Here is a 144179-nt window from a genome sequence, read left to right as displayed (position 1 = left end):
GCAGAATGGATTAAAAAACAAGACCCATCTATATGCTATCTCTACTCAAAGGACATGAGAGCAAGGACACAAATGGACATTTGCACACCAATATTTATAGCAGCATTATTTACAATTACCAAGAGATGGAAACAGCCAAAATGTCCATCAACAGATGGTGGCTAAACAAACTGTGGCATATACATACGATGGAATATTATGCAGCTGTAAAGCAGAATAAAGTTATGAAGTATGTAACAACATGGATGGACCTTAAGGACATTATGCTGAGTGAGATTAGCCAAAAACAAAAGGACAAATACTGTATGGTCTCACTGATATGAACTGACATTAGTGAATAAACCTGGAATATTTCATTGGTAACAGAGACAATAAGGAGGTAGAAATAGGGTAAGATACTGCATAATTGGAGCTGTTGATATACAGATAGTGAAACAGGACTGAATATAAAAACTCAGAAATGGACAGCACAAGACTACCTAACTGTAATACAATTATGTTAAAACACTGAATGAAGCTGAATGTGAGAATGATAGAGGGAGGAGGGCTGGGGCATAAATGAAATCACAAAGGAAGATGGATGATAAAGACTGAAATGGTATAATCTAGGAATGCCTTGAGTGTGTAATGATAGTGACTAAATGTACAAATTTAAAAAAATGTTTTTGCATGAGGAAGAACAATGGAATGTCATTACTGCAGGGTGCTGAAAATAGATGGCAAATAATATTTTAAAATTTCAACTTATGTGTGAGACTAAAGCAAAAAATGTTTATTTGGTACAAAATTTATATTTTGACTAGTACATCTCCTAATATAACTTATGTAGATAGTTGGTTGAACAACATAAGTACATGGAACCTTGAGTAGGACATGCGATTTTGTTGGTTTGTCCAGAGTGATGCCCTGATAAATCCCAGAGTGATTTGATCAGTGAGTGGAAAAGTATTTGAAAGTCCCTTTCAGGGAATGGTGAGAACGGGGGAAAATTCAACCTCCCCAAGTTGAATTCTTGATATTCTCACGAGCAGTGGGGACAACTAAAGCTATAGGCTGAGCCCCCATCTTGGGGTTTGTTCATATGAAACTTAATCCTACAAAGGATAGGTCAAGCCTACTTAAAATTAGGCCTAAGAGTCACCCCCAAAAGAATATTTTTGTTGCTCAGATGTGGCCTCTCTCTCCAGCCAACACAACAAGCAAACTCACCACCCTACCCCTGTCTATGTGGGACATGACTCCCAGGGGTGTGGACCTTCTTGGCAATGTGGGACAGAGATCCTAGAATAACCTGAGACTCAGCATCAAGGGATTGAAAAAAACTCTATAATGAGCTGAGACCCAGCATCAAGGGATTGAGAAAACCTTCTCGACCAAAAAGGGGAAGAGTGAAATGAGACAAAGTGTCAATGGCTGAGAGATTCCAAACAGAGTTGAGAGATTATCCTGGAGGTTATTCTTATGCACTAAGTAGATATCACCTTGTTATCCAAGATATAATGGAGAGGCTTGAGGGAACTGCCTGAAAATATAGAGCTCTGTTCCAGTAGCCATGTTTCTTGATGATTATTTAATAATGATATAGCTTTCATAGTGTGGCTGTGTGATTGTGAACACCTTGTGTCTGATACTCCTTTTATCTACCTTGTCAACAGAAAAGTAGAACATATGGAATAAAAATAAATAATTGGGGGAACAAATGTTAAAATAAATTTAGTTTGAAATGCTAGTGATCAATGAAAGGGAAGGGTAAGGGGTATGGTATGTATTTTTTTTCTGTTCTCATTTTATTTTTCTGTTGTCCTTTTATCTCTTTTTCTGAATTGATGCAAATTTTCTTAGAAATGATCATGATGATGAATATGCAATTATGTGATGATATTGTGAATTACTGATTACATATGTAGAGCGGAACGAGCATATCTTAAGAATGTTTGCATCTCTTTCTTGTAATTTTTTTAAAATTAATAATGAAAAAGGTCCTAACATGAATTGCAAAGCCCTTTGTGAACCTATCAACTCTCATTCATTCATACTTATCAAATACCAAATATACCACATGCCAGGTAATGTGCTAGGCACTGGAGTTCAACAGTGATAAAAACAGACATTGCTCTTGTCCTCATGGAAGATTTTGGCCTACTTGTGGAGGCAATCATTAATCAAGTAAAAAACCAAATAAATGTAAACTTACAAACTGTGTCAAGTTTTCTGGAGGAAACGTATCTAGTTCTCTCAGGGCATATTACAGAGGGTCTAAATAAATTTTACAAACTTCTGTAAGAAGTGATATTTGATCTGAAGGAAGGTTTGGGTTGGTATTAACTGGGTAAATGTTGAGGGGTTGGATATGCCTCCTACAGAAGAAAAAGTATGCAAAGATCTTTGCAGAGGATGGATTGGAGGAAGCATGACACATTTTAAAAACAGTAAGAAGACTAGAGTGGCTGGAATGTAAACAGTAACAGGAAGAAATGGTTGAGAAATGGACTGGAGATAAAGGCATGAGCTGGACCATAAAGGACTTTTAAAGGTGATGGCAAAGATTTTGCTCTTCATTCTAGGAATAAAGAGAGGAATGCATTTAACCTGGAGAGAAACATGATCAGACTTGCATATTGAAAATCTGGCGACTTCTGATTGACAAGATGGTAGAGTGAGATGCTCAAGTTTCTGTCACCCCACGGAATCTTTGAACAACTATAAAAACCTGGCAAGGCCATCTTAGAGCATCAGAAAATACTTAAAGGGTTGCAGTAACTAAGTAGGCACTGAATCAAGAAAAAAGGCAACTTTAAAATGGTAGAATCTCAGAGTGCCATTGCTGGTCTTTCCTCCACCTTTCCCAGGTTTTATATGAAGCCAACCTGCTCTCTCATTGCAGGCCCTTGGCGTCAGTTCCACAGGAAGCAGGAGAATCTCTATAAGCATACTGTGGTACACATATGTTTATATCAGTCTATCTCAGTACTGGCTTGATATCCTAGAACTTGCTATGCCTGCAGAAGCAGTTTGGGGACACCAAAGTCAGTGTAAGAAACAATTAAATCACAGAGGCCTGGAGTAAAGGATTACAGGCTTTAAGACATACAATAGAGCTCCTGGAACTAAAACAAAAGACTAAATTCATAAGGAAAAGAGGGGGAATTCATATCCAGGTAAATGGAGAATTCCTAAGGCCATAAATGTATGTCCAGAACAAAATATATGCTCAGAGATGACCAGAGAGGATTCTGCACTTTTGTCTTAGGGTGTTCTAAGCATTTATTGTTATGAAGGCTAAGTCCTGAAAGGAGAGCACCCAAAAACACAGAGGCAATCTGCAAGGACTGTGAGAGTTTATTTTTGTTATCTTCCAACATTCAAGGAAATCTCTGTCATATCACTATTGGATACAAACTCAAGGAACAGATAGTTCAGGGACTAAATTCCAGAGTCAACATATTAAAATATTAAAATGTACAATGTACAATGGAAGATTATAAGACATACAAACAGGAAATGATGAACCATCCAAAGGAACAAGATAAAACACCAGGAACCATCTATAAAGAATACAAGGCTTTAGAAATAGCATACAAAGACTTCAAAAAAGTAGTCTTAATCACACTCAGAGAGCTGAAGGGAAACATAGACAAAGAATTAAAACATATCAAGAAGATGATTTCTGAACAAAATACCAAGTCCAATAAGGAGAGAGAAATTATAAAAAGGGAACAAACAGAACTACTGTAGCTAAGGACCACCATAACTGAAATGAAAATTCCCTAGAGGGATTCAACAGCAGATTGAAGCTAGTAGAAGAAAGAATCAGTGAACTTGAAGGTATGATCATTGAAATTATTCAGTCTGAGGATCAAAAAGAAAAAAGAATGGAGAAAAGTAAAAGAAGTCTAAGAGACCTATGTGAAACCACTGAGCATACTCAATATACACATTATGTGAGTCCCAGAAGGAGGAGAAAAAGAGAAAGGGGCAGAAAGAATGTCAGAAGAAATAATGGCTGAAAACTTCCTAAATGTAATGAAAGATGTGAATATACAGATACATGAAGCTCAATGTACACCTAACAGGGTAAACACAAAGAGATCCATACACCAACACATTGTACTCCAGATGTTGAATGACAAAGATGATGAGAGAATCCTGAAAACTGCAAGAGGAAAGTAATGTATTATGTACAAGGGAGCCTCAATTAAAATTAAGTTCCAATTTCATATCAGAAATCATGGCAGCAAGAAAACAGTGGTATGAAATATTCAAAATGCTGAAAGAAAATAATTGCCAAAGAAGATTTACTCAGCTGATAAAACCTTCATTTAAATAAGAAAGAAAGATTAAACATTCCAAAATTTTAAAAAGCTGAGGGAGCTAGGGGGATGTGCCAAGATGGTGGCTTAGCAAGGTGCGTGATTTAGTTTGTCCTCCAGAACAGCCACTAAATAACCAGAAACAGTACAGAATAACTCCTGGGGCCACAACATACCCCGGTCTGGACCAGCTGGACTGGCTCTGAGCCCCCCCAGAACTGTGAGTTCCCCAAGCCTTGGCAGCTGGTGCCCCTCCCCCATAGGCTGCTTCCCAGAGGGGAAAGAAAAGGGACTTTACCAGCAGCAAGGGCTGAGCGCAACCAATTGTGGAATTAATTAACAAATTCTGACAACTAAAAATAGGCCCCCAGCTCAGCTTAACCTGGTCAAAGCAGAGGTCGCTCATTTTTGCCCCAGCACCAAGGGGGCAGGGCTGATGGAAAAAGAAAAAAAAAGAAACAGAAGCTTTTGTGGCTGTATTTCTACAAAGGCTTGACTGCCTCTGGATACAGCAGCAGGACTTCTCAGACTGCAACTTTCTTGTTTGAGGGCTTTGTCTAGAGCCTGTGCCTTCCCCAGGGGAGGGGTGAAGCCCAACTCAGGTGGAATCCCTCCCTTTAGGAATTCAGACACCAGGGCTTGGTAATTTCAAGCCATTCAACCAGCCTACAACCTCTCCTGTATCTCCACCACACCCCCAGCAGGGAGTGTCTGCCAAAGTTAAAGGTACTGCATCATCTTATGCTGGTGGGACCTGCAGGCAGACAAGTACCACATACTGAGCAGGATAAGAAAAACAAGTCCAGAGACTTCACAGGAAAGTCTTTCAACCTGCTGCATCTCACCCTGAGGGAAAACTGATGCACGTGACTCTTCCCTCCTGACAGGAGGCCAGTTTGGTCTGGGAAAATCCTGCTGGGGTCTATAATACCTAAGTAGACCATCCTAAGGGTGGGGAGAAAAAGGCACCATAGAGGCAGGGCAAGAAACAAGAAAACAAGAACTGAAAAATTCTCCTCTGTTAAACAAAACCTAAGCTAGAGGTCCAGAAAAAAGCTGAACTGAATATCAAAGAATAGACAGACAACATCCAGCAAGAAAACCCTAGGTAAAAGAAGTGAAAACAATATCCAGAATAAACTAATTAAGGTAATTAAATGCCTAGACACCAGCATTTAACAAAATAACAAATCACACTAGGAAAATTGAAGATATGGCCCAGGCAAAGAAACAAACCAACAATTCAAATGAGATACAGGAGTTGAAACAATGAATTCAGAATATACGAACAGACACGGAAAACCTCATCAAAACTCAGATCAATGAATTGCAGTAGGATACAAAGAAGGCAAGGAATGAACAAAAAGAAGAAATCAAAAGTCTGAAAAAAGCTTAGGGAATTTGTCATCACTAAACCTGCCCTACAGGCAATACCAAAGGGAGTTCTCCATGTCAAAAGGAAACGATACTGGATAGTACATAAAATCTGCATGAAAAGTAAAGAACTCCAGCAAAGACAACTACATAGGTAACTATAAATTCCAGGAGTATTATATATTTGGACTGTAGTTTCACTTTTTACTTGTATAGAATCTAAAATGCAAATGAATAAAAATAATGATAAATCTGTAGTTTTGGACACACAATGTACAAAACTGTAATTTATGACAAGAGCAAAGTAAAGGTGGAAGAAGAGAAATACAAGAACATAGTTTGTAGATACCTTTGAGACTAAGTTGGTATCAATTCAAATCACATGAGATTGCTATACATTTAGAATTTTAAACAATTCTTTAAACATTTTTAAGTAATGAAGTTGTAGATGTTCAGAAAAATCATGTAGAAAATACTGTGGTCCCATACATCCCCCAATTATTAAAAATTTACATTACTATGGCATCTTAGTTATAACTGATAAAAGAATATAATAATTGTAGTATTAACTATAGTCCACAGTTTACATTAGGGTGCTTTTCTTCCCCTTGTGCCATCATATTATTAACACCTTGCATTAGTGTGGTGCATTTGGTATAATTCATAAAATAATATTTTTATAATTGTACTATTAACCATAGTACATTATTTAAAATAAGGTTCACTGTGTTTATACATTCTATGTTTCATCTTTTAATTTTAATCTTTTTAACATATATATGACCTAAAATTTCCCCACATAACCACATTCACAAATGTTTATTTCTTTCTTTATTTATTTGCATGGGCAGGCACTGGGAATTGAACACAGGTGTCCAGCATGGCAGGCAAGAACTCTGCCACTGAGCCACCATGGCCTGCCCCCACAAAAGTAATTTAGTAATGTCACTTACACTCATAATGTTGTACTAATAGCATGACAATCCATTTCCAAAATTTACAATGAACTGAAGTAGAAATTCTATACAAATTCAGCTTTGACTCTACATTCCCTATCCCCATCCCAGCCCCTGATAACTTATATTCTAGATTATAACTCTACGAGTTTGCTTATTCTAATTATTTTATATCAGTGATCAGACAATATTTGTCCTTTTGTGTTTGACTTATTTCACTCAACATAATGTCTTCCAGATGAGTAAAAAATATGGATTAAAAATAAATAAATAGGAACAAATATTAAAACAAATTGAGTAGATTGAAATACTAGTTATCAATGAAAGGGAGTGGTAAGGGGTATAGAAAAAATAGGGAGAACAGAAGTTAAAATATATTGGGTAGATGGAAATACCAGTGGTCAATGAGAGGGAGGGGTAAGGGGTATGGCATTTATGACGTTTTTCTTTGATTTCTTTTTCTGGAGTGATGCAAATGTTCTAAATAATGATCATGGTGATGAACAAAATACTATGTGATGATATTTTGAGCCGTTGATTGTACGCTATATATGGAATATTTGTATGTTAAGAATGTTTGTCTTTGGGGTGGGTCATGGTGGCTCAGCAGACAGAGTTCTCACCTGCCATGCTGGAAACCCAGGTTTGTTTCCCAGTGCCTGCCCATGAAAAAAAAAAAGAATGTTTGTGTTTGTATATTGTTTTGGTTTGTCAATTAAAGAATAAATAAATAAATAAATAAATTTTAAAATAAACATAATGTCTTCAAGGTTCATTCATGTTGTTGCATGAATCAAAACTTCATTCTATTTTAATACTGAGTAACATTCCATTGAGTATATATATACCAAAATTTCTTTATCCATTCATCAGTTGATGGACACTTGGACTGCTTCCATCTTTTGGAAATTGTGAATAAAGACACTATGAATATCAATGTGAAAATATCTGTTTGACTCCCTGCTTTCAATTCTCTTGGGGTATTTAACTACTAGTGGGATTGCTGGGTCATATGGTAATTGTGTTAGTTTGTTAATGCTGCCAGAAATACAATATACTAGAAATGGATTGGCTTTTACAACAGAAATTTATTAAGTTACAATTTTACAGTTCTAAGGCCATAAAAAATGTTCAAATTAAGGCATCCAGAAAAAAAAATACCTTGACTCAGAAAAGGGCTGATGATGTTTGGGGCTCCTCTGTCAGTTGAGAAGGCACATGGTGACATCTGCTAGAGTTCTCTTCTAATTTCTCATTTCAAATGGCTTCCTGTGGGGGGACATTTTCTTCCTGCATCTACAAACATCTGGGTCTCATGTTGGCTTTAAAACTTTTACCAAAATGGCTCTTTCTTAAAAGTCTCCAGTAAGTGACTCAATATGAATGGGTGGAGACACATCTCCATGGAAACCACATAATCAAAAGGTCCCACCCCCAATTGGGTGAGTCAGATCTCTATGGAAGCAACTTAATCAAAAGGAGCCTACCCACAGTTGGATGGATAACTTCTCCATGGAAACAACCTTAAAAGTTCCCAGCATAAACAATATTGAATAAGGATTAAAGAACGTGGCTTTTCTGAGGTACACAACTGTTTCAAACCAGCAGTAATTTTTTTTTTACTTTTTTGTGAAAAATAACATGTATTCAAAAAAGCAATAAATTTCAAAGCACAGCACAACAATTAGTTATAGAACAGATTTCAGAGTTTTGTATGGGTTACAATTCCACAATTTTAGGTTTTTACTTCTAGCTGCTATAAGATAACTGGAGATTAAAAGAAACATCAATTTAATGATTCAACTATCATATTTGCTTGTTAAACCCTACCTTCCCTGTATCACTCCATCACCTTTGATCTTTCTATCCCACCATTTAGGGGTATTTGGGCCATGGCCATTCAAACTTTTTCATGTTGGAAGGGGCTGTCAATAATATGGGGTAGGGATATGGAACTAGCTGATGTTCTGGAGAGGCTGGGCCCTCTAGATTTCTAGTCCAGGGACCCATCTGGAGGTTGTAAGTTTCTGGAAGGTTACCCTAGTGCATGGGAACTTTATACAGCCTTATATATTGCGCTAGGTGTTTTTTAAGGATTCAATGGAATGGCTTTGGTTGGGGGTTGGTGAGTTATGATAGGTAGCAATGTCTAGCTGAATCACACATAAGAGTGACCTCCAGAGTAGCTTCTCAACTCTACTTGAACTCTCTCAGAAATTGATACTTTATTAGTTGTACTTTTTTCCCCTTTTAGCCAGATGGAATTGTTGACCCATGGTGCCAGGGCCGGGCCCATCCCTGGAAGTCATCTCCCATGCTGCCAGGGAGATTTTCACCCTGTATGTCATGTCCCATTTAGGGTGAAGGGCAATGATTTCACTTGCAGAGTTGGGTTTAGAGAGAGTGAGGCCACATCTGAGCGACAAAAGAGGTCCTCCAGAATTGACTCTCAGGCATATCTATAGGTAGGCTAAACTTCTCCACTACATACATAACTTTCACAATAGCAAGCCTAAAGACCAAAGGCTTGGCCTATTGATTTGGGTGTCCCTTTTGTTTGACACAGTATCATGGGAGTCCCTGATGATAAAGTTTAATAGTTCCATGATTTTTCTCCCATCCCTCAAGGGACTTTGCCAATACTTCTGATTATCTGCTTAATATATTCTGGGATATATCCAGGCATTGCATTAATCTAAACAGAATTAAAGACCCTCATTCTTATTCTGGCCTCCCTGGGTTGCAATTGTTCAAATGAGCTATCCAGATGCGTTGAGTTAGATTATGTGCTATACAAAATTTAGATTCCGAACAAAATAAATCTTTCCTCATTTAGGCTCAAAGAATAGGTGAGGTTCTAAAATATAGACAATGTCTTCCTTACCCCTGTATTCTTAATTACCTTAATCCCAACCTGACCAGCTTCATTCTTATCTCTAAATACCAGATTATACATATATAAAACAGCCTCTCAAAATCCAGAAATAATAATTACCACTCTGGACTAAATGTGCCCACTCTAAGAGCTTACAATCTAGGCCCCTATTTTCTTATAAGCATTTTCCAAAGGACACCATACAATAATTGTTCCTTCATTTCTGTCTTATTTTGCCTCACCAAATGTCATTCACATCGTTGCAAGCCTCAGAACTTCATTCTTTTTTGTAGCAGCACAATATTCAATCATATGTATACACTATCATTCACCAATCTACATCTCAGTCAGTGCATCCTTCAGCCACCTGCATTCATTAGGCATCATTTATAATGCTCAAAGTCCACAGCCCATCAACACTCTCAATTTTAAATAATTTCATTGTTCCCAAGGGAAAGATAACCAACAAACACACCCTCACTATCTAGGAAATCTAAACCTCCCCTTAACTCTTGCCCCCTCCCACATTATTTGTCCCTGATATTGCTATGGTACTGCTGATATTTTCATATTAAACATAGCCAATAGCATGCAATAGCAGTTTCTCCTGTATCCTGTACTTAAACAATCTTTGTACACAAATCATCCCTTTGAAGTAGTTCTTGCAAGAATTTATTTATATTTCTAGTGTTAATCGGTGGGACACATAGGTCTATACAACCCCTTTCAATTATGTTCACCTTCAATATGGTAATATTACTTATAGACCCAAAAGAACTGCCCTCATGTCTATTTATTTCCTTTCATTTGAGTTTACTCTCATTAGTTAACTGTTCACCCATGTCTAGCTTCTATACACCTCTAAGTCCCCTATATTCTATGTTATGAGCCTCACACTTTACCTTTATCATGGTCATAAATGTGGAGTCATAGAGTATTCATCTTTTTGTGTCTGGCTTGTTTCACTCAGCATTATGTCATCAAGTCTCATCCATCTTGTCACATGCTTCAAGACATCATTTTGTCTTACTGCTGCATAATATTCCATCATATGTATATACCGTGTTTTCTTAATCCATTAGTCTGTTCATGGGCATTTGGATGGTTTCCATCTTTTGGCGATTGTGAATAGTGCTGCTATGAACATTGGTATGCAAATGTCTGTTTGTGTCACTATTTTCAACTCTTCTGGGTATATACCTGTATTAGTTAGGGTTCTGTAGAGAAACAGAATCAACAAGAAATCCTCGCAAATATAAATTTATAAAAGTGTCTCATGTAACCATGGAAATGCAGAGTCCAAAATCTGCAGAGCAGGCTGTGAAGTCGACGATTCTGATGGAGGGTCTGGATGAACTCCACAAGAGAGGATCACTGCCTGAAGTGGGAAGAGAGCTTGTCTCTTCTGAATTCTCCTTAAAAGGCTTCCAGTGATTAGATTAAGCATTGCTCATTGCAGAAGACACTTCCCTTGGCTGTTTACAAATGGAATCAGCCATGGATGCAACTGACATGATCATGATTTAATTCTATGAAATGTCCTCATCACAGCAGACAGGCCAGCACTTGCCCAACAGGACAAACAGGTACCACCACTTGGTCAAGTTGACACATGAACCTGACCATGACAATACCAAATAGTGCTATTGCTGGGTCATAGGGCAACTTAATATTTAGTTTCCTATGGAACCACCAAACTGTCTTCCATAGCTACTGTACCACTATACATTTTTACCAGCAGTGCATAAGTGTCCCAATTTCTCCACATCATCTCCAAAATTTGTAGTCTCTTGTTTGTTTAATAGCAGCCAATTTTATTGGTGTGAGGTGGTATCTCACTGTAGTCCTGATCTGCATCTCCCTTATAGCCAATGAAAATGAACATCTATTCACGTGCTTTTGAGCCATCTGTATTTGATCTTCAGAAAAATGTCTATTTATACCTTTAGCCCATTTTATAATTAGGTTATTTTTTCTTTTTTTGTTGAGTTATATGATTTCTTTATGTATACAGGACATCAAACCTTTGCCCGATATGTGATTTCCAAATATTTTCTCCCATTGGGTTGGCTGCCTCTTCACCTTTTTTACAAAGTCCTTTGAGGTGCAGAAGCATTTGATTTTGAGGTGTTGCCATTTATCTATTTTTTCTTTAGTTGCTGTGCTTTGGGTGTAAAGTTTAGGAAGCTACCTCCCATTACTAAGTACTGAAGATGTTTCCCTACATTTTCTTTTAAAAGCGTCATGGTGCTAGTTCTTATATTTAGGTATTGGATCCACTTTGAGTTTATTTTTGTATAAGATTTAAGGGAAGGGTCCACTTTCATTCTTTTGGCTTTTAATATCCAGTTCTCCCATGCCCATTTATAGAAAGGACTATTTGGTCCCAGTTCAGTGGACTTGTGGGTTGTGTCAAAAATAAGTTGACCATAGATTTGGTGGTCTATTTTTGCACTTTTTACTTCTTCCTTTTCAATTTGGATGCCTATTCCACTAGTCAAAACTTCTATCTTTGTGCCAGTACCATGCTATTTTCACCACTGTGGTGAAAGTTTTAAAGTCAGGAAGCGTTAATCCTCCCACTTTGTTCTTCTTTTTTAGGATACTTTTAGCTATTTGGGGTCTCTTTCCCTCCCAGATGAATTTGGTAACTAGCTTTTCCAAGTCTCCAAATTAGGTTGTTAGAAATTTGATTGGTACTGCATTGAATCTGTAGATCAATTTGGGTAGAATTGATGTCTTACCTATATTTAACCTTCCTATCCAGAAGCACAGAATGTATTTCCAAATATTTAGATCTTCCTTGATTACTTTTAGCAATGTTATGTAGTTTTCTGTGTACAAGTCCTTTATGTCCCGAGTTAAGTTCATTCTTAGGTAGGTTCTTAATTCTTTTGGTTGTTATTTTGAATGGATTTTTTTCCTTAACTGACTCCTCAGTTAGGTCATTGCTTGTGTATAGCAATGTTACTGATTTTTGCAGATTAATTTAATATCCTGCCACCTTGCTGAATTTGTTTATTAGATCAAGTAACTTTGTTATCAATTTCTCAGGATTTTCCAGGTATAGTATCATGTCATCTGCTAACAATGAAAGTTTTACTTCTTCCTTTCCAATTTGTATGCCTATTATTTCTTTTTCCTGCCTGATTGCTCTAGCTAGAACGTCTAGTACAATGTTGAATAATAGTGGTGACAGTTGGCATCCTTGTCTCATTTCTAATCTTAGGGGGAAAGCTTTCAGTCTCACCATTAAGTACAATGCTGGCTATTGGTTTTTCACATATGCCCTTTATTATATTCAGGCAGTTAACTTTCATTCTTATCTTTTGAAGTGTTTTTATCAGAAAAGGATGTTGAATTTTGTTGAATGCTTTTCAGCATCAATTAAGATGATCATGTGATTTTTTTCCTTTCATTTTTTTTAAATGTGCTGTATTACATTAATTGATTTTCTTCTGTTGAACTATCCTTGCATTCCTGGTATAAACCCCACTTGGTCTTGGTGCATGATTCTTTTAATGTGTTGTTGGATTTGATTTGCTTGTATTTTGTTGAGAATTTTTGCATCTATGTTCATTAGGGAAATTGGTCTATAGTTTTTCTTTCTTAGCATCTTTACCCAGTTTTAGTATTAAAATGATATTGGCTTCATAAAATGTGCTAGGTAATGTTCCTTTTTCCTCAAATTTTTGGAAAAGTTTGAGCAGGACTGGTGTTCATTCTTTTTGGAATATTTTATAAAATTTCTGTGTGGGGCCATCTGGCACTGGGCTTTTCTTTGTAGGAATATTTTTGATGATTGTTTGAATCTCTTTACTTGTGATTGGTTTGTTGAGATCTTTTATTTCTTCCTGAGTCAGTGTAACTTGTTTGTGTGTTTCCAGGAATTTGTTGATTTCATCTAAGTTGTATAGTTTGTTGGCATATTGTTGTTCATAGTATCGTCTTGTGATTCCTTTTATTTGCATCCTCTCTCTTTTTTCTTTGTCAGTCTTGCTAGTGGCCCATCCATTTTATTGATTTTCTCCAAGAGCCAACTTTTGGTTTTATTGATTTTTTCTATTGTTTTCTTGTTGTTCTCCCACTCATTTAATTCTGCTTTAATCTTTATTATTTCTCTTCTTCTATTTGCTCTGGAATTAGTTTGCTGTTCTTTCTAAAGTTACTCCAGGTGAGTAGTTAAGCCCTTGATTTGGTTTTTGCTCTTCCTTCTTTTTCTCTTTTTTTTTGCATGGGCAGGCACTGGGAATTGAACCCGGCTCTCTGGCATGGCAGGCAAGAAATCTGCCACTGAGCCACCATTGCACCACCCTCTTCCTTCATTTTTATTGCATTTAGGGCAATAAATTTCCCTCAGCATAGCCTTTGGCACATCCCATAAGTTCTGATATATTGGATTCTCATTTTTATTCATCTGAAGATACCTTCTGATTTCTTGAGCAATTTCTTCTTTGACCCACTTGTTATCTAAGAGTGTGTTATTTAATCTCCATATATGTGTGAAAGGTCTCATTCTTTTGTGGTTATTTATATCCAGCTTCATTCCATTTTGATCAGAGAAAGTACTTTGAATAATTCCAATGTTTTAAAATTTATAAAGACCTGTTTTGTGTCCCAACATATATGTGATCTATCCTGGAGAATGTTCCATGAGCACTAGAGAAGTATGCATATGCTGGTGTTTTGGAGTATAATGACCTATATATGTCTGCTATTAGGTCTAATTCATTTATTAAGTTGTTTAACTTCTCTACTTCCTTGTTGATCTTCTGTCTGGTTCTTCTATATATGGAGGAGAGTGGTGTATTGAAGTTTCCTATTATTATTTTTGAAACATCTATTGCTCCCTTCAGTTTTGTCAATATCTGTCTCATGTACTTTGGAGCTCCTTGATTGGGGGTATAAACACTTATGATTGTTATTTCTTCTTGGTGAATTGTCCCTTTAATTAACATACAGTGTCTTTCTTTGTCTTTTATGATGTCTTTACATTTAAAGTCTATTTTGTCCGATATTAATGTAGGTACTCCTGCTTTCTTTTGGTTACAACTTCCATGGAACATCTTCCATCCTTTCACTTTCAATCTATTTGTATTCTTGCATCTAAAATGAGTCCCTTTTAAACATCATATAGCTGGGGTTATATTTTTAAGTCCATTTGCCAATCTGTATCTTTTAATTGGTAAGCTTAGTCTGTTAACAATCAAAGTTATTACTGAAAAGGTGTTTCCTTAATACACCATCTTATCTTTTTTTATTTTATTTGTCAGATCTATATTTTCTTTTCCCTCTTTCTCTTTTTATCCTTTAAGTTACCCTTACTGGTACTCTTCAATTCTGTGTCCTTCAGACCTCCTTCTCCCATCTTTTTTTTCACCTGGTAGAACTCCCTTTAGTATTTCTTTTAGGGCTGGTCTCTTGTTGACAAATTCTTTCAGGATTGTAGTCTGTGAAAATTTTAATATCTCCCTCAGTTTTTTGTTTGTTTGTTTGTTTTTTAGCATGGGCAGGCATGGGGAATCAAACCCGGGTCTCCAGCATGGCAGGTGAGAATTCTACCACTGAGCCAACATTGCACCAACTTGTCTCCCTCAGTTTTGAAGGCCAATTTGGCTCAGTACAGATTCTTGGCTGAATGTCGTTGTCTTTCAGGACCTCAAATATATCATGCCACTGACTTCTCACCTCCATAGTTCCAATTGAGTAGTTTGAACTCAGTCTTATGTGGTTACCCTCATATGTAGCAGATTGTTTTTCTCTTGCCACTTTCAGGTTTTTCTGCTTCTCTTCAACATTTGAAAGACTCATTAGTATATGTCTTGGGGAAGGCCTATTTGGATTTATTCTATTTGGAGTTCATTGAGTTTTATTGACTTGCATAGTTATGCCCTTTATAAGGGTTGGTAAGTTTTCCCCCATTATATCCTCAACTAATCTTTCTAGCCCTTTACTCTTCCCTTCTCCTTCTGGGACACCAATGATTCTTATATTGATGGACTTTGTTTTGTCCATCATTTCCTTGAGATCCAGTTCATATTTTTCCATCTTTTTTGCCATTTGCTGTTTTGAGTGTTCACAATCAGTTGTTCTGTCTTCTGGTTCACTTATTCTTTCTTTTGCATCTTCAAACTGCTGTTATGTGTCTCTAGTATGTTTTTTATTTGGTCTACAGCATCTTTAATCTCTGTGATATCTGCTATTTTTCTATTTATTCTTTCAAATTCCTCTTTATCCTCTTCTAGTGTCTTCTTGATCTCTTTTGTGTCATTAGACACTGCATTTATTTTATTTAGTAGAGTTATATGAACAGCTTTGATTAGTTGTTCCAACATCTGTGTCTCCTCTGGTGTTTTAATTGGTCACTAGGACTGGCTATATCTGTCTGCATCATGATATGTTTAGTGATCGTCTGCTGTCTTTGCAGCATGTAAATATCTTAATTGGCTTACTTTGGAAGTTGATTTCCTTGAATAGTCTAAAGCTTTGTATTTGTGGAATGGATGTGGAGCAGGATACAGGGTGAGGCACAACAGTGCAGTGATGCATTGCAGTGCAGGTATAGGCTCAGGTTGGAGATATTTTGCTGGTGCCTGTGAGTGTGGGTGCCCATTAAGGGGGAGGATGTTGCTATGCAGGTGCATGGGTCTGGGGGGTGGGGCCCTGACGTATGCTGATCTAGGGCATGGGGCCTTTTGTGTGCATGTGCAGAGGTCATGGCAATGGGTAGGCTTGGGTGTGCATGCACTGGGGGTGGATGTGGCCTGGATGTGCAGGTCAGTAGTTTGCCAGAGTAGGGGGGAGGCATGACTGGGGGTCACGCACATGTGCAGATCTGAGAGGGCCAAAAACTGATGCACACATTCACAGAGCTCTGGGGTCAAGGTGGTGTTACATGACTGTATGGGCTGGGGGTGGGTGTAGTCTGGGTATGGAGGTAAGCCCCTGCAGCCTTTATGTGCCGGCGACCACCTGCAGGGGGCAGAGAGGGGAGAGTAGTGCTCAGTAGGGGCAGGGAGAGACTGCATTTGCACAGGAGAGGTGGGTTAGGCTCGGACAGGCCAGAGCATTCTTGGGGTGGGGGTTGGAGTGTGTACACACTGGAGGTTGGTGGAGTGCGGGTGCTTGTAGTGTGGGGAGGGGTGTAGGTGATGGGGTTCAGGTGTTTGGGGTGTGGGGTGGGTTGCAGGTCACCGGGCTATGCAGGTGAGGGTAGCACGTTCAGGGAACATGACTTGGCTTACTTCCTAGCCCCGTCTCTTGGTCTATGCAATCCAGAAGGCTCCAGGCTTCCACGTTAGGTTGTTTGCATCAGCCAGATGGTCTCCAGTTCTCGGCTTCTCAGTCCCTCAGCTTTTGTAACTAGGGCCTCCTTATGTGGTGCAGAAGACCCTCCCTGGTCACTTACATCTTGGAATCACCATCTCAGCTACCTTCCCCTCCCTTCTCTAGCTGTTCTTTGGAGCAGGGATGAACTCAACCTATCTTATTCTGCCATCTTTCTGGAACTCTCTATTGCTTTCTATTCTGTATTTCATTTACTTCTGCTCTATACTTTGTTATTTATTGCTTTTACTTACCCTGGGTTTATTTTTCTATTCTTTTTGTAGTTTCACCAGGTGTGAGGGGACAAGGGCAGCAGAAACCTTTGTTTCAACCAGCCCTAGACAGGGGTGGTGGTCTCAGAGACATAAAGATGGTGTGGTTACTTAGGGCTGGGGGGATCAGGTAGCAGAAGGGCTGCATTTGTTGGGCATATCAGGAAAGCTTAGCTTTGAGGAGCTATCAAAGTATCTCCTGGTAACCTTCTTGATCTCCTCCTAGGGCACTTTGGAGCTGGTCTGCACCCCTTTTGTGGGTCCCTTGTCCTGTTTCAGCAGAAAGACTGACTTGGAATCTTCTCTGGTTTGCCCCCCCATTCAGAATTTGTAATCCAGGCAAAACCAGCTTTAGACAATAAAGGGAGTGTATGAAACTACAAGGGCAGACTGATCAGGCCTAAGGCCTGCCAGCTTGAAACAACTGGGAGAGGGTGGTCTGTCTCCCAGGAAACAGAGAGGATAACCCAAGCTCCTGTAAAAAGGGGAACTGCAAAGCAACCAACGTTCAAAAGCCCAGGAAAGAGAGGCCCAGAAAGACAGGGAAAACCCTGTACACTGCATTGACCTTGGTGAGATCTTCCCGATAGGAGGGCTGAAGCTAAAGAAAATCTTTGTCCTATTGCCAACTGGTTACAAAATCAAGAAATAAACATCTCAGGCAATAAATCTAGAGTTAACATTTTAAAATATTATAATGTACAGTGTTCAAGAAAAGAATACAGGACACACAAAGAAACAAGAATTGATTACCCATCCTATGGAAGAGGATAAAAATCTAGAAACACCAAAGAATATGGTCAGAATGTGAACTTACTGAAGAAATCCTTTTTTAAAAGATGATCTTAAAAAGCTCAATGAGGAACTGAAGGGATACAAATTGTGCAACGGGACTGATTGTGAAAATTTAGAAATGGATAGCACAATACTACCTAACTGAAATACAATAATGTTAGAACACTGAATGAAGCTGAATGTGAGAATGATAGAGGGAGGAGGCCTGGGGGCACAAATGAAATCAGAAGGAAAGATATACATAAAGACTGAGATGGTATAATCTAGGAATGCCTAGAGTGTATAATGATAGTGACTAAATGTAAAAATTTAAGAATGTTTTGCATGAGGAAGAACAAAGGAATGTCAATAATGCAGGGTGTTGAAAATAGATGGTAATTAATATTTTAAAACTTGAACTTATGTGTGAGACTAGAGCAAAAAATATTTATTTGGTACAAAATTTATATTTGACTAGTGCATTTCCTAATATAACTTATGTGGACTGTTTAATTGAACACCATAAATACATGGAACCTTGAGTAGGGCATGAGATTTTGTAGGTTTGTCCAGAGTGATGCCCCAATAAATCCTAGCATGATTTGAACAAAAAATAAAAAAGTATTTGCAAAGTCCCCTTGGGGGAACAGTGAGAAAAGGGGAGAATTCAACTTCCCCAAGTGGAGAATTCTTGATATTCTCACAAGCAGTGGTGACAACCAAAGCAATAGGTGGAGCCCCTAATCTTGGGGTTTGTTTATATGAAACTTAACCCTGCAAAGGATAGGCTAAGCCTTCTTAAAATTAGGCCTAAGAGTCACCCTCAAGAGAACCTCCTTTGTTGCTCAGATGTGGCCTCTCTCTCTCAGACAACACAAGTAAACTCACTCCCCTCTCCCTCTCTACATGGGACATGACTCCCAGGGGTGTGGACCTTCCTGGCACCATGGGACAGAAATCCTAAAATGAGCTGGGACTCAGCACCAAGGGATTGAGAAAACCTTCTTGATCAAAAGGGGGAAGAGAGAAATGAGACAAAATAATGTGTCAATGGCTGAGAGATTCCAAACAGAGTTGAGAGGTTATCCTGGAGGTTATTCTTATGCATTAAGTAGATATCATCTTGTTATTCAAGATGTAATGGAGAGGCTGGAGGGAACTGCCTGAAAATGTAGAGCTGTGTTCCAGTAGCCATGTTTCTTGAAGATGATTGTATAATGATCTAGCTTTTGCAATGTGACTGTGTGATTGTGAAAACCTTGTGTCTGATGCTCCTTTTATCTACCTTATTGACAAATGAGTAAAACATATGGATTTAAAATAAATAAATAATAGGGGGAGCAAATGTTAAAATAAACTTAGTAGATTGAAATGCTAGTGACCAATGAAAGGGAGGGGTAAGAGGTATGGTATGTATGAATTTTTTTCCTGTTTTCTTTTTATTTCTTTTTCTGAATTGATGCAAATGTTCTAAGAAATGATCATGATGTTGAATATACAACTACGTGATGAAATAAAAAGAATGTTCATATTGTATGTTGATTGTTTTAGTAATAAATATTTTTTAAAAAGCAGAAAAAATGCTCAATGAGATGAAGGAAAATACAGAGAAAGAGCTAAAACATCCCAACAAAACAATGAATGAGTAAAATGAGAGTGTTGGTAAAGAGATAGATATTTTAAAAAGGAACCAAACAGAAATACTGGAGTTGAATGCCAGAAGAGCAAAAATGAAAAATTCCCAGGAGAGTTTCAAGCACAGATTGGAGCAGGCAGAAGACAAAATCAGTGAAACTCAAAGACAAGACATTTGACATAAGTCATGCTGAGAAGAGAGCAAAAAGTTATTAAAAGCAAAAATAGCCTAATGCATCTGTGATACCATCAACCATACCGATTGTGGGAGCTCAAGAAAGAGAGAAAGGAGCAGAAGGAATAGTTAAAGAAATAATGACAGAGAACTTCTCAAACCTAGCAGAAAACATGAATATGCACATTCAAGGAACCAGAGCACATCAAGTAGGATAAACATGAAGAAAAATACACCTCATCATATATCAAAAACACTATCAAATTCAAAGGACAAGGAGAGAATTCTGAAGGCTGCAAGAGAAAAGCAACATGCTATATATACGAGAGTTACAATTACATTGAGTGCTGAGTTCTCAATCAAAATCCATGGAGGCAAGAGCATAGTTGGTTGAAATACTTCAAGTGCTGAAAGAAAACTAGCAGCCAAGAATTTTATACCTGTAGAAATTCTTTCAAAAATGAGAAAGATAATGTCTACTGATTGGCTCAGTGTATAGAAGGTGAAGACTTACTTTTGAGCTGCAACATAACTCCCTTCCATCTTCAAAGCCAACAAGTAATTTCTTTGAATCTCTTTCTGGCTCTGACCCTTCTGCCTCCCTCTTCCACTTTTATGGACCTCAGTGATTTCATTGGGGCCACCTGGATAACTCTTCATGGCCAAGTTGGTTGATTAGCAATTCTAATTCCACCTGCAACCTTAATTTCCCTTTGCTGTGTAAGGTTCTGGGGATTCAGAGACAGACATCTTTATGGGAGAAGCATTATCCTGTGGAACACAGAAGTCGTATAAATGCACATCCTTGCCTTGTTCCTGATCATAAGGGCAAAACATTTAGTCTTTCACCATATGTATAACGTTTGCTGATGGATTTTGTGGATCCCCTTTATCAGGTGAAGATTATCTAGCTCACTAAGAGTTTTTAATCAAGAATCGATGTGGAATTTCATCAAATGATTTTTCTGTACCCATTGTATAATCATGTGGTTTTTCTCTTTTAGGCTGTTGTTACATTACATTGATTTCCAAATATTGAACCAGCCTTGTATTGCCAGAATAAACTCCTTTGATTGTGGTGTATTTTTTTAATATATATTTATGTATTCTATTTGCTAATAATTTGTTTAGTAATTTTTTATCTCTTTTCATGGAGAATATTGTCTTACATTTTTCTTTTCTTATGCTGTCTTTGTCTACTTTTTGTATCAGAGCAACACTGCTCTTTTAGAATGAGTTGGGGAGATTTCTATTTTCTAAAAGCTATTGTGCAGAATTGAGATTATTTCTCCTTTCAATATTTGCTAGAATTCATCCATGAAACCATCTGAGATTGTTGTGTATAAATATGTGTCAGTATTTATGTGTAACTATCAATGCAATTTATATAATAACCAGAAAACATGAGGGAGAAATTAAGGCATTCTCAAATAAACAGAAGTGGAGGGAGTTCATCACCACTGGCCCTGCTCTGCAAACATTGCTAAATGGAGTTCTTCTGATTGAAAGGAAAGGACACCAGACAGTGGTTCAAAGCAGCATAAGAAATAAAGACTTCTGGTAAAGGTAATAATCATTTAGGTAATTATAAATGCCAGTACTATTGTATTCTTTGTTATGTAACTCCATGTCTTACTTCCTACACAGACTAAATGACAAATAAAAAGTAATGAGAAATCTATGTTTTGGATAATCAATGCAGAACATATAAATGGTAATAAGTACAAAAAGGTAGAAGTATGGAGGGATACAGGCAAAGTATGTGGGTATGCTATTGGAGTCAAGTTGGCATCAAACCAAATATGATTGTTACATATTTAGGAAGTCAAATTTTTACTCCATAGTAAGCAAAGGGAAGATAGATGAAAAATATATCCAGATAGAAATGAGAAGGCACTCATTATGATACAACTTAAAAAATCAAACATGGGTGGAGTCACGTCTCCATCTAATCAAAGGTCACACCCAAAATTGAGTGTATCACATTGCTGTAGCAATAATCTAAAGATTCCAACCTACAGCATTGAATCAGGATTGAAAGAAACGGTTGCCCTAACAAGGTTGAATCAAGATTATAACATGGTTTTTCTGGGGTACCCAATACTTTCAAACCAGCACAGTGTGTAAGGCAAACTGAAGAACTGTTCCTCTTTTTCCCCTACGGCATTATATCCACCAGCCCCACATCCTCAGGAAGTAGTAGAGAGGCTCAGGAAGACATTAATGTTGTTATCTCTGAAGGGAACTTAAATGCAGTGTGTTTTTTCACTGAGACTTCACAAATGGGCTCACATCTGTATGTAAACACATGGTTGGGTTGTACATAAGCAAAGAGATTTTTGGGTGGTGGTGGGAATTAGAGGAAAGTCTCTTAAAATATAGTCAGGGATGTTTGAGCCCTCCTTTTCTCAGATACAGAATGCTAGAATAGGGTGCATGGTTGGTTCAGTGGTGGAATGTTTGCCTTCCATGCAGGAGATCTGGGTTAGATTCCCTGACCATGTACCCAAAAAAAAAAGAATGCCAGAATGTTTTCTGAGGTTAAGGAATGAGAAAAAGTGTTTTAGGAATGTGAATGGTGGGGGGAAGGGGCTACTATATGTCAGGCAAACTTGGAATTATACTTTAGGCCCATCAGCAGACATACACGCAAATGGACGCATAAACAGGAAAACACAGAAGCATATAGACCAGACATATATGGCCAAACAGAGGTATATCTGGGCTCAGGAAGACCCTAGCACTTACATTTATATCCCAAATACACTGTGTTTTCCTGTGCAAGAGCTGTTTGGTTTGTAAAAACTACTCTTTCACATCCAATTTTTTTTTTCACATGAGCAGGCACCGAGAATCGAACCCAGGTCCTCTGGCATGGCAGGCAAGCATTCTTGCCTGCTGAGCCACCATGGCCCACCCTCACATCCGATCTTATATATCCTCCTGACAACAATTCGGGGATGTAACTGTTTAGTATTATTATCTCAGTGTTTATAGATGAGGAAATTGAAGCTTGGGGTTAATCAACTCATTTGCCTCAATTTATCAAACTAATAAGTGGCAAAACTGAGACTAAAACGAGGTCTTCTGATTTTCCAAATGCAGTGCTCTTTACGTTATTGTATGCTGCTTTCTAGGTGGCATTTTCTCTCTCATATACAGGAATACACACAAAATCATGCATATGCATATGAATCAAACATTTAACACCTCCATGCCACCAGCCCCCAGGGTGACAGGACAACAATCCACAAAGTTTATTGTGGACTAGCTGGAGTTGTTGGGCAATGCCCTCATGGAGGCCTCAGTAATGTGGGAAGGAGTCCGTGCGCACAACCCTGAGTCATCCTTCCTTCTGTTCCTTGACTATATTCATCTATGCACTGCCTTTTCAGAGCATTGGAGATGAGAGCTTTCCATCCTGGGCCAATGATTCAACTGGCCCTGCAGAGATGAAGCCTTTAATCCTTATACCTCAACACTTAGAATGTGGGAAGTAGTGGAAAGAACACATTATTGCCATAATATGTTTCTTGCCTGTCTTTCCTACCAGGTAGTGAGCTCTGTGAGGGTAGGGATCTCTTTTGTCTTTTCACAGCTATATCCTTGGAGCCTAGTACAGGGCCTGGTGTAAGCACACACACAAAATTTGTTGAATGAATAGATGGATGAATAATAAAGTCAAATGGCCTTGTTTCAAAGCCCTTACCTATAGTGTAATCATGGGAGTGACATTACTTCTTTGAGACTCAGTTACCTTATCTCTTGAATGAGGATTGATACCTGCTTTCCCTACCTAAATTACCTAATAGTTTGAAATCATCTTGTTTTCACTTGAGGGTTTTTACCCTATTGGTTTCATAGACTCTCAGACCATAGGAATCTATCCTTCAATACCCCAGAGTATGATATTATACAACTTTTGCTCACATATCTCTAATTATGAGGACTTGAGTAGTCCCTGAATAACTCTCTTCAGTTTTGGACAGCGTGACCATAAGAACCTTCTTCCTTGTGTTGAGCTCTATCTTGCTCAGCTTTCTGACACTGACACTACCCCTTGGGGACATATGGACTTCATTGTTCCTTCTGTCTCAAGGTCTTCAGAGGTCTGAAGACAGCCACATCACCATGAATCTTTTCTTCTCAAAGTTGAACAACCTCAGATGCTTCAACTGTTTCTCATGTGACTTAGGTTCCAGCCCCATCACCTTTACTTCCATGTTAAAGTGGGGGGTCAGAGCAGGAAACAATCTTTCAAATAGGGTTTGACAAGGGCAGAGGAAAGCATGATTGCCCCTTTCCTCCTAAACACTACATTCTGGCCTTTAATTAATTGTCCTGGCAGTCATAGTTTACTGCTGACATTTATGGAGTTTATTATCAAGTAAAACTTCAAAGGTCTTTTCTCCCATGGTGCTGCTAAGCCATATTTTACCCATCTTTTTCTCATGAAATTGGTTATCTGATCTCAAACACAGTCTTTACATTTGTCTCACTTGTAAGCTTTACCATCATTTAGGGTGTAAAAATCTTTTTGGATCCTGATTCTGTTATCCAAGCTATCTATTATCTCTCTCACATTCCTTGTCTTTTTCTCCTTCCTCCTGCTCCTTCCTTTTTATTGTTTTATAAAATTATAAAAGTAATCTCTGTTCACTGAAAAAAATCAAATACCAGTCATCTTTACAATACCAGTCGTCTCTCCAGAGATAACCACTGCTATCAGTTTGCTGTGTATCTTACCCCTTTCCCAGGGACTTTAAAACATATGTGTGAATGCATAGATACTTAATTCATAAATTGGATCATATTATTCATATTGTTCTGTTACTTAATAATAGATCTAAAACCTCATTTCATGGTAGCTCATTCTTTATAAAGGCTGAATAATATCCCATTATATCATTGTTTGGCTATACCATAATGTATTTACTCAATTCTCTAGGGGTGAATATGTAGGTTGTTTCCCTTATTTCATTATTACAGCACCAAGGTAAATGTCCTTACAAATACCTTTTTGTGCACAGGAGAGTGTTTCTGTGAGGTAGATTGGGAGTATAGCTGGCACAGAGTGCACATGGCCTGGGCAGGGCAGCCAGGAGGCAGGGAGACCAGGGTGGAACCTGTTGCAATAGTTCAGGCCAGAGAATGTGAGGGCTGACCTAGGGTATTGGCAATGGAGTTGGGAGAGAGAGAAGCTGAGGACAGAGAGCAGGGTTTGGTAGCCAAATGACAGGGTTCAGGCAGAGGAGAGTTAAAGATGATGATGTGCATACAGAGGACAGTGCTAACAGCAAAACCATCAACAGATATACAGCTGTTGGGAAGGAGAGCTAATAGGGAGGAAAAAGGTGTGTACCCCTTGCAGAGCCTCACATAGACCCTGGCACCAAACAGGCACACGGTCACTGCTGGACCCATGGGTTTGGGGAACAGATGGAGAGTTTCCTCCTAGGTGCATCGAGTTTAAACCGCGGACAGTTCAGGAGGGGCCATAGGCTCAGCTGGCTGTTTTCTCTCTGGGCCCTGCATGCAGACTGGCCACATATATGTGGTCAGTGGTAGGTGGAGCTGGGGCTGGGGGCCAATAACTCGATTGGGAGCCTGGGAGATCCTTTCTGGAAGACTAAGTTCACATTCCAAGAGGACACTGACTCAAACTGAATTGATATTGGCTGACTGTGGGAAACTCTTGAAAAGCTTCCAACATTATTAGAAGAAAAGCCAGAGAAAAACTCTCCTTGCTTTCATTGTGGTCCATTAGTATGATTAATAATAAATATTCCCAAGCACTTAATATTGGCAAGATGCCTTATCACTGCCATTTATTATTACCCACCTGCTACCTCAAGCCTTCTGGTTGGCCACTAAGGTGCAGGAGTGATAAGAATCTTAAAATGCCTCCCTTTCCATAGGTTTGCCTGGTCGCAGATTGACATTGGAAAGGTCACAAGTTCTTGTGATGGAAGGAAGGTGGGCTTTGGTCATAAGTCCTGTGCCCATATTCTGTCCCATCATCAGCAAACCAATATACCTTTTGGATGAGTCACTTGCTCCTCAGAACCTCAATGAACTTACTCCTACCGCTAAAGTTTCTTGTGAGGGTTAGATATTGAAATGTTCTCCCTACTGCTCAGCACTTGATACATGTGTCATTAATGCTATCTTCTCTCCTTTCCTCCAAACCCTAGCTTTTGTTTCTAAGAAGTGGGTGGAAAACTGAGGATGGTTAAAAGCAAGATTTCCCTACTGCTGCAGTTTGTGCTCTCAGTCATATTTTGCCAAGAGGGGGCCTCTTTCCTTTGGTGAGACAGAAATACATTATTTACTTATTCTCTTGTTTCTCTTGTTTGTGTAAGAGACTCAGTTAGCCAAGTGTTTGGGCTACAGCACCATGGTAAGGATGAGAAGGCATGAGTGTGCGGCCTCAGGCTGGTGTTTGACAGCATCTCTCCCTGCTACATTTCTCTCCTCTATGAATGGAAGAGGAACCTTAGAGGCTTAATTAATTCCTTCCCCAAGCATCAATCAGGAGCAGATGTGCTCTAAGTGAAGCAGAAAATATCTAATTTAGACGTGAGGAATGACTTCTAAACACTGATGAAATGAAAAGCAGCCTTCAGAGAGTCCTAAGTGATGGGGAACTTTTATCCAATGGATTGCAGGGGTGGTCTTTATTCAAAGTACACCTGGGATTCAGGATTGCGTTCCATCCAAATTCTTCTCTGGCACTGCCTCTCCTGCACTGCATCTTCTGAAGGAGGAATGTCATTTAGAATGTAGAAGCTTCTTATTGCAGTGAGCATAGATCTTGGGTGGGAACAATATATGTGGAGGTGATTACAAGTCCAATCACATTTCTCTCTTAATCTTGGCATAAGTTGTCAGACAATCAACCTTAGCAGTTAGTGCTTGCCATTCCCAGGTTTGCTGCAGCTCCAGACGATTCCAGCCCCTAAGAAATCCTAGTGCCCAGACCAAATCTTTCTCCCTTAGAGTCCCTGCCCCTCACTCAGATGTCCTTAGGTTCCTTGGACACTAGCTCAAGAATGTTTGTGTACCACCCTCTACTCATCCTAGCTTTCACCTGCCTCTTTTGCTTGAAAAAGGCTTGCCTGCCCCTCCCTGAACTTTCTGAATTCTACCCTTCTAGAAATCTGAGTCTCTTCATACATCTTACTTCCCTCTCTCAGGGCAGCCGATTTTATGTGGGCATCTTTAGGCCCTATTCCCACGTCTTTTCTCTGTAAATACTGGCATAAATTCATATCTAACCCCAGTTGGGGGGATTCCTCTGGCGCCAGGAAGATTTTTCCTGATCCTCAGTGACCCCAGTCTGAGGGAGATTGGAGTAAACAGTCTGGTAATCTATGCTTCCCTCATTTCCCACCCTTTTCCTTCCTAGGAGCCCAGATGCTATCTTTCTCTCTCGGCCCTCTTTCCCTCTTATTCTCTAGCACCCCCACCCACTAATCCACTTTTTACAGCTTTCCCTTTTAATGGTGTGTTCAGTTGCTTGGTATTTCTTAATCAGCTCCTGTGTGTGGAGGGTGGTAGTATGGGGGGTGGGGTGGGGAAGATCATACAAGTTGTTTCCAGGGTGGATCATGAAAGTTGGAGTTTCCAATCAGCTTCCCATCCATCTTTAGGCATTTAGGCTAGTACTACACCCCTGTACTCCAGGTGATCATGAATGAGGGAATCAGTGAGTTCCTTGAACTGGGAAGAGAGGCCATAGCAGTGTCAAGGAGTGTGATGGGCTACTTCTGCTTCCTCTGCTGCTGAAGCTTTTCAGGGAGTGCTTCTCTTCCTTGGGGCAACTGCTCAGCTTTAGAAGACTGTTTGGGCAGGGGACTTTGTTTTCCTTAGCACAGATCAATAAATCTTGGCAGCAGTGAGAGAAACCGAGGCCCACGACTCATGGGCACTAGTGAGCTGGGAAAGCAGAAAAGCAGGGAATAGGATTGCTGATTGTTAAGTACAAATGCAAGGCCTTCCCTTACACAACCCTGCGAGATTCATCTATTGTTCTAAGGAGTCTACTTCCTCTTTCATCCTTTATAATGTCAGAGTGGGGTAGGACCATGGAAGCCTAGGAGTCCAGCCCTTTCTTGTTACAGAAGGGGAAACTCAAGCCAGGAGAGGGGAAGGGACTTGCCCAAGGTAACACAGTGGTTACAGTGAGTCAATGGCAGAGCCATGACTAGAGCCAGATGTCCTGATCTTCACTGTACACATCACCCACCCTTCCCCAACTCAAATAACCTTTCCAGTGCCACCAAATGGCTCCTTTTCCCATCCCTGAAGGGTGTGGTGCTCTACTTCACAAAGGATACTCAGACCATGGCTCCAACCAGTTGCCAGTGGATAGGTGGAAAAAAGACACTTTCAAACGAAAATTCAGAGTTAACCATATAACCACTACAGTCTAGCTGTTCTGATATTTTGTAATCTTGACAAGAAGTAGAAAGGGAGTTGGAAGACACACCAAGGCAGTGGACTAGGGGTGTATCTAAACTAGGGGGAATTATAGCCTCCTTAGAAAGTGAATGTGTGTGTGTTGGAGGAGGGTCTAAAGGGTCAGGGTACTGATTTGAGGAATGTGGGGGGTGGGATTTGGAGGAAGGAAAGTGAATAGAGGATAATATGGGGAAAAGGAACCCAATTCTGATGAAAATGAGGACTGAAAAAGGAAGGTAAGGAAATCTGAAGGGTAAGGGTTACAGAGTTTTACAGATGAGAACGGATAAAGGATTGGAAGAGCTGAGGCAATTTAGCTAAGAGAAGAAAAGTTTCAGGGAGTCGTGGGATCCCGTCTTCAGCAGCAGGGGGTTTGTGTGACTCAAGGGAGAAAAACTGAGGCCCACTGCTAGAAGCCACGAAGAAAAGGAGTACAGAAACACACAAAGAGAGACTGTTTAAGAGTCAGGGCTCTCTTGAAAAGGAATGGGCTACCCTGGTAGGTAGTGAGTTTCCCATCAATGGAAAGTTGCTGCAGGGGTTGGTGTAAGCATCCGCTGGGGCGCGGCTCAGGGGACGGACTCCGAGTGGGGGTGGGGCCGGATAGTCCGGACCAGGAGGGTTAGGAGCGATGAGGGAGGGGTGGGAGAGGAGCAGGGTGGGCCTAGGGTGGGGGTGAGTCCTCCTGGTAGCCAAGGCTGAGCTCAGAACCCAACGTGGTTGGTGTGGCCCGGCCGGGTAGGGCTGGGTGGGCGGGGCAAGGCCGGCAGCCGATTGGAAGGCGGGCACAAGGGCGGGGAGCGGCGCGGAAGCCTGGCCACATAAAGGAGCAGGCGGCGCGACGGGGGCGGCTCTTTCCTGGGTGGGGTTTGTGCAGTCGTGGCCCGTTAGCAGGAAGCCGAGCAGTCGCTCCGACGCTACAGAGGGACCCAGTTTGAGCCCCCGGTCCTCCCCCAGCCCCCCGAGCCCGAGCCTTGTGTACTACGCGCCCAGCGCTGCCCGACAGCTCCCGGCCAAACTTCACCAACTCCTCTGCCTTAGCCACCACCATGCCCAAGACGGTGAGTGCCGGCGGTGGGCGCTGACGATCCCGGGGGCTCTAGCTGTGGTCCTTAGTTGATGGCCGGGGATTTAGCCGGCCAGCCGCCCACCTGAGACGCCGCGCGGTACTTAGTGGTCAGGGTGGGGAGAGGTCGGGAGTGGGGTACCCGTCTGGCGCGCCCTCAGGGGTGGGGGTGGGGTCTCAGTGCTAGAAGTGTGGACGGGGTTGGGCCGCCGCTTTCTCAGGTTCCAGTTCCCTGCGTTGGCAATGCGGGAGTGGCATAGGCTTCATTGAGGTTCCGGGTCTCCCCTTGCTCCTGAAGGGCTGTGGCCTGAAGGGAGAGAAGACTTGGGTCTGGAGGGGAACACTTCCTCCTCCCTAGAAATTGGTGCCTTTTTGGGGCAAGGCTGCTACTGGCCTAGAAGGGTCATGGACAGAGAAGGGGGAAGAATGGAGGAAGCTTCCCAGGGCGGATCCCTCACCCCCATTCACCTTTCCCACAGCCGCCCTCCCCTCCGCTCCCCCGGGCTACCCCAGCTGTTTCTCGCTAGGAGGGAAGGAGAGAGTTATGGAGGGACTCATAGAAGCTGCTGACTTTTACCCAGGAGCAACAGTAGTTCACTAGGCGCCATACTGAATAGAGGCCTGCGCCACGTCCTGGGGGAGAGAACTCGGTTCTCCCTCCTATTTATCCAAGAAATCCCTGCCGTTTTCATTACTTAATGCCTCCCTATCCCCTCCTGTTCCCTCAGGACTGTTCTGTGAGGTGTGGGTTCTCTCCTGCTGGGCCACACCTTTGTGGAGTGGTTGTTGCCTCAAGGATCTGATCTCCACCCCACAGGCTGTTTTGAGAAGAGCAGAAACCTTCTGGGAGTGGGGCCTAAGGGGGGCCGGATGCCCAGGAGGGAGGGGCAAGGGAGGGGTGTGCCTGACTAATGAGCCCTGCTTGCTTTTGTGCAAGTCACGCCAAATGGCTGCTGGGGCCCTTGCCTTGCTCAGGCAGGCCTGATGACCACCCTGGCTTGAGTCTCTTAGGCTAAGCAGTTTGTTGGGCTTGGCTTACTCTCCGTAAGACTGCCTGAGCCTTATAGAGTTGAGATAGTGGCCAGTAATGTTGAGAAGGGTTGAGGGCTTCTGGGCTGAGAGGAGGGATTGGAGGGCCCAGTTCTTCTGGGGTGTGCTGAGCTTTGGTTGCCACACTGCTGTGTTCCAACCTCATTGTCAGGTCTTTCTTGCCTTTCCAGAACCCTGTCCCTCAGAAACATCAAGTTTTCAACTAAGTATGCTCTTTCACCATCTCTCTTTTAAATTACTGGTGGTTTTAAGATGTGGGCTTTGCCACACTTTCGCACAAACACCTCCCCCCTTACACGTGTAAGAGAATGAAAAGAGAGGGCTTTGAAAAAGAGAGGGTAAAGAACAAAACAAGACATTTTCTCAGCCAAAACAAAGGCTTGTAAGGATCCTTCCAGGAATCTGTCTTTGGATCTACCTCTCTATGGTTGACCTGTTGACTCTTAAGGTGTTGTTTTGCCTAAAGAGTTGGGGAGTGGAGGTGGTGGTGCACAGTCTCTGGGAATAGACTGCCCCTTGGCCTCTCACCTAATGGCATCTCTCATTATCAATTCTGAGATATCCCACCAGTAAATGCAACTTGATGGGCCTGAAAGTTGTCTCAATGTTGCCTTAACCATCCCATCTTGGTCAAAAGTGACAATGAAGGCAACATGGTAATCGTTTTCCTGGGTATGGAGAGAGACTAGAGAGAGACTGGAGGCGGTGTGTCGTCAGGCCCAGCGTTCTGAAGGTAGCTGAATACTGAAGATATTTTTATGTAGGTTGACTGAAACTTGAATCAAATTGGAGGAAAAGGCTGAATTTTGATAGACTGGAAGGACTGGAGAATTTTCCATGCTGTTTGGTTTAAGGAATGGTCAACTCTTAGGAGTTATTAGAGTTATTTATCATGTCTGTTAAGACCATAGGTTCTTAATTGGAAAGGGACTTCAGAGACTATTTATCCAGTATAACCCTCTTTTTTTTTTTTTCCTCTTAACTAACGAAGATGTTTAGGCCCACAGGAAAGGGTCTATCTAAGGGCACCTGGTGACAAAGCCAAGATTGCAGGCCAGGTTTTTTCATGTTCATCCCATTGAACCCCTATTCTGACCCACTGATTGAGTTCTTGAAGTCTGAATTCCCTCTCTTACCCAAAGCTAATTGCCCCTGGTTCTTAAGGCTTCATGGTCCCCAGAAAAAAGGGCAAACTGATCAATGTTGGCATTTGTGTGGTCTCCTACTGAGAGTTGGGGGTGTTACAAGGTGTCTCCTAGTACTGGGACATTGAAGGGCACACCCTAGTCAACATAATACCAGCCAGTAACTTTAACGAAGGGGAAAAAATTCCTTATTCTTCACCCTTTCTTTATTGGTGTGCTCTAAGTTATTTCTGGAGTATGACAGATAGGGAAAAGTAGTAGAAAAAATCAAACCCTTTCATTCATATTAACCATGTCTACAGTCTTTCCAGGACTGGTTTCAGTTATACTACCAATTATCTCCTCTAGTCAGGTGAATCTCCCTTAAGTCTGTTAAAACTTGCCCTGACCCCAACTCTTGGACTCTGCTTCTGATAGCCTATTTACTGAGTCTGCTTTAGTGCCAGAATGGAGAGGCTTACTGATGTCCATTTATGCTTTATGGTGACAATTAGACATTATAGAAAAGATCTTTCCCCTTTCTTGCTCCCTTTAACTTTTTTTTTTTTAGATCAAAAAGGCCTTAGGGCTCTGTTAGATTCCCTAAAAATAGCATGTTTTGACTCATTGAGATATTCTTGTATTTTTGGTTTCATTATTTAGGGTTTATTGAACATCAGTGTTGAAAAGTCTTCTCATAACTATCAAGTCCAATCATTCTTGTTATACAGCTGGGGAAGCAGACCCACAGATAAGGACGGACTGACCTAGAGTGCTGAAATATATCAGTGGCAAAGTTAGCACTTGAATCTGGATCTTAGTTTAGAGGGTCAGTTTTGATATAAACTCTTCAGTTTTCTGGGTTTTCAGCCTTAGCTCAACAGGTCAGGGGAAAGGCAATCAAGTTGTCATTCAGTAGGACTCTCCGTGCAAGCAGACATTGAACCCAGCTTCTTGAAGAACTTGAGGACTTCTGGGTCCACATTCAAGCTAAATTTTAACAGGGCTTATGTGGACTGTTTATTCTCCTGCCATTCCTTGCATTGCTTGAGTCACTCAAGTGGCACTAAAGTGGTACTTCGAGAATAAAATGCAGAATCTCAGTCTGTTAACCCTTGAACCAGTCCTGTCTGAAGATTTCAGAGTGAGGCCAGGGATAAGGAATGAAGATTGTGTGAGAGAGCGAGACTCTTTGGATTCTGCATTTCTCCATTTCTTTGGTTCTCCAGTCTTCCTGGCCCTTAATGAAAGTGCAGATGACAAAAAGCAGGAATCATTTTGGAGATTTCCTTTAGGCTTTTCCTTGAACAGCCCTCTGGGCAGAGAGGGGCTGATAGGGCAGGAGGGCCTTTGTGGGACCCTCAAAGGCACAGTAATCTACAATCTTTTGTGTCGTGCTTGGAGAAGGGAAGGTTGCTCATTGAGTCTATGACAGAGTCGATATTGGACTCTAGTCTGCTGATTTTCAATTATAATTCTCCAGCTACCTGAAACAGTGGATTGTTTTGGGGGTATTCTTCTTACTTCTCTCTAGCTTTACTGAGTGGTAGAGATGGAAGGGGCATTTAAATTTAAAGGTCTTTTGATCTATTCCCCTGCCTCAGTCTGTCTAGGTTCCTTTGATCTCACTGTTGGGATTTCTGGACTCAAGGTCCCCAGAGGGAAAAAGAACTGGCTACCAACACTATCAGAGTTTGGCCAGTCATGGCCAGAGTTTCTGAAAATTGGCATCATTACAGGTTGGGAACATTCTGTTTCTGATTTTTCAAAGATAGAACTGAGTTTATCATGTGCCTCTTCCCCAAGGCACAATCTCCTCTCCTCACTACTCTACCCCACTCTTCCCAAAAAGCAAGAGTACAAAGGTGGACTCCTTTTGGACCTTCTGTTGGTCAAGTGAAGGGTTTGGTCTTGTCATGACTGACTGGTTTTGCTGTTCATCCTTCCTACCATTTCATGCTTGATAACGCTGAAAAACTTTTTAATTCAGGTTCTAATTTGAGGTAAAATTATTGTCACTTGAAGGGTTAGCTCAGGACTCGATTAATTTTGGAAGATGGGTGTTAGGAAATGGAAAGTAAGACTGAACTGAAAATTTTCATCTTTCATGCTTGGCACACAATAGGCAAAAAGTTTTTTCTCCCTTCTTTCAGTAAAGCAATCCAAATGAAGTGGATTTTAAACAAGACCTCAGACCCTCAGTTTCTCCAGCTTGTCATGAAGGAACTATACTATCCTAAGGAATCTTGCAGTATTGATGTTTTTGAGAGCCTTGATGGTAGAACCTTGAGCCTTCCATTTGTATGTTTATTTCTTCGATCATTCATTACTGAATATTTAAGTGCCTCCCATGTGCCCGGCAATGTTCCAGGCTATGCTGGGAATACTAAGTGGAACAGAACTTGCTAAAAAGTTTCTTCATGTCCCTCTATATCTCTGGAGTACTATTTCTTCTCGGATATTGAATTCACTGTGGAGAGTTTCTACCTAAGGAGGGTTTGCTTTATTAGTAGATCTAACAAAAACATTGGTTTCTTTTTGAGTCTATAGAGGGGAAAGGGGTGTGTTTTTGCTTACTGAGGAACAAAAAAGAAACCAGTATTATGAAGGCTGTGTACTGACTGAAAAGCTTTGGTCAAATACTGAAAGCTTCATGAATTTCCCTCCCTTCCTCCCACATTTCCAAATGCCTTCCTGAGAGTAGCATAGATACCGCCCCCCCAGACCACCACCCTCCACCCCTGGCAGAAGCATAGACCTTCCTGTGGTTCGGCTGAAAGACTAGGAAGCTACTTGGTGATGTTTCAAATTTTCTTCTAACCTGTTGTGTGATGGCTAGATGTACTGGTAGATATTGAGGAGGTGGTGGGCATAAACCTAAGTGTCTACCACCAGTGAGCTGGGGCTGACTGTTGTGGGGTGCTGTATTTCAAATGCATCTGCACTTTGGATGACTCAGAGCATCCCAAGTTTTAAGCTTCCCTTTAGCTGATTGTTGTTGATGGTCTCGGTTTAGAACCACAGAGCGACTGAACTGGCCTTAAACCTTCTAGTTCAGGCTTTGTGTTTTAGATAACAACACCAAAGCCCAGAAAAGGAAGGGATTTGCCTAAGGTCAAAAAGTGGACTGATGATAGATCTAGGACTAAAATCTAACTTGTCTGGCCCCTAGTGTAGGGTAGAAACTTTGAATGCCTACCTTCTAAATGGCACTCACTGCAGGGAGGGTCTGCTGCATTTTCCCCTTCCATGCTGGGGTGACTAGAACATGGTGTAATTATAGCCATGGGAAGAGCAAGCCTTCTAGTGTGTAGAGCTGACCTCCAAGGCTACCTTATATGGAGATGGTTAAAGCTCTGACCATACGATAGGAACTCTTTGTAGCACTTCTCAGGAAGGTAAGTTGCTTTGGCTCTGAAGTTAGCAGAAGACAGATGTGTAGGCTGAAGGGAGTTGGGGAACAGTTACTAGTCACATTTCCTGCTTTGATCTAGGCCTTACTGTGTCCTAAGACAGTCTTTATGGAGTAATTTCTTCTCTGTATCCATAGCAACTTTTTCAGGGTCACATAAAGTTGGTAATAGCACTGAAAGGAGAGCTTGGTTTTCCTGATTCCCAAGCTAGTGTTCTCCCACTGGATTTGCCTGCCTTGGAACAATGACTCTTTTTATCCAGGGGATGCAGACTTCAGAGAATTGTCTCTGTGATGATTATATTAGCAAGATGGCTGTAATGGAATTCCCCTAAACAGCTTCTGCTGTAGCAGGTTTCAGTAAGTAGGTGACTCAATTCTTCTAGGTCCTCAGAATGACTTTCTTTTCTTCCTTCCCCTCTCACCCAGATTCTCAGCTTTCTCTTTGCCCTTTTAAATTTTGAGCTCAGACCCCTTTGTATTCTGATTTGATGCTCCAGCTTGACCTGTCCCGTGTGTTAGGAGAGTATTATGATATTTTCCTTTCCAATTTCGTGACAGTATTTGCTGCTGCAGCAACTATTTGAATATGGACCGGGGTATCCTGGCCTCAAACCCTCACCACAAACCTCTAGGTGCTGGTAGGCAAAACCTAGGACAGGTAGCTATCTGAATAAAGGACCTGGCTCATAGAAAGATAGGATAAACTAGTGGTGAAAAGCACAGAATCTGAAGCTAGATTGTCTGGATTCAAATTCCAGCTCTTTGACTGACTAGTTATATAGCCTTGGGCAAGTTACTTAATTTCTGTGCCTCATATTCCTCAACTGTAAAATGAGGATGATAATAGAACCTGTCTACTAGAGTTTTTGTGAGGAATAAAGTAATTAATGTTAAGCACTTAGAACTGACTTTAGCATCTAACAAATGCTACACAAGTGTTAGTTATTATAATTATTCAACTATTCTATGTCCAACCCTGTGCTAGATGGGATGTGTGAGAAAGGAGAAGGCAGGCAGCTACATTTGCAGCATTTATTGAGTGGCTTCTATGTACTATTTACTGTAAGGAATATAAAGAAATGAATGGAGGACATAATTGCTGCCTTCAGAGATTTCCTATTTAACTGGGAATTTAGGGCTAATTCACTTAAAAACAGTTTGAGATAAATATGTACTTCCTGTAGGCTTTGAGGAGAGGGGAATTTACTTGAATGTGATTGGAGCCTTGAAAGATGGCCACACTTGAGGTGAATGGCCATTCTAGGTGAGAGTAATGTGGTTGGTACATGGGGAAAACGAGTTGGCCTTAGATCACCTTAAAGTGAATTTATCTGAAATGAGAAGAGGCTTGAGGTGCTGACTGTTTCAAGGGGGGCTTCAAAAAAGTGCACGTGATCACAGACCAAGTTGTTCTTTCTAGGTTCAGTTGGAGGAAGCAGTCCTTTCTCAATTGACCAAACCTCCTTGAGACTATACCTTGAGTTTCTCAGAACTTGGAGAATTAACTAAAAATTGCTGGTGCCTTTCTTGCCCGAGTAAGTATGTGAGAGGCTCCTTCTTTCACCTTTGCTTATGAGCTAAATTAAGGCATAGATAGAACTTGGTGGTGACTCTAGGCCAGAAGCCAAGAAACAGCTTTCAAATCTTCTAATGGCCTATGCTGTAAGTTTGTCTCAGTGATTTTGGAAAGGTTGGGGATTGAGGGGAGGGTTTCTTAGTGTGTGCTTGTGATAGGTTGAGGAATGTAGCATTTTCCTTCTGGGCCTAGCTGTAGCATCTGGGCTTTGAACTTGGAGAAAGAATATTTAGGTGACTTTTGAAGCACAGCCCTTTGAGTGTTCCTAATGACAGACACCAAATCTGATGCTTCACTGAATTGTCTTGTTGTGGCATAAAGTAAATTTTGACAACTCCTAAGTCACTGGCATGGTGAATGGTTCTGTGCTTGCATAGCAGTGCTGTTTAGCTGGGAAGTGCTGTGATTGGTGACTTTGAAAACTGAAGTTTCTCCCCATTCCTAGTGATCCTTCTATATTATGGAATTTAATATTAGGTAGATACATGTGGATAGAGTATTGGTCAGGGCCTAATGAGAGAAGAGTTGAAATGTAGATATTTCTGGTATACAAACAGTGTAATACTGAGAAATTCTTTTGTGGGTAGTGATAGGGACCAGGATATAAGAAGGGGAACAGGCATGGTTAGTATTTCCTTCCCTCTCTTTAGTCCTGGCTTCCCTTAAATACCTGGGTAGGTCAAATCTTATTTTTCTCCAATTATGTGTTTTGATAAGGTTCCTGGTTTTATATCCTACAGTCTGTGTCTAATCTATCCCATTCCCCATCCTTTTTCAGAAATCTCATTTTGGAGATTAGATGAAGTACACCAAGAGGCTCTTACCTATTGTAATCTTTAACTGGGGTTGACTAATCTGTGGTATGAAGTTGGGGGGGGCGTCATGGTAACGACAATTTGGGTGTCACTAGTTAAGCTATAAATCTTTGCTATTTTCAAGGTTTTTAAGTGAGCTAAACTCCTTTCCAAATTACTGTAAATATGCCTGCTAGATTAACTATTCCACAGAAATTCCTTTACTGAGAACAAAAGTCATTTGACTTCTTTGCCTTTGAAATCTTCCTTTTCTCTAAAATGAAAATATCTGTAATATTGGAAATACATAAACAAAGTGGAGTAAAGCCCCCTGCCCCAGTTTTCCCATTCCCTTTGGCACTTGGGCCGTGGTAGAGTCAGTATATGTTTGGCAGGTACATTTTTGACCCTGTCTTCTTGGGTACTTGGAGAACTGTTACAGCAGCACTGGAGGTGGACCTGGGAAAAATCTAGCCAGTTGCCTTTCTCTCTGCCATAGCCTGGGCATTTTCCTAGGGCTGGGAGTTTGCCTCCTGGCCTTGGGCCAATTGCCAGAGGAAACCGATGACTAAAGGCTTCTTCCCTGCGACATCAGCTTCTGGAACCTTTCCTGATGATTCCCTACTAATAAAATCTGCCTTATTTGGCTGTTTTTTCCCTTCAACCCCTCCCCCATACCACCCTTGGACCTGCCCAACTAATCCTCTGTTCTCCTTTGGTCAAGGGAAGGCCTTCCTCAGCTTTATACAGTACCACCTGCAAATTCTGTCCTTGTTAAAGCTCTGTGATGGGGGGAGGAGTGGAGGAGAGCGGAAAATGGGAAAATCTAGAATGACTGTGATTTCTCCACCCCGCTATCTTAACACTTCTTGCCTTCTTGACTGTGCTTGTAACCTCCCTGTGACGTCTTACACTCTGGGAGTGGTCTTGTTTGGCTTGAAAGGCTCAGAGTATGGGGGTTGGGTGGGGCTGGGGCTCTTAATATCTGAATTTGTTCCTTGGGGGTGGGTGAAGTAGTCTGCAGGTTGGACTCCAAGGCCCCACCCAAAGCATTCAGTCAACAATTGTACCAACAGTTGGTAAGTCCAGTTGTGTGTGTGTGTGTGCCTTTTGTATGCCTAGCCTTCTTACTTGGCTTTCTTGAGTGAGTTGGGTCCAAGGTTGCTCTGGTTCTCTCCCCAGTTCTGAGCTGTCTAACCCTAGGTTAGAAGAACTGAGATCTTTTTTTTTTTTTATTCAGCATAGCAATATACCAGCACAAGCATTCTTACCATATGATCATTCCATTCTTGATATATAATCAGTAACTCACAATATCATCACAGTTATATGTTCATCATCATGATCATTTCTTAGAACATTTGTATCAATTCAGAAAAAGAAATAAAAAGAAAACAGAAAAAATTCATACATACCATTCTACTTACCCCTCCCTTTCATTGATCACTAGCATTTCAATCTATTAAATTTAACATTTGCTCCCCCTATTATTTATTTATTTTTAATCCATATGTCTTACTCATCTGTTATTGAGGTAGAAAAAAGGAGCATCAGATACAAGGTTTTCATAATCACACAGTCACATTGTGAAAGCTATATCATTATACAATCATCTTCAAGAAACATGGCTACAGGAACACGGCTCTACATTTTCAGGCAGTTCTCTCCAACCTCTCCATTACACCTTAACCAAAAAGGTGACATCTATTTAATTCATAAGAATAACCTCCAGGATAACCTCTCAACTCTGTTTGGAATCTCTCAGCCATTGACAATTTATTTTGTCCCATTTCACTCTTCCCCCTTTTGGTCGAGAAGGTTTCCTCAATCCTTTGATGTTGAGTCCCAACTCATTCTAGGATTTCTGTTCCATGCTGCCAGGAAGGTCCACACCCCTGGGAGTCATGTCCTACAGAGAGGGGGAAGGGAGTGGGCTTGCTTGTTGTGTTGGTTGAGAGAGAGAGGCCACATCTGAGCAACAAAAGAGGTTCTCTGGGGGTGACTTTTAGGCCTAATTTTAAGTAAGCTTAGCCTACCCTTTGTGGGGTTAAGTTTCATATGAAAAAACCCCAAATTGAGGGCTCCACCTATTGCTTTGGTTGTCCCCACTGCTTGTGAGAATATCAAGAATTCTCCACTTGGGAAAGCTGAGATTTCCCCCTTTCTCTCCATTCCTCCAATGGGGCTTTGCAAATACTTTTTTTATTCACTGTTCAAATCACCCTGGGATTTATTGGGGCATCACTCTGGACAAACCTACAAAATCTCATGCCCTACTCGAGGTTCCATGTACTTATAGTATTTGATAAAGCTGTCCACATAAGTTATATTAGGAAATGCACTAGTCAAAATATAAATTTTGTACCAAATAAACACTTCTTGCTTTAGTGTCACACATAAGTTAAAGTTTTAAAATATTAATTATCATCTATCTCCAGCTTTGGATGCCTGTCTGCATGAATTTATGAAATTTTTTGATGATTTTAAGTAGAAATGGTATAATAGAAAAAATAGTAGACTGAATCAGTATATCTGGATTTTAGTCTCTGCCTATGTAACCTTGGGTGAGACCCTTTTTGGGTCCTAGTTTCTTTATCTGTCAAATATGGATGTTGGCTTTTTCTGACATTCTTTGCTCATTCTTTAAAAGCATTGTAAGTGGTTATTAGAAAGAGTGTAACAGAACAAAGAGCAGGGATCATTTGAAAGATCCCTCTTCCCTTTAGAATGGCATCGAGGGTGTCTTTTTCTCCCCTGGATATCAATGTGTAAGTAGTCCTCCCTATTTCAGTGAGTTCTGCTCTGAAAGTTTTGCATCTACCCACCACAGAACTCCCTGTGGGAATCCTGACATGGAGAGACAATTGCTGGCTAAGTGCTTTGGAGGGGGCCTTGGAGTCCAATCTGCACACTACAGTTGCTGTCTATTTTTGGTCATTGGTGACTCTAGGAAGAATAGAAGACCTTTCCATTGGTCATCGTTCCAGCAAGGAAGGGGAAGCCCAAGAAACAAACCAAAACTGAATGCAAATGAGATTTGACTTCCTTTGCCCACTTCCCCCACAACACCCCCTCTCTTTAGAGCTATGGAATTGCTTTTGGCTTAGTCTTAAGTTACTAAGCTCCTTTTCCCCTTTTTTTGTCTGAGTCACTGCTGTCTATCTTGCCCTTGGATGGAGAGAGCTAGGTAATGTGAACATGGTGGAGTGAAGGGGGGTAGTTTCTAGTCAGAGAGATTGTTACCCTTCTAACATTCAGTCTTTAGCTGATCTTGCATTTTGTGAACATGGCTTCCTTTGGTGTTAGGCTTGTACATCAAAGGAGAGGGATTTCTGAATTTCCTGTGAAATGGGGTATAGAGCAACTCCTTGGGTATAGTATAACCTTGACTAGATCTGTTTTCACCATTCTTCTTTCTTCTCTTTCTTGTCCTCTTCCTCCCTACTGACATTTTGTGAAGCACTTGCTTGTGAAAAAGGGCCCCAGGCTGTATTTCAGCCACCTAGTAACTGGGCATGAAGAGGATACACTCACCTGCTGTGAGACAGTGGAGGAAGGGCAAGATAGAAGTCTTCTTGGCCTTAATCTTCCTTCCTTTGTGAACAAGTTCCTAGGGTAGTTTAACCACAGGAGGTTTAGCTGGGTAGAGCTTGACAGCGCTGCTCAGAGCAAGTTCTTCCCCAGCACTGAGCTGGAATGGCTTCTGGGCCTTGTAGGAGCTTGTCTTCTGGGAGCAGGTGCCTTGTTGTTAGCCTCTTTTTCCTATAGGCCTACCATAGGTTGTTAAGGATGCCAATTGCAGGCAGTAGGTCAATGGCTCTTGGTGAGGGAAGATATGCAAGTAGGTGAATATGGTAGAATGGGAGAAGGAAAGTGAAACCAAATGGAAGAAAAGTGATTCCTTTACTCTTTTCTTTCCCTTTATTGTAAAACTCAATGTGGCATATGACAAAGTTTAGAAAAGAGAGAAATATTCCATAAACTCACTCTTTTAACACAATAATTATTAATTGTGTATATTTCTTGTCACATCTCATATATATCTTATTTTTCATAGTACAATAATTTAAAAAACCCTGCTTCTTTTCCCCACTTAACATATCACTAAAAACTTTTGTAACAATGCAGTGAATGTGAATGTGAGAAAAATCTAAGCCCCTTAACATTGGCACATAAGGTTCTTTGATACCTAGCTCCCTCTCTACCATCAGCTCCCACTTGTCTCCTCAAGTACCCTCTGCCCTAGCACTGTGGAATTAAGTTTCCTCAAATAATCCATATCTCTCTTGTCTTTGTAGATGCTCATTCTTTCAGCCTGAAATGTCAGGTACCTCTTCCTTTATTTCTCCTTCACCCCCATGTAACCTCCACTGGAAGCGTTCTTTAATACCCACAGGTAAAATTTGTATACTGTTTTTTATGTGTTCAGTGTACTTTGTAAGAACTTCTGTTATATCACATAATATTGCCATTGTCTCCACTCCCCACCATTTTCTCCTTCAATAAACTGGTAGGTTTGAAATCTGTTAACTCCCCTTGCCTCAAGAAGGGGCCATTGTACAGGTAGAGTTGGTGAGAGATGGTCAGGTCTTAGAAGAGCCTATTATCAGTGATAGACAAGGAGATGGAAGAGAAGCAGTAATGTAAGTCAGGGATTTAGTTGTCCTTTAAGTCAAGAGTATTTGTTGAGTACCTGGTTAAACCTATTAGGCAGTAGTAGTTGACAAAATATACCTTAGAGAAAGGCAGGGTGCATTTGCACCTATAAGGATGAGAGGCCTATTTGAAAGTTAGCCCATATAGAGAGAGCCTTGCTGACTTTGATATAACAATGCAAACTTCTTAAATCATTCCAGACCTATCTATAAAATAGGAACAGTATAGGATTGTACACTAATGCATCTGAGAGTGTTCTGTGAAGTGCCAGACACAGTTGAGGGAGAGTAGAGGGTGGACCCTAGAAATATTTTCCAGTTAGCCTCTTAAAGTTCTCTCCTATATGTGGTTTCCAACAAATCTCTGAGTCCTGAATGCCATATGCCATGGTTTCTCTAAGCAAGCATTTCCTAGGTGCTCCACAGCCTGGTGCTTTTAGTAGGAAATATGCAGGGAAGTTGCCTCATTTGCCCAATCTGTTTCCCCACTCACCTGACCAGCATGACTCTGGCTGGGTCCAGAACATTCCTGCTCAAAAGTTCTCATGAATGGCTATAGAAGGAGGCACCTCCTTCTTAGCTCTTTAGCATAGAATGAATGGTATTAAAGAAGAGGGTATGCTAGCATCCCTTCAGCTAGAGGTGGAAGTATTTATAGAAGCCACAGTGAAAATGGGTACCTTTCAGGCCTCCTGGCCCCATGCCTACAATTCCCTGTTAGAAGGACAAGTGGGAAAATATGTCTTGGGCAAACAAGACTTGCCCAAGGTCACAGTGAGTCAAGCCTTGAAACCAGGACTCTCAGGAGTATGTTATATTAACATAACCTACCAGATTATAAGGCTTCTTGAGAACAGGGATTGTTACCCACTCTCCACTGTATCACTAGAGGTACCTGGCATAGAATACTTGCTTAATAAATATTTGTCTAAGAGATAAATTAATAGCTACTATTGTCAAGTTGGAATTGTCTTCTTTAAAGGCCTTTGGCTAGGTCTACCAGAAAGCCAAACAACAGCTCCAGTGACCCACCAGGAATTACCTAATTGACCTGGTTGGGCCTTGGCAAAATGGAGCTAAGTAGTGCCAGGAAATGGGGAGAAATTGTTCCTCTTGTGCATCTAAGCCTGTTTACCTGTGAGTGGCCAGCTTGTTCACAGTCAATTTCAACTCCCTTTTCCCATATCTTCACATAAGGTAGTAGTGTTTGTACCAAGGAGAATGTTCAAATTAAAAGTTCAAATTAAGAGGCAGTCATGCAAGCATTTCTATCGTCCTTTATGAAATAGCCCAGAATTTGGTACTAGAGTACATAATTTGAAGCAATACCCAGTTAAAAATTTTCTTTTTGTATGTGCATCCCTCATTGTGTCCATGGCCAGCAGGTAGGGCTGCATTGTGTAATCTAATTCTGAGAGGCCTGTGCCCTGAGGTATAGGAAATGAGTTGGACCCTGTGCTCAGGGATGGGTAGAACCAGGCACAGACCATGGAGGGCCACAGGGCAGTCCCTGGGATTATCTTGCTGAGGCCTCAGTTGTTGCCCACTCCTGCTGTTGCTGCTGTTGCCATCACCACCACTACCACCACCACCATCTAATTTGCCTTAGGGCTCAGAGATGCATATTTCTGCAGATTTTGGACATGTTTTGGTCAAGTTATACTCATTTGGGGGTAATAGGAGGAGACTTTGGCCCACCTACTTCCTAGAGAGGAGTGTGACCAGTGTTCTGGAGGTACCAGCTTAGGCCTACTAGACAGAGTCAGATGCTCTGATATAGAGAGAGGCTCTGAAGGTCACCTTGCCATTAAAGGACTTTTTCCATCTTCTTTTGCAGTGCTGAGCTAAACATTGTATAAGGAATGTTTAGCTAACAATTCCTGCTGTTTGTGAGTGCCGATTTAAATAAAGACAGACTTTATAATTTTGGATTTTTTTCCATTATGAAATTAATACATATTTTATGTAAGAAAAGAAATAGCACTGAAAAATTAAAGTCTCCTGTTTTCTGTTCCTGATTCTACTCTCCAGAGAACTAGGTTTGTGAACTTAGATTTGTTTTTTAAATGCATTTATATGCATATTTTTAACTTTATAGTAGTAACAACATATATAACTCAAAATTTTGCATTTTAGCCACTTTAAAGTGTAAAATTCAGTGGTATTTGTTACATTCACATTATTGGGCTATTATCACCAACATCCATTACTTCAGGTTTTTTATCACCTAAAGCAGAGACTATACCCATGTACTTTTTTTTTTTAACTTTCATGAGAGAAATTGTGGGTTTACAGAAAAATCATGCGTAAAATACAGAATTCCCATATACTACCCTATTAATAACGCCTTGCATTGCTGTGGTACATTTATTACAATTGGTGAAAGCACATTTTTATAATTGTACTATTAACTATAATCCATGGTTTAACTTGGGGTTCACTGTATAGTGTGGATTCATGGATGTAAAAAAATTTATCCTATTAACATACATGCAATATAATATTTCCCATTTTAACCACATTCAGATATGTATTTGAATGCTGTTAATTATATTCACAGTGTTGTGCTACTGTCACCAACATCCATTACCAAAACATTTCCATCATTCCAAATAGGAGTTCTGTTTTTTTTTATAAAGAAAATAAAAATAAAAGTAAAAAGATCACCCAAAGCATCCCATCTCCCCATCCCCCCCATTGTTTACTTATTTTTTTGTCTTTCTTACTCATCAGTCCTTACACAGGATAAAGGAAGTATCAGTCACAAGGTTTTCACACTCACACGGACAGACCTTAAAAGCTCTGTGGTTATTCAATGATCTTCAAGAATTAAGGCTATTGGATTACAGTTCAATCATTTAGGTATTTCCCTTTAGATACACCAGTGTACCAAAAGAATAACCTCCAGAATGACCTCTTAACTCTATTTGAAATCTCTCAGCTACCGAAACTTTATTTTGTTTCATTTCTCTTCTCCTTTTTGGTCAAGAAATCTTTCAATCCCACAATGCCAGGGCCAGGGTCATTCCTGAGAGTCATGTCCCACATTGCCAGGGAAATTTACATCCCTGGAGTCATGTCCCATATAGCTGGAAGGACAGTGAGTTTACCTGTGCAGTTGGCTTAGAGACAGAGGCCACACTTGAGCAACAAAAGAGGTTCTCTGGGGTGGCTGTTAGATATAATCATAAGTAGGCTTAGCTTCTCCTTTGCAGGAATATGTTTCATAAGGGCCAGCCCCAAGATTGAGGGCCTGGCCCATCAAATTGGCAGTCCCTAATGCTTGCAAGGATATCAGGTGTACCCCAGGTGGGGAATTTTAATATGTCCACTTTTTCCCCACTCCCTCAAGGGGCCTTTTGTAAATACTTTTTAATCTCCTGCCCAGATTACTCTGGGATGCATCAGGGCGTCACACCATCCTGTACAAACCAAGAAGATCTCACTCCCTATCAAGTTGATATGTAATTATGGTGTTTGAATAAGCTGACCATACATGGTAAATTATATAGTGTGCTACAGAAAATATAAGTTTTGTATCAAATAACTATCTTTTCCTTTGGTCTCATACAGAAGATGAAGTTTTAAAATACAGTAAATATCCTTTATTCTTTAGTCTGATTTACCTTGGTCCAAACCAGATCAGCTTCATTCATATCTCTAATTGAAGTCTGATCACTTTTCACTATTTGTAACAGTTGCTATGTGTGGGTAATGCTAACTTTCATAGCTGCAGAACTCTAGCTCTGAATCTCAGTTGTCACACAATACCCAAAGTTCCAGGGAATGACCAGTTGTCACACAATACCCAGGCTTATATACAAAGAGCACAGCATCTCAAAATTCAGTAATAACAGTTATAACTCCAGAATAGATGTGACTGCTATAAGAGTTTACTACCTAGGAACCTTTACATGGGGCGTTCACCAGATAACCTATGTTCTCGAATTCAATTGTCAGTTTGTACATTATAGTTAGTCCATATTGGTGATATAGTATTTGTCTTTTCTTTTCTGGATTGTTTGACTGAACATACCCCATATACTTTTTTTTTTTTTTGGCATGGGTAGGCTCTGGGAATCGAACCCAAGTCTCTGGCATAGCAGGTGAGAATTCTGCCGCTGAGCCACCGTTACCTGCCTACCATATATTTTTAAAGATACACATTACACAAATGGGATTATACAATCCCTACTGCTCTGCATCTTGGTTTTTTTCCTTTCGTATGTGGTGGCCATCTTTCCATGTCAAATTAGATTTTAAGGACTGTATGGGCTCATTAATAAGCAAATTATTAAATGGACAATACATTTAAAATCTTCACAAATAAATGGCCACACTCTGTTGAGTGGAAAATAAAAAGGACAGTGTAAGGATTTGCCTGCCTGAGAAGGAAGGATTTCTGAAGAAACTGGGATTTGAGGATCCTTTGTGTGGAATGAAGGGTGACTAAAGCTTTTCCCTTTCTAAGCTGAGTAGGCCCCACATATAGAAATTGCTATAATTTTATTTGTGCCTAAATGCTCTGAGTGGAGCAATTGGTGGTAGGGTAAACCATTTTTGTGTGCTTAGCCCCCTCTCTATTCTGTGGTTTTGCTAGTTTGGAATAGCTTGATCTAAATAGAACCTGATTGAGAACTCTGTTCCCTATAAACCCTCTGGCTGCTGGAGTTCTCTGAGGTTAAGGAAAGAAGCTGTGTGAGTGTAAATGTGTATGTTATTGGTGGGTGGTAGGTATATGACTTTGTCAGTCTTCCCCAAAGAAGAGCAGTGGCAGGGTGAGTCAATTTTTAGTGAAGCTGGAATTGAATCTTACTTCCTCCCCTCCCCCTACCCGAACATGTGCCAGGGATGTTGTCCAAAGTGGCAGGGAAGATTTTATTTTGCACAGTGCTCAGCTGTAGTTGAGCCACCGGGATGAAGAGTTGAGGAAGATAGTGATTTGTGAATAGCAAATAAATATACAGTATATTTTGAAAAAAATTCCAGCCCTATGACTGCTCATGATCTTAGAAGCTTGCTAGGTTGAGGATATTGATTATGTTGAAGGAACCAGTCCAGATGAGGAGAAGCAGAATTACCAGAAATGCCTGCTTTTTTCTGCCCACTCATTGCAGGCACCACCCTTTTCTTGTCTTCTTAGTTTCCAGACTTCTACAGTGGGTGGAGTGGAGCCTCTTGCTTGCCCAGCCTTTTATCCTGGGCCTCTGCCACCAGAGGTCGACCCTGGTTGGGCTGGGTCTATGGCCTCTTTAGGCATTATTGCCTTCCCCTTCAGACAAACAGGAAGCTGCCTGCAGAATCTGAGTGATTGGAGCTGTCTGAATCCTTGTGGGGGTAGAGGGAGAACTAGGTTTGAGATCAGAATCCAAAAAGGGAAAGGTAATAACATTTAAAGTAATTTTTGGGGGCTACTTGAGAAGGCTTGGGTTCAGAGTATCTCCAAGCAGGCCGGGCTTATAGGAAGACCTGTGTTTTAACACTTGCTGGCAGTGTGGTCTTGGGGAAATCCCTTAACCTCCTCGATCCACTTGTTCTTTATTGGTAAAATGAGGATGATAATGCTAGCTTCAGAGCTGGTGGGAAGCTTGGACAAGGTAATGTTAGAAAGCTTTCGGATGTTATCTCTGTAAAAAACCAAGCATACAGGATTCAGGTCCTCAGAGAAGTTTAAATCATGTTGTCTCTGTTGACAAAAGCAGTCGAGTATGTCAGTGAATGAAAGACAGAGCTCATCATTGTAAATGGTTATGATCCTTAAAAGGGTAAGCTTCAGTTGTCAGGAAAAGTTTACGCTTGTGGAACAGCTCATTAATACACCGTTTGGGACCACTGAGGCATTGCCATATAATTGACTCCCAACTACCCATAACAAACTTCACCAAGCTACCTGTCCTAAGCTATGTGATCCCAGGAATTGCTAGCTCCCTTGGCTTTTCTGATAGTCCAAAAAGACATAGTTAGGTAAATATGGCCAAAAAGAAATTCCAAGGTGAAATGTTATATTGCTATTGTTGCTGGGTACATCGTAGGGTATTACTCTTTGTAGATGTGGAAAACTGACTCTAACCTCAAGGAGAAAATAGTGATCTTTTTCCTTGTGGAGAAAAGGAAAGCAATAGATTTCTACTTCCTGGCTCATTCATGCTGTCACTGATAATCCCTTCAGGCTGTGAACTCAGGTAGGGGAGGTAATTTATGAGACTTGGACTAGGAAGGCAGCAACCCTTCAAAGCTTGGAGAAAGAGAAGCTCATGAGTGAGAATGCCCTGCATGGGCTGTTTTTTTAGGGAGGGATTGAGCAGGTCTCCCTTCACCATATTCCACTGGAATTCAGTCTTTGGCAGGAATAAAGTCTTGAAAGAGCAATTAGGGGCCTCTTTGAGCAAGTTTCTCTGGAATCTGAGGGTGTTGAGCCTCAGAAAAGGAAATTCTGGGGTTAGGAAGCTGGGAGAGAGTTTTTTTAAAAAAATATTTTTTGACACATCCTCACACATACCGTCCACACATAGTGTACAATCAATGGCTGACAATATCATCACATATTGTATATTCATCACTGTGATCATTTTTTAGAACATTTGCATCACTCCAGAAAAAGAAATAAAAGGAAAAAAGAAAAAACTCATACATCCCATACCCTTTACCCTTCCCTCTCATTGACCACTAGTATTTCCATCTACTCCATTTATTTTACCACTTATCCTCCCTATTATTTATTAATTTTTATCAATAATTTTTTACACATCTGTCCATACCCTGGATAAAAGGAGCATCAGATACAAGGTTTTCACAATCACATAGTCACACTCTAAAAGTCATATCTTTATATAATCATCTTCAAGAATCAAGGCTACTGGAACACAGCTCAACAGCTTCAGCTACTTCCCTTTTGTCATGTTCCTGTTTTGCTTGCTCTGGGCCTGGTCTGACTCTTGTTTTGCAGCTGCCTTCCTGTGTGACCCTTCTCACTAGTATCAGACTATTGCCTTCAAGGTGGATTGGGCTTTCTACTTGGTTGAGCCAATAACTTATTTGGCTTTGGCATACTCCTGGCCACATAGGAGTTACTTGTAAACAAATAAGAATTGTTTGGGAGCTTCTGGGACCTACCTTGTTTGTATCTTGGCAGGAGATAAGCATTGACTCAAGTTATTTGTGAGAAGAGAAGATATTGGATAATTGTGGAAAGAGCACTCTTCTGGAGTTAAAGAGCTGGGGCTTAGTCTGGGCTCTGCTGCTAGCTTCTCAGGGCAATCTTGGACAAGCCTTGCCCCTTTCTGGACTACAGTGCTCCATCTTTTCCATAAGGGATTGGTTTGACTAGTCTCTAAGGGCTGTTTCTGCTCTAAAATTCTGTGATTTATTCAGAAATGTTATATTCCCCCAACAATGGAAGCTGGTCTGACCTGCCTTGTGTAGGGGAATGTTGGCACACATCTTAAAATGGTCTCATTCTGTGAGGACCTGGGTCAAATGAGCAACTCTTCCGGTTCTGAGAGGTTGGGAGCAGTCAGATGTCTGATCTTTTTGGAGAAGTTTTCATAGCAGGCCTTTTAGATATGTTCAGAAGCATAACTGAGGGTGGGGTCAGTAGGCAGGGTGGCAAGAGTCAGTTCAGGACTGGTCTGGGTGAGGAGGGAGGAGGTGTTCTGGAGTGGTAATTCTTAGGGAACCAACCAGAAACAGGGTGACATCATTGGGTAGATTGTCTAGTGAAGTCCCTGTCCAGGCAGTTCCTGGTCATGATCAGTTGGTAAGCCCTCAGGAATGTGACACCATCACATGGGAATGTGTCACTAGAGTAGTCAGAAGCTGCGGAGGGAGGAAGAGCAGCTCCCCCTTATTCACAATCACCTCTGTATAGGGTGTGTTGTCCTTAAAGTAGGACTATAGAGACCAGATGTGGAAAATGGGAAAACCCAGTTCATAAAGGTATATAAGGCCTGGTCATTTAGAGGAAGGAAAAGTTATGATGCTTGATATCAAAGCATGCGGGGTTGGATTTACTAGTGCTGGTATATTAAATGTGGACTTGAAGCAAAGTTGAGAAAAGTGGGAAATTTGAACTCATCACCATAGTGGCATTAGGGGTCAGAATGAACCTGGGGGTGGAGGTGAACTGTTATAATTGCCCTTCTTATAGTAGATGGCTGAGTTCTTTAGCATGGGGCCAGCTAGGCTCCCTGGCCTTCTGATTTACCTTGGCCACGATGTGCCTGGGGAAGCCTAGCTTTCTGTGAAATTGATCTTGGTGAGATTGTGGATGCACATATAGACTCTGATTAACTTTAGGTACCAGTATTTTTTTTTTTTGGCACCAGTGTTTTTTAAGAACTTCCCTAGGAAATTCTAATGCTGAACCAGGTTTGATAACTACATCTTTAATTTAACCCTCTCAGTTACATGTGAGGAAACAGTCTAAGAGAGGGGAGAACTGTGCACATGCCCACACAGCATGGGTAGAGCTGAGCTGAGCTGAGATTTTTGTCTGGGGATCTCTCTACTTGTTCTAGTAGCTGGAGGTAAAGGTGGCTCAATTGGGTATTCCTTGAACTTAGTCAGAGGACCTTGATAAGATGGGAGCTCAGCCCCTTTCCCCCATGAATGCTGGAAGGAAGGATTAAGGTGCAAAGTAACTAACTGGCCCCATGGGAGGTAAGCAACTCTCTTTAGAGAATGAGTTCACAGTCTGGGCATGTGTAGACCAGTCGTGGTAGTGGAGGTGGGGGTGGGAAAGATAGGACAGGATGGAAGGTGAGTAATGCTGTGGGTACCAAGGCATTCAGTTAACGGGACCATTACAAGGCTTTAGTGAGTAACAGCCCAAGGACCCAGTGACTTCACTACACAGTTCCATATGGTAATGCTCGGATAGGGCTTTTTAGCCAGGGAGTTAAGGCAGGATGCTTGGAAACTGGATTGCTTGTTCTCTGCTTTCTGCTTCAGTGGGATGGCCTTCACGCCTGACTACTGAATGGACCCTGCTGCTACTGTACTTTTAGAGTTCACCAAGCTCTTCCATGTGTCCTGGTTCTCAGTGTTGTTTTTGATTATTTTTCCAGTTTCATATATGTTATCCCAATTAGAGAATAAGCTCCTTCAATTTCAGGAAAGGGGACTTTGTTCCAAGTTCTCCCAGGGGCACAAGAAGGTGCTTAGTGTGGATACCAGCCAGCACCTCCAGTCTTCAAGGGAATTTTTTCTTTGGTAAAAAGAAGAGACAAGGTACTTTAGGGTGGATATAGCACATAATGCATCCTGTAGGGCCTAAGAATTATATCTTCCCTACTAGATGGGGGGAACTCCTTGATATAAGGACTTGTAATAATTTCTGTGCTCCTGGTTCCCAGTACAATGTCCCACACTTAACAGGTGCTCAATAGCTACTGAATTGGTCTGAGGCCATTTCTTCTCTTGTCCTTTCTTTTGAGTCAGATTTGACTCCCTAGAAGCCCTCTCTTCTGAGAGAAGAATCTGGAAGCTAATGGGAAAGAAAGGGTGACATCTGAGGGTCAGCTCTGTGTGGTACTTCTCATATAAAGCAGCCCACCATTCATAGCAGTAGTTGACTTTTTTTGGCATTGGGCAGGCTCTGGAAATCCGGGTCTCTGGCTCCGCAGGCAAGAACTCTGCCACTGAGCCACCATTGCCCGCCCACAATAGTTGACTTTTAGAGTACACATATTTTCACATATATGTGTTCTTTATTCTCTTTTTTTCTTCTGTAGTAGGGACAGGTGTGAGGAGTCAGGCCATTGAGTGGGAGGTTACTGAATGGTTGGCACTTCTGAATGGTTGTTTCTTCTCATCACATCCTTGTGAGTAAAGAGCCACCTGTGACCCTGGTCCAGAGAAAAAAGGCCTGAATGTAGGATTGGCCGCTAATGAAGGTCTTTATTTAGCCTTGTATCTTTGTCGTTGGTATTAGTTTCATTCTTAGCCTGTCCCCCTGAGTTTGGCATCTCCAACTTGATTTCCTTTTGTTCCCCAAACTTTTCTGGGGGGATAAAGAAGGGAGCAAGCCATATTTGTACCTTTCTTTCTTGAGCCCTTGCTGGGAGGGGGTCTCCCTCTAGCTTCTTTGTTCCTTCTTCCATCATACCTCTTGCTCCCCAAGGACAGAGGGTTGAGCCAGGGGCCTGGCGGCCATACTGTTGGTGTATGAGCTTGGCTCAGGTCTTTCCTGGTATGTGAGAAAAGCCTTTGATTAGTAGCTTAATAATATTACCTATTTTTTTGAAAGCCTTTGCCTAGGAAGGGAGTAGGCTACTATGTATAATTGTCTAGTATGTGGGCCAGTTATCTCTGGCTAACTTTCAGACAAGATCCTTGCTGCCCATATTCTATGGAAAGTAGAATGTAAGGAGAGCTGTTAGTCTAGTATGAAGCCTTGAAGATAGTGGAATTATCAGTCTGCCAATATTTGGTGCAGACCAGGAATTGGCAAAATGACCACAGGATCTGTTTTTGTATATATTTTAAGAATAGGTTTTACATTTGTAAAGAGGTGTTAAAACACACAAACCATAGCAAAATAAAAACCAACAAAAAATAATATTATGACAGTGATTGTATGTGGCCCACAAAGCCTAATAGATTTACAGAAACAGATTACTGACCCCTGGTAGTTTATGCTTTAGGTTACCAATTTCTTGTATACCAATTTCTTATATACTTATAATTTCTTTATGGTCACCTCATTCCTGAGCCAGACACATGGTAGACTTTCAAGTCCTAATTTATGGTTGGGCTGCTTCTAATCAGCCCTTTCCATATTGGTTACCAAGTAACCAAACCACTCGTTGTGTCCTTTTGGTATATGCGTGGAGTCATAGTCACTCCACAGAGTTCAATCTAACATAGATTTAAAATTGTATCCTTCTTTGCAGGGAAAGTACTTGATAAGAAATGCTTTGCTCCAGCTAACTGTTCCTATGTAGGACTTTGCTTTTTATCCCTGATATTCCCAAAGCTGGTTAATGCACAGCTGCTGTTGGTTAAAGTAATTAGGGAGATTTGAAAACACAAACACTAAAGGCCAAACTGTACTTACCAGGGGATTCTGGATCTGGGGCCAGCTCTTTCTTTTCCTTCCCCCATACTCCATCCCTGGCTTTGCTGAACCTCCTAAGATGAAAATTGAGAAGGCAGTCCTTTGTGTTCTTGTGGGACCATACCTGGACAGAGAGAATTCTGGGTCCTTTTGGAGCAAGACACCAAGAACATTTGAAGTTATGGGAATGGCATTATAATGTTGTTCTGGCAAGGCTTACCTAGCCATGGAGGTATTCCCAGCTCTTACCTGTGGCCCTTACTTCTGAAGACTCTGGGGGACTACTACTATATTGCACTATGTTTATACAGGTACATGCATTTTTGGACACTCACACCCATTCATGCCAAGTCTTTGGGAATCCTGGAGGGATTCCCAAGGCTGAGTTACTCTCCAGGAAAGGTCAGAATTTCAAGAGGAGTTGCCCCAGATCTGCTCTGTAATGCATTTTCTTTTCCCTTCAGCAGTACTCACCCTTCTCCAAACACAACAAGGAATATAGATGCCCATTCAGCCCTAGGCTACTAGGCCTGGGAGACTTGACCATTGAGCTTCTTGACTAGAGGCAACACCCAGGGCACAGTGGGTGAGCAGCATTCAACCAGGGCAGCTCTTCCCACCCCCTTCCCTAATGTCCCCAAAGCCCTACACCCCACCAATTGCAGAGACATAAGGAATATGCAAAGATGTTTCTGACCTTTAAGGACTGAAGCAAATTTGAGGGTAGTCAGTAAGTGAGGTTGGTTTAATTAATCTTAAATAGACAGTTAATGGTTCTCATTCCAAGTAGCTCTGCCTCAGGTGCTCCCATGATTTTTTTTTTTTTGGTGAGGGTCTGGTCAGCATTGCTCAATGTGATTTAAGGGAAAGGATGGTGGTGTCAATAAGATTACTGATGCAGGCCAGTTATGTAGAATCAATTTTTAACTGTTATTTATAGCTGCATGGCCTCAGATAATGAACCTCTTTGAACCTCAGTTTCCCCATCTTTAAAATTAATATAATAATGATACCTATTCAACAGAATTTATGAGAATTAATTGAGCTGTGTGAAAGGATACTTAGCAGGGTACCTGGCATGTTGAAGGCACTTGATAGACTGTCCCTTTCCCTTTAATCTTTTTCATTGCATTTTGCCTCCTTCAAGTATTTGAGATCAAAGAATTATAGGACCCTAGTTAGGCTTTGTCTCTAAGTTAAAGTGTGCCCACTGAACTGAGCTATCTCTATGTGACCTTTTTTTATAGGTGAGAAAGCTGATGCCAATGACTGACCTAGTTTGTGGTGAACCCTGTCATGTCTTCCACTGCAACCCATAGGGGAGAACAGTCTGAGGAACTGTATGGGTGTGTCACCCACACAAAGGGTAGAACTCCAGCTCTGGGGACCCTTGAAAGTCAGGATGAGGGAGTGGGGCATAGGGAAAAAAGGTGTATGGGACCCAGGGTAGACTGAATATTTGTGGCATGAGAGAAATGGAGAATATGCTGAAGAGAAAATTATTAGAGGATCCCTTACCCCAAAAGGGCAAAACAGTTTGTGAAATCAGTGGGTCCCCACCCATTTGCAGAAGCCAGGCAGCATTGGCTTGGGCCCACCCAAGGCCCTTACTGTGGTAATGTTTTTCATTTCCTCTTAGTGTGTGTGTGTGTGTGTGTGTGTGTGTGTGTGCCCGGGCCCATGCATGCAAGGGGATCTTAATTTGGTTGTCTTTCCAGGTCTGTTTGTAAGTAAACAGTTTTACCATATGGAGTCTACGTGGCTTGTCCTAAATTCCCTTGAGGTCTGGAGACGTTCCTCTGATGCCCATGGGAGCTACAGTAGTGAGTGTTCATAAACTAAGCTGGCACCTCAGTGGGGTTTCCTTCCTGGGTCTTGTACATTAGGCCACCTTGTATGGTTTTGTCTTCAGGGATTTCTGTCTCTACCTGTGAAACACCTCTCCCCCAAATCTGATAAGTGGGACCCTAATACTGAGGTGGTGAGATCTCTAATTTATCTTCTTCTGATAGATTCTGGGGGAGAGAACAGGGAGCTGGGAAAAGAGGACTTGATCTTTAATGTCATACGTTTTGGGAGGGGTTTTCACTTATATGTGTCCCTGTGGCAGTTGGAGGGCATTCATTGTGTTTCTTGCTTCTGTGTTGTGTACGTGCTATTTCTCTGGATCACTGTGAGCATCCCTTTCCCTTTACCATCTTCTGTGTGACAGTCTTATTTATCCTTTAGGACAGGTGAGCACTTTCTCTAGAAACCTGCCTCCCTACCTTTCCTATTCTGGCCTGGATGCCCCTTCTTTGTGCTTCCATGGTCCGCTCTGATTACTTCTGCAACAATCCTTCTATAGAATGTTAAATCTCATTTCACTTGTTTTCATGTTGCCTCTTCCCCACAAAAACACTCTTACATGCTCACTCATTCTTTCATACTCTCACACTCAAGCATTAGAATAATGTCTGGCATCATGGTATATGGAACCATTATATACATACATGTGTTTGTGTCAGGGGACAGGGTCCTTTCTGAAATACCTGAGGTAGGTAAGAAGTGTCCCTATTTGTTTCTCTAAGTCTTACTTGAATTGTAAGTTACAATTTTAGGGTTCCCTTTGGATTATGGAATAATATATGTTACTTGAGCCATCAGGGAGTCTGCTGGGTAATTTCTATACAGATTCTTATGGGACTTTTCCTCTTCTACTATTTGAAGAAACTAAACGAAAGCTGTGAGATTAAAGGAAGGACATTTTACCCTACCCAAGAAAACTCTGATGTATATATCTATGTGTGAGGGTGGTTGGGCATGTGCACGCTCACCTCATCATTTATGGGTGCAAAGATTGTGTGATTGTGGAAGTAGAGGTGCTAAAACCCTGGTATAGTTGGCTGGATAAATTAAACAGTTTTTACCAGTCTCAGTAGGTTGGTACCTGAGCTTGTGGTTTGGAGGACAAGACATGGCTTTTTCAGCTCAAAAAAAACAAAACTAGCTTTTAGAGAAGTTGTCTCAAGCTAACTAATGAGCTGGATGTCTTGTCCCTCTTCTCTTACTGAACCCACCCTCCACCAAGGACTTTTCCCAAACAATCATAAATCCACAGGGCTAGAGGGCATTTGGACTCTCCATACGTCTGCTGAAGGCAAGCATGACAAAAATGAAGGTTGTGAACTAGTGGCTATAAGCAGAGACAACTTGAAACAGGTATGAGGCCATCCTTCAGCCTTTGGCACATCTGTGGAAGAAAGTATTGAGTCAGTTTTTTCCTCAGACCTCTGTGATGAACCTGGTTTCTGGATGGGACAAGAGTTAGATCGGGCTGCAAGATTAGGTGTGGGGGAGCAATAAGTTGGGTGGGGCTGGGGGGACATGGTTTAGGGGTGACTATTCAAAGATCATGCACTGAAGCTCTGCCTTTGTCTAGTGGGTCTGCACTAAGTGAGGTAGTACTGAGAAATGGCATCTGCTTTCTGATTTCTCACCCTGCATAATGGAGGAGGCCTTCCTTGAATATTCAGATGGAATGTCCAGCCACATTTTTGTTATATACAGGCTGGAAAGGAAAGACAAGGGGGAGCCAGCCAGTCAGAGCTGCTTAGAGAGGAATGAAGGGAGATTGGGCTGTGATATTCCCTTGCCATCTCTTTCTCTTTGAGCTTGAGTATGGAACTGTTCCTATGGGTCTGAAACCCTTTTCCTGAGTGGCCAAAGCTGTTCTAGGCATATTAAAACCCTACCTGTAAATCATGCTACTTTAACAGAAATGCTAATACTGGCATCTAAAACCCATGTGAGACTTGAGTGATGTTTGGGAGTCTTTTATTTTTATAATTTTATTGTATTTTTGCATCCCCTGTTTCATTAAAGACGAATATTAACATGTTATCGTCCATTCTCCAAATGTAGGCAGCATTACCAATTTGTGTATTTCCAGGAAATTCATTTTTTCAAAGTACTTTGGACCATCACCATTTATCTCTAAGCATGGATCCTCCAGTTGGAAGGTGCTCCCAAGGTTAGCTGCTACCCATCTCTGTCAATAAAATGGGAGATTTACAGCAGATTATTCAGCCAGGGCAGGCAGAGAACTCTGGCTTCCTACCCAGCCAATCAGAGTCTCCTCCTCAGAGGGGAAGTGTGGTAATGACTTTATCTTTCCCTAGGCACCCACGTGTTCTCTGAGAACAGGATGTGGAAAGGGCTGGACCCCAGTCACAGGGTATGGGGGCAGTATGGGAAAGTAGGCTGGTGGTGTGGCCATGAGAGCTGATGCCTGGCTCCTTGGCTTTGAGAGGCATGAAGAGCCCTCGTATTATTAATACATCCTCTCCCTCCCCCCATCCATGGCATATCTGTGTACCTGACTAGCACCTGTGTGAGTAAGGCCCAGATCTCCAGTCTGATATCACACAGTGTCAAGAAGTAGGTGGGCTCAGGCTGCCTACTCTACCAACAAATTTGTGACTCCTGTAGTCAGCCATAGCAGCATAGGCCATTTTGGTATACCTTTACCAGAGAGCTGGGCCCCCAGTAGAGAATGAAACTGTTTTGTTGCTCATTTCCAGGGCTTTAAGTTGCCTCCTCCCCTCAGAAGGGACCTTAGCAAACTGAGGTGATTTGCATGTTTTGTTTCCTTTTAGACCCCATCCTCTGTTCTCCCTGCCCCCCACTGCTTCTGTTAAGGGACCTTAGGAGATGTGCTGCTTGGGGTGGGGAAAAGAGGATGTAGCTAGCTTCCTGTGCAAGGGAGGGTGGGGCTCCCGCCTTCCTGTCTGTCTGCCTACCCACCCAGCTGCCAGTGCTTGAGGAACTGCTCAAGAGTTCAATTCAGAGTCACCTGAGGGGCCTCTGGGGCATAAGAATGGGGCTTTGCTTCTCTTGGTCTCTATGCAATTCTTCACACTGGATATAGCTGGGCTCCTTTTTCCTGGAATCAAAATGCTGAAAGGGCCTTTAGAAGCCAACTGGTCTAACCACTTCATATTACAGATGGGGAAACTAAGGCCTGGGGAGGGAAGGGACTACAAAGTCCTACCAGGAATCAGTGGTAGGGCTAGAATAAACAGAATTCTAGAAGAACAGACTTGGAGCTGACTATGTCCCCTCAAGCTGCTACCCAGTAGTTTGCAAACTATTTGACTGCTGCTGCTTGGGGATCTGCAAACCCCCTCAACCAGAACAGCTTTACTTTTTTTTTTTTTTTGCATGGGCAGGCACCGGGAATTGAACCCAGATCTATGGCATGGCAGGTGAGAACTCTGCCACTGAGCCCACTATAACTGAGCCCACCCTCAGTTTTTACTTTTATGTGCTTCGTATTTTGAAGTTTTGTGTGCTTATGTTTGAGAGAATGAGGCAAGGAGCTGCTAAAAAAGTAATAAAATTGAAAACCATTGAGTAAGACCTACCCACTATATTTGGAGACATTCAGACCTAGAAGGGGAAGGGAGGGGAGAGGACAGGAGTATCCCAAGATTACTGAAGATCAGACTCAGACCCAATTTCCAGACCACTGTTCTGGGTTAGTTGCCCCCAGTTAATGGTATTGCTCTACCCGTTCTGTGCTCTCTTATAGCACCCTGAGACAGAGTTGGAGATCAGAGCCCACTATATATTTCTTGCATGAAATCAATGATAATGGTTACACTTTGAAGGACCTTCTTTTAACCTCAAATAAGAGAAACTTGGAGGGGCAGAAAACAGTGTTTTGGGAGTTGGGAGGACCTGCGTTCTAGTCTCGTCTCTTTCATATTTAAGCAAGTTGATTTTTACTCACCTGAGCCTCCATTTCCCCCTCATGTAAAATGGTGCTTGTTTTTGCCCTGCCTGTCATACAGGATTGAATCCAATGAGAGGATGTATGTGGGTAACTGCCTTTTTTTTTTAAGCAGTTTTACTCATACAACATATAGTCCATCCAATGTGTACAATCAATGGATTTCACCATAATCATAGAGTTATGCTTTCATCACCGCAATCAATTTCCGAACATCTTCATCACTCCAAAAAAGAAAAACCCGTACCCTTTATATCCCCCTATTGTTGACACTTAGGATTGGTGTGGTACCTTTGTTACAATCAACGGAAGAATATTACAATATTATTGTTAATAATAATCTAGTTTGCATTAGGTCATTTTCCCCATATACCACCCTATTATTAACACCTTGTAATAGTGATATATGTTTGTTCTGGTTCATGGAAGAACGTTCTTCTATTTGTACTGTTAACCACCTTCATCATCCACAACAGGGGTCACTATGGTAACTGTCTTTTAAACTGAAAAGCACTGTGCATATGAGGCTAGGATTAATAAAGGTGGGTCAGAGTTCCTGGGAGAATATGGATTGGGTAATGATGTTGCAGGATAAGGAAACTAAAATTTATAAAACATATACTGTATGCCAGGCACTGTCAGGTGCTTTCCTGTAAGTAAAGAGATAATTTTCTCAAAACAATTCTGTGAAGTGGGGATTATTACTCTCATTTTACTTGTAGGGAAACTGGGATTTTGAGAGATTTAGGGATTTGCAATGCCCCAGGGCCTCCCTCTAGACTCCAGGCTCTCTGTCAGGTATTTGTGAAGAGACCTTAAGAATGTGCTGTAGTTTCCACTGGGCCTTTCCAGCTCACTCCCCACCCACTCTAGCTTCTCTCCTTAGGTGGGGATGGTCTGTCTTCCCCTATCTTCATGTCTCAGTGTTGGGCTCTTTACCCCCAGTTTTTCCTTTATGTTATACCAAGCATTCTTAGGTGCCCCTGTTTGGCCTTTTGCTCATGGTGGGTCAGCTGCCTTTTGGCTGACCAGAGGGGCCTCTTAATTTCCTGGGGTGCTGGTAAGGAGGGTTCCTATTGTAACTGGTGCCCGGTTGGTAGTGGTGCCAACTGACCCCTGATACAAGTTCGTTAGTCTTGAAACTAAAAGAATTTAGAGACAGGAGGGCCAGTAGGAATAAGTAGTAAGGTTTAATAAAGAGAAGGACCTGCCCAAGGGAGGGATGTGCCCTGAGTGGAGTGGGCTATCTTGTTTTATAGGAAAATTTTGTAGGTAGCAGGTTTCCATAGTAACCTTTGAATACTAGGTGTCTTCTTTTTCTTTTTTTAGGTCACATACCTAAAATTTATCTTTGGGCAAATGTTAACAATCTTTATGACCCTATGTTTCCTATCATTAACTAAGAGCTTGCTTTGGGCCCCAAATTTTAAAGCTTTTTGGCTTTGGGTGGTTTAAGGGCTTTAGGGAAATTTTTATCCCAGGAAATTTGCAGCTTGCATTCGTTCCTTTGGAGCTAGAAAAGAAACAGGGTACTTGCCAATGTCTGTTAGCTCTTTCAGAGCTCACTAGGAAACAAAGGATTTAACAGTTGTCCTATTTAATCCTTCTTCACTGCTATCTGATTCTCAACTAGTTGGGAGGATAGTGGAAGGCTCTAGACAATGGCCTGAGGGTTTGGAGTGCTGAGCTTTCTGATTGGAATTCCAAAGTCTTCTCTTTTACAGCCTGCAGACCATGCTCTGCTGGCTCCTGGTCTTAAGGCCCTGTTATGGAGATCTTGGGCCAGAGAGTACTTTGAAGGACCAGACCTCTGGCCCTACTCTCTCATCCCATGTAGCCTTCCCTCAACAGCATCCGAGCCAAGTGAGTTTTCTACAAACAAACCGGATAGTTAACAGTCACCTGGGGAACTTGTTAAAATACCAATTTCCAAGCCCCTCCTGTGGAGAGTCTGTTTTGATAAGTTTGGGATGGATCCAGATATCTCAGTTTTTACACTAGGGCCACAGATGATTCTTATGATCAGTTAAGTCTGGGAAACACTGAATTAGCACTGCTCAGCAGTACTGCCAGTTTGTCATTTTTATGTCCATTTTACAGATGAGACTGAGAGCTTATGTCTTTGTTATTGGTGGAGCTATATCTTGCACTCAGGTTTTCAGAATATAAAACTATGTTTCTTTTACTACACAGACATACTTTACTTTTTTTTTTTTTTGTATGGTCAGGCGCCGGAAATTAAACCCAGGTCTCCAGTGTGGCAGGTGTGAACTCTGCCACTGAGCTACCATCGCACTGCCCTACACAGACATACTTTAGTGTATAATCGTGTCTGTGGTAGTGGGTACTGATGATTTCTAGGTAAGGGGAGGCATCCTGGTTTACAAGTAGAGTGACCAGGGTGCAGAGGGATTTGGGGACAGTAGCAGGACTGACTGCATTCCTGATCTTTGTAAAGGTGAGCTGTGTTCAACCCTGCTCACCAGGCCTAGGAACTAGGCACAGTTGTTCTCCACTTCCTATTTTTTTCCTTCCTTTAATCCATATTAAGGTCAGCTCATGAGAGACTGATTCATTCAGGGAGCTGCAATCTATGCCAGGGGCTCCCAAATCTGACTTGGCCTGGGAATTACATGGGGCACTTAAATCCTGATGTCTGGGCCCTGCTTCTGACCCAATATATTGGAATCTCTGTGGGTGAGACGAGGGAATTTTATTTTAAAAAATTACTCTAGGTGATTGTGATGTGTCAACTTGCAGACTGAGTTTGAATCTTCTGCATACTAGCTGAGGGAGTTTGGAGGTCCTGGTGGGTTGTGTTGAGGGGATGGGGGTTGTATATATTGGTAGAACATGACTAGAATATCAGGCAGCCCTTGAAAAGGACAGGGTAGCATAGATACTCTGTCGTGTGGGCATTTCATATTGTCAAGCCAACTATAAATCTATTCACATTTTAGAATTTGCTCCCAAAATGGAAGAGTCCTTTAGGCTAGAGAATGCTACCCCTCTGCACACAAGTAGGTTTTTGTTTTAAATTGTTCCTAAGTAGAATATTTATATTATGGCTAAAAGGGGAGGGGTTTCTAATCATCATAGTCTACCTATGATGTGCCAACTGCTTCCATGTCTATTATCTTAACTTAAAATCTTCCAATCACCTTATTGTGAGGTTGGTATTATTATACCCATTTTATAGATTAGGAAACTGAGGTTCAGAAACAGGACGGTCATAGAGGCTCCAAACTCTCTTTCTACCACACCAAACTTTGCCCTTCAAATAGTTGAGAACATATTTCTGGGTTGAGGGCCCCAATTTTTAGGTTTCTCATATCAGGTTTGGCTGTCAGCTTACCAGCAAAGTAGGCAGGAAGCCAAACCTAGCCTGGTCCAGAGGTTCAAAATGGAGCTTTTTGCCTGTCTATGTTGTAGTTTCATTGGATACTCAAACAAATACCATGCAATGGGTTGGCTTAAACAATAGGAATTTATTAGCCCATGGTTTTGATGCTAAAATAGAAGTTCAAATCAAGACATTATTAAGGCAATGCTTTTTTCCCGAAGACTGACATTCTGGGTTGGCTCCCTAGTGATCCTTTGTCCTGGGTCCTCTGTCACATGGCAGTGCAGGTGACATCCTTTCCTGGCCTCTCCCATCTCCTACAGATTCCTTTGACCTTAATCTTCTTGCTTCCTGTGGCTTTCTCTCTGTCGGAATTTCATTCTGCATATAAATAACTCTGGTAATAAGATGAAGACCCATCCTGATTGAGTCTTGCCACACCTAACTGAAGTAACCTCACCAAAAGGTCCTACTCACAATGGGTTCACACCTACAGGAATGGATTAAGTTTAAGAACATGTATCTCTGGGGTATATACAGCTCCAAACCACCACAGTATGGAAACTGCTCCTATGTAGTTGGTTGATCCTGGCTTTAGCAATTTTAACACTCAGGTGCATGGGCAGGACAGGAACCCCCTGACCAAGGGAAGGGACCCAAGCTGGGGCTTGGATTAGCTTGAATGTGCTTCAGTGATATGATGCTGGAGATCTGGGGTGTGTTCCTGACTGAGGGGAGTCAGTGCCCTGGGCGTCTTCAAGCAGCTGCAAATGATCTGTTTCCAGTCTACAAATACTTCCTGTGAAACTTGCAGGCAGGAAGCTGGGTCAAACAGGAAACTGAAGTGAGAGAGCAAAGCCCAGCTGGGTGTGGCCCCAAGGAGGGCTTTGCTCATTTGGGAAACTTACTTTATTAACAATGGGCCCTCTCTCCTTTTATTTCAGTAGCTTCAAAGTTTTATGGGAATTGAAGGAATCTGATGTTCTTGGCTGCCTCAAATTCTCAAATTCTCTGCCTGTTTCCCTGCTCTACTTCCCCAACCCCCAATCCTAACTGTGCTCACTGGGGCTTTTTCCTATCTAGTTGCTATCCAGTTGTTGCAAAGGAAGCTGCTCCAGAGACAAGGGCTCTTTTGGTTTCCTTTCATGTTGTTATAAAAAGTTCACACTCCCTGGAATGGGTGGTGGTGAATGAAGGCCTGAAAGTTAGGCCTTCTCTTCACTGAAAGCCAGGCTACCAAACAGTGCAGCTTGGAATTTTCATGGAAGTAAGTTGGTCCAGCCCAATCTACATAGTCTCTCCACATCAAAAATAGTGTGTCTGAAGTGCCTACTCAGTGGATCAAGAGCCAGGTTTTATTCCCTGTGCTCATATTGCTTAGGAGTTGTGTAACCCTGTGCTTAGCACCTTTCCTTCTCTGGACTTTAGTTTCCCCAGCTGTATATTGTGAGGTTTGAATCAAGTTGCCTCTGAGGCTCCTTTCGGTTCTGGCAGTTTGAGATTCTGGGCTGTTTAGTCTCTTGGGTAACAAGGAACAGAAGTTTGGGAGTTATTCTGGAGGATACAGAGATTCTAGGATGAGTGGATTCAGGTCATAAAGAAGTGTCAAGAGGAGGAATGACTATGCTCAGGAGCTGGTGGGGCAGTCCATGTACCTAGGAAGGAGAACTAACTTGGGGCAGGGAGTGTTTGCTCCTGGGGTGCAATTTGGCTGAGCTTATATTTAAAATAAGATCTGGAGTTAGGTGCAGACAGTAAGAAGCTGGTTTCCTTCCTGACCTTCACACGCTGAGAGAAAGAGGAAGACTCTCCCTGGGTCTAAGATTGAGTAGGGCCATACGGTTAAGGCTGGCTAATGAAGAGATTGTCTCTCGCTAAGGTGATATTGCTGTTTGTGATCTTTTCAGCTTTGGTTTCTTCCCTGAGTTCTCCACCCACAGTAGCTGAGAGGCATGAGGGCCCCAAACCTCTGATAATTGGAGGAGTAACATCCAGTCCCCAATATGTACTGGTCTCCCAGTTGAGTTGTTTCTTGGATGTTTCTTGAGATGCTTCACAGCAAACGATAAGGGAACTGTTGTTCCCCATACCCTCTGCAGTAGTTGGAGTGGTTGAAGAACTACTGCTGATCCTTTAAGGCATGGTTGTGGATGGGGTTTGTGGTGGGTCTCCTTTCTAGAAATTACTGGGAAAAGGCACAGGCATAGGAAGGGTTAACTTGGCACAAGCCTTGCTGGCTCTGCTAAGGGTCTGGTAATAGGCAGGAAGAGTTCAGAAGAATTCAGACCAGATAACTGTACCAAGTACCACTTCCAAGGCAAAAGGGAAGAGGCTTACTTGCTGGGAAGTGAGTGAGTCAGTGGAAGAGGAGGAGGAGGAAGAGGATGCTTCCTAGGTGTCAAATGGAAGATGAGGTCACTGAGCTTGGATCCAACTGGGCTGACTCATAAGCTCTGCTCAGTTAAGGGGAACCTTCCCAAGCAGTGCTTTCCAGATGTTTCAATGCCAGAGAGTTTTGGCCTTAGCCAAAAGAGTTGCCAAGGCAGTATCTGAAGACAGCAATGAAAGCATGACCAGCAAGGTAAGTGGGTCATGGAAGTTGCTCAAGGAACGGCCAGAAGACCTACCTTTACCACCATCTGACTGATCTCTTAAGTGGACTGTGGGTAATGGGGCCTGGTACATAGTTGGCATTCAGCAAGTGTTCATTTCTATCTTTCTGTTGCCTGCCTCTGTACTTCAGTTCCTCACCTATGAAGTGGAGCCCATAATGCCAATCTCCTCAGGCTTGAGGGAATGTGCTTTAGGCAAGTTATTTGTGATTATTCAACTCTCTCTCTCTCTCTGCTCTCACCTCTGTCTCCTCCAAACCTCTCTCTAGGGAAAAGCCATCTTGTTGTTCAATGACAACAGTGCAGGTTAGGGGAAACGTTTCCAGATCCCCTCACTTTGGCCTGGCCTCTGCTCGGCTGGATTCTTTTGACTCTGGAGAAAGAGAAGGGAGGGTCCCTTATTTGAAGCTGGAGGTAGAATCTGGCCTGGCTATTTATGTTTCTCAGGCTAGTTGGTTAAAGCTCTGGGAGATATCCCAGTTTACTGAGTGCTTTGGACAGTGGACTACATTTTCTCCATTGAGGTAGGCTTGTCATTGCCTAGTGTGAAGGGCTTGCAGTGGGAAATGTCTGTGCTCAATTGTTCAATAAATAACAGTAGGTTTATTGTTCTTGGGCTGGTGGTAGGAACGGTTGTCTTCACAAATCAGGTCTACTTGAAGACAGTTCAACAGTTTCAGGTATTTCCTTCTAACTATTTTATATTATTTTAACTTTTTTATTGTATAATATAATACATACAAAGCAAAGAAAGAAAAAAGCAATAGTTTTCAAAGCACTCTTCAACAGGTAGTTACAGGACAGAATCCAGAGTTTGTCACAGACTACCATACCATCATCTCAGATTTTTCCTTCTAGCTGCTCCAGAACATTGGAGGCTCCTTCTATCTATTTTAAACAACTAAAAACTAAAAAGGGATATCTATATAATGGATAAGAATAACCTCCAGAATGACCTCTTACTCTATTTGAAGTCTCTCAGCCACTAAAACTTTATTTTGTTTAATTTCTCTTCCCCCTTTGGTCAAGAAGACTTTCTCAAGTCCCACCAGGCTGGGTCTAGGCTCATCCCTGGAAATCATGTCTTATGTAGTGGGGAGGGCAATGAATTTACCTGCCAAGTTGGCTTAGAGGGAAAGGCCACATCTGAGCAACTAAAGAGGTTCTCTAGGGGTGACTCTTAGACATAATTATAAGTACTCTTAGCTTCTCGTTTGCAGGAATAAGTTTCAAAAGGGCAAGCCCCAAGATCAAGGGCTTGACCTATTAAATTGGTAGTTTCCAATGCTTGCAAGAGTATCAGGGATTCCTCAGATAGGGAAGTTTAATAGTTCCACATTTTTCTCCAGTACCTCAAGGGGGCCTTGCAAATACTTTTTTATTCTCTGCCCAAATTACTCTGGGATGTATGGGAGCATCACATTAATCTGTATAAACCATCAAGATCTCACCCCCTATTCAAGGTTCCATGTAATTATGGTGTTCAAATAAACTGACTATACAAGATAAACTAGTATACTACAGAAAATGTAAATTTTGCACCAAATAAACTTCTTTTGGTTTCACACAAAAGTTGAAATTTCTTTACCCTTTACTCTGATTTACCCTAGCCCTAACCAGATCAGCTTCATTCATATCTCTACGTGAAGTCTGATATCTTTTTCAGTTTTTTAAACAGTTCCTGAATGGGGTAATGCTGACTTTCATAGCTGCAGAACTCCAGTTCTGAGTCTCAGTTGTCACACAGATACCCAAGGTTCTAGGCACCAGCCAGATTATGTACAAACATCCAGATTTTTTGTTCCTTAAATGCTTAATGTTCTCCAGTGTCACAGTCTTTGACCTCAGAGTGTGCCTGGATTCTTAGGGCCTGGCTTAAGCTGAGATTTAGTATATAAACAGTTCTCTGCTGGGGAGCATGTCTTGAAACACTATCCTACCCAGGCTAGCTCTTCCTCTTCCGCCAAGCTAAGAGACTGCCTGCAAACTTTTGCTGACTTCGGAGGCTTTATTTTCAGGTTCTTGCCCTGAAAACTAGACCATCCTCCTCTCCTCAGTGAGCGAACCAGACCCGAAAGGAGGGTGGTGGGTGCCTATTAGTGTTGTGCATCCAGAGGGCCCTGTGTGACAGTAGATCTCAGCCAGTAGTTCATCATGGACATGTGGGCTCCAGATTAGTCTGAGGGAGAAAAAAATACCCTCTGGGATCAAGACTCCTGATTTATCTTATCACCTTCAGGCCTTGTCAGAAGATAGGAGAGCATTGACCATATCTCTGCCCTTGTGACTCACATTTTCTTCTGAGTTGAGTGGTGGCTAGAATGGAAATCCCTTTGTTTGTTTTTATTCCTAATTTATTTAAAACCTAAGATTGTCTCTGCAATTCAGTTCAGGTGACCTCAGGCTGCTATTCCTAGAGAAGCAGCCACAATAGAATGGCAAAATCCTGCACAGTTTCAGGAGATGTGTTCCAGTTGGGTTCTAGCTGGAAATCTTTTGGTTCTAGGAGAGCCATTGCTCAGGGACGATACTCTAAGAGGGAGGAGGCATGAACAACACTAGTATCTCTGACATGCTTGTTTCTGATTCAGGCTGGATCCTTCTCTACCAATTGATTCATTTATGAAACATTTCTTTAACTATTTGAGTACCTACTGTGGGCCAAGCACTGGGCTCCATTCCTGGTCAGTGCCTTGAAGATGCTAGATTGACATGACCTGCAATTGATATGACCTGTAAGAGATGCTGGCTTATTTCCTTTGATAATTCTTCTCAATAGTATGAATTAAATGGGACTCCTAGGCTGTGGAATGTTTTCTTGGACTCCCACTCTTTCTTCAGTTTCCTCCCTGGGCAGTTTCTTCCAAAACCCCTACTTCTAATTCTGCCCCACCCTGCTCAGAACTTCCAAGATGGATTAGCCACTTCTGACAGGATTAAGCCCCAGCTTTCTACCATAGCTTTCAAGGCCCCCCCCCCCCCCACTTTCTTAGTCTCCCTGCCTGTTCTTCACCCTGCAGGCCTACATGCTTGCCTCTAAGTGGGCCATCTGCATCTCTATCTGGGCCATAGCACACATTGGTTTCTATACCTGGAATACTTGGGTAGCCTTTGCCTATATCCCCATTCTCCCTTTTTCAAAATCCAGTTTGTCCATAGGGACCAGTACAAATGCAACTTTGAACTGTGGTCCCTAATTTCCACAAAAGGTTTCATCTCTTCTACTAGGGCACTTTTCAGGGTCCACCCTGTATATTAATACTTTTCCTGTTATTCAGTAAGTGCCTTGAGGGCAGCGTCTAGTCCTAAAGCTCTATTCCAACCATAGTTTATTAAACGTAGTTTTTCATTAATATTTGGTGGGTTGAAATAAGTTTATAGGAGGCTTCTTAACCTAGAGTCCTTGGACACTGTATTAGTTTGTTAAACTGCTAGAATGCAATATACTAGAAATGGAACACTTTTTAAAAGGAATTTAATAAGTTGCAAGTTACAGTTCTAAGGTGAAAGTGTCCAAATTAAGTTACCAACAAGAGGTCACCTTCACTCAAGAAAGGTTGAAGCTGTTCAGAACATGTCTGTCAGCTGGGAAGGCATGTGGCTAGCATCTGTTGGGCTCTTGCTTCTGGGCTCCATTGCTTTCAGCTTCTGTTGCCAGTTTTGTCCTCTCTAAGCGTCTGCGGGCCTTCGCTTAGTTCTTCCAGAACACACCTCTGGGTTCTGGCTTGCTTAGCAGTTCATGGAAGGGCACCTGGTGTTGTCTTCTGGGCACTATCTGTCTCTAGGCATCTGTTCTCTTTGTCGGCATTTTAAACATCTCCAAACATCTGTCTCTGACAGCTCTGAAGCAACTGTTCTCCAAGCATCTGCATTTGAAGCTTCTCCAAAATGTTTCCCTTTTCAAAGGATTCTAGTAAACTAATCAAGACCCACTTTGAATGGGTGGAGTCATGCCTCCCTCTAGCCCATAGGCCACACCCACAATATTGAATCAGAATCAAAGGAAATGACTGCCTCCATAAGTTTGGATCAGGTTTAAAACATGGCTTTTCTGGGGTACAAAATAGTTTCAAACCAGCACAGGCTTCCATGGGTCCTTGGATAGAATTTGAAAGGGGAAGGATTTATGAATTTGGATGGAGGAAAATTACATATTTGTTTTCATTAACCTCCCACTGAAATTTAGCCTCTCATGTTATGAATGTAGGCAAACAAGAAAAAATGCAGTGGGTCATAATAGTGCCTATATCCTTATTGCCAAGGGAAATCTAAGATATTTTGTATCACATTCTAGTTATTGTAGCTTTCTCAAAATGTGTTTTCAAGACTAATTTTAAGTTAAAGAAGTAATAACAAATAAGACCCAGTGCTAGATCATCACTTAATATAATACTAAATGGGTATAAATTACTAAATTTGATAATTATTTCATTATAATTGGTCTCTTTGTATCTACTTTATTTCATGCATCCTGAGAAACTGTCCATAGGCTTCATCAGACTGCCAGAAGGGTCCATGGCACAAAATAGGTCAAGATGCAGAGTGTCCCCAATTCTGAATGTATATACCATGCTATAACTGTTTCTTTCTTTTATCCTCTCACTTGGTACCTGTTCATTTAACCAATATCTTTTGAATACCCACTGAGTCTTGGGTACTAGAAGGTAAATCTAAATATGACACAAACCTTGAGGTGGGAATGAATTACTAAAAGGTTCACTGTCCCTCTTCCTCTCTCTAACCTGTTCCCTCACTCATTGGTGCTTTGAGTTCTCCCAGGACTGAACTCAAGGGTGGTTTGACGCTGTATATGGCATGGTACACCTCAAATTCCAGCCTACAGGTTCCTATTCCTCTTAGCTTATGAGGACCTGTTCTATGGGAGAGGAATCACTGGATTGGCAGGATGCCTAGAGTAACACTGAGTCAAGGTGGCTATCCTTGCCTGTTGTCTCCCACTGGGGTACTTGCCTTACTTGTTCCTGCCTTCAGAGCCTTTCCTGTCCCATTGTCATCCCTGAAATAGATTTCCTCCTTGGCTCCCTGGTGAAATGTATTTGCAAAGTTGTTCCCCAGTCCTGGTCCTCTACAGAATTGTTTTAACTGGCAAAATCGCTATCAGGCCCTTTCTTTCCTGCTGCCTGACCCCTGGGCTCAGGAAAGACCCAGAGGTGTCGAAGACTGATAAGGCTTAATGTCTTACCCACTCCATGGGGATTTGCATCTTTGACAAAGTCTATTTTTAGTCTTTCCCTCCCATAAATTTAAGTAATATGTGATCATCCTAGAAAATGTGGATTTTTTTTATTATTTAAAGAAGGGGAAAGATATTTATAAGATCACCACCCTAAAAGTAAGCCTGGCTAACACTTGGGCATGATTCCAATAATCTCTCTATGTCATACTTTTTACAAAGTTGAACTCATATCCTATGTGTGATTGTGTTACTTGCTCTTCCTCATTATTACTGAAGTATTTTCCCTTAGCATGAAATAAACTTATTAATATTTTATATTTATATGACGAGCCATCCTGTGGCTGTTACCATATAACTTAAGCAAAATTTCTAACAATTTAGAAGGTTAGTCTTTGATTTCTTTTAATGGGTTTTTGTATTTTCTGTATTGGAGGAATTTAGCATATTGGTTTAAAGTATAATGTTTGGACATATACTTGGATTCAAACCTTGGCTCCCCCACTTATTAGTGATGTGACTTTAGATGAATATCTATTCCTTCATCCCTAATGTGGAGATAATCCTCCCTATTTTACAGGATTACTGAGGATTTTAAATGGGATAATACATATAAAGTACCTAGTTAAGTGTCTTGTGAGTAGTCTCAAAACGTTAAAGCTGCTGCTTATTGCTATTACTGCTAATACCATCATACCAAGTTATCAGCCAAAGGAACAAATCTCTAATGATGGAATTTCAGTTATCATTGACCAGGGCTCAGTAAATTATATTCATAAATGTGGAGTGTACTTTTTATAGTGCCTTTGAAATTATGTACCTGGCTACTTATTATTTTGGTCTGGGTCTGTCCTTTTGTCCCTCTGCAGACTTGGCTTATGTAGCATCTCTCTGCTGTCCACACCCAGCTCTGCTGAGGCCCCCTTTCTCTCTTTTGCTTAGGGAGGCCAATAATACATAAATAGGGAAGCATAAACAATGCAAAGCAGTACATAGAAACACGGACATCATCACTGAAATGAAGATTGTCTAGTTTAATTGACTAATGTGCCCTCCACCCCATTTCTGCCCTTAAGTGAGACTCAGGAAGGAGAAAAGATGTAAAGAAGATGCAAAGAGTTGTAGATTGAGCCAGTGACAGTGCTAGGCTTGGAACAACTGTTCTCTTTATCTTGCCCTTAACTTGCCTCTGCAAAACCAGTGCTATAGATGGTTCAGGCTTTAGATCAGAGGTGAGAATAGAATGCTGCTCTGGCTGGAGCAGGTGGGGAAGGCTTCCTGGAAGTAGAAATACAGTCAGCACTTGTTTCCTTTTGGTACTAGGTTGATTTGCATTCTTTTGTTTGCCCCTCGGTAAGCATTGCTCTGTGGCTGTTTTCTGTTTTCGATAACCTGTTCAATAACCTGTTTGGAGCAGGGGCTAGGCTATTAAAAATATCATTTCAATATTCCTCCTTCCTCACCGCCAATATCTAATTTGCTCAGGTTCTTAGTATCCTGATTCCCTCTTCTATGCTTCAACATTTGACCCAATCTCTGCTGAGTACAGAGCCAGACAACTAACCTGTTTCTTTTGATCTTTTCCTAGATCAGTGTCCGTGTGACCACTATGGATGCAGAGCTGGAGTTTGCCATCCAGCCCAACACCACTGGCAAGCAGCTGTTTGACCAGGTAAGGGAGGAAGTTGTTGCTCCTTGTCTCCTCCTCTTTACATAATAGCTTCTGCCAAAATGCTAGCCATCTATGCCTTCTGTCTTTTGTCAGGGAATCTCTCCTACTCAGCCATGCACAAATGCCCTGTGCATCTAGGGCATGTCTTTCATTCTTTTTGGGATGAAAGTTGTATGTACTTACCTATGCCTTCATAGGTAAGGTACTCCATGTTTCTTAAAGGCACTGATGTGTCTGATAGATCTAGGGATTCTTCTCCAGGCATAATAAGCCATCAGTTAATATTGAATGGATGAATGAATGCTCTGAGATTTTACCTTTCTTCTAGAGCCCAAAAACCTTGTGGGGAAGGGACAGGTAGAGTTAGACTAGAGCTAGGGACCCCCACAGGGGAGATGCCAGGCAGAGGGTTCTCAAAGCGGAACTGAAGGTGTAGCACTGCTTCCCTGGTGGCAGTGATCACCTAGGTAATGAAGATCTAAAGCCCTCTGAAGGGAAACTAGAATCTATATCTCTTACTGGATTTATCCAGATGTTGAGAGAAGAAAGAATCCTATAAGAAGAATAAATTTGGCCTAGTCATCACATAGAACCAGCCAGCAGAGAATTTGGTGTAAGATGCAACACTCTTTTTAAAAATGATTTTATTATAAGCAATGAACCGATATACCGACATTCTTGACATGGTTACAGTCAATGGCTCACAATATCATCACATATTTGTGAGTTCATCACCATGATAATTTTTTTTGAACATTTATATCTCTCCAGAAAAAGAAAGAAAAATACCCCTTCCCACTCCCTTTCATTGACTACTAGTATTTAAATCTACTTAATTTATTTTAACCTTAGTTCCCACCTATTATTTGTTTTTTTTAATCCATGTTTTTTACTCATCTGTCCATATTGTAAATAAAAGGAGCATCAGACACTAGGTTTTCACAATCACATAGTCACATTGTGGAAGCTATATCATTATACAATCATCTTCAAGAAAAATGACTATTGGAACACAGCTCTACAGTTTCAGGCACTTCATTGTGGCCTCTCTAATACACCTTAAACTAAAAAGGGGTATCTATATAGTGCATAAGAATAACCTCCAGTATAACCTCTCCACTCTGTTTGAAATCTGTCAGCCACTGACACTTTTTTTTTGTTTCATTTCTCTCTTCCCCCTTTTGGTAGAGAAGGTTTTCTCAAACCTTGATGCTGAGTCCTAGCTCATTCTAGGATTTCTGTCCCACGTTGCCAGGGAGGTTTATACCCCTGGGAGTCATGTCCCATGTAGAGAGGGGGAGGGGGAGGGCTGTGAGTTCACTTGCCATGTTGGCTGGGAGAGAGAGAGAGACCACATCTGAGCAACAAAAGAGGTTCTGTGGTGGTGACTCTTAGGCTATTGTTAAGTAGGCTTAGCCTATCCTTTGCGGTGATAAGTTTCGTAGGGGTAAACCCTAAGATCGAGGGCTCAGCCTATTGATTTCTTTGTCCCCGCTGCTTGCGAGAATATCAGGAATTCTCCAAATGGGAAAGTTGAATTTTTCCCCCTTTCTCCTGCTTCTCCCAAGGGGACTTTGCAAATACTTATTTATTCACTGTTCAAATCACTCTGGGATTTATTGGGGCATCACACTAACCTGGACAAACTAAAAAAATCTCATGCCCTATTCAAGGTCCCATGTACTTACGGTGTTCAATTAAACTGTCCATATAAGTTAAATTAGGAAATGCACTAGTCAAAATAAAAATTTTTTAAGCAAGGAAATTTGAGTTGCCTTTTGGAGCTATGGCCCCTGGAGTAGAATGGTTTCTCAAGGATTGGAGATGGAAACCTCTGACTTTGGTAATACCTTTTCTAGCTTCAGTAATTTTTTCTAAAGGTTGTGACCATTTATAGATCATGATATGTCTTGTTGCTATAGTACTGAAAAAATTCCCATGGAATTTTACTCAAAGATCTTTATAATTGAATTAAACTTTTTAAAATAGCAAATATATATTAGTTTAAAGCTTAGCAACTGCCTTTGAAAAAGAGATATAGATATATTTAGGGGATATTGTATGAGATTTGTGGTTAAATATTTTATAGGGTGGAGTTAGTAAATAATCATGGTTTACATTTATTCAGTTACTATATGTGCAGTATGGTATGTTTTCATAAAATTCAGGGTTTTTTAAAACAACTGTTTTTACTACATAGCTCATAGACTTCTCAAATATACTTGGTATTAGTTCTTTCTGCTCCTGTAATAAGAGCAAATGTAAATGGAAGAATCTTTATATAAAAAGTAGACTTTTGCCAACCTGGTATGGACTAATACTTTACTTGCCAAAGTTCTTTTCTTTTTTCTTCATGTCCATATTTGACAGTGTCTAGAAACCCATTTTGAAGTCATTTGAAAAACTATTAAGTCATATTGATTCCCTTTAAAGCCCAATTCCTTTTTTTATATAAAATATAAGGCATGGATGGTCTCAAATTTTAAATACACTTTGAATTTCTTCTCTGAATTTTTAAAGTTATTGATGATCTCCTTTATAAACACTAAATTCTGTTGGCTCCTGACATTTTATTTTTTATTCTTTCAAAGGTGTTTTTCTTATATGTGTATGTATTATAAAAATAAATTTTATAACTTCTTACCCAAATAAATATTTGCAAATGCAAAAAAAAAAAAAAAGTCCTCTGAAGAATCTTGTGCTTTAGAGCTATGAGGGAAGGGATGAAATGGCTATAGCCATTCTCTCCTCTCCCTAACTGTGGGTGTACAGACAAGAAGAAATAAGGGGTAAACTAAAGGAACTGTGGGCCCCACTTCCATTTCCCCCAGGTCCTGGGTTTCCCTCAAGCTACAGCTTCTCATTGTTGCCTGTTGTTTATTGCTGGTGCCAACGAGGGTGCTTTCTCTCCTGTCAGCTTCCTTCATGGACATTGGCCAGATGACTGCTGGGTTCCAGGGTGGCCTCATAACTTTTGTCAGTTCTTCCCAAGGAGTCTAGCTCCTTCCTCCTGGTCCTGGTTCTACCAGAATGATGGCTCTCAAGGGCCAGACAGAATGGACTTCCTCATGCCTCATCAAGTTAGAGAGCAAGGAAAGCTCATATCCCCCAAATGCCTATGAACATATACTTCTGCAGATTTCTGTCCAGATGTGTTTTGGTCACAAGAGGGCAAGATGCTGAACTCCTTGTCTTGAACTGAAATTTATTTCCCTGTAGTTTTCACCTATGGGGTTCCAGCTCTGTCCTTTCTACCCTCTCCTTCCTGTGGCAGGCCCTCAAAGGTCTGAATATAGAGAAAACATCTCCCTGTTAGGCATGGAATCATTAAGGATTTCACATGAGACAGCGAGCCAAAGATTAACAGATTTATTGAAGGAATAAAATAGGGAGGAAGCAGGTGGGAAAGCAGAAAGGAGAAAGCAGGTAGGAACCTGAAATTGGCTTCCACCTGGAGAGCCAGCAGAAAGAAAAAAAATGGCTCTGACTCTTTGTTCTGGAAATTGTGTCTTAAATGGAAAGTGATCCCAGGAGGGAAGGGTGCCCACTAGGTGGTGTGCTGTCCCTTGATTGGATGGGGATTTATTGGCTTAGGGTATGATAGATTGCTGAGGTATTCTCTTTTGTGCAGATGCATGTTTTAGGCAAGGTGAGATGCTGGCAGAGGAGGGTGTTATCAGCAGTGCCATCTAGAGGATACAATACTAGCTAGTATGGCAATTGCTTCATATCTGGATCCTTGGACCTGCCAAGGATGCTGAGGAGGATGGCTCTACATCAAGAGTTCCTTTTGCTCTTAGAATTCTTTTTCTGAAATTCAGCACTCCCCTTGAGTCTTCTCCAAGCCAAACAGCCTCATTCACTCCAAGCACAGTAGTGCAGTGGGGAAAAGTACAGTTTTATGGTCAGATTTGATTTTGAAACTCCATATCACAATATGCTAACCTAAGCTATGTCCTTTCACCTCTTGGAGGCAGGATCATTGTGAAGATTAAAGCACCTAGCCAGGGTAATTCATAATAGGTGCTCAATAGATATTACCTCTCAGAACAACACTGATTTTCTGGAACGGAAAGTCATGAACTTCCTGGTTTCCTCCCTCCTTTTACTCTCCCTAACCAATTGTGAAAGAGTCAAGACTCTCAAGGGCTTTGTTTTTGGAAACAGTAACTTTCAGAACTAGCTAGCACACAAATCTGGCCTGGGCTTCCTACCATCTGGTCTTCCCTTAGGACCACACCCACAGTACATAAACCAAACCAACACTAACAAAGAATTACCAGATCTTTATGGTTTTTTGAAGTTAATAAACCTCTTTGTTCAGGGTTTTTTTCTGCCCCAGGCTCTAACTCATGCCTTCCTCCCTCTCCGCAGTCAGTCCCCTCCAAAGCAAATGGATAAAGCCCCCAGTGTTGCAGGCAAGGAATGGAGTCATTTGGTTGAAGAGGTTGAGGGAGTAGAGGAAGAATAGAACCAGAGCTCCAGGAAGGAGTCTGGGCAGAGTTCAAGGGAACCTCAGGCTCCCCGACTGGGCCATAAAATCCACACTAGTGGCACCCTCTTCTCTATATCTGCTGTCTACAAAACCATTGCAGAGGGCCCTACAGCCTGAGTATCATTTGGACTTATTCTTTTTGTCCCAAAGAGAGCATGAAGCCTGTCCAAGAGGTGTCCCTGCTGCCAGGTAGCTCTCCTTCTGACGTATGTCAATAGCTGATTGTACTCAAGTGAGGCATTTCCCTTCTCTTTACAGAAAGGCATTTTCTGAAATCCAAATAGTGGGGGTAAAAATGAGAGATTAAGAAATATGAAATGCAGAAATAAATGCCAGAGATAAATTTTTGAGATGACCAGGTATGAAAGATCAGTTAAACATTGTACAGTTGGGGAAACTGAGGCCCAGTGAGGATTTTGTGATAGTCAAATGAAATGGTACACAGAATGTTTGTCACAGTGCTTGGCATGTAGTAGTCCCTCAACAAATGGTAACTCTCATCTGTATTAGCCACAGATAACAATTTTCCCACTCTACCCTCTGACATCTGGGGCTGAGGTGTATGCCTGAGCTGTCCTCAGATTTCTTCTATCTTGGAGACCTAAATGGAAAACAGCACCCCCCCCCCCATCAGTCAGGAGTATTCAGAGGAATAGAATTAGCCTATTAGCATATAGATTTAGCAACCTCTTCCCTTCTTTCCCTTTTCTGACTCTGGGGAACTAATTTAGTGCTCTTTCAACTTCACCAGGCTGTCCCTTTACAAGTTCTCCCATTTAAAACCTGCATGCAAAGGAAGAATGCAAAACTTTAATATAATCAAAATGCATTCAGTCATTGTAGACTACTACTGTCATCAGTTGTGAGCTCTGTGAATGGCAGCACATTACTTTAACTGAAGTAAATGTGTGATAAAATGTTCCTCAAACTAATTTGTATTTTCACATATTAAATATCAATGATTCTCCTTTGCCATTCAAAACAAAACAAATACAAAACAAACTTCAGAAAAGAAGCAGGATCCAGCTAAGTACGAAGTTAGAAACTCTGAAAATCAAACTCATCTCCTGATACTAGCTCATAAATAAGATAGGAAGTGTCATTGGATTAGAAAGAGAGCTATCATTTATTATATCTCTGTTATATGCTGGATGCTTTAATAACACAGACTCTTACCTATCTGTATTTTCATATTCTCTTCCTCACCTATTTCTAATTTATCTTTTTGAATAATTTTGTGCATCCTTATAAACCACCTTAACTGTATGCAATAGTTCCTCAACAAATGTTAAATCTCATCTGTATTAGCCACAGACAACAATTTTCCCACTCTACTATCTGACATCTGGGGCTGAGAGGTGTGCCTGAGAGCTGTCTTCAGATTTCTAGCCATCTCTTCCTTCTGCCATGGAGACAAATGGAAAACAGCACCACCATCACCCTCCTGCCACACACCCCCTTATCAGTCAAGAGTATTCACAGAAATAGAATTAGCCCATTATCACATAGAATTAGTATCTTCCTTCTCTCTTCTTCTTTCCCCTCCCTAACCTGAGGCAACTTCTCAGATAGCAGAGGGCCCAGTGGGCAAGGGAGAAATGGAAGCTAGAGAGGGCCTAGAGAATCCATCAAGGTGACATGTAGCTAGCCCCAACATCCTAGACAAAGGTGGTTTATAAGGATGCAGTTGCTGGTGGGGAAAGGGGATATTGGCTGTCTGTAGGTATCCCAGACTCTGGAAATGGGAGTCCCATTTTTGTTTCAGGAAGTGTGGCCATTAATAGTGCATTCCCTTGCCCCTGTGCCCCCATCTGCCTATTATATTACATAGTGCATCCTTTCTCTCAGGGCAATTGGCAGTGGAGAGAAAACCCTTTAGGTTGGAGACGGGAATGAGCACTTCAGCAGGATTAAGCAATTATTTCCATATCATGACTGCAGGAGCTGAGTATCCTCCTATTGAATCCATCACCCTTAGTTATTTTGTAAGTCGCAACATTCCTTTGAGGGAAATGCGCTTAATACTCACTACCTCAAAGGGACTGAATTGGCTTCTTTCTAATAGGAAGCAAAAAACTGGGATGGAGTGGACCTGTGATATAGTGGTAAGATTGTGGGTGTCAAATTCCAGTCAGATACCAGCAGGGTGAAATTATTTAACTTCTAAGCTACGTCATTAAAATAGAGAAAAGATCACTTGCGTCTCTCAGTGTTGTGCAGAAGATTCTATGTGCTAACATTTTCAAAACATCTACCATACAGTCATACTCCTCTTTTCTCCTGTGTTCAGGACCAAGGATAGGACTAATTAAGGCCTTCAGAGGTGAAGACTGCTGAATTTAAACTTACAGATCATAGGTCTGGAATCAGCTCTGGGTTCAGATTCTAGCCCTGCTGCTTACCTATGTGTTCTTGATGTTTCATTTAGCCTCTCAGGACTTTCTTTTCCACATCCTGAAAATGGTGGCCACATTAATTTCTGAGAAATTTTGGATACTTAATACTCAAATACAGTGCCTAATGCACGGCTGGTACTTAAATGTTGGTTGCTTGTAAATAAGTAGGTGGAAATTGCCCTGAGCATTTAGATGAGGGATCATGAAATCAATGACCTTTCTTGGTTTAGTAAATTACTCAGGACTGTGGACTCGGCATTGAGGACAGCTCATCCTTTTTCTTTCTTTCTTTCTTCCTTTTTTCCCCCTAATAACTAACATTTGTTATAATAGTAGTATTCCCAGCTTAGAGAGGAGAAAAGACGTGTTTAAGTTCACATAGCTAGGAAGTGGTATAGCAGGTTCTTGAACCAGGGCCTTTGATTTGGCATTTCCAGTTTCTCCAGTGCTTTTTGTCAGTTGTGCTGTCTGTGACCCCACTGTACCTGTTCCCATTCTGTGTGAAGGAGAGTTTGGTCCCTAAACTTAGAACCCCAACTGAGCTCATTGTATGCAATAATAGCAGGCAGTGCCATCTAGAGGATGCACAGGCAGTGTCAAGTAGCATAAGCAGCAATGGTTGTAACCCCTCCTGGATCTTTATTTCCAGTTGCATATTCTATTGATTTGCTTTTAGCTGGTTGACAGATGTAACTGCTGCCAAGCCTGTAATGGGATTCCAGTGGACTTCAGGTATTCAGATATTGATGCAGTTTTGTACATAATTTCTCACGCAATTCTCTTGAGATCCCAGCCTTACTTCCTGATGATCTGCTCTGGGGAAGGGGATGTCACCAGTTGTTTACTCAAATAGATGCAGAGAGCAGGGCCCTGGGCTCCAGAACTGACATGATCTCCCCTCCACGGATCCTAGAGGTAGGCAGCCTACACATGCAAAAGAGAAAGTTAAAAGGGGGTTTTCTTATATCCCCCTGGTAATTAGTGAGAATTGTCTCAGATTTCAGTTCCTGTCAATGGACCTCAGTTTTCCAGGTTATGCTTCTCAGACTCTTATAACTTCACAATCTGATTTGGTGTTAGGGGGCTGAGTAGAATCCACACCTCCAGTTTCTTAACCTAGTGTCTTATGATCTGAAGTCTGAGTCCCTTTAGGTGTATGTGGCAAGTTCTAGAAGCATACACACAAAGTTGTGGGATATATGTAACTCATTATCCTGGAGCATCAATTTTACTTGTAGATGTTATCTACTTCATTATTAAAACATAGATATTTAAGGAATAAAATGCAAAATTTGTACTAATGGTTAGGATTAAACCTGAGGCTTCAAAGAAATTCTGACTTGCAGCCATCTACTTATTATCTTAACTTCTCCCTCTCTTCTCCCTGGGTATATGCATTGATTATTTTCTGTTACTCATGTACATCTTCCATAGGCAGCTATGAGAAATACTGTTTCAGACCAGGTTACCGGACTGCCTGAGGTCAAAAGGAGCAAAGAAAGAGTCTTTTTTTTCCCTCAGGAATAGGGCCATTTCTCAGAGTATAGGGACCCTAGCCACTGAAGCCACAGAACTTGCTCTCAGAACCGGGAGTTAGATGTTCTCTTCTACTTGAAAATGAGGTTTCTCCTTCCTCTGGAGTGGAGGTCTCAGCTGGTAGCAAAGTCAGAGGACCTGGAACTTGGAATTGGGATCAAGAGCTGCCTGATCAAATGGTTTCTAGCACCCTGTGGACTTTAATTGAAGAGTTCTTTATACCCTGGGGTCAGTGTCAGGGGTCATCTGTTTTGTCCTTTTTTCTTTTTCAGTATCAGTTCTAACTTCAGACCGTATTTCCTCCACACCCTCACTTCCTTACTTGAGTACTTCAGTGGTGGCAGGGAGACATTGCTCGTCTTTCCAAGCCTGAGGAAGTGTGATCATAATTTCTTTATGATCACAAAGGAAGAGGCAGTGCTCAGAGAAGTTAAAATACTCCACTGATCCTGAAATCTTTCTTTGACATAAGCTGTTTCCTTATTCAGCTTCTCCTCAGGGCTACCACAGGAACACAGAAAACTTTGATCCCCATGATCTCCCTCCTCTCATCACATTCCTCACTCCACTAGTGAAACAGATAACTGCATGCAAAAAGAGGCCAAGGAACTCACTCTTGGGAATGCTGAGACTGGCTGCCTAGTTTGTGCCTGCTTTACTCCCCTTCAATCCTGAGGTCTCTGAACCTCTACAATTTGGCTTTAGGGCCAGGCAAAGGCCACTTGCTACTTTGTCAGTTCAGTTCCCAGTTCGCCAACCCCCATGATCTAGCAGCTTGCCCATAATGGTCCATTTTCAGCATCCTCAGTGGATCTTTCTCTCCTAGGGTTGAAGTGTTTCTTGGAACTTACTTCTTCTTATCAATTGCATGTGGACACATTGTTTTGCAACCCTATGGAAAACAATTTGAGCACTTAATTGGATCCTATCTTAAATCTAGGATGAGATAAGAGGTGCTTTTAAAAAATCTTCCTGTCTACACATTCCCCTCTCTCCATCTTTTGCAAAAAGCTAGTATCACACTTTAAACATAAGCACTTTGAATATTCCATCTCAAACCTGCTAGAATCTCCTGCTGCCTATGGGAGCCAGGACTTACCTGGCTTTTGAATCCAGGAAGTCTTTTGATCTTTCCTCACCTGTTCCCTCCTTCCTCCTGTCACCTATCTTCCTATCTTTTCTAAAAATGTTCCTAATTACCTAAATCAGCAACAGGTGGGTGGAAAATGGGGTCACATTTTAATAGCCACTTGCCAAGTAGCCTTGCAATCAAATTAGTAGAATGATGGAATTTGAGAGAAGAAAGAGACCATTTAAACCATACCCCACTTTGTATAGAGAGGAAACTGAAGCCCAGAAAGGGAAATGTACTTCCTCAAGATCACACTCAAGTTTTCTGATACCTGATTCAAGCTACAAAGGAGAAGGTGACCACTATGCATGCCCTAGGGAGCAGTGAAAGCTGATTACTTGGTTCCATGGCTTTTTCCCAAAGTCAGCAGTAGTGGCCTCATAGAAAACCAGAAAATATATCTAGGTGCTTAAGTGGTTAAAGTTCACTATCTGGCTGGGACATCTAGGCTAAAAGAGAGGTAAGATTTTTAGTCATTTTAGAACCCTAGGGTTTCTAAAGCTCCTATGAACACTTGACATTGGAAAGCAGCATACTAGAGAAGAAAGGGTATTTGGAGTCAGATACATTAGGTTTCCAGTCTAGGCTCTGTGGTTTTGGGCAGGTTTCCTTTCTACTAAGTCTTTTTTTTTTTTTTTAACCTTTTTTATTGTATAATTTAACATATATACAAAGCAAAGAAAAAAAAAAGCAATAGTTTTCAAAGCACTCTTCAACAAGTAGTTGCAGGACAGATCCCAGAGTTTGTCATGGGCTACCATACCATTCTCTCAGATTTTTCTTTCTAGCTGCTCCAGAACATTGGAGGCTAGAAGGAATATATATTTTTTTATCATCACTTTTTTTCTTTTTTGTGAAAAATAACATATATATATGCAAAAAAAGCAATAAATTTCAATGCACAGCACAACAATTAGTTGTAGAACTGATTTCAGAGTTTGGTATGGGTTACAATTCCTCAATTTTAGGTTTTTACTCCTAGTTGCTCTAAGATGCTGGAGACTAAAAGAAATATCGATATAATTGTTCAGCAATCATATTTGTTTGTTAAACCCTACCTTCTCTGTATAACTCCATCATTTTTTATCTTTCTTCCTCTCTTTAAGGGTATTTAAACTATACCCATTCTATACTAAGTCTTAAGTTTTCTCATCTGTAAAGTGGGGATGAGAGCTACTTCACAGTGTTGTTCAGTGTTCAGTTCCTGGCACATAATAAGTGCTAATAAATTTGAGCTGCTTTTCCTTGGGGCTTTGAAGATCTAGATTGTAAGTTCTGGGGGTAACTGTGGGGCCTGGCTTTGCATGCATAGTAAAAATAAAACCTTTGTGGATGCAGTGGAGGTGTGTGTGTGTGTGTGTGTGTGTGTGCATTTACATGAGTGTATGTTGATTTGTTCATATGGAAGGACATCAGTAACACTGGATCCTGGTTTCCTGCTTCTAGCTCCAGATAAATTTCTTAGATTCTCTGTCCACTTCCTTACCTCCACCCCCCAAAAGAAAAGAAAAGAAAAAATAAAGATTGACTGATGCTAGCATGTCCTTCTTAGGATATGGCTTAGCTCTATTGTCACCATCGCCAGTAGGGGGCATTCTGGAATTGAACTGCCAGCCAGACCATTAAAATGATAATATCAGGGGCTGAAGAACAGACCTCATCTATCTTTTCCTGGCAGGCCTCCCTTTCCTACCCATTGCACAGCTAAGAGATGGGGATGGGGGAAGTAGTAGAATGGTGGGGGCCTATCAGCAGCTATGCTGGTATCTATCCTGTTTCCAATCTCACCCTCTATACCTATGTGAATGGTAAGGGGAATCATGACTGTACTACGCTCAGAGCTGGAAAGAAGCATTGCAGTTCCAGGGAACAGTATAGCTTTGAAGTGCATAGATAGAACAGCCCTACTCTGTCTTCTTAAACATTTTCTCTTGGGGTACAGCAAATGTGACCAAGTCTGAAGGGTGTGATCATTACTCCCAGTTGCTACATAGAGGACAATATATGGGAGTAATGCAGAGTTAAACCAACAATCTCTAACTTTAGCCTCTAATCCATCTTGGGAGTGGAAGGGAGGGAAGTAAGAGAAATCACTGGATTTTGGATGGATTTGGTGTCAGACAGCCTTCATTCGAATCCTGACTCTGCTGCTCAGTAGCTGTGTGATTTTGGCAAATCACTTCACTTCTCCAAACCTTCCTTTCCCCATATGAAAAATGGGCCTAATTGTAATTATATCATAGGGCTATTGGGAAAATCAATGGAGAAAATGGATGTGAAATTCTTGGTGTGTGGTAGTACTCATAAGTAGTAGATTTCTGCCCTATCTCAGCAGAAGAACTTTGTGCAGAGAGATGCTGAACATCAGTTCTTGACTGCTGCCAAATTATATTTGCTTGCCAGATTCTGAGCACCTTAAGCCCTTTGAGGGCAGGGACCATGTTGACCCTGTGTCTGCCACAGGATAGGCATTCAATGGTTGTTTTGTGTGTTTTCTTCTAGGTGGTGAAAACTATTGGCCTGAGGGAAGTTTGGTTCTTTGGTCTACAGTACCAGGACACTAAGGGTTTCTCCACCTGGCTAAAACTCAATAAGAAGGTAACTGCTCATTCCTCTGTTGTGTTTAGAATTTATTCTTCCACTAGAACTTGCTCAGGGGGTTGGGATTACATGTACTAGCTGACAATCCCAGGGCATCTAGGGCTATATTTTTCTCTGGGTGGTCTGTTTAACCACCTGGCTTAGAAGAACACAGGGCTCAGTCAAGGCAAAGTTCTTGCCCTGTCTCCACTTTAACTTCCAAAATGAGAATAAGCAGTCTCCAAAGATGAAGATACCCTTCACTTCCCACTGGGAACTCTGTCTTGAACTTTGAGTTGTTTGGGATCAAAGCCATTAGCTGTTTTAGCAAGAAGGAGTTGGTGTCCTTTCTTCTTTCCAAACTCAAGGGCTCTAGGAGATTTGTGAGAGTCACAGGCTCTTTTTATTTTCACATACCATATAATAATCAAAAATATACAATCAGTGGTTCACAGTGTCATCATAAAGTTGTGAATTCATCATCACAATAGATTTTTGAACATTTTCATTACTCTAAAAAAATAAGAATAAAAATAAATATAAAAAACAACACCCAAAACTTCCTATACCTACTATCCCCTGTATTATTTATTTATTTTTTTGTCTTTATTTTCTTACTCATCTGTCCATAGACTAGACAGAGGGAGCTTCAGTCACAAGGTTTTCACAATCACACAGTCATACCATAAAACCTATATGGTTAAACAATCATCTTTAAGAATCAAAGCTACTGGATTATAATTCAGCGGTTTCAGGTATTTCCCTCTAGTTCCTTCCATATATCAAAACAGAAAAGGGAAATCTAAATAATGCATAAGAATAACCTCCAGAATATCTTCTCGATTCTATTTGAAATAACTCAGCCACTGAAAGTTTATTTTGTTTCATTTCTCTTCCCCCTTTAGGTCAAGAAACCTTTCTCAATCCAATAATACAAAGGCCAGGCTCATCCCCAGAAGTCAGTCCCATGTTGCCAGGGAGATTTACACCCCTGGGAGTCATGTCTTATGTAGGGGGGAGGGCAGTGAGTTCACCTACCCAGTTGGCTTAGAGAGAGAGGCCACATCTCAGCAACAAGAGAGGTTCTCTGGGGGTGAGTTTAGGTGTAATTTTAAGTAGGTTTAGCCTGTCCTTTGCAGAAATAAGTGTCATAGGAGCAAACCCCAAGATCAGGGGCTTAGCTTATTGATTTGGTTGTCTCCACTGCTTGCAAGAATATCAGAAATTCTCTAAATGGAGAAGTTGAATATTTCCTCCTTGCTCCCCAGTCCCCCGAGGGGACTTTGCAAATACTTTATTCACTACCAAAATTACCCTGGGATCTATCAGGGTATCACACTAACCTGTACAAACCAATAATATCTCACTCCCTACTCAGGGTTCTATGTAATTATGGTGTTTGAATAAACTGACCATACAAGTTAAATTAGTTAGTGTGCTATAGTAAAATATAAAATTTGTACCAAATAAACATTTCTTCCTTTGGTTTCACACAGAAGTTGAAATTTTAATATATACTAAATATCCATTAGTCTGATTTACTTTAGTCTTAACCAGATCAGCTTCATATGTATCTCTAATTGAAGTCTGAACTCTTTTTCAGCTTTTAAAATAGTTGCTGCATGGGGTAATGCTGACTTTCATAGCTGCAAAATTCTGATTCGGATTCTTTGGTGTCTCACAGATACCCCAAGTTCCAGGTTATGACCAGGTTATAGATAAAAAGCTCAGCATCTCAGAATTTAGAAATAACAGTTATAACTCAGGAATTGATGTGACTACTGTGAGAACTTATAATCTAGGAACATTTACAATAACTCTTTCCCTTGCTTATCCTCTCGAATTCAATTCTCACAGTTTGCATGTTATAGTTAGTCCATATTAATGAGGCATTATAGTATCTGTCTTTTCAATTCTTTTACTCAATATACTGTCCTCAAGTTTCATTGATCTAATTTCATGTCTTACAACTTCATTCCTTGTTGCAGCTGCTCAGTATTCCGTTGTACGTGTACACCACAGTTCACCATTCCATCTGTTGCAAATCATGAATACTATTACCATAAACATCACTGTGTAAACGTCCATTTGTGTCCTTGATTTCAGTTCTTCCAAGTATATACCTAATAATAGGATTGCAGGATCATATGCAACCCTATACTTAGCCTTCTGTGGAAATACAACACTGCTCTCCAGAGGAGTTGCCCCATTCTATTTCTCCACCAATGGTGAATAGGTACATCTCTCTTTCCCCATTTTTTCCAGAACTTGTATCTTTCTGTTTATTTTTAAACAGTTTTATTCACACACCATACAGTCCCATCCTAAGTAAACAATCAATGGTTCCTGGTATAATTCAGTTATGTATTCACCACCACCATCTATATGAGGACATTTCCATTTCTTCCATAAAGAAGAGGAAAGAAAAAGAAGAAGAAAAATTAAAAATAAAAACTACAAAACCACTAAAAATCCCATAATCTTCCCTTATATACCCCTCTTATTGACATTTAGCTTTCATATATTGCTTTTGTTACACTTAATGGAAACATATTACAAGCATATTACTTTGTTTCATTTAATGGAAGCATATTACAAATGTTTCTGTTAATCGTAGATCCTAGTTTACATGTATTGTATTTTTTCCAATAACCATCCCATTTTCATTACCTTGTACTATTGACATTCCCTTAAAAACAATCTTATATTTGTATATTTAGTCACCATCATTGTCCACTCTAGGTTTTGCTAAGTTACACAGTCCCAGTCTTTGTCTTTTATCTTTCCTTCTGGTGTCATATATGCCTCTAGCCTCCCTCTTTCAACCTTACTGACGCTCAGCTTTGTTCAGTGTACCTACACTATTGTGCTACCATCAGAGTATTTCTGAATATTTACAAACAATCCTGTTGAACATTCTGTACTCCTTTGACATCCAATGCCCAATCTCTATACTCTCATCTCCTGATAATCTGTGCTCTCAACTTTAATTCTCAAAGGTTGTTCATTAATGTTAGTTCATATTAATGAAACCATATAGTACTTGTCCTTTTGTTTCTGGCTAATTTCATTCAACATAATGTCCTCAAGGTTCATCCACATTGTTACATGTGTCATGACTTTATTCTGATATACCATATCTTTTTTTTTCTCTTTTTACCTTTATTGGTAGTCTTCATTTCTACACTCTTCTCCAGACCTCTCCTGTCTTTTCTTGTCTGCCTGTAGCCCTTTATTTAGCATTTCTCGTAGAGCAGGTTTCCTGTTCACAAACTCTCTTAGTTCTATTTGTCTGAAAATATTTTAAACTCTCCCTCATTTTTGAAGGACAGGTTTGCTGGATATAGAATTCTTGGTTGGCAGTATACCAGAAATGGAACAGCTTTTAAAAAGGGAAATTAAATAACTTACAAGTTTACAACAGTTCTAGTTCTGAGAAAATGTCCAGACTAAGGCACCAACAAGAGATTACCTTCACTCAAGAAAGGCTGATGCTGTCTGGAACACCTCTGTCACCTGGGAAGGCACATGGCTGGCATCTGCTGGTTCCTTGCTCCTGGGCAGCATTGCTTTCAGTCTGCGTATCCTGTAGGGATTTCTCGTTTTGCATCTATGGGCCTTCATTTTAGCTCCTCTGGGACACAATTCTGGATTTTGGCATGATTCTCACATGGGCAGGCACATAGCTATGTCTGCTGAGCCCTGCATCTCCAAATGTCTGGGTCTCCTGTTGGCTCTGTCAGCTGTGAAGCAGTTGTTCTGCAAGTGTTTGTATCTGCTCTGTGCTATCTCCAAAATGTTTCCTCTTTTAAAGGACTCCAGTAAACTAATCAAGACCTAATCTGAATGGGCAGAGAGACATCTCTATCTAACCAAATGGCCAGATCATTGAGATAATCTAATCAAACCATCACATCCCAAGCCTGGAGCATCACATTTCCATGGAGATAATCTCATCAAAAGTTTTGACCCTACAATCTTGAACCAGGATTGAACTACATGGCTTTTATGGGGTATACAATGCTTTCAAACTGGCACAGTATCTTAAATATATCATACCACTGCCTTTTCACCTTATGATTTCTGCTGAGAAATCCACACATTGTCTTATTGAACTTCTTTGTATGTGATGGCTGTCTCTTCTCTTGCTGCTTTCTGAATTTTCTGTCTTTGGGATTTAACAGTCTGATTAGTTAATATCTTGGAGTAGTTGCATTCGGATTTTTTCTGTTTGGGGTATACTGTACTTCTTGGATCTGTAATTTTATGTCTTTCATAAGAGTTGGATTATTTTCAGTGATAATTTTCTTCATTATTTGTTCTGCTCCTTTTCCCTTCTCCTATCCTCTGAGACACCCATATCATGCCCATTCATGTACTCTTTTTTCATTCAATTCCCTGAGACCCTACTTATATTTTTCCATTCTTTTCCCTATCTGCTCTTTTGTGTGTAGGATTTTAGATATCCTATCCTTTAGTTCACTAATCCTGTCCTCTGCCTCTGCAAATCTGTTGTTATAGGTCTCAGTTTGTGTTTTCATCTCTTCTATTGTCTTCTTGTTCCCATAAATTTCTTCCATTTGTTTTTTCAAGCTTTTCAGTTCTTCCTTATGGTCGCCCATCTCTTCTTTATATCATTCATATCTTTTGCTATATCTTCCCTCAGATCATTGATTTGATTTTTTAATTGATTTAGCAAATTTGTTTGAACATTAGTTAGTTGCTACAACTCCTGTATCTTCTTTAAAGTTCTTGTTTGTTCCTTTGACTGGACCATATCTTCATTTTTCCTAGTATGACTCATAATTTTTGCTGATGCTGAGGCATCTGATTTCCTTGATTAGTTGATTCTGCAGGTTGTTTTCAACTCTTCTCCCTAGAGTTTTCTTGTTGGTGCCTTTTTTCTCTATCTGTTGTTTGGTATTCAGTCAACTTATTCTATACCTCAAATATAGTGTTCTAGTGTAAATTGCCTGAACGCCATATACCAGAAACAGAACGGCTTTTAAAAATAAGAATTTATTAAGTTGCAAGTTCTAAGGCTGTGAAAATTTCCAAATTAAGTCATTGACAAGAGGTTACCTTCACTTAAGAAAGGCCAATGCAGTTTGGAGTTTCTCTCTCAGCTGGGAGGGCACATGGTGAAGTCTGCCAGCTTTCTCTCCTGGCTTCTGGTTTCCTGAAGCTCCTCTGGGGGGGGTCTCTGGCTGCATGGGCTGTATCTGTTCTGGTGGCTCTCATGGTGCTAAAGCTTTTCCAAAATGTTTCCATCTTAAAGGGCTCCAATAAGCCACCCCACATTGAATGGGTTAGAGACACATCTCCATGAAACCATCTGTGCTAGTTTACTAGCTGCCAGTATGCAATATACCAGAAATGGAATGACATTCAAAAAGGGGAATTCATGGAGCTCTCTGGCAGTGTTCTCCTACAACAGTTGCTGGCTGGTGGACTGGTTCTCTCATCATTCTGTCATGGTTCTGTGGCTCTCTCCTCATTCTCAAAAGGCACTCTCTCCAAAATGTCTCCTCTTTTATAGGATTCCAGTAAATTAATCAACACTCACATAGAATGGGTGGAGACATGTCTTCATCTAATCAAGATTAATACCCACAATTGATTGAGTTACATCTCTGTGGAGATAACCTAATCAAGTTTCCAACCTATAATGCTGAATAGGGTTTAGAAGAAACCGTTGCTCCCACAGGAATGATTAGGATTAAAACATGGCTTTTCTAGGGTACATAAATTCTTTTAAACTGGCACACCATCTCATTGAAAGTTAACACCCACAATTGGGTGGGTTGTATCTCCATGGAAACAATTAAAAAGATTCTACCCAGCAATATTGAATGAGAATTAAAGGCCATGGCTTTTCTGGGGAACATAATAGCTTCAAACCAACACACATGGCTTCTGTTTAACTAGTCAGAATTTCTCAACTTTGTTTTTCTGATTCTTGCTCTGCCTATATGGAACATTTCTTCAAGAAGGGTCTCCTCATATACTAGTGACCCCAGTCAGATTTTCACAGACAAATCAGGTCTAGGTCTCACGTTGAGGGTATGATCACTATCAGTTTCCCTGAGGATGAGACACAATGGGTTTCAGACTTTTGTAGGGAGCCTCTAGACTGTGTGCATTTCCTATCCTGTCCAGCAAGTGGTGTTTGTCAGCCACAACCCCCTACCCATGTAAAATTGCATGGAGCCTTTAATTCTCAGGCTGCCAGGGGCATGGTTGAGACAGGGTCTGAGGTGGAAGGCTAGTTCAAGACCCTAGGGTCTGAATGTTCTTAAAGAGATCTGCAATTTGAGCAGGGCCCTGACCTTCCTTTTCTTGGGAAGATAATTAGGGAATTATCTCCTTCATTTGACTTGTTAATTTGTTTCACAGACCTATCTTAACTCTGCTTTTGCCTGAATGAGTGCTGACAATTGAAAATGCTTGAGGCTTTCTCTAATGAGGTACTTAGAATACTTCAAAAAAAGAAAAAAAGAAAGAAAAAGAAAAAAAAATGAAATAGAATAGAATAAAATCCTTTTTTCAGAGCCAGTCCCAGCTCCCAAGGTTTTCCAGTTAAGAGCTAGAGTTGGTACCCAGCTCTTTGTGTACTTTAACTTGGGGCACAGCCTTTTCCACTATTCTGAGCTTGGCCACTTCCATTTTAAAATTTTTTCTTTGTTGGACCAGTCTCCTCTCTGCCACGGTTACTTTCCTGCTTTCTCTGCATTTATCTGTGCTTGGAGCTTGTTTTCAGCAGTCCAAATTTGTTAATTAGAGCTTGGTTGAGCTGCCTTACCTTGTTCTTAGAAGAGAGGATTGCTTTTTCCCACAGGGAAGTATCTCCAAATTGAGCCTGCCATGCCAGTGAGGGAGTAGTGCCAGCCGCTGGAATTTAGGGACTTAACTAACAATTCTGAGCCATGATCTTGGCCCTTCCACATGTTTCCAACTGGTGTACAAAGCATGTCCAGTCATGAATGTTTCCCAAAGAGTTGTTCCAGACAGTTCTTGGCTATTTACTGCTTCAGAGGGCTAACTAAATTACACATCTCCCTATGCCACCATCTTGCCCTGCTTATCCATTTAATGCAGTTTTATTGAGATGTATTAATACACCAGAGAAACCATCCAAGGTATACAATACCTGGCTTACGGTATCATGAAATAATTGGAAAGTCACAGATTCTTTTTTATATTTGAGAATAATAAGAATTTATTGTTTGGCATTGTAACATTGGTATAAGCTTTATTTTATTTTTTTATTTGTTAAATGTAACATGTATACAAAAAGCAATACATTTCCAAGTACACTTTAACAAGTAGTTATAGAACAGTGTTCTAGTTTGCTAGCTGCCGGAATGCAACACACCAGAGATGGACTGGCTTTTAATAAAAGGGGATTTATTTTGTTGGTTCTTCAGAGGAAAGGCAGCTAACTTTCCACTGAGGTTCTTTCTTATGTGGAAGGCACAAGATGGTCTCTGCTGGTCTTCTCTCCAGGCCCCTGGGTTCCAACAACCTTCCCCGGGGTGACTTCTTTCTGCATCTCCAAAGGCCTGGGCTGAGCTGCTAGTGCTGAGATGAGGAATGCCGAGCTGCTAGTCTGTGCTACATTGCATTCTCTCATTGCTCACCTGGCCAAGTTGACAACTGAATCTAACTAACACAAACAGATTTTAAAGTTTGGTATGGGATTACAGTTCCACGACTTTTCATTTTTTCTTCTAGCTGCTACAACACACTTCACTATAAGGTTTTTAAAAAATATTTTAATTGAGATATCTTCACACAACATACAGTCCATCCAAAGTATACAATCACATGCAGGATCACTTTTAGAACATTTGCATCACTCCAGAAAAAGAAATAAAAACAATAAGAAAATACATATATCCAATATTCCTTACCCATCCCTCTCATTGACCACTAGTATTGCCAATCTACTCAATTGTTTTTTACTCCTTATGCCCCCCTATTATTTATTTAATTTTTGTCCTTACTTTTGTACTCATCTATTCATACCCAAAGTTTATGTCCAAAGGGAGCATCAGCCAGAAGTTTTTCAGAATGATATGATCACATTATAAATGCTACATAGTTATACAATCATTTACAAGAAACAAGGCTACTGGAATTCAGTTCAGTGGTTTCAAGTACTTCCCACACTATCCACTCCAATACACCATAAACTAAAAAGGGATATCAATATAATACATAAGAGTAACTTCCATGATAACCTCTTGAGTCTGTTTGAAATCTCTCAACTACTGAAACTTTGTCTCATTTCTGTCTTCTCCCTTTTGGTCAAGAAGGCTTTCTCAATCCTATGATGCCAGGTCCTGGCTCTTCCCCATGAGTCATGTCCCACATTGCCAGGGAGATTTACAACCCTGAAAGTCATGTCCCCCATAGTGGGGAGGGCAGTGAGTTCACCTGCTGAGTTTGCCTAGAGAGAGAGGCCACATCTGAGCAACAAAAGAGGTTCTCTTGGGGTCACAGACTCTTGAACTAGAAGAAATCTTATACCTTCCCTCAATTCATTGATTTGATTTTTGATGAGGTTTTCCATGTCTGTTTGAACATTCTGAATTAATTGTTTCAACTCCTGTATCTCATTTGAATTGTTGATTTGTACCTTTGACTGGGCCATAGCTTCAGTTTTCCTAGTGTGATTCGTCATTTTTTGCTGGCATCTAGGTGTTTAATTACCTTAATTAGTTTATTCTGGAGATTGTTTCACTTCTTTTACCTAGGATTTTCTTGCTGGATGACTTTGTTGTCTATCTGTTCTTTGACATTCAGTTCAGTTTATTCTGGACTACTAGCTTAGGTTTAGTTTAACAGATGAGAATTTTTCAGTTCTTGTTTTCTTGTTTCTTGCTCTGCCTGTATGATGCCCCCCACCTCCACTTAGAAGGGTTTGCTTAGGTATTATAGACCCAAGCCAGATTTTTCTCAGACCAAACTGGCCTCCTGTCAGGAAGAAAGAGTCACCTGCATCAGTTTTCCCTGAGGGTGAGACCCAGCAGGTTGAAAGACTTTCCTATAAGTCTCTGGACTCTGTTTTTCCTATCCTGCCCAGTATGTGGCTCTTTTCTGCCTGCAGGTCCCACCAGCATAAGGTGATATGGTACCTTTAACTTCAGCAGATGCTCCCTGCTGGGGGTGTGGTGGAGAGGTTGTAGGCTGGCTTTAATTGTTTCAATTTTCCAAACCCTGGGGTCTGAATTCCTTGAGGGAGGGATTCCACCTGAGCTGGGCCCCACTGCTCTCCTGGGGAAGGCACAAGCTCCAGACAAGCCCTCAGACAAGCTTAATTCTTCCTATGCCTGGGATAGTTGGAGCCTGAGAAACCCTGCCGCTGTGTCCAAAGGCAATCAAGCTATAGAAACACAGCCACAGAAAAGAAAGAAAAAATCCTTCTCAGAGCAGGACACCCATTCCTTGGGTTTGTCAATCAAGAGCATAAGTTGTTAAGTTGCTTTGTGTACTTTCAGATCCTATCTGGCCCCTCCTTTCCTTCAGGGCCCAGACCCTTTCAAGTATTATGTGCTATCCAATCCAAAAAAACTCTGTTTCTTTTTTTCTTTTTGCTTTTTCCGTCAACCCTGCCCCTTGGTGCCAGTGCAAAGATCAGCAACCTCCTCTTTGACTTGATGTTCAGCTGAGCTGGGCACCTATTTTTAGTAGTCAGAATTTGTGAATTAATTACAGAATTGGAGCTTAGTTGTGCTCAGCCCCTGCTGCTAGTAAAGTCCCTTTCCTTTCCCCTCTGGGAAGCAACCTGTGGGGGTGGGGTGCTGGTCTCTGTGGCTTGGGGAACTCATGGTTCTGGGTGACCTCGCAGCCAGTCCAGCTGATGCAGGCTGGGGTACATTGTGTGTCTGGTCACTGACGTGGCCCTAGCAGTTGTTATGTACTGTTCCTGGCTATTTAGTAGCTGCTCTGGAGGATGAACTAAATGCCACATCTCGCTAAGCTGCCATCTTGGCGCTCACTCTGGAAGGAATCTTAAAAGTCACATAGTCTTATAGCCCCATCTCCTGCCTGCTAATTGGTGTCGGAACTCCCTATACAAATGCTTCCCTCCTCGTTGATCATCTTCTTCACTTTTACTCCAAATGGAATGTTGTGAGTATCTGTCCATTCAGACTCTCTGCCCCAAACAGCATCTCTGCGGGAACCTGGTGGTCCTCCAGCTCAGTTTCCTCAAACTCTCTGGCTTTGTCGTTGGAGGTCTCCATATTGACTTATGGCTTGTTTCCCTGATTTTGTCAAGGGGATGGGTGTCCCACCTTCTGCTAGTATACTTTTATTTTCTTTCTGTACAAACTTTTGCTGGACAATTGTGGAGTCATCAGGAGCCAATTCCAGACAAGTTTAAAAGACAAGTTAATTGCCTTTTTGCCTAGACAATATGTAGCCTGCAGGCATACACCCCAGTCTTTCCTAATTTATGGATTTGGGGGGAGCCTTAAGAAAGGAACTTTATAAGCTTACCCTCCAATGAAGGAATTGTATATATTGTCAGATGTCAGTGGCTTAAGGGCTTATGACTATCAGTGGTTTTTAGGTAAATTCAGGAAGAAATTCCAATTGGAAAGTGATTACTGGCATGAGATTGAGTGCCTAATGAAAGTAATATGTCTCCTTCCTGAATTTTCAGGTGAGTTGCCACCCAGCTCTCTGGTATTACCCAAATTGGTGACCTACCGGTATCTTCTCCCTATCCTACCATCACATCCCCTCCCCAGAGCTTGATTGTTGAGAGCCATAAATCCCTTGCTGCTCCCAGGTGACAGCCCAGGATGTACGGAAAGAAAGCACCCTGCTTTTCAAGTTCCGGGCCAAGTTCTACCCCGAGGATGTATCTGAGGAATTGATTCAGGACATCACCCAGCGCCTCTTCTTCCTGCAAGTGAAAGAGGGTATTCTCAATGATGATATTTACTGCCCACCTGAGACTGCTGTGCTGCTGGCCTCCTATGCTGTCCAGTCCAAGTACGGTGACTTCAATAAGGAAGTTCACAAGTCTGGCTACTTGGCTGGGGACAAGTTGCTACCACAGAGGTGAGGTGGTACTCTGGCTGTCTTAATACTGGTCAGTGATGGTGGCTGCTAAAGGCTGGCCAATCTCTGTAACACAGAAGCTGTCATATCTGCTCCTCTCTACTGGGATCTATCTGTGGCATATGTTATGATTCTCAAAGGGACATGTTTGTATATGGCATCATTGCCCATTGTTTCTCTGGCTCTCAAAAGAAAAAGCTTTTCTCCCCACTGCGTGATTATAAAACGTCATGACCCTGGAGTAAGGTGTTTATGTAGAGAACCAGAAATAAATTGTCTCTCTCTCTCCCTGGTCCCATTTTCTAAGTCTTTCTCAATCTTTTTCACTGATTTAGACCTCTTATATTAGAGTTTGACAGGGGTGAGAGAGGAATACAAAAGCCAGAGGCATGAGTTGCTGACAAAGCCTTTTTTTTCTCTCACAAGCTTTTAATATTTATAACCAGTGTACAGATCTTTCTGCTTTTGTAAGCTTTGAGGCTCTCAAACATTCATTATTTTTGCTTTAGTATCATGACAACACACAAAATGAATAAGGCAGGTGTTACCCATATTGCCTGGGTAAGGAGATAGAAGTACCTGCATTTTCACAGCAGGATTAGACCTATTTGATTTTTAACCCTGGGTTTTTCCCCCACGGTACACAAAGGCCATTTTCCTAGGCTTTTTGGATTGAAAGGAAAAGCTCTGCCTCATTCAGGGAGCCCCAGTTCCATTGGGACTGGCATAGGCACAGCCCATCTAAAGGTATTAGAGATAGTAGTTATGCTCTGAAACTGAACCTGAGACATTGCTATAATGTTTGAGATGGAACATTTAAAGCAAACTTTACTTACAATCTAGTAGATCTGGGAGGTTGGGCCTATTGGTTCTCCCAAAGCCATTTTGTAGCCACAGGCTGTCCTTCCATCCCTGAGCAATATTCTCACAAACAAAAACTGTTGGTCCTGATACCTACAAGAGAATATGCAGGGCTCTATGAGACTACCTTCCAAGTTAGCGCAGACTCCTGATGCATTGCTCCTTTGCTTGAAGACCACAGTACAGTATTGGATTTCCTGGCTAACTGTCAAAGGAAGGTGCTTCCATTGTCTTTCTTGGTTACCCATTCTGTTATCTCTCCTACCTTGCAGGTAGTTCTTTTTGTCTAATTTAATGCCTTCAATGCTGTAATTTCAGTCTGCTTCCAGTGTGACTGAAGAGGGCTGATTCCATAACCTCTTTGTGTCAGCTCCTTAAGTGAGCTAAGTGGGCTTCACTCCACCATGCACATGCACATACACACATGGGCTTTGTGCTTTAAACTACTGATTACCCATTATCTTTCCAGGGTTCTGGAACAACACAAACTCAACAAGGACCAGTGGGAAGAGCGCATCCAGGTGTGGCATGAGGAGCACCGGGGTATGCTCAGGTAAGCCCACCCTAGCAGATGCTGACCTCACTGTCCTCGAAGGGAGGATGAGATTAGTTCTGGTGAGAAGACGCAGATGACTAGGGATGCTAGAGAATGTTGGAGAGAGGAGGACAAGATTGATGCTAGCACTTGTGCAGTTAACAAGAGAAATTAGAGATTGGAAAGCAAATCAGGACCATTATAACACCTTTTGTTCTCTGTTTTGGTTTTATTTTTGTTTTTGTGAATGGAAGCAACTGGTAGCCATAATATTTTGGCCATAAGGAAATGGAGAGGGCCTCAGGGTCCTCGGAGCTACTAGACAGCAGGGTCTCCTTGCAAAGTATGAAATGAGAAAAGAGGTTTTATAAATATGACAAACCATTTTTGTGGTTGTCTAGTTGCAGAATAAATCTTATCATTTGTCATCACCACCCTATCTGTATTCTGTGAAGAAAGACCATGCCTGTATAAGAGGCTATTGTAATGAACCAGAGGAAGAAAATTGCTTCTATTGCAGCTAACATGCCAGAATCTGGCAAGGGTCAGCTCACTCTCATTCCTTTTGGGAGCCTCAGACCTTAGGTTCCTGTCAGCAGGTTTTGCTTAGCAAAACTCAACTTATGCTCTATTTCCCAGTATCTGATCACCTTCCACCCTATTTCCTATCCCTTTCCCACTTGTGAGGGCAATGTCCTTATCAGAAGTACAAATCATACAAACTTTCTTTCTCCCTGGGTCTGATTCCCAGGTTCCCCCTCTGTGATCTTCTACTTTGTGTCCTTTAGGGAGGATGCTGTTCTGGAGTATCTGAAGATTGCCCAGGACCTGGAGATGTACGGTGTAAACTACTTCAGCATCAAGAACAAGAAAGGCTCAGAACTGTGGCTTGGGGTGGATGCCCTAGGTCTCAACATCTATGAGCAGAATGATAGGTATGCCTCAAATTTTTCTTATTTATTTGGGCTACTCTTGCTACCTAGGGCTCTTCCTCACCGCTCTACCTTTGGGGGTCTACCTCAGTTCTTTTTCTAGCTAGATCAGTCCAGCCTATGTGATTGTGCAACATCTCTCAGGCTTCCAAATCCTACATTGACTAGACTCACTCTGTCCGGTACTGTAGACACTAGCTTTATGTGGCTGTTGAGCACTTGAAATGCGGCAGGTCTGAATTGAGATGTGCTCTAAGTATAAAATATGCAACAAATTTTGAAGTAGTGTGGAAAGTGGAATGCAAAATATCTCACTAATATTTTCTAGTATGTTGATTACATGTTGAAATGATGGCATTTTGGATATACTGGGTTTAAATAAATGGTTTTAATTCATTCTACCTTTGTCTTTTTAACTTATTTTAGTGAGGCTACTAAAATTTAATTCTTACATATATGTCTCACACTATATTTCTGTTGGACAGTACTGGTCTAGAACCTACCTTGTCAGGATTTGTAAGTAATCCTAAATCTGAGGTGATGATTAAGTACCTTTTTACCTATAATTCCTTTCACTGAAGCCTTATCTCAAGTACTTATTATTTCTTTCTTGGTGTCCCCTTGGTGAGGATAGAGATCAATAGATTAGTTTGTTACATGTAACTGCTGAATCTCAGTGTTCATTATTTACCTTCCCCTTGACTTTTTTCACTTTTGGTGAAAGAGTTACAGTTAAATAGAACTAGGGATTCTCTTGATGGGATATTACAAGATCTATGTCTGAACCAAAACTACCACAAAACAAACTTCAGGGATTGGGGCAAGTGATGATATGTTGGTTGTGACATTGGGAAGTGGACCCTCAGTGCTGGCAGCTGACTTGGTGATATGTGTTTGGCATTGGCTGAGCTGGCAATTGGCCTGCCTCATCAGTTGAGGGAGAAGCTGGTGGGGAGGGAGGGTGAAGCATCAACTATCTATATCCTTCTTTTCTTACCTTTGCCATGATGTTCTTGGTCTCCACTTCTACAGATTGACTCCCAAGATAGGCTTCCCATGGAGTGAAATCAGGAACATCTCTTTCAATGACAAGAAATTTGTCATCAAGCCCATTGACAAAAAAGCCCCGGTAAGTGGCCCCTTCCTCTGGCCAAGATAGATGCTTGCCAAGGCCTAGATAATGCTCTGCACAATCATCTGTTGTATTTTGCTCTCCTTTTTTTTCTGGCATTTTTTTGTGGATGGGAACAGAAGGCATAAAAGGATATTGGGATAAATGGGGGTGTCTGCCAAGAAATGGTCAGGGGGAACCCTGTGTTTGGTGCCACCTGTGTCTCAGGAGCACGGACAAGGGGGGACCACAGGCAGTTTTAAGTGCTGCCTTTTAGCCACTGCCTATTGCTGCCCTGTGGCTGTGGGATGGAAACAGTGAGTGTGTTTCATCTTTCCAAGCCCTTAGGTCCCAGAAAGTGTAAACTTCATGCACAAATAAAGACCGATTTGTCTTTAATCATGGAGAAAGCACAGAGCCAGGAGAAGTTCAAATCCAAAGATGATCCTCCAAGCTTGCTTTTTGGTGTAATTTCACTATTGCCCTTTCAGATTTCTCCCCAGAGCTACCCAAGAACAGAAAAGTGCTTTGGGTCCAGTCATTCCTCTAACAGGCTTGCCGCAGTTCTCATCCAGTCAGTTGCCTGTGAGTCACAAGACAGCCAAGCTGGTGATTGGGGGTGATATAGAAACTTAGATGAGGATTTACTACTATGGTATACCTCATGTCCAACAAGGGCCAGTGGCCATGCTGAGCCTGACCCTTCACATGAGGGCTCATCCACTGTTCTCCAGACCTGAGGTTTCTGAGCTGCCCCTCCTAGGCACTTTACATATGTTATTTCCTTAAATTCCCCATGAATCTGTCAGGTAGATAATAGCATATCCATTTTATATCTAATGAAACTAAGGCTAAGAAGGGTGAAGTGATTTGCCCAAGATCACACAGCTATAAATGGTAGAGCTGGAATTCAAACCTAGGTTATTTGGCCTCTAGAGCCTGTGCTCCTTTTACTGTACTCCAAGCTATGTGGACAATAGCAGACTGGGTTCAGTGGCAGAGGGATGTGTTTGTTAATCCAGAAGCCTGTGGGCTTTGTGACCTTGGTCCAGTGTTATTTGTGGTAACAAATGCAAACTCACTGGATTTTTTTGTGTTTCTTTTTCTTGCTGCTGTGTTCACCTTTCATCAGAAAAAGGTAAGTAACAAAGCTAGCTGAAATCAATTTTTTATTTAAAAAATAAAACAAAAGAAAAACAAGAACAATAGTCAATGCAGTCAGTATTCAGGAGATGTATGTATGCTTTTATGTTCCAAAACTATTTAGGGTCTTGTTCCAAAAATGGTTAAGGGACTGGGTTAGGACACTGAAGAGACAATCCAGCCATCTACTCTGCACCCATCCAGGTTGTTATGCAGGGATTACTGCACCTCTAAGCAAGGCCCCTGAGACTCAGCAGGATTTCTAATTAGAGAAAGTCAGTTGTGATCCTTCAAGTAGATTGAGGATATTTTTGGATGCTTTTCATGAGCAAAGGTTGAAAGAAATTGTGGTTTGGTGGAAAGAACACTGGTTTTAGAATCCAAAAGCAGGTGGGCCATGGTGGCTCAGCAGGTAAGAATGTTTGCCTGCCAAGCCGGAGGACCCGGGTTCGATTCCCGGTGCCTGCCCATGTAAAAAAAAAAAAGAATCCAAAAGTCTGTGTTCAAGTCCTGACTCTGCCACTAACCTGTCTTTTGACCCTGGGCAAATCACTTCACCTCTCTGATCTTTAGTCTTCCATCAGTAACACAAGGGGACTGGATGAAATAAGCTTTCCTGTGCGTGTAGACTTAGCTTCTCAGAAGGCAGAAAGTCAACCTTCATCCATCCTCCTAAACTCTTTCTGATTGCTATTTTCCCCCCAGGACTTTGTCTTCTATGCCCCTCGGCTGCGGATTAACAAACGGATCTTGGCCCTATGCATGGGGAACCATGAGCTATACATGCGCCGCCGCAAGCCTGACACTATCGAGGTGCAGCAGATGAAGGCACAGGCCCGGGAGGAGAAGCACCAGAAGCAGATGGAACGGTGGGTGCTGAGGAGCAGGAGTGGGGCTCAGGACTGGGGCAAAGAAGCTTCTCAAAGGTGCCAAGCCTGCTAAGGAAGGACATGAAGTCATTTTAGAACTAGGAGAGGAAGACCTGCTCATAGATCCTCCACCCTCCAACCCCTGTGAATTCTCAAGGTGTCCCACTTCACGGGAAGCAGACATCAGGAGCCTAGGTTTCCAGAGCCACATAGGAGAGAGGGTCTTTTCATAGTTAACCATTGTCTGTGACTCTCCTGCCATGTGTTGGGTGGGTTCTGGGTTGCTTTGGGTATCTGACAAGTATAGTGACAGTAGCAGAGGGCTCCATGTACATTTAAACTTGGAATCTAAGGGGTTTTGTGAGCAGAATTAGAGCCATGAGAATCCCTCCTAAGAAGCTTTTATGTTATTGCATTGTAGCCCCTTTCTATTCAAAATATAATTTGAGGCCCAGTAGCATCAGCATCAACCTGGGACATTGTTAGAAAAGCAGGATCTGCCGTGCTACCCCAGACCTACTGAATGAGAACCTGCATCTTAAGATCCCAGGTGATTCCTTTGCACATCAAGGTTTGAGGAACACTGATCTAGTAGGTATTTGTCAGAAAGTCTTTAGAACTTCGGTAGGTTTCTAATCTGATAGGCCAGAAAATGACTCCATATACAAGAGGTTACACACCAAGGTTTATATTTATTCAGAAAAAGTTATCTAGATTGGAGAGCACTTTACAAAGCTGGATCTGGCAGGAACCCTGCCATCTAGCACCTCGCATTCTAGTAGGAGAGGGAAAAAAACAGTACATACATAACTATTCAAACTACAAATGTCTCATTTATTCACTCAATAAACTGTATTGAGCAGTGAACTAAACAAACAAAATCCCTGTTCCCAAGTTGTTGGCATTCTAGTGGGAGGAGACAGACATAGTAAATAAATATGTTACATTTGGGGAGAAGGAGCTTGGAGCTGGGTTTCAGAGGACAGGCAGAGTTCAGCTTAAGGAGTGATGTCCCAGCCACAGAGGTCACCAGACTTGAATTACAGCATTCAAGCAGAGAGTTGAAACTTGTCTCTATAACTTCACAATCTCTATATAACTCCTCAAGGTAGACAGAACTGGACTTATCAGACCATTTTACAGATAGGGCAACTAGGGGTGAGAGCAAAGAAGCAATATGACTAAGCCTACCCAGTGGGTCAGTGTCAGAGCTGGGATTCCAGTTTGATTCTCCTCAATCTGGAGCAAATGGACAATGTTGTGAGCATACTTGGTGGTGTGGGGCTATGTTGCCTCTGAGGACAAGGATGTGGAGGTAAGGAGAGGTCTAAATTCTCAGAAGCCCTGTGTACATTGGATGGGTGGGAGCTGCGAGGTTCAAGGGCCAGTGAGTCTTGGGAATCCCAAGGCTTCCAGGCAGCCCTTCTTTTCTGTTTTCATCTTTTTCTTCTTCTTCCCTAGTGCTCTGCTGGAAAATGAGAAGAAAAAGCGTGAGATGGCAGAAAAAGAGAAGGAAAAGATTGAACGAGAGAAGGAAGAACTGATGGAGAGGCTGAAGCAGATTGAAGAACAGACTAAGAAGGCTCAGCAAGGTGAAGCTTGGGGTGCTTTGGAGACTGGGTTTCCCCATAGATGGGCTCTACCAGTTGGAGACCTCTCTGCCTTAGCTGCAGATTCAGGTCATAGGTATGACCATAGAATGGATGAGAGATGAGGCAAAGGGAGGAGTGCTTAGAACTTTCTGCCAGCTGTGTCCTGGGTGGAAGCTAGATGTCCCTTCATCCCTGTGCTCTTCACCACCTCCCCTCTCCTTCTTTGCCCAGAATTGGAAGAACAGACCCGTAGGGCCCTCGAACTTGAGCAGGAGCGGAAGCGTGCACAGAGTGAGGCTGAAAAGTTGGCCAAGGAGCGCCAAGAAGCTGAAGAGGCCAAGGAGGCCCTCCTGAAGGCCTCCAGAGATCAAAAGAAGACCCAGGAGCAGCTGGTAAAGCTACAATGGGCTGGGATTGTGGGGCTTGAGTGTTCTCCCCTGTCTGCCTGCCTGTTTATAGCTACCTCTGTCTGTAGGTCTGGCTCTTTCTATGAGTGTATTATACTCTACAGACCTTAGGCAGATAGGTCATTCAGATGCAAACTGAGGAGTCACTTGTGTGGCTCTAAACTTTTACATACAACCCTCCATAAGCCTTAGTTTTCTACTGTTTCCTTAGCCGTTGGAGATCCTAAGCTGATAACCTGGCAAAGGAAATGGAGGGAAGAAAGAACAAAGGGATTCACACTTAATTAAGTACTTACTGTGTGTTAAGAGGTATGCTAGCAACTTTTCCCTTTTACTTACTTTCTTATTTTGATCTCCCAATAACCCTATGATGTGAGGTGGACAATAATACGCCCAGTTGAGCAAATTATGGCTCAGGGAGGTTTAAGAGACTTGCCAAATCATACACAGTTATGGCTGGCTAAGTATTCAAACCCATTTCTGCCTTCCTTTGGAGGATTTGCTCCCTAAAATCATATGCAAAACTGTGCCTATGCAATTCTTGGGGGAGAAAGAGTGGGCATCTATGCTTTCATCACAATCTCCAAGGGCTGTGTAACACAGAAGCTAAAGGAACCTCTAACCCCAATCCTTTGGCATATGTTCTTTCCCTACTGTTTAGTGTGGGCCTGGAGGGCACTAAGGCTTATCTCTCAAGGAAAAGCTTTCCTGAAGAGTTGTGCCTAAGATGCGAGGGTGTGTATAACCTTTTTTCTCTTGTTCACATCTCTTTGTGACACTTGAATGTCTTTTCTGTACTTGTCCAAGAGAGACAGTCTTAGTGGAGCCCTGAGCATTGTAGGGTAGTGGGGAAGGGTCTGTTGCCTCAGGCAGAAATCCAGGAATCACCAAGGCTTTACTGAGGCCCCAACTTGATAGTGGAAAATTAGTGGGAGAGAGAGATGAGGAAAGGATGGAAATGGCATGTTGTTTGTCTTTAGGAGGCCCTACAGTCTAGTTGGGGAGTTATGGCAAATAAAGGAATAGCTTGGAGGTTATAGGGTTCTGTAGTTGATCTGAGGATAGATGTGGCCTACAGGATTTCCTGGGGGAAATGAGGACTGTGTTAGGACCTTAAAGGCGGAGAAGTGAAGATTGTGCTAGGACCTTAAAGATAAAGCTGGAGTGAAGTGGTGAGATGAAAAGAGCCTCTGAGGCAGCAAGTAAATAGAGCAGCAGGTTCCCTACTGGTACCTGAGGGGACCTAGTGTTGAGGACTCCTGTGCCTTGAGGTCCATAAAGCCCAGCTCTCACATGCTTACAATTTATCCACAGGCCTTGGAAATGGCAGAGCTGACAGCTCGGATCTCTCAGTTGGAGATGGCCCGACAGAAGAAGGAAAGTGAGGCAGTGGAGTGGCAGCAGAAGGTAAGACACAGTGCCCAGTGCAAGGCATTGTGAGAAGGGTTAGCACATACATAGGTTCCAACTCGTGATTCCTTAGGTTTGTTCTACCCCTACTTCAATTCTTCCCTGACAGTTGGCATCATGGGAGAAGGAGCCCAAGGCCTTCTAAGATACTTCTCAAAATTACCCAGTACCACTGGGGAGTTGGTACAATTGCTCCTATTTAACAAATGAGGAAATAGGATCATGAAGATGAAGTGGATTGTTCTGCCTGATGCCTGCTTCCTTCTAGATCATTCTAGGCATCATTCTAGGCATATGCAAGACACTACAAGTTAGTCTGGCCTGACCATCAGTCCTTCTTCTTTCCCTCTATCATTGGACAGGCCCAGATGGTACAGGAGGACTTGGAGAAGACCCGTGCTGAGTTGAAGACCGCCATGAGTACACCACATGTAGCTGAGCCTGCAGAGAATGAGCAGGATGAGCAGGATGAGAATGGGGCAGAGGCCAGTGCTGATTTGCGGGCTGATGCCATGGCCAAGGATCGCAGTGAGGAGGAGCGTACCACTGAGGCAGAGAAGAATGAGCGTGTGCAGAAGCACCTGAAGGTACACAGGCAGGGCCAATGAGTCTAGGAGACCATATGCTTTGGCTTAAGGGCCCATGACCTCCCCTCATCCATCATAGAAGGATGGATAGAGAAGCCTGTCCTAGTATGCTTTGGGAGCCTGAGCCTTTCTCAAGTGAGAGCTTTAAGGTGAAACACTCCTAGCATTTGACTAGGACAGGTAGAATTCATTTTTATAAACTCTATAACCTCTTGTAGTCAGCAGTGATGGCAAACAAAACTTACTTTATTGAATTCTGTACAATTTTCCATATCCATTCAGGACTTGTAGTCAATAATGACTACAAAATTAACTTTCTCAAAGCCTCTGCAACTTTCTATATCCATTCAGGATTTTAATGACTACAAAATTCACTTTCTTAAACTTTTCTGTGACTTTTCATATCCATTCAGTTAGGAATGATTACAACAAACAGAATTCACTTGTATTAGGGATATGGTAGTTTGCAAAGTTAACATATTACAGGACTGAACTTTAAGGCAGTTGCAGTGTAGTAAGTTCTGCTGCTAAGGCATTTTTTTAAAGATATATGGATTATTTTTAAAACCTTGAGACAGCACCACCTAAGTGAGTAGGATGAGAGTCTTATTTTTTGGGCCTGCTATGTAACAGTAAATAGGTATTGAATTAGGTTGAAGAGGGATACAAAAATGTATTTTTATGATTTAGGACTGAAAATCAGGGTTTATTCTCAGGCTAGGCCTGTGATGCTTTCATTCCATACAGATGGGTTTATTTGCTTAGGAATTTTCTCTGGGATGCCAAGAGGCCTTGATCTAGTAGGGGCTTTAGGGCAACGAAGGGGTGAAGCACTAGCTGGTTTCATTAGTCTTAGTGTGGCCCCCAGGGAGTGAAAAAGATTTCTGTGGAAGAGGTGGGCCATTCTGGTGCTACTGAGAATTGATAATTTAAACGTATTCTGCCAATTTGACAAAGGAGGGGCTGAATGAAGGTTCTGGTTTTAGACTTTTTATTTACCCCTACCTTGGGACAACTTCACAGGGATAATGAGCCTGTGTGACAAGCCAATACGGAATAAGTGGCTCCAACATTAATTTTAAAAAATTGTCTTACCTACCATGTCAAAGGTCACTCAGGGCTTATCAAAATTGATGATCTTTGGTGATGTCCTAGGGAGCTGGTAGAGTCCTCGGGCCTCCTTAGTCTTGTTTAGGAGCAGTCACTAAGGCCTTCCAGAGGGCCTCAACTTTCCTTTGGGACTCACTGCACTCCCAGACCCAGTGTTAATCTTTCCCACAGCTAGGAGGGCAAGGCTCCAGGGGCTTTTGGTGTACCTGATAGCACTCATACTTCCATTGCCCCACATGGCCCTGTGGTAGCTGTTTGCCATTCATGGTGAGCACTCTGAGCTGAGCTCTGTTCCTGTCTCTCCTTACCTTTTCCTCCTCTGCAGCCTTGTCCCAGTTATTAAGAACAGAAAAAGCAGCATTCATGAGATCATTCACAAGGGTTCATGGCCCAGATCCAGTTTCTGGAATTTTTACCTTATATCAATAGCTCACTGATTAACAAAACAGGTTTTAAGCCTTATATGCCCTTCTGGGGAGTCAGGGTCTACTTGGCTGTACTTTTTTATAGCCTCCAGCAGCCTTCCCTGAAATAGAGCAGGGTTTTCCATATCCTCTTAAGTTATGCTCTGGAACATATTATAATATACAGGTTTGATGTTACACTTTTTCAGTCCTTCTATTAGACAAATTAGCATGTGGTCTCTGGCTTTTAAGTCTGCCTGACCCCTCTGGTAGTTCCAATTTGGGTCAGCATTTGGAACCGCTACTGCCTGTACTGCATATTGGACAGGCTGCTGGCCCACAGGTTGGTCTGCGTGGCCCTGTACTTCAGTCCAAATTTGATGCTTTCCTCGGGAGTGCAACAAGAGGAAAGAATGACTTGCACACCCCCACGTAAATTCATAGGTTGATATCAGGTTTTAAAATTATTCCATAACTTTTGGGGGGTCCTCTTGGAACCCCTTGTAATTTGCAAGAGCCCTTCATGGATTTACCCTGACATAAGGTCCCAAAAAGGAATTTCTTGCCACTTTCCCTCCTTTTTACAAAAGAGATTTAACTATAAGATAGGGTTATAACTGACTGTTCCATTAGTGGGTCAACACTGGCCATCTTCCTGGTGATATTATAGCCAGACTGTATTAAAGTAGAAAATAAGCTTTTTCATTTTTAGCTCTGTAGTGGGAAGATTATTCTAGTTTCCTAGGAGGCAGCCTGATGGACTGTCATCTGAAACACTGGATGCATCACCCACTTCAGGTCTCATAGGCTTAGCTTACTTCAATCAGGTTAGCCAGGACTTTTGCTTCTACTGCAAACCTCAATTCTGGCTCTCAGGGAGAGACACTCTGATTGGAATTTACCCAATTCCCTTGGGCATAAACTAGAGGTAATACCCAGTCCAGACAGTCACAGAATAGAAGTGACTCCTGACTGGCTTGCCAAGATAGGTTGCTGGGATTTGGTTTCCAGGTTCTTGACCCTGCCGTGAGAAAGAATTCAAGGACACAGCACAGCATAGAGTAAACAGACTGAAAATTTACTAGGTACACCTGTAGAAGGACATGTGGGCACTCTTGCAATGACAGAGGTAAGGGAGGCGAGAGGCTTCAACTCTTAACATTCAGAAAACATCTTGGTGACACAATTCCTGCTTTAATTTTTGTATGGTGTTCTACTCTCAAGGCATATCCATGTCAAATGGTCACCTTAGTTCATTTATTGTTGTGTGTGTGTGTGTGTGTGCGTGTGTGTGTTCTTGCCCCACTAATAGGGTTGGAAATTGTTTTCAATATGTACATGAGAGAGACAGAGAGAAGCAAAGACAGAGAAGGAGGGAGGGAGAGTGAGGAATTTAGTCAAATGAGTAAAAGGAGTGGAAGCCATTGATCCCTGTGACCTCTGACCTCCTGCCCCTTCACAGGCCCTCACTTCAGAACTGGCCAATGCCCGTGATGAGTCCAAGAAGACTGCCAATGACATGATCCATGCTGAGAACATGCGGCTGGGCCGAGACAAATACAAGACCCTGCGCCAGATCCGTCAGGGCAACACAAAGCAGCGTATTGATGAATTTGAGTCCATGTAATGAGCACCCAGCCTCTAGGGTCCCCTCCTCCCTTTTTCCTTTTCCCCATGTTCCTGTGCCCCTGCTTAATCACACTGTGCTGGAGCCCCTAACTACAGCAGCTCTTGAGTCATGCTAAGCATTCAGTATAGCCATGGGACCAAACCTAGCCCTTCAGTCCCCACCTACTTCCCTAGGCAGAGAAATGGTTCACTGTGGTGCCAATGGGATCCCCCTCTCCCCTCTTTCCCCTTTACTCTGGTGTGGTAGGAGAGTCCACTTCCCCAGCTTACTGGCACTTCCCGCTTGATTTGTGAAATTCCCCTATACTTACTGTTGTCCTGAGGGAGTCAAGGGTGGGGTAGTTTGAAGCTAAGCTCCTTACACTGCCCTGCCACTGCCTTGCTCTTTGGAGTCCTGTGACTTGGGGAGTTGGAAGTATCAGAGGGTTTAGGGAAGGAGATGGGGCCCTGGCTCTGTGCTGTAAGGTGTCAACTGACCTAGAGCTATTTAGACTTTGTAATGAATGGAGGGCCAAGAGATGCTTAGTTATTCCTGTTTCTACCTCCTAGAATGGGACTGTTACAAACGGAGTCCCAATTAACCTTGTCCCTGAGTTCAGGGACTCGGTTTCTCCCTAAGATCAGGTGGGGGAGATGGTGCCTTCATAAGGCTTCCCTAACAACCTAAAAGGCCATTGGCCCTTCTATTCAGGCCAGGCTCAATAGAATACCCTACCCCAGTGCCTTGCAGGTGCCCAACCTGTTTCAAGTGAACTCCATGGACAGATGTACCCCTTACTTATTATTGTAGGCCCCTATGCTGGCTCTTCCCTTCTTGGGATCTGCCCCAATCTCCAAAGCCTCTCCAACTTAAACAGTATAAGTAAGTATCCAAGATCCCAGCCAGTCCCATCCCATCTAGGGCTCTTGCCAAATACAAGTATTCACACTTGTCTTCAGTATTTTTCTTGTCAGTGGTCCCAGGTCACTTTCCCTGTGAGAGCTACTTGGACCATAGCTCCTGCTTCCGTACCATCCAGGCCTGAAGAGATACCAGTTGGCTTAATTGGTGGGTAGGTGAAAGGAAGCTGAGTATGGTAAGAGAAGCCCTTGGTCCTGATCCCACAGTTCGTTCAGCCTCTTCAGTACCCAAAAGCCCCTTCCAGTCACCCACCTACAAGGTGATGACTAGGCCCTGCCTCTATTTTTTTTAAAAATATTTTTATTGAGAAATCTTAATCCTGCCTCTGTTTGATAAAATTACAACCTAGATCTTGTCACCAGCTGTGCTGTGCCTTGGACCTGTAAACCAGAGAGCTCCTGGGGGCTCTGGCCTAGTCCCTTCCTTTTACACGCCCAACCCCTGGCCCTCAACCCAGAAGCAGCCGTCTCCTCTGTCTCATGTGTGCCTTTCTTTCTTCTACCAGTATTATATATTCCAGTGGTATCTAACAAAATACTGATTTCTACTTTTCTTTCTAATGCACCATTAGAAGATATTAGTCTTAGAGCAGGATCATTTTGGCCTCATTCCCTTACCATTCCCACATTTGGGAAATATATACTGCATTATAAATGGATTTTTGCCAGAAATATTAATGTAATGAGCTTTCAGTATTAGTGATATCCCCTGTCACTATAGGTCATACATGCCATTCTTAAGTACTTGGTGTTTGTTTTTTCTGTTCTTATCTGCATTCTCCCCAGGGTTCAGTCTCTAAGGGGTTGTCCTGTCTGTTATGCAGATCCCCTAGCCTTGAGCCCACTGGCCTTGCTATTTCCCACCCTCCCTTCCTGCCTGATCTTGGTGAGTCTATGTGCATTGCTGTGAAATATATCGACACTCTATTGGTGATATGCCCTATATTGGCAAAATTCAAACCTGGCATTTGTAGGGCTACCTAGCTACCTTAGGAGCAATAACTCAGCCCTAGGGAGGCTGGGGAGAAGGGTTAGATTCTGTATTCAGGTTTTTTTTGTATGTGTTTGTGGGATTTTTTTAAAAAATTGTTTTTGGAGGGGTTTATGCTCAACCCTTGTTCTATTTCAGTGCCAATAAAGTTTAGGACTTCCACCATGAGTTGATCTTTCTTTGTGGCATGGGTGGGTGGCTTTGGCATACTTCACCATGATTTCCATTCTATAGACCACCTTCCCATCCCTGATCTCATTTCATCCCCCTTCAGTCCTTTGGGGTAGATCTGACTTTTATAAAGGAGGGAATAGACTCCAAAGAAGTGGAATAATTGCCCAAGGTCACAGAACTGTCTAGATTAATAGCTTAGGCCCATCCCACTGCTCCAGGCTGTCTTTTCCAGTGTGGGTGTAGGCCCCACATTAGTCAAGTGATGCTTCTGGGCTTGCTTGGCACTGGGGCCTAAGGGCTGCTTGTGAGGGATGGTTTGTATCTCTGGATTCCTGGTGTGCTTAAGCCCCCTCCTGCCTCCTTGTCAGAAAGGTCTGCAGGCTTGTCCTATCTTCTACTGCCTTTCCTTATTGCAATGCCAATAAAGAGCAGAGAAACTACCTTAAGCCCTGTTGCAAAAGGTGGTGGGGAGTGCAATGTGAGGCAAGGATGGAGAGTGTATATGCATGTACATATTCTGTTGGTCAGTGTTATGTTGCTTTTATAGCCTAGATATAGTTACCACCATTTTATAGATGAGGAGACTGAGGCCCAGATAAGCCCTCCAAGCTGGCCTGTATCTGCCATTCTCAGTTACCGGCTCCCACCTTGATGAGCCAGTATTTGCAAGGAAAAATAAATTATAAGGTATTCTGCCAGCCTTAAATCCTCACAGCAACCCTTTGAGGTAGTGACTTCCAAACTTATCTTCACCTAAGGGTCACCTAGAGGGCTTTAAAAATATTCCTAAACCCAAAATACACCTTCATATCAATTAAATTATACTCTCTAATAATGGTACCTAAGCATTAGTATATTTGATGATTCCAATGTGCAGACAAATTTGGGAACTGCTGCTTTGGGGACATACTATTTTACCCCAGTCTTACAGCTGGTAATTAGTTTGCCCAATGTCCAGGGCTTGGAAGTAGTAGAGCAAGGATATGAACTCAGGCAATCTAGTTCATGAGCCTTTGCTCTTAACTACCACATTATACCTCATCCCTACCATCCCCACCACAAGCTTGGGGGAGGATGGATGTAAACTGGAAAAAGGAGATACTTCTACAACCTTAATTATAAGGTAGTAGGTAGAATTCTAGGGCCTGAGAACATTAATGTAGGAAGCAGTCTTAGCCCCCTCTTTTGGATATTGCTTCAAGCCACTAATCTTATAATGTGTTATAGTGGTAGAGTAGATATACTTTTGCCTATGCCTCTTTCTAAGTACAACTAATAATCCTGGACACCATTTACAGAACAAATATAAGAAGACTCTGAGAGGTGGAAGGGAGGTAGACTGGCTAGAGTCTGTAGTGACCTGAAGGACAATGACACAATCAGTTTCCTGGGTTTTCTTTTTGGCTTAACTATCTTATATATTCCAGATTTGGAAGTGAAGAAGCCAGCAACCTGGAAATGGCAATGGGTGCAACAAAAAAAGTCCCCCACCCACAAAAAAAAATCCAGCTCTGTAGCCAAACAATTAGGAAAGGGGAAGCCTAGCAAGACTGAAAAATTTTAGACAATAACTACTCTATTCCAGACAAACATCATACACAGGAAAACTGCAGCCCCACCTACACCCATTACAACAAATATTGAACCTAGGCTTTCACCCTTACCAGGCTGGACCAAGGTACCCAAATCCCTTCATTTCAGGTGTCTGTGAAGGATAAGTGGGGAGCCAGGACTTTCATCCATGTTGGTGATAATGAACCCCTTCTTCACAGTGTCAATGGAGTGTATATGGGGAGACTGGACTTCCATCTGCTGTCTGCTGGGGTGATGTCAGAGGAGCCCTATTGGAGAGTCAGGACTTTCACTAGCAAGAAGTCATGAACAAGATACCCACCTGCCCCACCATGTCAGGTCCCTCTTCAACTTGTGTCAATAGAGGCTGAGTAGGGAATCTGGACTTCTAGTTCCCACTTGGAGAGTCAGGACTTTCACTAGCAGCAAGTCATCAGGAACAAGACAACTCACACCCTCACACCCCCACATGCCCCACCATGTCATGTCCCCCTCCATCTTGGGTCCGTCAATGGAGGGTGAGTAAGGAATCTGGACTTCTAGCCCCCACGTGACAGTAATGAGGTGGTGTCCCCTAAAGTACAGCAGCAACAACAAAATAGATAAATTAGACTACATCAAAAGTAAAGCATTTGTGATTCAGTGGACACTGTAGAAATATAAAGAACCCACAGAATGGGAGAAAATATTGCAAATCAAATCTCTGACAAAATATATATGCAGAATATATACAAAGTTCTTAAAACTCAACAGTAAACAGATAAATGATAAAAAGGAAAATTTGAATGCATATTTCTCCAAAGAGAATATACATTTGGCCAATTAACCTATGAAAGGATCCTAAACATCATTAGACATCAGGGAAATACAGACCAAATCCACAGTGAAAAACCACTTCACACCACTAGGGTGACTATAATGAAAAAGACTGACAATAACAAGTGTTGCCAGGGATGTAGGGAAATTGGAACCTTCATACGTTGCTGATGGAAATGAAAACTAGTGGAAACTGATTTTCCAGAATTGGAAACAGCCTGGCAGTTTCTCAAAAGTTAAACATATATTTACCATAGATCCAGTATTTCAAGTCCTAGGTACATATCCAAGAGAAATGAAGACATATATTTATAGAAATGCATGTGCAGAAATGTTCATGGAAATTTTATTTGTCATAGCCCCAAACTGGAAACAACCCAGATGTCCTTCCATACATGAGTGGTTAAACAAACTGGTGCATCCATACCATGGAATACTATTCTGCAATAAAAAGGAACATTCTACTGATACATAAAACAAATTAGATCAGTCTCCAGAGAATTATGCTGAGTGAGAAAAGCCAATCCAAAAGGTTATATATTCTCAAAATGGCAACGTTATAGAAATGGATAACAGATTAGTGGTTTCTAGGGGTTAAGGATGGGGTGGGGGAGGGGAGGGAAGGCATATATGAAGGTTATGGCTATAAGCCAGCAGCATGAGGGGTCCTTATGGGGATATTCTGCATCTTAACAGTATCAATGTTAATATCTTGCTTGTGATATTGTACTGTAGTGTTGCAAGATGTTATTATTGGAAGAAACTGAGTAAAAACATGGGATTTCCTGGTATTTCTTTTTTTAGTCTATCATTCTTTTTTTAAATGTTTTTTTACGTTAAACATAGTATATATATAATAAAAGAAAGAAAAAAAACTGATTTTCAAAGGACACTTCAACAAGTAGTTACAGAACAGATTTCAGAGTTTTTTATAGGTTACCATTCCACTATTTCAGATTTTTCCTTGTACCTGCTCCAAAATACTGGAGGCTAGAAGAATTTCTTTTCTTTTTTTTGTGAAAAATACATATATACACAAAAGAAATAAGTTTCAAGACACATTGCAACAATTAGTGGTAGAACAGATTGCAGAATTTGGTATGCATTATAATTCTACCTTTTTGACAAAGTCTTTTGAGGTGAAAAAGCACTTGATTTTGAGGAGCTCCCATTTATCTATTTTTTCTTTTGGTGCTTCTGCTTTGGGTATAAAGTTTAGGAAGCTACCTCTTATTATGGGCCTTGAAGATGTTTCCCTACATTTTCTTCTAGGAGGTTTATGGTACTAGGTTCTTATACTTAGGTGTTTGATCCAATTTGAGTTAACTTGTATACAGTGTAAGGTAAGGGTCCTCTTTCATTCCTTTGGCTATTGATAGCCAGTTCTCCCATACCCATGTATTGAAAAGACTGTTTATTCCCAGTTCAGTGGATTTGGAGGCCTTGTCAATGATCAGTTGGCCATAGATTTGGTGTTCCTTTTCTGCAACATTCCATTGGTCAATACCTTTATCTTTGTGCCAGTACCATGCTGTTTTGACCACTGTGGTTTTATAATAAGTTTTAAAATCAGAAAGTATAAATCCTCCTACTTCATTCTTCTTTTTTAGGATGATTTTAGCTATTTGAGGTCTCCCTTCCAGATGAATTTGGTAACTAGCTTTTCCAAATCTTCAAAGTAGACTGTTGAAATTTTGATTGTATTGTGTTGAATCTGTAGATCACTTTGGGTATAATTGACATCTTAACTACTTTTAACCTTCCTATCCATGAGCAAGGAATGTCTTTTCACCAATTTAGATCTTCTCTGATTTCTTTTAGCAATGTTATATCATTTTCTGTGTACAAGTCCTTTACATTCCTAGTTAAGTTCATTCCTACATACTTGATTCTTTAGTTGCTATTTTGAATGAATTTTTTTCCTTAATTGACTCTTCAGTTAGGTCACCTCTTGTGTATGGAAACATTACTAATTTTTGCACATTTATTTTATATCCCACCACCTTGCTGAATTCGTTTATTAGTTCAAGTAGTTGATTTCATAGGATTTTCCAAGTATAATATCATGTCATCTGCAAAATATGAAAGTTTTACTTCTTTTCTAATTTGAATGCTGTTCTAGTTTGTATGCGGCTGGAATGTGATTTACTAGAAATTGAACAGCTTTTAAAAAAGGGAATTTGTTAATTTGCAAGTTTACCATTCTAAGGCTGTGAAAAAGTCCCAACTAAAGCAAGTCTATAAAAATGTCCAAATTAAGACATATAGAGAAAGATACCTTGTTTCAAGAAGGCCAATGATGTACAGGATATCTCTCTCAGCTGGAAAGGCATATGGTGACATCTGCTAGCTTTCTCTTCAGGCTTCTTCAATGGCTTTCCATAGGTCTGTGTCCATTGTGTTGGCTCTGGTGGCTCTCAAGCTTTTTCCAAAATGGTTCCCTCTTAAAGGGTCCCAGTAAGCAACCCCAACTTGAATCGGTGGAGACACATCTCCATGGAAACCATCTAATCAATATTACCACTGGCCATTGGGTGGGTCAAATCTCCATGGAAACAGCCAAAGAGATTCCACCCAGCAATATTGAATGAGGATTAAAGAACATGGCTTTTCTTAGGTAGGTAATAGTGTCAAACCAGCACAGGTGATTTTATTTCTTTTTCCTGCCTGATTGCTCTCACTAGAACTTCTAGTACAAATTTGAATAATAGTGGTGACACAGGGCATCTTTATCTCGTTCCCAATCTTAGGGGGAAGCTTTCAGTCTCTCACCACTGAGTACAATGCTGGCTATGATTTTTTCATATATTCTCTTTGTCACATTGAGGAAGTTACCTTTGGAGTTTTCATCAGAAAACGATGTTGAATTTTGTCCAATACTTATTCAGCATTAATTGAGATGATCATGTGACTTTTCCTTTTTGATTTGTTAATGTGCTGTATTACATTATTTGATTTTCTTCTGTTGAACCACCTGTGTTAGTTAGATTCCGTCATCAATTTGGCCAGGTGAGCATACCTAGTCTTGTTGCTGCAGACATAAGCCAATGGTATGTGAGCCTCATCTGTTGTCAATTACATCTGCAGTCGGCTAGGAGGCGTATCTGCTGCAATGAGTGACGTTTGACTTAATTGGCTGGTGCTTAAATGAGAGAACGCAATGTAGCACAGCCTAAGCAGTTCGGCATTCCTCATCTCAGCACTTGCAGCTCAGCCCAGGCCTTTGGAGATGCAGAAAGAAGTTACCCCAGGGAAAGTTGTTGGAAACCAGGGGCCTGGAGAGAAGACCAGCAGAGACCATCCTGTGCCTTCCATGTAAGAAAGAAGCTCAGTGGAAAGTTAGCTGCCTTTCCTCTGAAGAACTAACAAAATAAATCCTCTTTTACTAAAAGCCAATCTGTCTCTGGTGTGTTGCATTCTGGCAGCTAGCAAACTAGAACACCCAGCATGTAAATCTTTTAATGTACAGTTGCATTCACTTTGTAAGTTTGTTGAGTATCATTGCATCTATATTCATAAGAGATGTTGGTCTGTAGTTTTCTTTTCTTGTGGTATCTTTATGGGGCTTTGGTATGAGGGTGATGTTGGTCTCATGGAGTTAGTTATGAGTGTTCCCTCTTCTTCAGCTTTTTGGAAGAGTTTGAGAATTTAAGTTAAGCTTTCTTGGAATATTTGGTAGAATTCCTCTGTGAAATCATATGACCCTAGGCTTTTCTTTCTTTTGTTAAATATTTTTATTGAGGAGTCTTTGCACATACAGTTCATCCATTGTATACAATGAACGGCCCATGATATCATCACATAGTTGTGTATTTATCACCAGGATCATTTTTTAGATCATTTGCATCACTCCAGAAAAAGAAATAAAAAAGAAGGTGTGTTTCTATCTACCCCCTTTTTTTTACCCTTTATCCCCCCATTATGTATTTATTTTGTATCCTTATTTTTTTACTCATCTCTCCATACCCTGGTTAAAAGGAACACCAGACACAAGGTTTTCACAATCACATGGTCACATTGTAAAAGGTATATAGTTATACAATCATCTTCCAGAATCGAGGCCAGCCACTCCAATACACCATAAACTAAAGAAGGATATCTATATAATGCATAAGAATAACCTCCAGGATAAACTGTCAACAGTTTGAAATCTCTTAGGCATTTAAACTTTATTTTGTCTCATTTATCTGCCCCCATTTGTTCAAGAAGGTTTTCTCAATCCCATGATGCTGGGTCTAACCTCATATGGGTACTGCCCATATTCCAGGGGGATTTACACCCCTGGAAGTCATGTTTCATATATGGGGGAGGGCAGTGAGTTCACCTGCAAGTTGGCTTAGAGAGAGAGGCCACATCTGAGCAACAAGAGAGGCTCCCTGGGGTGATTCTTAGGCATAATTATAAGTAGGCTTAGCTTCTCCTTTGCAGGAGTAAGTTTCAAAGGGGTTGTGCTGGTTTGAATCTGTTACATACCCCAGAAAAGCCATGTTTTAATCCTGACCCAGTCTTGTGAAGGCAGCCATTTCCTTTAATCCTGATTTGGTACCGTAGGTTGGAAACTTCTGATTAGATTAGCTCCAAGTGTGGGGGTGGCATTTTGGTTAGATGGAGATGTTACTCCACCCATTCTGTGTGGTTCTTGATTAGTTTACTAGAGTCCTTTAAAAGAGGAAATATTTTGGAGGGAATAGGACTGACACAGTTGCCAACTCTTGGAGAACAGAAATGCAGATATTTGGAGATGCTAGGAGGCAGCAGATGTCATCATGAGATGTTAAGCAAGCCAGAACCTAGAGAGAGCCAAGGGAAGCCAAGAGATGAAAGCCAGCCCTGGGGAAGCAAAGTGAGGAACCCCCACAGGAACAGAGGTTGAAAGCAAATCCAGGTGCAAGGGACCAGCAGATACCTACCATGTGATTTCCCAGCTAATATAGGTGTTCCAGACCCATTGACCTTTCTGGAATGAAGGTATCCTCTTTTTGGTGCCTGAATTTGGACACATTCACTTCCTTAGAACTGTGAACTTGTAACTTCTTAAATTCCCTTTTTAAAAGCCATTCCATTTGTGGTATATCACATTCTGGCAGCTTAAAAACTAATACAGTGGCAAAACACAAGATCAGTGGCACTCAGCCTACTGAATTCATTGTTCCCATTACTGGTGGAACTATAAGGAACTCCCAAGATGGGGAAGGTTAATATTTCTTCATTTCTCCCCAGATCCCTAAGGGACATTTTTTTAACCACTAAGATGAGTACAATTTTTTTCATATAGCTGTACATTTATTATCATAATCGACTTCATTTTTTTCTTGAAAAATAGCATGCATACAAAAAAGCAACAAATTTCAAAGCATATCACAACAATTAATTGTATAACAGATTTCAGAGTTTGATATGAGCTACAATTCCACAATTTTAAGTTCTTATTTCTAGCTGCTCTAAGATACTGGAGACTAAAAGAAATATCAATATAATGATTAAGCAATCATATTTATTTGTTAAACCCTGCCTTCTCTGTATAACTCCACCCATCACCTTCCATCTTTCTCCCACTTTTTAGGGGTATTTCAGCTATGCCCATTCTAACATTTTTTAATGTGAAAAATAACCTATATACAAAAAAGCAATAAATTTCTAAGTTCATTTTAACAAGTCGTTATAGAACAGATTTTAAAGTTTGATATGAGTTACAGTTCCATGATTTTTCATTTTTTCTTCTACCTGCTCCAAGACACTGGAGACTAAAAGAAGTATCAATATATTAACTCAACACTCATATTCATTTGTTGAATCCTATCTTACCTATTATACCCTTCCTTCTCTTTTGCTTTCTTGTGAAAAATAATGTATAAACAAAAAAGCAATAAGTTTCAAACAACAATTAGTTGTAGAGCAGATTTCAGAGTTTGGTATGGGTTACAATTATACAATTTTAGGTTTTTATTTCTAGCTGCTCTAAGGTACTGAGACCAAAAGAAATATCAATATACCGATTCAGCTCTCATACTCATTTGTTAAACCTGATGTTCACTGTATAACTCCGCCATCATCTTTGAGCTTTTTATCACTCTTTTTAAAGAACTTTTTTTTATTGTATAATATAACATATATGCAAAGCAAAGAAATAAAAAAGCAATAGTTTTCAAAGTACTCTTCAACAAGTAGTTATAGGACAGATTCCAGAGTTTGTTATGGGCTACCATATGTTCCTCTAAGATTTTTCCTTCTAGCTCCTCCAGAATATAGGAAGCTAGAAGGAACAAATACTTTTTTTTATCATCACAATCGACTTTTTTTTTTTCTTTTCTGTGAAAAGTAACCTATACACAAAAAAGCAGTAAATTTCAGAACACAGCACCACAATTAGTTGTAGAACAGATTTTAGAGTTTGGTATGGGTTACAATTCCACAATTTTAGGTTTTTACTTCTAGCTGCTCTAAGATACTGGAGACTAAAAGAAATATAAATTTAATGATTCAGCAATCATATTCATTTGTTAAATCCTGCCTTGTCTGTATAGCTGCACCATCACCTTTGATCTTACTACCCCACTCTTTAGGGTTATTGGGCTATGGCCATTCTAACTTCTTCATGTTGGAAGGGGCTGTCAGTAATGTGGGTAGGGAGATGGAACTAGATGATGTTCTAGAGAGGCTGGGCCCTCTAGATTTCAGGGCTTATCTGGTCCAGGGACCCATCTGGAAATTGTAGGTTTCTAGAAAGTTACCTCACTGCAAGGAAACTTTGTAGAATCTTATATATTGCCATAGGTGTTCTTTAGGATTGACAGGGATGGTTTTGATTGGGGGTTGGCAAGTTATGATAGATAACAATGTCTAACTGAAGCTTGTGTAAGAGTAACCTCCAGAGTTGCCTCTCAACTCTATTTGAAGTCTCCAAGCCACTGATACTTTATTAGTTAAACTCCTTTTCCCCCTTTTGGTCAAGATGGAATTGATGATCCCATAGTGCCAGGGCCAGACTCATCCTTGGGAGTCTTCTCTTATGTTACCAGGGAGGCTTTCATCCCTGGATGTTATGTCACACATAGGCAGGGGGGCAATGGTTTCACTTTGAGAGTTGGGCTTAGAGAGAGAGAGGCCACATCTGGGCAGCAAAAGAGGTCCTCTGGGAGTAACTCTTAGGCTTATCTCTAGGTGAGCTAAGTTTCTCTGCTACATATGAGTTACAGTATACTGTATATTGATCTATTCTGCAAACTTGCTGACCTTGTTTATCATTAACTAGAATAATTGTGGGTGTATGTATTGCTTAGGATTTTCTATATGCAGAAGATTGTCATCTGCAAATAAAGTTCTTCCTGTTCAGTCTGGATATCTTCATTTATTTTATTGCCTGATTGTCCTATCTTGAACCTTCAGTACAGTGTTGAATAGAAGTAGCAAGAGCCATTTTTTCCTAATCAATCTTAGAGGGAAAGTTTTCAATCTTCTCTCATTAAGTATGGTAGTTATGGTTTTTTTTGTAGATACATGAGGAAATTCCCTTCTATTCTTATTTGTTGTGTGTTTTTATCATGAAAGAGTGTTGGATTTTGGCAAATTTTTTTCTCAGTCTTCTGAGATTATCATGTATTTTTGTTTATTCTAATATGGCATATTACATTGACTGACTTTTGTGTATTGAACCACCCTTGCATTCCTGGGATAAATCCCACTTGTTCATGGTATATAATTCTTGCTATATGTGGCTGGCTTGATTTCTAGCATTTGGTTGAGGAATTTTGCATTTATATTCATAAAGGATGTAGTTCTAGTTTGCTAGCTGCTGGCGTGCAATAAACCAGAAACAGAGTGGCTTTTAAAAAGGGAATTTAATAAGTTGCAAGTTTACAGTTCTAAGACAGAGAAAATGTCCCAATTAAAACAAGTATATAAAAATGTCCAATCAAAGGCATCCATCCAGAGAAAGATACCTTAGTTCAAGAAGGCCAATGAAGTTCATGGTTTCTCTTTCATCTGGAAGAGCTCATGGTGAACACCATCAGGGTTCCTCTCTCATCTGGAAGGGAACTTGGTGAACACAGCATCATCTGCTAGCTTCTTCTCCTGGCTTCCTGTTTCATGAAGCTCCCCGGGAGGCATTTTTCTTCTTCATCTCCAAAGGTTGCGGGCTGGTGGACTCTGCTTCTTGTGGCTATGTCATCCTGCTCTGCTCTCTCTGGATCCCTTATTCTCCAAAATATTTCCTCTTTTATAGGACTTCAGAAACTAATCAAGACCCACCTGAATGGGTGGAGACATGTCATCACCTAATCCAGCTTAGCAAACACTCTCGATTACACCACATCTCCAGGTAGATGATCTAATTACAGTTTCAAACATACAATGCTGAATAGGGATTAGAAGAAATGGCTGCCTTTAAAAACTGGGATTAGGATTAAGGCATGGCTTTTCTAGGGGACATACATCCTTTCAAACCAGCACAGATACTTTGGTTCAAGAAGGCTGATGAAGTTCAGGGTTTTTCTCTCAAGTGAGAAGGCACATGGCAAACACAGTTAAGGTTCCTCTCTCAGCTGGAAGGACACATGTGGCAAACATGCATCATCTGCTAGCTTTCTCTCCTGGCTTCCTGTTTCATGAAGCTCCCTGGGAGAAATTTTCCTTCTTTATCTCCAATGGTCGCTGGCTGGTGGACTCTCTGCATCTCATGGCTATGTCATTCTGCTCTCTCAGAATCTCCTGCTTTCCCCAAAATGTTTCCTCCTTATAGGATTCCAGTAAACTAATCAAGACCTAATTCTGTTTAACAACCACTCTTGATTGAGTCACATGTCCAGGGAGATCATCTAATTAAAGTTTCAAATTTACAGTACTGAATAGGGATTAGAAGAAATGGCTGCCTTTACAAAATAGAATCAAGATTAAAACATGGCTTTTCTAGGTTACATACATCCTTTCAAACCAGCACAGATATAGTCTATTTTCTTTTGTTTGATATCTTTTAGTATCAGGATAATACTGGCCCCATATAATGAGTTTGTGAATGTACTATACCCTTCTAATTTTTTGGAAGCTTTTGTGAAAGATTGGTGTTAGTTCTTCTTCAAATGTTTGGTAAAGTTCACCAGTGAGGCCAATTGGTCTTGAGTTTTACTTGTGGATACATTTTTTGAATACTAATTGTGCTAGTTTGAATCTGTTATGCAGCCCAGAAAAGCCTATATTCTTTTAATCTATCCTTGTGGGAGAAGACCTATTGTGGGTGAGACCCCTTTTGCTTAGGTTTTTTCTATAGAGATGTGACCAACCAAATTCAAGGTGGGTCTTAATTCTTCACTAGAGACCTTTGTGAGAGGATTCAGACAGTGAAAAACCTAGAAATCTTAGAGAGAAAATGCCCAGAGACATATCGAGACAGCTATTGAAACTAGAATTAGGAGAGAAAGACCAGCAGATGTCACCATGTGCCTTACCATGTGACAGAGTAACTTTGGATGTCAGCAGCTGTTTCTCAGAGAAGATATCTTCTTCTTGATGCCTTAATTTGGACATTTTCATGGCCTTAGGACTGTAAATTTGTATCCTAACAACCTCCTTTTGAGAAATCCAAATCACTTCTGATATATTGCATTCTGGCAGCTTTAGCAAACTGAAACAGATTTTGATACAAGAGAAGTGGTGTGCTGCGATTTGAAAATACCAAAAATGCTAGAATGACTTTATAACTGGATAAGGGGAAGAGTCTGTAAGAATTGTGAGATGCTTGATATTGTTCTGATTTGAGAATATTATGTACCCCAGATAAACCATTTTCTTTTAATCCTCATTCAATATTGTTTAGGGTGGAACCCTTTGATCATATTATTTCCATGGAGATATAATCCACTCATTTGTGAGTGTTACCTTTAGATCATATGAACTATAACTCTGTAACTCTGCCCATTTAAGGTTTGTCTTGATTAGTTTACTGGAGTAATTTAAAACAGAAAATATTCAGAAGAGATTTTGAGGCTGACAGAAGCAACAGAGCCAATATGGAAATGCAGAAAGTAAATGCCCCCAGCGAAGCTGTCTGAAACTAGAAGTCAAAGACCCCAGCAGACACCAGTCATGTGCCTTCCCAGCAGACAGAAGTGTTCTTGACCCATCAGCCTTTCTTGAGTCAAGGCATCTCTCTCTGGATGCCTTAGTTTGAACATTTTGATGGCCTTAGAATTACAAACTTGGAACTTAATATATTCCCTTTTTAAAAGCCCTTCCATTTCTGGTATATTGCATTCCAACAGCTTTAGAAAGCCAAAATAGATAGATTACTTTGAAGAAACTGTTTAGTAGAAATATGAAGTCTAAAGATACTTCTGATGACATTTTAGACAGAAATGATGAATGTGATATTGCAAACTGGAAGAAAGTTGATCTTTGAGAATTTGGCAAAATTGAGTGGATGAAAGGTAGAATTTGAAAGCCATGAGCTTGGATAGCTAGCTGACATAATTTCCAAACTAAATGTGGAAATTGCAGCCTGGCTTCTCCTAGTACCTTATAATAAAATGTGAGAGGAAAGGGACAAGCTGACGACTGAACTCATGGTACAGTTTCAGAAACTTATAGTTTGGAAAATTCTGAACTTTTAGAAAATGAGTCCCCACAGAATAGTGCCCCATGTGAGGATTTAATCAAACAGGGAACCAGTCAGCCATTTAAGGGCAAGCCAAGTTTGGAAATGGAGTTATCTGGAAAGGATTTGTCTGATGGTCTGATGGTTGGGACCCCTGAATACTGCATGCCAAACTGACCAGTTTTTGTTAGACCTGTATGAATAGAATCATTGATGGCCTGAACTAACAGGGACAGAACAGGGACAAATTGAAGGAAAAATGACTTCCAAGGCAGACTCGTAAAAAGCTAAAGTCTGGAGCCATGAAACCTCAAGTCTGGAGAGCAGACTCACACATGCTTTTGGACAGAGAGAGTTTGCCCCAGAGTTTATAGAGTATGGGCCTTCTGCCCCATTGTTCAGGAAGAGTGTTGCTGCCTCAGGACTCTCAGATGCCTGGGGAATTGAGGAAAGCTTGGCCACCTTATTGTTCAGGAAGAAAGCTGCCACCCTAAACCTCAGAGAGGCTTGATCACATTCCCTGGAGTTTGGGGAAAGCCTGGCCACCACCGCATTGTTCTGAAGGAGTTGAGCATGAGGACAAGAGATGGCAGGGAGTCTGACTGCCACTCAGATGCTCGGAGAGGGTGGAACAGAGAACAAAGTGGTCTCCCCAATGCTTGGAAAAGTTGGAATTTTAAGCCTTTGGTGATATTGTGATACAATGAATTTTGCATATGGAAAGAACATGTCTTTCTGGGGCCCAGAGGGTGGAGTTTGCTGAATTGAATCTGTTCTTTATCCCAGAAAAGCCAAACCCATTCTTTTAATCCATCCTTGTGGGGTCAGACCTGTTGTGGGTGGGACATTTTACTTAGGTTGTTTACAGGTGGATGTGATCCACCCAGTTCAAGGTGGGTCCTAATCCTTTACTGGAGTCATTTGTGAGAGGGTAAAAGATAGTAAAAGCCCAGAGAATTTAGAGACAAATTACCAGAGGCATTTGGAAACAATCATGGGAATTAGAAGCAGGAAAGAAGGGCCAGCAGAGTCACCGTATGCCTTGCCATGTGACAGAGGAACCCTGGATGCCAGCAGCCTTTCCTTAGAGAACGTGTCTTCCTCTTGATGTCTTAGTTTGGACATTTTCCTGGCCTTAGAACTGTGAATTTGTAACATAATAAATCCCCATTGAGAAAGTCAACCAATTTTTGTCAGATTTAGCAAACCAAAACAATAATTTCTTCTTTCCCTCTTATACTTCTGTTTAGATTTTCTATTTCTTCTTGAATCAGTTTCAATAATTTGTATCTGCCTCGGGATTTGTCCATTTCCTCAAGGTTAAATATTTTGTTGGAAATGAATTGTTCATAGTATTTCCTTATAGTCCTATTTTGTTTCTCTAAGGTTGGTATTAATGTCCCCTCTTTCACTCCTGATTTTATTAATCTGAACCTTTTTAAAAAATTTTTTTGGTCAGTTTAGTTAATGCTTCATCAATTTAGTTGATTGCCTCAAAGATCCAAATTTTGCTTTTGTTGATTTTCTCTATCGTATTTCTACACACTGTTTTATTTATTACTTCTCTAATCTTTATCATGTCTTTCCTCTAGTTGCTTTATGGTCATTTTTTTCTTGGTTCATAAGGTTAAATATTAGGTTATAGGTTTGAAATCTTTCCTTGTTTCTAATATAGACAATTTTGCCTTAAATTTCCCTCTAAGCATTGCTTTAGCAGCAGCTTTACATAATTAATGGTATATTGTGTTTTGTTTTCATTTACCTCAAGGCATTTTCTATTTTTCTTTGTGTTTTCTTTTTTTATCCACTGTTTTTTAAGGAGTCTATATTTTCATTCCCACATGTTTTTGAATTTCGAAAATATCCTTTGTTTTTTATTTCTAATTTCATTCTATTATTGTTAGAATGCTTAGTATAATTTCAATCCTTTAATTTTTTTGTTTCTTTACATTTCCTGTATTTTTTTGTTGAAAACTGGATATTTAAAATAATATGATGTGGAGGGAGGGGCCAACATGGCGGCTTAGCAATGTGCATGTATTAGTTCATCTTCCAGAACAACTACTAAATAACCAGAAACAGTACAGAACAGCTCTTGGAGCCATGATACTGACCGGACACACAGTGTACCCCAGTCTGGAAGAGCTGGACCAGCTGCGAATCTCTGGAACCGTGAGTTCCCCAAGCTGTGGCAGCCGGCACCCGGCACCCCTCCCCCACAGGCTGCTTCCCAGAGGGAAATGAAAGATACTCTAACAGTAGCAGGGACTGAGTCCAACCAAATAACAATTGTGGCATTAATAAACAAATTCTGACTACTAAAAATAGGCCCGCAGCTCAGGCAAAACTGGTCAAGTTGGAGGTCGCTTATTGGGATAACCGAAAAAGAGGAAAGGGGACGAAACAGAAGCTTTTGTGGCTGTTTCTATGGAGGCTTGGCTGCCTCTGGATTCTATGGTGGGACTAGTCGGGCTGCAACTGTGCCAGGCATACGCAGAAAAAGACTTCTTTCAGGGCTGCCTCCCACCTGTACCCCAGGGGAGGGGTGAAGCCCATCTTAGGTGGAATTCCTCTCTCAAGAAATTCAGACCCGAGGGCTTGGCAATTTGAAGCCATTAAAACCAGCCTACAACCTCTCCTCTGTCTCCACCATGCCCCCAGCAGGGAGAGCCTTCCAAAGTTAAAGGAGCCACAACATCTTTGGCTGGTGGGACCTGCAGGCAGGCAAGGGCCACATACTGGGAAGGATAAGAAAAACAGAGCCCAGAGACTTCACAGGAAAGTCTTACAACCTGCTGGGTCTCACCCTCATGGAAAACTGATGCAGGTGACTCCTTCCCCCTGATAGGAGGTCAGTTTAGTCAGGAAAAACCCGGCTGGAGTCTGTAATACCTATGTAGATCCTACTAAGGGTGGGGAGGGAAAAGGCACCTTACAAACAGGACAAGAAACAAGAAGACAAGAACTGAAAAATTACCCTCTGTTAAACAAAACTTAAGCTAGAGGCCCAGAAAAAGCTGAACTGAAGGTGAAAAAACAGATAGACAACAAACTCATCTAGTAAGAAAACCCTAGGTAAGATAAGTGAATGCTATCTCCGGAGTAAACTAATTAAGGTAATTAAATGTCTAGATGCCAGTAAAAAATAACAAATCACACCAGGAAAATTGAAGATATGGCCCAGTCAAAGGAACAAGCCAATAGTTCAAATGAGATACAGGAGCTGAAACAATTAATTCAGAATATACGAACAGAAATGGAAAACCTCATCAAAAACAAAATCAATGAATTGAGGGAGGACATGAAGAAGGCAAGGAATGAACAAAAGAAGAAATGGAAAGTCTGAAAAAACAAATCACAGAACTTATGGGAATGAAAGATGCAGTAGAAGAGATGAAAAAAAGAATGGAAACTTACAACGGTAGATTTCAAGAGACAGAGGTTAGGATTAGTGAACTGGAGGATGGAAGATCTGAAATCCAAAAAGAAACAAAACCTATAGGGAAAAGAATGGAAAAATATGAGCACAGACTCAGGGAATTGAATGATAATATGAAGTGCAGAAATATACGTGTTGTGGGTGTCCTGGAAGGAGAAGAGAAGGGAAAAGGAGGAGAAAAACTAATGGAAGAAATTGTCACTGAAAATTTCCCAACTCTTATGAAAGACCTAAAATTACAGATCCAAGAAGTACGACGCACCCCAAAGAGAATAGATCCAAATAGACGTTCGTCAAGACACTTACTAGTCAGAATGTCAGAGGTCAAAGAGAAAGAGAGGATCTTGAAAGCAGAGGGAGAAAAGCAATCCATCACATAGAAGGGAAACCCAATAAGACTATGTGTAGATTTCTCAGCAGAAACCATGGAGGTGAGAAGACAGTTGGATGATATATTTAAATTAATAAAAGAGAAAAACTGCCAACCAAGAATTCAATACCCAGCAAAATTGTCCTTCAAAAATGAAGGAGAAATTAAAACATTTTCAGACAAAAAGTCACTGAGAGAATTCGTGACCAAGAGACCAACTCTGCAAGAAATATTAAGGGAGAACTAGAGACTAATACAAAAAGACAGAAGAGAGAGGTGTGGAGAAGAGTGTAGAAGGAGGGAAAATTAGACATGACATATAAAATACAAAAGGCAAAATGGTAGAGGAAAGTATTACCCAAACAGTAATAACACTAAATGTTAATGGATTGAACTCCCCAATCAAAAGACATAGACTGGCAGAATGGATTAAAAAACAGGATCCTTCTATATACTGTCTACAGGAAACACGTCTTAGACCCAAAGATAAACATAGGTTGAAAGTGAAAGGTTGGAAAAAGATATTTCATACAAATAACAACCAGAAAAGAGCAGGAGTAGCTATACTAATACCCAACAAATTAGACTTCAAATGTAAAACAGTTAAAAGAGACAAAGAAGGACACTATGTACTAATAAAACGAACAATTCAACAAGAAGACATAACAATCATAAATATTTATGCACTCAACCAGAATGCCCCAAAATACGTGAGGCAAACACTGCAAACACTGAAAAGGGAAATAGACACATCTACCATAATAGTTGGAGACTTCAATTCCCCACTCTCATCAATGGACAGAACATCTAGACAGAGGATCAATAAAGAAACAGAGAAGTTGGATATTACAATAAATGAGCTAGACTTAGCAGACATTTATAGAACATTACACCCCACAACAACAGGATGCAGCTTTTTCTCAAGTGCTCATGGATCATTCTCAAAGATAGACCATATGCTGGGTCACAAAGCAAGTCTCAACAAATTCAAAAAGATTGGAATCATACACAAAACTTTCTCAGATCATAAAGGAAGGAAACTGGAAATCAATATTAGGCAGAGCGCCAGAAAATTCACAAATAAGTGGAGGCTCAACAACACACTCTTAAACAACCAGTGGGTCAAGGAAGAAATTACAAGAGAAATCAGTAAATATCTCGAGGCGAATGACAATGAAAACACAACATATCAAAACTTATGGATGCAGCAAAGGCAGTGCTAGGAGGGAAATTTATTACCCTAAATGCCTATATCAAAAAAGAAGAAAGGGCAAAAATTCGGGAATTAACTGTCCATTTGGAAGAACTGGAGAAAGAACAGCAAACTAATCCCAAAGCAAGCAAAAGGAAAGAAAGAAGAAAGCTTAGAGCAGAAATAAATGAAATTGAGAAAATGAAAACAATTGAGAAAATCAATAAAACCAGAAGTTGGTTCTATGAGAAAATCAGTAAGACTGATGGGCCCTTAGCAAGATTGACAAGAAGAAGAGAGTGATGCAAATAAATAAGATCAGAAATGGAAGAGGTGACATAACCACTGACCCCAAACAAATAAAGGAGGTAATAACAGGATACTATGAATAACTTTATGCTAATAAATACAACAATATAGATGAAATGGACAAGTTCCTAGAAAGGCATGAACAACCAACTTTGACTCAAGAGGAAATAGATGACCTCAACAAACCAATCACAAGTAAAGGAATTGAATCAGTCATTAAAAAGCTTCCCAAAAAGAAAAGTGCAGGACCAGATGGCTTCACATGTGAATTCTACCAAACATTCCAGAAGAAATTAGTACCAACCCTGCTCAAACTCTTCAAAAAAATTGAAGTGGAAAGAAAGCTACCTAATTCATTCTATGAAGCGAATATCACCCTCATACCAAAACCAGGCAAAGATATCACACAAAAAAGAAAGCTACACACCAATCTCTCTAATGAATATAGATGCAAAAATCCTCAACAAAATTCTAGCAAATCGAGTACAGCAACACATTAAAAGAATTATACATCATGACCAAGTAGGATTCATCCCAGGTATGCAAGGAGGGTTCAACATAAGAAAATCAATTAATGTAATACACCATATCAACAAATCAAAGCAGAAAAATCACATGATCATCTCAATTGATGCAGAGAAGGCATTTGACAAGATTCAACATCCTTTCCTGTAGAAAACACTTCAAAGGATAGGAATACAAGGGAACTTCCTTAAAATGATAAAGGGAATATATGAAAAACCCACAGCTAATATCATTCTCAATGGGGAAAAACTGAAAGCTTTCCCCCTAACATCAGGAACAAGACAAGGATGTCCACTCTCCCCACTGTTATACAACATCAAGTTGGAAGTTCTAGCCAGAGCAATTAGACAAGAAAAAGAAATAGAAGGCATCAATATTGGAAAGGAAGAAGTAAAACTATCACTGTTTGCAGATGATATGATACTATATGTTGAAAACCCTGAAAAATCCACAGCAAAACTACTAGAGCTAATAAACGAGTACAGCAAAGTGGCAGGTTACAAGAGCAACATTCAAAAATCTGTAGCATTTCTATACACTAGTAATGAACAATCTGAGGGGGAAATCAAGAAACGAATTCCATTTACAATTGCAACTAACAGAATAAAATACTTAGGAATAAATTTAACTAAAGAGAGAAAAGACCTATACAAAGAAAACTACAAGAAACTGTTCAAAGAAATCACAGAAGACCTAAATAGATGGAAGGGCATACTGTGTTCATGGGTTAGAAGACTACATATAGTTAAGATGTCAATTCTACCTAAATTGATTTACAGATTCAACACAATACCAATCAAAATCCCAACAACTTACTTTTCAGAAATAGAAAAACCAATCAGCAAATTTATCTGGAAGGGCAGGGTGCCCTGAATTGCTAAAAGTATCTTGAGGGAAAAAAAAAACAAAGCTAGAGGTGTCATGCTGCCTGACTTTAAAGCACATTATGAAGCCACAGTGGTCAAAACAGCATGGTACTGGCATAAAGATAGATATATCGACCAATGGAATCGAATAGAGAGTTCAGATATAGACCCTCTCATGTATGGACATTTGATCTTTGATAAGGCAGTCAAGCCAACTCATTTGGGACAGAACAGTCTCTTCGATAAATGGTGCCTAGAGAACTAGATATCCATATGCAAAAGAATGAAAGAGCACCCATATCTCACACCCTATACAAAAGTTAACTCAAAGTGGATCAAAGATCTAAACATTAGGTCTAAGACCATAAAACAGTCCAAAGAAAATGGAGGGAGATATCTTATAAATCTTATAATTGGAGGTGGTTTTATGGACCTTACACCTAAAGCAAGAGCACTGAAGAAAAATAAATAAACGGAAGCTCCTCAAAATTAAACACTTTTGTGCATCAAAGAACTTCATCAAGAAAGTAAAAAGACAGTCTACACAATGGGAGACAATATTTGGAAACAACATATCAGATAAAGGTCTAGTATCCAGAATTTATGAAGCAATTGTTCAACTCAACAACAAAAAGACAGCCAATCCGATTACAAAATGGGAAAAAGACTTGAACAGACACTTCTCAGAAGAGGAAATACAAATGGCCAAAAGGCACATGAAGAGATGCTCAATGTCCCCGGCCATTAGAGAAATGCAAATCAAAACCACAATGAGATATCATCTCGCACCCACCAGAATGGCCATTATCAACAAAACAGAAAATGACAAGTGCTGGAGAGGATGTGGAGAAAGAGGCACACTTATTCACTGTTGGTGGGAATGTCAAATGGCGCAACCACTGTGGAAGGCAGTTTGGTGATTCCTCAAAAAGCTGAATATAGAATTGCCATATGACCCAGCAATACCATTGTTATGTATCTACTCAGAGGACTTAAGGGCAAAGACACAAACGGACACTTGCACACCAATATTTATAGCAGCATTATTTTCAATTGCAAAGAGATGGAAACAGCCAAAATGTCCATCAGCAGACGAGTGGCTAAACAAACTGTGGTATATACATACGATGGAATATTATGCAGCTTTCAGACAGAATAAACTTTTGAAGTATATAACAACATGGATGGACCTTGAGAAAATTATGTTGAGTGAGACTAGCCAAAAACTAAAGGACAAATACTGTATGGTCTCACTGATATGAACTGACATTAATGAATAAACTTGGAATTTGTCATTGTTAACAGAGACCATCAGGAGATAGAAATAGGGTAAGATATTGGGTGATTGGAGCTGAAGGGATACAGACTGTGCAACAGGACTGGATACAAAAACTCAGAAGTGGACAGCACAATACTACCTAAGTGTGATGTAATTATGTTAAAACACTGAATGAAGCTGCATGTGAGAATGATAGAGGGAGAAGGGCTGGAGACATAAATGAAATCAGAAAGAAAGATTGCTGTTAAAGATCGAGATGTTGTAATCTAGGAATGCCTAGAGTGTATAATAATAGTGAAATGTACAAATTTTAAAAATGTTTTTGCATAAGGAAGAACAGAGCAATGTTATTATTGCAGGGTGCTGAAAATAGATGATAATTAATACTTTAAAATGTCACCTTATGTGTGAGACTATAGTGAAAAATATTTATGTGTTACAAAATTTATATTTTGACTAGAGCATTTCCTAATATAACTCATGTAGATAGTTTGATTGAATGTCATAAGTACTTGGAATCTCAGGTAGGACATGAGATTTTGTTAGTTTATCCAGAGTGATGCCCCGATGAATCCCAGAGTGATTTCATCAGTGACTGGAAAAGTATTTGTAAGCCCCCTTCGTGGAATGGTGAGAGATGGGGAGAAATTCAACTTCCCCAAGTTGAATTCTTGATATTTTCACGAGCTGTGTGGACAACCGAAGCTATAGGCTGAGCCCCCAGTCTTGGGGTTTCTTCATGTGAGGCTTAAACCCACAAAGGATGGGTCAAGTCTACTTAAAATTTAGGCCTAGGAGTCACTCCCAAGAGAGCCTCTTTTGTTGCTCAGATGTGGCCTCTCTCTCCAGCCAACATGATGACCAGTCTCACCACGCTCCCCCTCTCTGCGTGGGACATGACTCCCAGGGGTGTGGACCTTCCTGGCCACGTGGGACAGAAATCCTGGAATCAGCTGAGGCTCAGCATCAAAGGACTGAGAAAAACCCTAGAATGAGCTGAGAATTAACATCAACGGATTGAGAGAACCTTCTCGACCAAAGGGGGAAGAGTAAAATGAGACTAAGTGTCAATGGCTCAGAGATTCCAAACAGAGTCGAGAGGTTATCCTGGAGGTTATTCTTATGCATTAAGTAGATATCACCTTGTTGTTCAAGATGTAGTGGAGAGGTTGGAGGAAACTGCCTGAAAATGTAGAACTGTGTTCCAGTAACCATGTTTCTTGATGATGATTGAACAATGATATAGCTTTCACAATGAGACTTTGTGAATGTGAAAACCTTGTGTCTGATGCTCCTTTTAGCTACTATATCAACAGAAGAGTAGAACATATGGAATAAAAATAAATAATAGGGGGAACAAATGTTAAAATAAATTTAGTTTGAAATGCTAGTGGTAAATGAAAGCGAGAGGTAAGGGGTATGGTATGCATAATCTTTTTTTCTCTATTATTTTATTTCTTTTTCTGTTGTCTTTTTATTTCTTTTTCTAAATCGATGCAAATGTTCTAAGAAATGATGAATATGCAACTATGTGATAATATTAAGAATTACTGATTGCATATGTAGAATGAATGATATCTTAATGTTTTGTTTGTTAATTTTTTTAATTAATGAAAAAGTTAAAAAAAGAGAAAGAGGGAAAAGAATATATAGATTTGACAAATAAAATGAAAAAGACAAGATGGTGGATTCAAGAAAAACCTTTTTAGTATAACTTTGAATGTTGATGGACTTAACAAACCAATTAAAGATACAGATTTGCAGAACGGATTAAGAAATATAATCAAGCTGTATGCCCCATAGTAGAGACACATCTTAGACACAAGGATATAAATATTTTGAAAGTGAAAGTATGGAAAAAGCTTTTCCATGCAAGTTGTAACCAAAATAAAGCAGGATTAGCAATGTTAATATAGGACAAAATAGACTTTAAGTGGAAAGACATCATAAGAGACAAAGAAAAACACTATATATTAATTAAAGGGACAATTCATAAAGAAGATATAACAATCATAAATGTGTATGCTCCTAACCAGGGACATCTCAAAGTTCGTGAGATACACATTGGCAAAACTGAAAGAAGTGATGGATATCAATAATAATAGTAGTAGACATCAATGCACTACTCTCCCGTATAGATAGAACAATCAGACAGAATATCAACAAGGAAATAGAGAAGTTAAAAAACTTGATAAATGTTTTTGACCTAACACACATATACAGGTCATTGCACCCCATAACACACGGATATACTTTCTTCTCTAGTGCTCATGGAACATTCTCCAGGATAGATAATATGGTGGGGCACAAAACACATCTTTATAAATTTAAAAACATTGAAATTATTCAAAGCAATTTCTCTGATCACAATGGAATGAAGCTGGATCTCAATAACCACCAAAGAATGAGAACATTCACAAATATATGGAGAGATGAAATAACACGCTCTTAAACAACCAATGAGTCAAAGAAGAAATTGCTAGAGAAATCAGCAGCTATATGGAGACAAGTGAAAATGAGAATTCAACTTATCGGAACTTATGGGATGTGACAAAGGAGGTGCTGAGAGGGAAATTTATTGCCCTAAATGCCTATATTAAAAAACAAGAAAGAAAAACAGACTGTGGTATATACATATGATGGAATATTATGCAGCCATAAAACAGAAAAAAGTTATGAAGTATGTAATAACATGGATGGACCTTAAGGACATTATGCTGAGTGAGATTACCCAGAAACAAAAGGACAAGTACTGTATGGTCTCACTGATATGAACTGACATTAGTGAATAAACTTGAAGAATTTCATTGGTAACAGAGACCATCAGGAGATAGAAATAGGGTAAGATATTGGGTAATTGGAACTGAAGGGATACAGATTGTGCAACAGGACTGATTGTAAAAACTCAGAAATGGATAGCACAATACTACCTAACTATAATACAATTATGTTAAAACATGAATGAAACTGAATGTAGGAATGATAGAGGGAGGAGGGCAGGGGGCACAAATGAAATCAGAAAGAAAGATAGATGATAAAGACTCAGACAGTATAATCTAGGAATGCCTAGAGTGTATAATGAGAGTGACTAAATGTACAAATTTAAAAAATGCTTTTGCATGAGGAAGAACATACAAATGTCATTACTGCAAGGTGTTGAAAATTGATAGTAATTAATATTTTGCAATTTTAACTTATGTGTGAGACTAAAGCAAAACATGTTTATTTGGTACAAAATTTATATTTTGACTAGTTCAGTTCCTAATATAACTTATGTAGACGGCTTGGTTGAACACCATAAGTACATGGAACCTTGAATATAGCAAGAAAGTTTGTTGGTTTGTCCAGAGTGATGCCTCGGTGGATCCTAGAGTGATTTGGACAGTGAATAGAAGGGTATTTGCAATGTCCCCTCCAGGGAATAGTGAGGGGGGGGAATTCAACTTCCCCAAGTTGAATTCTTGGTGTTATCATGGGCAGTGGGGGCAACCAAAGCAATAGGCTGAGTCCCCAATCTTGGGGGTTGTTCATATGAGGCTTGACCCTACAATGGATAGGTCGAGACTACTTAGAGTTGGGCCTAGGAATACCCTCAGGAGAGCCTCTTTTGTTGTTCAGATGTGGCCTCTCTCTACAGCCAAAACAAAAAACGAACTCACTGCCCTCCCCCTGTCTGCATGGGACATAACTCCCAGGGGTGTGGACCTTCCTGGCAGCATTGGACAGAAATCCTAAAGTGAGCTGATACTCGGCATCAAGGGATAGAGAAAACCCCAAGAATGAGCAAAGACTCAGCATCAGGGGATTGAGGGGGCTTTCTCAGCCAGAGGGGGGAGGAGCAAGGTGAGACAAGGTAGATTGGGAGATGGTGGCTGGGAAATTCCGGGCAGAGTTGAGAGGTTATCCTGGAGGCTATTCTTATGCATTAAATAGATATCACCTTGTTAGTCAAGATGTGGTGGAGAGGCTGGAAGGAAATGCCTGAGGGTTTTGGAGCTGTGTTCCAGTGGCCATGTTTCTTGAAGATGGTTGTGTAATGATATAGTTTTTGCAATGTGACTGTGTGATTGTGGGAGCTTGGTGTCTGATGTTCCTTTTATCTATCTTATCAACAGACAAATAAAACATATGGAATAAAAATAAATAATAGGGGGAAAATGTTAAAATAAATTTAGATGAGGTTCTGGTGATCAGTGAAAGGGAGGGGTGGGGGGTATGGTATGTATGATTTTTTTCTGTTGTCTTCTTTTTCTTTTTCTGGATTGATGCAAATGTTCTAAGAGATGGTCATGATGATGAATTTGCAGCTATATGATGATATTGTGAATTACTGATTATATGTAGAATGGAATGATCATAAGTTAATAATGTTTGTGCTTGTTTGTTGTTATATTTTTTAAAAAATTTAAAACTTAATAAAAAATATAAAAAAAACAAGGAAGGAGGGTGGGCCATGATGGCTCAGCAGGCAAAGTTCTTGCCTGCTGTCCCAGAGACCTGAGTTTGATTCCCAGAGCCTGCCCAAGCACAAAAAAAGGAAGAATAAAAACACAAGGAAGAGCAAAAATTGAGGACTTAACTGCTCACCTGGAGGAACTTGGGAAAGAACAGTAAACTAACCACAAAGCAAATAGATGAAGAGAAATAACAAAGATTAAAGCAGAGTTAAATTAATGAGAGAACAAAAGAACAATAGAAAGAATCAATAAATCCAAAAGTTGGTTCTTTAAGAAAATCAATAAAATTAATGGGCCACTAGCAAGACTGACAAAGAAAAAAAGAGAGAGGATGCAATTAAACAAAATCAGAAATGAGAATGGGTGCATTACCACCAACCCTGAAGAAATGAAAGATTACATAAGAGGATGCTATAAACAACTAAATGCCAAAAAATTAGACAACTTAGAAAAAAATCAACAAATTCCTGGGAACACACAAACAAGCAACACTGACTCAGGAAAAAACAGAAGATCTCAACAAACCAATCACAACTAAAGAGAATCAATCAGTCGTCAAAAATCTTCCTACAAAGAAAAGCCCAGGGCCAGATGGTTTCACAGAGGGAATTTTATGAAACATTCCCAAAAGAAATAACACCAATCTTACTCAAACTCTTCCAAAAATTTGAGGAAAAAGAAACTCGACATAATTCATTTTATGATGCTAAAGGATTTTAGTACCAAAACAGGGTAAAGATGCTATAAGAAAGGAAAACTACAGTCTAGTCTCCCTAATGAACATAGATGCAAAAATTCTCAACAAAATATCAGCAAGTCGAATCCAGCAACAAATTAAAAAAATTATACACCATGACCAAGTGGGGTTTATAGCAGGAATGCAAGGATGGTTCAACACAAGAATATCAATTAATGCCATAAAGCACATTAATAACTCAAGAGGGAAAAATCACATGCTCATCTCAATTGATCCCGAAAAAACTCCCAACAAAATTCAACATCATTTTCTGATAAAAAAAACACTCCAAAATATAAGAATCAAAGATAACTACCTCAATATGATAAAGGGAATATATGAAAAACTGATAGCCAGCCTCATCTCAATGGAGAGAGACTGAAAACTTTCCCCCATAAGATCAGGAACAAAACAAGAATGTCCACTGTCACCACTATTATTCAACATTGTGCTAGAAGTTCTAGTTAGAGCAACCAGGCCAGACAAAGATATAAAAGACATCAAAATTGGAAAGGAAGAAGTAAAACTTTCATTATTTGCAGATGAAATGATACTATACTTGGAAAATGCTAAGAAATCTATGGCAAAGCGACTTTAGCTAAAAAACAAATTCATCAAGGTGGCAGGATATAAAATTAACATGCAAAAATCATTACTGTTTCTATATACAAGCAGTGACTGAGCTGAGGAGTCAGTTAAGGAAAAAAATCCATTCAAAATAGTAACTAAAAAAATCAGGTACTTAAGAATGAACTTAACTAGGGACATAAAGGACTTGCACACAGAAAAATTCATAACATTGCTAAAACAAATCAAAGAAGATCTAAATAGGTGGAAAGACATTCCCTGCTCATGAATAGGAAGGCTAAATATAGTTAAGATGTCAATTTTAAACAAATTGATCTACAAATACAGCACAGTATCAATCAAAATTCCAACAACCTACTTTGAAGATGGAAAAGCTCATTACCAAATTCATTTGGAAGGGGAAGAGACCCCCAAATAGCTAAAAGCATCCTAAAGATGAAGAATGAAGTGGGAGGTTAACAATTCCTGACTTTAAAACTTATAAAACCACAGGGGTCCAAGTAGCATGAAGATAAAGCAGTGACCAATGGAATTGAATCGAGAGTACAGAAATAGACCACAAAATCTATGGTCAACTGATTTTTGAGAAGGCTGCCAAATCCTCTGATCTGGGAGAAAGTAGTCTTTTCAATAAATGGGTATGGAAGAACTGGATATCAATAGCCAAAAGAATGAAAGTGGACCCTTATCTTACACCCTATACAAAAATTAACTCAAAGTGGATCAAACCCTTGAATATAAGAACTAGCACCATAAAGCTTCAAAAGATAATGTAGAAAAGCATCTTCAAGACCTAGTAACAGAGGAGAGTGCCAAGATGGTGGCTTAGTGAGGTGTGGGATGTAGTTCATCCTCCAGAACAGCTACTAAATAGCCAGGAACAGTACAGAACAACTGCTGGGGACCCGTCAGTGACTGAACACACAGCGTACCCCAGTCTGGACCAGCTGGACTGGCTGTGAGCCCACCCAGAACCCAGGCAGAGTCTGCCAAAGTTAAAGGTACCATTTCACCTTATGCTGGTGGAACCCACAGGCAAACAAGTGCCACATACTTGGCAGAATAGGAAAAGCACAGAGTCCAGAGGCTTCACAGGAAAGTCTCAACATGTGGGGTCTCACGCTCAGGAAAAACTGATGCAGGTGACTCTTTCCTCCTGACAGGAGGTCAGTTTGGGCTAGAAAAATCTGGCTGGGGACTATAATGCCTAAGTAGACCCTCCTAAGGGCGGGGGGTGGGGTGGTGGAAAGGCCTATGCAGGCATGGCAAGAAACAAGAAAATAAGAACTGAAAAACTCTGCTTTGTTAAACAAAACCTAAGCTAATGGTCCAGAATATGCTGAACTGAATGTCAAAGAACAGATAGGCAACAAAGTCATTCAGCAAGAAAATCATAGGTAAAAGAAGTGAAAACAATCTCCAGAATAAACTAATTAAAGCAATTAAATGCCTAGACACCAACAAAAAATAACAAATCACACTAGGAAAATTGAAGATATGGTGCAGTCAAAGGAACAAACCAACAATTCAAATGAGATACAGGAATTGAAACAATTAATTCAGAATGAACAAACATGGAAAACCTCATCAAAAACCAAATCAATGAATTGAGGGAGGATATAAAGAAGGCAAGGAATGAACAAAAAGAAGAAATCAAAAGTCTGAAAAAACAAATCACAGAACTTATGGGAATGAAAGGCACAGTAGAAGAGATGAAAAAAGCAATGGAAACTTACGATGTCAGATTTCAAGGGGCAGAAGATAGGATTAGTGAACTGGAGGATGAAACATCTGAAATTCAGCAAGCAAAAGAAAATATAGGGAAAAGAATAGAAAAATATGAGCAGGGACTCCAGGAGTTGAATGACAACATGAAGCGCATGAATATACGTGTTGTGGGTGTCCCAGAAGGAGAAGAGAAGGAAAAAGGAGGAGAAAAACTAATGGAGGAAATTATCACTGAAAAATTCCCAACTCTTGTGAAAGACTTAAAATTATAGATCCAAGAAGTGCAGTGTACCCCAAAGAGAATAGATCCAAATAGGCATACTCCAAGACACTTACTAATGAGAATGTCAGATGTCAAAGAGAAAGAGAGAATCTTGAAAGCAGCAAGAGAAAAGCAATCCATAACATACAAGGGAAGCCCAATAAGACTATGTGTAGATTTCTCAGCAGAAACCATGGAGGCAAGAAGACAGCGGGATGATATATTTAAATAATTAAAAGAGAAAAACTGCCAACCAAGAATTCTATATCCAGCAAAATTGTCCTTCAAAACTGAGGGAGAAATTAAAACATTTTCAGACAAAAACTCACTGAGAGAATTTGTGACCAAGAGACCAGCCCTGCAAGAAATACTAAAGGGAGAACTAGGGACAGATATAAAAAGACAGGAGAGAGAGGTGTGGAGAAGAGTGTAGAAATGGTGACTATCAGTAAAGGTAAAAGAAGAAAAATTAGATATGACATATAAAATCCAAAAGGCAAAATGGTAGAAGAAAGTACTACCCATACAGTAATAACACTAAATGTTAATGGATTAAACTCCCCAATCAAAAGACACAGACTGGCAGAATGGATTAAAAAACAGGACCCATCTATATGCTGTCTACAGGAAACACATCTTAGACCCAAGGATAAACTAGATCGAAAGTGAAAGGCTGGGAAAAGCAATTTCATGCAAATAACAATCAGAAAAGATCAGGAGTAGTTATACTAATATCCAACAAATTAGACTTCAAATATAAAACAGTTAAAAGAGACAAAGAAGGTCACTATGTATTAATAAAAGGAACAATTCAACAAGAAGACATAACAATCATAAATATTTATATACTGAGCCAGAATGCTCCAAATTACATGAGGCAAACACTGAGAACCCTGAAAAGAGAAATAGACACATCTACCATAATAGTTGGAGACTTCAATTCCCCACTCTCATCAATGGACAGAACATCTAGCAGAGGATCAATAAAGAAACAGAGAATTTGAATAATACAACAAATGAGCTACACTTAACAGACATTTTTAGAACATTACACCCCACAAGAGCAGGATACACCTTTTTCCCATGTGCTCATGGATCATTCTCAAGGATAGACCATATGCTGGGTCACAAAGCAAGTCTCAATAAATGTAAAAAGATTGAAGTCATACAAAACACTTTCTCGGACCATAAAGGAATGAAGTTGGAAATTAATAATAGGCAGAGTGCCAGAAAAAGACCTAGTAATAGGAGGTAGCTTCCTCAACTTTACACCCAAATCACAAGCAACAAAATAAAAAATAGATCATGGTAACTCCTCTAAATTAATGCTTCTGCACCTCAAAAGACCTTGTCAAAAAGGTGAAGAGGCAGCCAACTAAATGGGAGAAAATATTTGGATATCACATATCAGACAACAGTTTGATATCATGTATGCACAAAGAAATCATACAACTCAATGACAAAAGAACAAACAACCCAATTATAAAATGGGCTAAAGATATGAATAGGCATTTTTCTGAAGAGCAAATATGGTTGGTTCAAAAGCACATGAATAGATGTTAATTTTCATTGGCTATAATGGAAATGCAGATCAAGACTACAGTGAGATACCACCTCACACCTAAAAGAAGGGCAGCTATTAAACAAAAAAGAAACTATAAATGTTGGTAAGAATGTGGAGAAATTGGGACACTTATGCACTCCTGGTGGGAATGTATAATGGTGCAGCTACTATGGAAGACAGTTTGGCAGTTCCTTAGGAAATTAAATATTGAGTTTCCTTATGACCCAGCAATAGCACTACTTGGTATATACCCAGAAGAGCTGAAAGCAATGACACAAACAGACATTTCCACACTGATGCTCATAGGAGCATTATTCACAATAGCCAAAAGATGGAAACAAACCAAATGACCACCAACAGACGAGTGGATTAACAAAATGTGGTATATGCAAAGAATGGAATATTATGCAGCAGGAAGATGAAATGACATCCTTAAGCACATGACAAGATGGATGAGCCTTGAGGACATAATGCTGAGTGAAATAAGCCAGACACAAAAGGATATATACTAGCTTACATGGACAAGTTAATTGAACACCATAAGAACATGGATCATTGAACAGGGCATAAAATTTTGTAGGCTTGTTCAGTGTGATGCCCCAATAAATCCCAAAGTGATTTGAACAGTGAGTAAAGAAGTATTTGCAAAGTCCCTTTGGGGGAATGGTGAGAAAGGGTGAAAATTCCACTTTCCCATTTGGAGAATTCCTGATGTTCTTGCAAGCAGTGGGGACAATCAAATCAATAGTCCAAGCCCTCAATCTTGGGGGTTGTTCATATGAAAATTATTCTCATAAAGGATAGGCTAAGCTTACTTAAAATTAGGCCTAAGGGTCACCCCTAGTGAACCTCTTTTTTTGCTCAGATGTGACCTATCTGTCTCTCAACAAACATGACAAGCAAATTCACTGCCCTCCCCCTTTCTATGTGGGACATGACTCCCAGTGTAAACCTCCCTGACAATGTGGGACAGGAATCTTAGAATGAGCTGGGAAGCAGAATCAAAGGATTGATAAAAGTTTCTTGACCAAAAGGGGGAAGAGAGAAATGAGAAAAAAACAAATGTCAGCAGTTGAGAGATTTCAGACAGACTTGAGAGGTTATCCTGGAAGTTATTCTCATACCTTATATAGATATCCCCTTTTTTTGTTTAAGGTGTATTAGAGGGGCTAGAGGGAAGTGCCTGAAACTGTAGAGCTGTGTTCCATTAGCCATGTTTCTTGAAGATTAATATATAATGATATGGCTTTCTCAATGTGACTATGTGACTGTGAAAACCTCGTGTCTGATGTTCCTTTTATCTATGGTATGGACAGATGAGTAAAAAATATGGATTAAAAATAAATAAATAATAGGGGGAACAAATGTTAAAACAAATTGACTAGATAGAAATACTAGTGATCAATGAAAGGGAGAGGCAAGGGGTGTAGAAAAAAAGGGAGAACAAAGATTAAAATATATTGGATAGATGGAAATACTAGTGGTCAATGAGGGGGGTAAGGGGTACAGTGTGTATGAGTTTTTTTATCTTTTATTTCTTTTTCTGGAGTTATGCAAATGTTCTAAAAATGATCAGGGTGATGAATATACTATTATGTGATGATATTGTGAGCCATTGATTATACACCATGTGTGGAATGTTTGTATGTTAAGAATGTTCACATTTGTATGCTGTTTTTTATTGTCAAATAAAATAAATAAAAACTAAAAAAGGATATATACTGCATGATTCCACTTTTATGACCATGGTAATGGTAAAATCAGAGGCTTATAATTCAAAATATAGCAGAGTTGGAGATACATAGAAGCTAGAGATGGGTTAATGGTTAGCTAATAAGGTTGAACTCCAAAGTAAGAGAATAGATAGATGTGAAGGCAGTTCTCTAGTGGGCCTGTAAGTAATATTACCATTTTTAAGATGAACAAGATTGAAAACGTTGTATAGTCCTACTGATTAAAACTAGAAATATAAATTAGTTCTCACAAGAACTAACTCAAAGATATGATTCATGTACAAAGTGTGTTTAAGTCCAGGGTACAGGGGGAAGCCTGTCATTGCATGCTATGGACTGTTAAAAAAGAAAACAACAGCACTACCACAGCAACACAAAAATAAATAATGGGGGGAGAGACAGGAGCTAAGAAGTGGTTTAGATTCCACATTTGATGAGGGTGTTTTTGTTGGTTTTCTTTTGCTTGGGAGCAATGAAATTATCTAAAATTGAGAGGGTTGAGGGACTGTGGACTTTGGGCACTATACATGATCCTTGATGACTGCAGGTGGCTAAAGGATGTACTGACTGAGAAGTAGATTGGTGAATGATCCTGTATACTTATGAACGAATGTTGTGCTGCTTCAAAAAAGGAATGAAGTTGTGAGGCAAGCAATGATGTGAATGAACATGTAGGACATTTAGTGAGGCAAAATAAGCCAGAAATAAAAGAACAACAATGGTATGGTCTCCTTTAGAAAATACTTACAAGAAAATAGGCACCTACATTATAAGCTTTTACAGCAGACACATTTATATATATAACCTGATATTTAGAGATGAACAAACCTGATAAGGTTGGGGTTAAAGTAATTCAGAACACAAGGGTAAGGAAAACATTGTCCATATTTTAGAACCACAAATACTCTCTGAGACCAAAGGAAGAAAGGTTTATATAGTCTGGAACAGAAATTTTCTGTAGCACATAATCTAACTCAATTTATCTTTGTAGCTCATTTGAACACTGAAACACAGGGAGCCCAGAATAAGAAAGAGGTCCTTTAATCTTGTATAGCTTAATATAATGCCTGGATATATCCTAGGGTATATTAATCAGATAATCAAAAATATTGGCAAAGTCCCTTGAGGGATGGGAGGGAAAATATGGAACTATTAATCTTTACCATCAGGAAATCCCCTGATACTGTGTCAAACTTTAGGGACACCCAAATCAATAGGCTGTGCTGTTGATCTTGAGGCTTACTATTGTGAAGCCTATGTAGGTAGCAGAGAAGCTTAGCTTCTATACCTATAGGTATGCTGTATTAGTTAGGGTTCTCTAGACAAACAGAATCAACAGGGAACACTTGCAAATATAAAATTTATAAAAGTGTCTCACGTGACCGCAGGAATGCAGAGTCCAAATCCACAGGGCAGGCTGTGAAGCTGACGACTCCAATGGAGGGTCTGGATGAACTCCACAGGAGAGGCTCACCAGCTGAAGCAGGAATAGGGCCTGTCTCCTCTGAGTCCTCCTTAAAAGGCTTCCCATGATTAGATTTAGCATCACTAATTGTAGAAGACACTCCCCTTTAGCTGATTACAAATGGAATCAGCTGTGGATGCAGCTGACGTGTTCATGACCTAATCCTATGAAATGTCCTCATTGCAACAGACAGGCCAGTACTTGCCCAATCAGATAAACAGCTACCACAACTTGGCCAAGTTGACACATGTTCCTAACCATGACGTAAGCCTAAGAGTTACTTCTAGGAGACCTTTTTTTGTTGCTCAGATGTGGCTGCACTCTCTCAGCCCAACTCTGCAAGTGAAATCATTGCCCTCCCCCCTGCATGGAACACGCCATCCAGGAGTGAAAAACTCCCTGGTGACTTGGGAAATGACTACCAGGGTTGAATCTGGCCCTGGCACTATGGGATTAACAGTTCCATCCTGACCAAAAGGGGAAAAGAAATGTAACTAAAAAAGTATCAGTGGCTTGGAGACTTCAAATAGAGTTGAGGATTATTCTGGAGATTGTTCTTACACAAGCTTCAGTTAGACATTGCTACTATCATAACTTGCCAAAGCCCAGCCAGGACCATTCCAGCTAATCCTGGAGAGCACCTAAGGCAATATATAGAATTCTACAAATGTTCCTTGCACTTATGTAACTTTCCAGAGACCTATGGCCTCTGGATATGTCCCTGGACCAGTAAGTCCTGAAACCTAGAAGGCCCAGCCTCCCCAGAACATCAGGTAGTTCCATCTCCATACCCCATATTAGTGACAGACCCTTCCAAAATGATAAAGCTAGAATGGCCATATCCCAAACACCCCTAAAGAGAGGAATAGAAAGACAAAAGGTAGTGGTGGAGTTATACAGAGAAGATAGGATTTAAAATATATATATGATTGCTGAATCATTAAATTGATACCTCTTTTAGTCTCCAGTATCTTAGAGCAGCCAGAAGTGAAAACCTAAAATTGCAGAATTATAACCCATGTCAAACTCTGAAATATGTTCTACAACTACAACTAATTGTGGCCCTGTACTTTGAAATTTATTGCTTTTTGTGTATACGTTATCTTTCACAAAAAAAGAAAAAACTTGTTTGTGGTGATAAATAATACCTATGCTTTCTAGTCTCCTATATTCTGGAGCAGCTAGAAAGAAAAATCTGAGAGGATCATATGGCAGCCCATGACAAACACTGGGATCTGTCTTGTAGCTACTACTCATAGAGTACTTTGAAAACAGTTGCTTTTTTATTTCTTTGTATGTATGTTATACTATACAATAAAAAAGTTAAAAA

At 40.7% G+C, this 144179-nt stretch overlaps 1 protein-coding gene and 1 pseudogene across 1 annotated transcript; one reads left to right on the top strand and one right to left on the bottom strand.

The window, feature by feature from the left end:
* Positions 1 to 20357, bottom strand: part of LOC143671993 (mitofusin-1 pseudogene) — a 27316-nt pseudogene extending 6959 nt beyond the window's left edge.
* An 8636-nt stretch (positions 20358 to 28993) lies between these two features.
* Positions 28994 to 109354, top strand: MSN (moesin). The gene is made up of 13 exons (XM_077146874.1): positions 28994 to 29221; positions 71407 to 71490; positions 83552 to 83647; positions 94431 to 94705; positions 96036 to 96119; positions 96890 to 97036; positions 98066 to 98162; positions 99993 to 100156; positions 101618 to 101748; positions 101980 to 102140; positions 103470 to 103562; positions 103928 to 104152; positions 107129 to 109354. The coding sequence occupies exons 1-13, from the start codon at positions 29210 to 29212 to the stop codon at positions 107291 to 107293; spliced, it is 1734 nt and encodes a 577-aa protein (XP_077002989.1). The 5' UTR covers positions 28994 to 29209; the 3' UTR covers positions 107294 to 109354.
* Positions 109355 to 144179: the final 34825 nt, after the last annotated feature.

This window comes from Tamandua tetradactyla, chromosome X (genome assembly GCF_023851605.1).
Source record: "Tamandua tetradactyla isolate mTamTet1 chromosome X, mTamTet1.pri, whole genome shotgun sequence".
Taxonomy (NCBI): Eukaryota; Metazoa; Chordata; class Mammalia; order Pilosa; family Myrmecophagidae; genus Tamandua; species Tamandua tetradactyla.
This window is presented reverse-complemented; position numbering and strand designations above follow the sequence as displayed.

Bases quoted from the DNA above. Each gene is read 5' to 3' on its own strand.
- MSN (XM_077146874.1), top strand. The intron at 96,120-96,889 runs GTAAGCCCACCC...TGTGTCCTTTAG, and splicing joins GAGCACCGGGGTATGCTCAG to GGAGGATGCTGTTCTGGAGT. The intron at 101,749-101,979 runs GTGAAGCTTGGG...TTCTTTGCCCAG, and splicing joins GACTAAGAAGGCTCAGCAAG to AATTGGAAGAACAGACCCGT.